Genomic DNA, 144179 nt, shown 5'->3' on the forward strand with positions numbered 1-144179 from the left:
CAACGGGCAGATTTTCAGAATCGGCCCGTTTGCGAATTGGAAAAAGCCTTTTGGGATGTATCAACCCAAAAGGCCATTGCAAAATAGAGAATTGCAAAATTTGTGATTCTCTATTTTGTGAATTTAATTAAGGAATTGCAAGTTGCACACATGCATATTTCAGGGGTGCAACAGGGTATCCTTTTGGCACCCTTCCAACCTTGAAATTGCATTCTTAATTTGCGATTCTCTAATTGGTAATCGCAAATTGAGAATGTCTTCGCATTCATAACTATGGGCCTCCTAGCCCATAGGAATGAATGGGAAGGTATTCCTTGATTGCAAAACTCAATTTGCGATTCACAAATAAGGAATATGTAGGATTTACAAATTTTTTAGAAAATCCTACATACATTGCATTTTGTGATTCTCTAATTGCGATTCGCTAAAAATCGCAATTTGAGAATCTCAAAACTCTTTTATGATACATATGGCCCACAGTCTCCTCTCAAAAGCTCCAAGTTTATGGGGATGATTTCTGATTTGTTTTTAAAACTAATTAAGGGGAATGAACTTCTGCGGGTTCCAAAGAACCATCACAGCGTTGGAAATCTTTCCAATCAATAAGAAATTGGAATTTACCCTTCTAAAATATGTATCACAGATGTCATTAACTTCGCATTTCTATTGTTCCCCCTCTAAGAGTAATAAAGGAGACTGCCTGTTGGAAGAACCAGTACAAGGGAAAGTAAGGTTTCGAAAGTAAGACATGGAAGGGAGGATGAACCTTACAGGCTGCAGGAAGATTTAAATTTACAGTAGCTGGATTGCTGACCTTAGAAATTGAAAAAGGACTAAATAATTTTGAGTTACAAATGGAACTTGGAAGGGTAACAGATGATAGTCAAACGTTATCCCCTACCTTATAAGAAAGAGCAAGTCGTCTATGGAAATGTGCCTGTTAGCTTTGTCCTAATCTTGAAAGTTGCAGGTTGGACATTGTCTTTTAGATTTGAGCACGATCTGCAGGGCATAGTAAACTGCCATAACACACTTTTCTTGTTCGTTTGGATGACATTTGGATAACATTTCTATATGTCGGTCAAGGCTGAATATTTAAAACTACTGTGTAAAGAGGGTTCAATGAGAAAATGACTTAAAGTGTTCTTAAGGAAAAAAGCATGACTTTGCAGTTGATGTGTGACATTGAAGTGGTCAATGTGTCTACAATGCCTCCTGCGTTTTAGTATGGATAGTACCCAATGCCAAATGTGGCCCTGCAGCATTTCCGTGCCATCTGGCAATGCATCATGGTTAGTGGCATGCATAAAGGAGCTGAATGCCATCAGCAAGGAGCGTTGTGTCACTTTCCATTAAACTGAGAATGATTGAAGAGTTGTGTTTTGAAGTTGCGCCTATGGAACTATGCTTGGAGCAGAAGAGTGAAGAACCTGAAATCCTCTCCACAGATATTCAATCAATCAATCAATCATGACATTTGTAACACGCGCTACTCACCCGGAAGGGTCTCAAGGCGCTGGGGGAGAGAGGTCCACTACTGCTCGAAAAGCCAGGTCTTGAGTAGCTTCCTGAAGGTGAGATGGTGCTGGGTTAGCCGAAGGTGGATGGGGAGGGAGTTCCATGTCTTGGCTGCCAGGTAAGAGAAGGATCTTCCTCCGGCGGTGGCTCTGCGGATGCGTGGAACGGCGGCGAGGGCAAGGCTGGTCGACCTTAGCTGGCGGGTGGGCGTGTAGAAGGTCAGGCGGTTGTTGAGGTACATGGGGCCATGGTCATGGAGAGCCTTGTGTGCGTGGGTGAGGAGTCTGAACGTGATCCTCTTGCTGACGGGGAGCCAGTGCAGGTCTCTCAGGTGGCCGGAGATGTGGCTGTGTCGGGGGATGTCCAGGATGAGTCGTGCGGAGGTGTTCTGGATGCGTTGGAGTCTTCTCTGGAGTTTGGCTGTGGTTCCGGCGTAGAGGGAGTTTCCGTACTCCAGTCGGCTGGTGACGAGTGCCTGGGTGACCGTCTTCCTGGTTTTGGTGGGGATCCATCGGAAGATCTTTCGGAGCATGCGCAGGGTGTTGAAGCACGATGATGAGACGGCGTTGACTTGTCTGGTCATCGAGAGGGAGGAGTCCAGGATGAAGCCCAGGTTACATGCGTGGTCTGTTGGCTTGGGTGCAGTGCCGAGGGCCGGAGGCCACCAGGAGTCGTCCCAGGCAGAGGGCGATGACCCCAGGATGAGGACTTCCGTCTTGTCTGAGTTCAGTTTCAGGCGGCTGTTCTTCATCCACTCGGCTACGTCTCTCATCCCTTCGTGTAGGCTGGTTCTGGCGGTGGCTGGGTCGTTGGTGAGGGAGAGGATCAGCTGGGTGTCGTCGGCGTTGGAGATGATGTTGAGGTTGTGTTGGCCTGCGATGGCTGCGAGGGGGCTCATGCAGACGTTGAAGAGGGTGGGGCTGAGTGATGATCCCTGTGGTACGCCGCAGATGACTTTGGTGGCCTCGGATCTGAATGGGGGGAGGCGGACTCTCTGGGTTCTTCCGGCGAGGAACGAGATGATCCACTCCAGTGCCTTCTCTTGGATTCCGATGTTGCTGAGGCGCTGCACTAGGGTGCCTTGGCAGACAGTGTCGAACGCTGCGGAGAGGTACAGGAGGATGAGGGCCGCTGTTTCCCCGTTGTCGAGCAGGGATCTGATGTCGTCAGTGGCTGCGATGAGGGCGGTCTCGGTGCTGTGGTTGGCTCGGAAGCCGGACTGCGAGCGGTCAAGGGATCCATTTGTCTCGAGGAAGGCGGCCAGCTGTCTGTTGACGGTCTTCTCTATGACTTTAGCCGGAAAAGGGAGGAGGGAGATGGGGCAGAAGTTCTTGAGGTCGGTGGGGTCCGCTGTTGGTTTTTTCAGGAGGGCGCTGAGCTCGGCATGCTTCCAGCTTTCCGGGAAGGTGGCGGTGTTGAAGGAGGCATTGATGACGTCCCGGAGTTGGGGTACGATGATGGAGTCTGCCTTGTTGAAGACGTGGTGGGGGCAGGGGTCGGTTGGGGATCCGGAGTGGATGGTGTTCATCGTGCGGGTGGTGTCTTCAGTGCTGACCGGAGTCCAGGCGCAGAGGGTGGTGGTGGGGGGCGTTGGTTCGGTGGTTGGGTGCGTGGTTGGTGCGCCGAAGCTGTTGTGTATTTCGGCGATCTTGCGGTGGAAGAACGCGGCGAGTGAGTCGCAGAGGTCCTGCGAGGGAGTGATGTTGTTGTTTCCGGAGCTGGGGTTGGAGAGCTCTTTGACGATGCTGAAGAGTACCTTGCTATTGTGGGCATTGTTGTCCAGTCGTTCTTTGAAAGCTGTCTTCTTGGTGTCTTCTTGGTGGTGCGAATCAGCTGGTGGTGTTTGCGGGTGGCGTGCTTCAGGGCAGTCATGTTGTCTGTGGTCTGGTCATTGCGCCAGGCTTTCTCGAGGGTGCGGCAGTTCTTCTTGGAGTCCTTAAGTTTGTCAGTGAACCAAGAGGCTTTCTTGCTGCCGTGTCCGCTGGGAGGGTCTTCAGTGGTGCGAGGTCGTCTGCGCAGTTGGTGATCCACTGTGGCTGAGGGAGGTGGCGAGCTGGTCGGTGGTGATCTTGTTCCAGTTCCTGCGGGGAACCTGTTGCGGGTGGTGGTGGGTTATGGGTCTTCTGAAGCTGAAGTGGACGCAGCTGTGGTCAGTCCAATGAAGTCCAGTGGAATGGCTGAAGGAGATGTACTTGCTGGAGGAGAAGACTGGGTGAAGCATGTGGCCGGCGTAGTGGGTGGGGGTGTTCACCAGTTGCTTGAGTCCGAGGGTGGCGAGGTTGTCCAGCAGGGTGGTGGTGTTGTTGTCCTTGTTGTTCTTCAGGTGGAATTAACTATTATGATATTGATACTGATATTAACTCACTTGATAACATTGCATGGGTGATTTGTTAGTGATTTTGTACAAAAGCATCAAAATATTTTCGTAGGATAAATGTGGTGGCCCCCACCTTATCCAAGATCTCAAACCATCATCCCATGTTTGGATGAGAGCAACCGCCAGACCATAGGCACAGAAGAACAAACACTCTTAGCATTTTGAGTCTGGAATTTACTAGGGACACCCCACCCACATATTAAGCAGAGAGATACATTATCAGAACTTTAACCACAATTATAACAATAGCCCATTTTGGTAAGGTAAAAATTCTTTTAGAACAAGTATTATTTTTACTCTGGGCACCAATAATCTATTGTTCTATAAGTGCCTCAATCAATACCTTAAATCCTGAAGTATGGCGGCATCACTCAGCATCCGTCCACTGACAAAGTGTAGTGTCTTTTTAATACCCTTGTCTAATTGTCTTTGTTATTAAGTTTGTTCATTTGTTTACTTATAGTGTGATTTTTTATTTTGAACATAAATATACTATGTATGATTAACTGTTTTTTAATTTGCTAGAATTTTTTATATGCTTTTAATACATTGATACATAACATTTCCGACATTTTTCTTGTGCACTGGCACACTGCTTTTTCATTTGGTACTGTATCTCCCATGATTGGACCTGTGTGATGTAGGTGACTGAATGAATAAGCATTCTCTCAGTATTTGCCAACCAAAGAATATATTGTTATTTTTCTACATTGAACCCTAGTCGTTTGGTGCACAAAGGGTCCCTCTCAATTTTTCAAGAGGTATCGTTTATGATTTTCTTTGACATTCGAATAGAGATTGATTGATTAATTATGAGTGTAAGTACTACTAACAGTTGTAAGTCCAGTGCCACAAATGGTCAACCACTGGTACTGCAACACCATCCCATAGAAAATAATGGGGTTAGGAATCTAAAACAAAACCCTACAGGAAATAATGTTAAATTAAATTAAATAATTTAAAATAGTTAAAAATATAAATAGATAATAATTGAATTAAAAAATCAAAATAGTACATATTTTTAGTAAATTATATAACAAGATTTAACAACTTTTTTTGCATTTAAAAATTATTGTGACAATACATTTTATAGGAGTATAATTAAATGGCAATTAATTCTTTACATCACCATTGAAAATGATTAATCCATACTAAAACATGTTTTCTTTTTAATTTAGAAGGATTTTTTATGTAAACTTGAGAAAAATAATTATTATTTATTTGCTCTACATTTAAAATAAATATATATGTGTAATTCAATTACAATAATTTTTATTAGCTTTCGATAATCTCTTTATATTATTCCCTATACTTTACCATTGGGAGAGCTTCCCCCTCAGAGTGGATCTCTCTTTGTGGTAGAGTACAGGGAAAGTGAAAAGGTTTATTCAACTTGGACAAAATGTGGTAAAATATTTTTAAGTTAAATATCACTATAAATTTATTTTACATATTTATTTTAATTGCAGAACTGAAGACTAAATGCCACAGTACTATTTACTTAATTTTCAATTAACAACTATAGTAATATAAATAGATTAAATTACATTATTATTCCCAAGATTAAATTAAAAACTAAATTCCCACCTATAGTGAAAAAATAGTAGTCTAATACACACTAACAATTCCTGCCAACGTCCTCGAGAAGGCTGTCAACCATCAACTCAAAGAACACCTGGAGAACGACTTTCTTCTGGACCCTTCCCAATCTGGATTCCGAACCAACCACAGGACCAAAACCACCCTGATTGCACCCACAGACAATATCAGATTACTCCTCTACCAAAGAAAAATGGTGGCCCTGATCCTCCTTGACCTATCAGTAGCGTTCAACACTGTATCCCAGCACACCCTGATCAAAAGGCTTCACAACTTCGGATTTCAAGGAGAACCTCTCAAGTGGATCCCCTCCTTCTTCACAGGTAGAAGTCAGAGACTCCGCTTCCCGCTCTTCACCTTGGAACCTAAGAACACCATCTGCAGCTTTCCACAAGGTTCGTCCTTCAGCCCTACCCGATTCAAAACCTACATTACTCCCATAGCCACTGTTGAAAGATCGCATGGACTGAACATCATATCCTACGCCAACGATACCCTGCTCATCCGCTCTCTATCAGAAGACCCCTCTACCACACTGATGAACTTCCGCAGGTGCATGAGGAACATCGCTGACTGGATGAGAAACAACTGCCTACAACTCAACACAGATAAGAAAGAAGTGCTGATCTTTGGAAGCACCTCCCCTTGGAATGACTCCTGGTGAAGCCCAGAACTAGGACCCTCACTCATTCTGACCAACCACACCCTTGGCATAATCTTGGACAGTAAGTTTAACTCATTTGTCCCCGACAGCAATGCACTCTATTCAGGAATCACCTCACAATGCTTCAAGAGACTGCAGAGAATATAGAACACAGCTGCCACACTCATCCTAGACCTCCATAAGTGGACCCACATCACCCTCCACCTGAAGAAGCTCCACTGGCTCCCCATTCAGAAGAGATGCCAGTTCAAGATGCTGATTACACCTGCAAAGCCCTCCACAACTAGGGACCAGTATGCATCAACCACAGACTGAACTTCCACCTTCCCTTCAGACATCGGTGCTCCGCGTCCCTCTGCCTTGCCCACCCCCGCATCTGCTGCAACAACAGGGGAGGATGCTCCTTCTCCTACCTCACTGAAAAGCCCTCTTCACCTGTGGACCTCACCCTCATTGCTGGAATTCAAAAAGGGACTGAATATCTGGATGTTCGGCTGAGCCCCTGGCAGCAATACTCTCAGTGCCTGGATACCCTCAAGGGGGATTTGCTGTGCTTTACAATTTCTGATTGATTGATTGAGATCATTTATTAAAAATATGTACTATTTTTTTTATTTAAATAGTATTTATTTACATTTTTATCTATTTTAAGTAGTTTAATTTAATATTATTTCCCATCAGATTTTATTTTAAACCGCTATCTCCATAAATTTCTATGGGAGAACCAGTGATTGTCCATGTGTGGTACTAGACTTACTTGAGCTCTAAGCTAGAGTAACCTACTACCATTATGGGCCCCTTATTGGCTATAGTAACACTGGGAGGACGCTTTGTGAACAACAATGTGCTTACTCCTTTGTGGGTTGGTACACATCCCTTCCTAACCCCCTACCTAACCCTCACTTAACCCTTTCTTACTCCTCCCAACACCTATCCCCTTTAGTAGTAAATATTCCCCATTTTCCAGTCACTCCCCCATCCCTCCCCACATTTGTACTAAAATGTATAGTTACATGTGTGGAGACTCCGCAGTTGGGTAGAGATCACCACAGAGAAAGATAGGAGAGGCGGAGACTGAATCTCCAAATGTAGGTTTGTAAATAGCATTTTTTGTTGGACATTTGTTATACTACTATATTACAACACAAATTACTGCAAAATTCAGTTTGTGCACATTCCCCCTTGTGTTGAATTTTATCACTAATGTGAGTGGTATTCGCCAGAATAGTCACAGTTCCTTTTTAGGTCTCGCCTAGGCAGCGCTTGCGCTGTCCTTTCGAGACATGCTGTATCTAGGACATGGGCTTGAACAAATGCCCATCTTTATCATTGGTTCCTGTTGCTGTCCTTTATAAATGCTGCCTTTTCATTGATGAATACACTTAGTAGTCCCTCCTTTTGGAATTTTGTATCCTCCCATGAGGACTGCCCCCTTACATGTGTTGTTACTGCTCAGGTTATTTATACATAGAGCAGTATAAATAAGGTGGCCTGCCTCTTTGCTTGTTACCTGTTCTGTTTACTTGTGCAGTGAAACTGCTGTGGTTTTATCTCCCCTGCCTTCCCTCAACGCTCCCACAACACTGCTTCGGTTGCTTCATATCCCTTAATCTCCCTCGCCCCAAACACCCCTCTGAGGCCACAGCTGTTTGGCTCATGTTTTTGATACTTTACAAACGCTTTTGGGCTCAGGGAAATCAACCAATCAGCCCATTATCACAGGATGTTGAGCTTGATAGCAGACTTATACCGGGATCCCAAGCTCACCTGTCGGCAGCTCTCACTGCTGCGCCATACCCTTTGCCTAGCAATGTTGCAGGGTGCAGTACCATATGTGACCAAAACAGGTCCAAACGGACATCTAGTGATGTCCTGGGGTATTGCATCCTCACAACACGGTTTTAAACGTGGAGTCGGAACTACCATTTTCACTCCCAGTGCTACGGCACCATTGCAGGTGTACTACATTAAAAAAAATATAACACAACAGAGTTCTTTATTTTATTAAGGGGCGGAGAGCATATCTATTGCATAACTAAAAAGCATTGGCATGTATAATGGCAATAGCTCCAACTCCAATAAATGGAAGACCTATTGCATTTCCAATGCTTGTTTTTTTTATTTGATAATTTAAATGGCAAATTATGTGTCTGTGTACATCTGCAAAATGCCCCCGTCGGGACAAATGAGTTGAAAGTCGCCCACTGTTCTGACCTAGAGTCATACAATTCTTAAGTACATTTTGCTACTGCACATTATCTCGCTACAGCATTTCAGATGAGTAAAAACATCCAATGGGTTGTAGGTAGAATTTACGAATGCAGTAACGTGGAGGATACATTTTCCTACCTGATTCATTGGTTGCTTTGCTCATCTATGTTTTATAAAGATCTTGTTTAAGATTCCCTGCCACTTTTTACTATTTGGGAATTCTCTCCTTTGTTTAGATTCAAGATGAGTCACTCTGTTGCAACACTGAATTGATCAAATAAGCCAAGATGGCGGAATCCGCGCTGTGAGAAAATGAAGGATGCTCAGTTTTTATCACTGCCACTTTTTACAAGCACTAATGCATGCTTAGTTTTAGTCAGTATGCACTATCTTGGATAGCTAGGGGGTGTGCCCTAGTCTAAATAAGCCGTCAGGTATATACATCAATGAAAACGTGAACCTGGTGTGTTTAAGTCTATTTTAAAGGTGCTTTCTTAATTAGAAGAAAGAGAGACATTGCAGTCCAAAAATGTAGGGCCAGATGTACAAAAGTGTTTTCTGGTCCCAAACCCTACGATTCAGTAAACGGTAGGCTTTGCGACCAGGAAATGTGTTTTTTAAAAGTACTAAACCCATTTAGCGATTTGGTAACACGTTACCAAATCAATAAATGGGATTAGGCAACAGCTAGGAATTGCTGTTTGGAAGGGGCGTTTTAGGGCATCACTTCCAAACAGCGAATTCAGCAAAGTATGGGGATGATGGAAGGGAAGGGAGGACGTTCAGTCAGAAGATGTGAGGGGAGGGTCGATAGATACGGCTACATCTTAAAAACCATACAACAAAACAAAATTAAATGTTTTCTATTCTGTTCTATTCTAAGGTTTTGGTAAAGCGCAAACAGCTGCCCCAGCGAAGAGGCGTCCCGGCGCTAAGAAAGACCACAGACCCCTACCTGAGCTACGCCGTAGAGATCGCGTAGTGGACCATAAGAAGTGAAGAGAGATGTACTTAAACAGAGGGGAACAGATGAGTCTTAATAGCCTTTCGGAAAGTAGTAAGACTTTCTAGGGAGCGGATTTTGAGAGGTAGAGCATTCCAGAGCTTGGCTCCCAAAACCCTCAAGGAGCGTCCGCCAATGCGGCAAAGCTTTGTGCGAGGAATGTTCAAAAGGTGCTGGCTAGAGGAACGCAGATCGCGTCGTGGAACGTAAGGAGTGAGGAGCGATTGTAGTAGAGTAGGATTTCCCAGTTTGAAGATTTTATAGGTCATAATAAGAGTTTTGAAGTGGATTCTGGATTCGACGGGTAGCCAGTGAAGTTTGCGAATAGTGGCTCTCACAGAGCATCTGCGGGGGAGGCCAACTAGTGCTCTAGCTGCAGCGTTTTGCACGCGTTGCAATCGTGCTATTTCTCCTTTGTTAGCGCCTAGAAGGTGAACATTGGCGTAATCCAGGCGAGAAAGAATTGTCGCCTGGATGATAAGTTGGCGTACTTTAGCGTCGAAGAAACCAAGTATTGGGCTGAGACTTCTCAGCAGACCAACACACGTGGCAGCCACTTTCTTGGTGTGCATCTGATAGCTAAGTGAGGCATCCATCCAGACTCCTAGATTTTTTACTACTTCTTACAGAGATGTGATGTACCGGGACGCAGCCATTGAAATTGCGCTTAGTAGCCAGATAATGTGCACCATAGGGGAGTAGGCAGGGGTGGCATATGGGGGGGTTTGTTCCTACATGGATGATACTTGTAATTGTACAAAATTTGAATAAAACCGATCCCCCCAAAACACTTAGTGGGTTGCTGATTGAGATCTACCTCATTAATATTCATTAGGTAGGTCAAATTGCAATCCATTATGATTCGGTGGTTGTGAACCGACCTATTAGAACATAGATCGGTTCGTAAAAAAACATATGATTCGCAAAAAGTTGGAGCACAAATTGCAACCACTTTTTGCGAATCCTATCTTAGTATATCTGGCAGTTAGTTCAATCGGCTTGGGTAATGATACCAACTGGCTCTGCTTCTCCTGTTTTGCGTGCATCTGTGCAAGCATCATGTAATGAGCCTCATCAGCTCTTTGCCTTCACAGAGGCTTTCAAGTTCAGTACACCTTTGATTTTTTTTTATTAAGCAGTTCAAAAGAAGAGCATATTTCATTAAACGCATTAGATATAAGACAAGACGTATTCAGCACTTCAAAAAGCCTTAGAAATCCCCAGCTCTAAGAGAAGAAAGAATATCAGTGTATCTGGCCACATCAGTGTAATGGCAGCATTTTTGATAGTAGGATGATTGGTCCTTCCTCCTTCCGGGATTAATCCCAATATTTAACAGTTTATAACCAGATCAGTTTCAAACGGCTTCTGTATTCAATTAAATAATTTTATATGATTTTTCGGCATTGGTGTATTTATCAGAATAATCTAGTTGTAGCACTGCTTGCACCCATCTAGCTACATTAAGATATGTAAAACCTTGCCAATGATGTGGAATTTGTAATTAAGCCAGTAGATTTGATATAGGTATGCCACCTGATTTGCACTCACTAGTGGTTCCCATCAAATTCAATACAGAGTCAAAGTTATCAGGAGACCTGTAGCGTTTGTGAATATATGTAATATCGCTACCCAAACTTCTGCCGCTTGATTTTAGAAAGAACCTTATAAATCGAAAATGTTGAGGACATGCAAACAACAGACCTTGTGGCCACTGAAGAGAGAGCAAGTGAATCTGGGGCTTCAAAAAGATGAAGTGTGCCTCTTCTAGAAGTAACCAGGATTAGCCATGTCTGCCTAGCTGCAGGCACATTTGAGCTAAGATGTACCTTGTAATGAATCTGACACATGGTTCAGCCTACCAGAGATATAGTACAGGATGCAGGACGCTGTCAAGGAATCATCTGAAGTCAGTTCACTGTCCCAAACGATGAGCAAGATCACCAAGAAAATTGCACTGAGGACCACATCCCGGATCCTGTTTTAAATCTTGGCCGCTATATTGTCGTCATGATAAAACTGTGGTGAATTCCCTGAGACCGATGAATACTGACATTAATTTTCTCCAGTTGACGGGCTCTGCTGCCTAGGACAGAAACCACCAACCCTAACCTGACTCTGACCCTGGAGATACTGTCTAATTTCAAATTGTTGGGATCAATAGTCTGGTGACCACCAGACAGATGACAATGGTAAGCCGATTCACCTACTCCGGAAATGCTGAAGAGTTCCATATAGCTTCCCCCAATTGACGAAGACCTCAACTGAGTGACATGTAGAAAAATGGAAGCATTTAAAAAAATGTGTTTTCTACACTCACCATGTACCAAATTGTATTTATAACAGGAAACTGGTCAAATCCGTACTCTGGATGGGAATCATCCTTTATGACGCAACTTTAACCACGCATTGCCTTTACAACGCAGGTTTTTCAACGCAAGTCATTACAACGAATTGCGCTGGGGGGTGCTGTAGGATAGGTAATAGTTTAATTTTCTATCTAACACCTTCCCTACTATCCATGAGGACTGGAGTTGGAATAGTAAATTAAACTATTCACTATCCAGCACCCCCCAACGAAAGTCGTTGTAACGACTTGCATTGAAAAACCTGCGTTGTAAAGGCATGCGTGGTAAAGGCATGCATTGTAACAACGTACATCCGGTCTGGATTGTTTACATCACCACCTGATGCATGTCTCGCACTAAGAGCAATTTAACAGAGGTTAGAGGAAGTGGGGCACACCTTCACATTGTGTGAAGCCATGAATAATGTACAAGAATACATGTATATATTTACATTTACTGGCACAGGTATCCTTGCACCACAAAAATCTTTAAATAAAGTTGTTAAAAGTGTTCAAGGATAATCCATCAATATTGATGTCTGAGGTTTCAGGATTGGCCATTATCCCTAAATTTATTTTCTCTAGAAGTGTGATCAAAAACACTAGTGTGGACCTTTTTGCAATGGTACACCCACTATTCTGGAAAACAAACCCTCAAAAACACTAGCCACCTCAACAAATCATTTTATTGCCCCTCAGCCTCTAATTTCACAGGGCCCGCTTGCTACTAGCTGTGCTCATTTACTCACACAACATTTCTTCTTCCCTTAATGTGAAGCTAGATTGACTACGAGTTACTGGGCCAGTGCTTGAAAAAAACATAAGGATTCCCTAGTGGTATTTTTTTCTGATTTTACGATATGTCACCAGTTCTAAACATGTCTTGAGCTTTCTTATTTTTACACAAAATGCTTATAAAAATTAAAGTATTAGTGTACAGCATTGCCATTATGTTGCTACTTGTTAGAAATGGGACTTTTGGCAGGCTAGGGCATGTGCCAAAGCCAGGCAGAAACCACCACACTAGTCCGGATAAGGGATTACACTCCTAAAATAACCCCTGATCACCCCCTTGGTAGCGTGGCATGAGCAGTGAGGCTTATTTTACAGGCAGTGTGTAAAGCATTTGCACATAACCAACAGTAATGCAGTGTAAGCACTACAAAAGGACACCACACCAGTTTAGAAAAATATCCAATATTTTTATGTACTTAAGACAAGACCAAAAACAATAAAAATACACAATACAGTACTTCAAAATCTTCACATCAAAATATGCTTTAAAAATAGTTCCTTGATGTCGACAGCTCCCTCCGAGGCTATCACGGCATTGTGAGCAAACAAATCCAATTTGTTCTGGCTGGCCGCGACGTCGCAGGCCGACCCGCAAACAGTGCCTTTTAGAAATGCAGGACGTCAGCGACCTCTCGTTGAGCTTTCGAAAACACGGCATCCAAAGGCGTCAGTTCCGGAGGTCGGTGCAGGAGTAGTCGGGGGCCCTCAAAGTCACAAGCATTGCAGGTCAATCTCCTCTCTGATGGAGTTAGGAGCGCTGGCGTTGGCAGGCATTGTGTGCTGCGGTGCGAAGTGCAGCAGTGTGGCGTGCGGTGCCCTCAGGTCCCGGTGCAAGCAGCGGCTTGGTGGCGGCGTCAGATGGCAACGTCGGAGAGACCAGGGTCGTGGTGCTAGATGAAGGTTGTGCTTGTCACGGTGCTGGCAGGTCACGGTGCAAGCAGCGTCGTCGTCGTTGCTGAAGCACTGTTGACGGCTGACGAACTGGAGTCCATGGTGCTGGCGTCAGGAGGCCAAGGCTGCGGTGCAGGATAAGGGCGGTGCGTCATGTAACTTTATGAGAGGTGCCCTCGAACCACGGTTCAAGCAGCGGCATCAATTTTGGCGTGGAGGTCAAGGCGCCGTTGTGAAGCGGGCGGTGCGGAGTGTGGTCCCCACAGGTCATGTGGCGAGCAACGGCTTGGTGGCAGCATCAGCAGGCGTCGTCGGTGAAACCAGGGTCACGCTCCGCCATTGCGACGGTGCTCTCTACGGTGCCAATGCTTCGGCATGAAGTGAGGCGGTGCGGAGTGTGGTGCCCACAGGTCGCAGTGCGAGCAGCGGCTCGGTGGCGGCGTCAGTAAATGTAAATGTAAATGTAATTTATATTTATATAGCGCATTATCACCCACGGTCTCTAAGCGCTAGCTTTGGGAACCCCTCCTGGTTTTTCCCTGTGAGATAACCCGTACTGGGCACCCCCAAGGTGAAAGCCAGGCATCCTGCCGCGGGGGGCCATAGTGGAGATTAAGCAAGCTATTGCCCGGAGTTGCAGAGTGTGAACCTGTGATTCGAGCAGGTACCGAAGCGAGAATTATCGAGTCCGTGGACATTTTTGGGCTCAAGACCCTGCCGCGTCGGGAATTGAACCCTGGTCCCGGGTCTGACCTCTGCTTCATGGTCTGCCTCTTCTAACCATTGAGCCACACTTCTAGGCATAGTCGGTGAGACAGGGTCACAGTGCGGCATTGTGGCGGTACCCTCTGCGGTGCCTAGGCTTCAGCGTGAAGCAAGGCGGTGCGGAGTGCGGTGCCCACAGGTCGCGGTGCGAGCAACGGCTCGGTGGCGGCATCAGTAGGCGTCGTCGGTGAGACCAGGGTCGCGTTGTGGCATTGCGGCGGTGTCCTCTGCGGTGCAGTCAGGACACAGAGTCGGCAGCGGTGGCGTAGACGTCATCGAGTTACTTTTCTTCTGTTGCAGCTCAAAACACACAGTCCCCAGTGCTGCGGGCAGAAGAGATTGAAGTCTTTGTTGTTCCTGAGACTTCTTGAACAGGGGGCAATCTCTACCTCAAGCCCTTGGAGAAACTCCCAAAGTAGATTTCAGAAAGTTCAGTCCACCCTTTCACTGCCCAAGACAGAAGCAGTCACTGCAGGCCAACAGAACAAAGCACACAGCAGAGTGGTAGTCCCTCCTCACAGCTTCTTCAGCTCTTCTTCTTGGCAGTCTTCTTGATCCAAAAGAGTTCTAAAGTTCAGGGGTCTGGGAGCCAGTATTTGTATCCAAAAATCCTTTTATCCTCTAGGCAGAGGGTGTCTGTGCCCAGCCAGAACAAGTTCTGCCTTCTGTGGTGTGATTTCCCGGCAGGGGGTGGAAAGGCATTGTCAGAGGCAGACCAGGCCCTTTGAGGGGCAACGAAATATCCTCCCTCTTCCCCCATCGTAGCCCATGTCTATTCAGCCCTTTCCTGACCTACCTAGATTATCGAGAGCCACCCTTGCTTCATAGCCTTCTGTCATCCAAAGCCCAGACAGGCAATCCACATTCCAACAGAGGCACACGGGATGACTGAGCAAGATAATACCTACTTCCTAAAAGTGGTATTTTCAAACACAGCATGTAAAAATCACCTTTTCAGGCATACTAAATGTTGTTTTCCTACCTAGTTCCCAGGGCCAGTTATGTTTATAAGATGTTATAAACAAACTTTCCATTCTGTCCTATGGGGAACAGGTAGCCTTGCAATAGTGAAAAACGAAATAGGCTGTAATTCACTATCAGGACATGCCACACACACCATGGCATGTCCTACCTTTCACATACACTGCACCCTGCCCACAGGGGTACCTAGGGCCTACCTTATGGGTGACTAACATGTAGAAAAGGGAAGGTTTAGGGACTGGCAAGTGTGTGCACTGGCCAAGTCGACATGGCAGTTACAAACGGTGCGCAGACTCTGCAATGGCAGTTCAGAGTTACCTTTTATGGGCTACTCAAGTAGGTGGCACAATCAGTTCTGCCGGCCCACTAGTAGTATTTGATTCACAGGCCCTGGCACACTCAGTGCAATTTACTAGGGACTAACAAGTAAATCAAATTCCCAATCATGGAAACACTAATCCATAACACAATTTACACAGAGAGCATATGCACTTTAGCACTGATTAGCAGTGTTAAAGTGCCCATAGTTCTAAAACCAACACAAACAAGTCAGAAAAAATAGGAAGAAGAAGCAAAAATGTTTGGGGATAACCCTGCAAAACACTACTCTTGTCAGCAGCAAGGCATAAATGAGAGGAAATTATTATGCGGTGGAGTTGCTAGACCTGTAGCTACCCGAGGCGGACCATAAGTTTGTGCAAGGCGGCCAATGGACGACTTGTTCTCGGGCTGGTGGTAGTTGACAGGCACGATTTGCTCACTACTGCCACCCCCAAAAGCAGTGCCGGCCTGGGCAGACTGTCTCCCCAGCTACACCACTGAGTGTAGATTCCCTATAACCAGTGAAATGGTGCAGATTAAAATCAAGAGAGTCAAGAGACCGGGGCAGGAAGAACAGAAAGCATAAAAAAACAGAGGGAGGGACTGACAGACATGGGTGTGATCTGTCTGTGTGACTGGTGGTTATCTATCTATCTATCTATCTATCTATCTATCTATCTATCTATCTATCTATCTATCTATCTATCTATCTATCTATCTATCTATCTATCTATCTATCTATCTATCTATCTATCCATATATCTATCTATCTGTCTATCCATCTATCTATCCACACACCCATCTGCCTGCTTGTCCGTCCATCCATCCATCCATCCATCTCTATTTTGTGGAGTGTTTGATTTATTTTTGGTAACCATCACCTGTATTTGTCAGCCTAAAAGTTTCCCGAAAAATTGTACATGCCAGAAGAGAACTCGTCTGAAAGTTATGGTAACTGGCCCAGAATATAAAAATATGCTTATTATATCGTAACAGAATGCTGGTTTATGCAAGATCGTGCTTTAAAGATATGATGCAGTGCGTATTTACAGCTGTGATGTTTTATCAAGCTCTTCCACTATAAAAATGTTAATGATAAACACGAAGTTTCTCCCCTAGAATCACAGTAGCGTTGTATAAATAGAACAAATAACCGGCTCATTTTGTACTCGTTCGTTTATACAATGCATAGTTGTGAATCTGGCTCGAAGAAAAGGTCAAAATACTTAACAGCACAAACGTCATAAGGATCTTCTACCATCTCTTAAAGGACTCACCAGGGGCTTGCATGCGTGCTGCTCTGCGAGGGGACTTCAGTGAAGCACCGGGGCACCGCCAGTGGAATCACAAGTTATTGTGTCCACTGGGGTAAAAGGTCACTGCACAGGCAGACTAAAGTCAAACAGAGGCGCCTAGCCATCCCTACACATTTTGTCCTAGGCGCTGGAAGTAGGCGTGTGGAGGCGCTGCAGCACCCCTAAAAAAGGCATACTGGAGTTCCAAATATGAATAAGTATTACAAATTATTTAAAATGTTGTTTTCATCTTCACACATTTTCTGTGTGTTCAAGGACACAGGCCAGATATCAGTCTAGTCTTCTGACAAATTGCTGCTTATTCTTTTAACATGGAGACTGGTGTTTGTTTACCTTTCTTTCTCTGGCCGCAAAGTGTTAGATATTGTAAAGTGAACTGTGTGACAAAATTGATGGTGTGAAAGGAAAGGCTGTTGGATGTCATTTCTTCCAACACAAATTCCTATAAATGACCTGTACAAATATCTCAAGATAAGTAAAGTGTGGAAAGCACAAATGAAGTGAAGCTTTGCTAACGCTGAAGTGTGACGGAAACAAACATTTTATTAGGATCAAATCAAGACTCTTTCCTTGTGAATGTGCAAATGATAACAATCCACTGAACCCAATACCCATACTTTATCGCTTATGCGCTGTATAGTTTCAGCAGTAAAACCGTAATTGCAAATTTAGTGGTCATTTCAATGTAAAATGTGCTGTCTAAAACACAGAGGGGCAGATTTACAAGCCCCTTACGCCACTTTTGCGCCGCTGTTCCGTCACTTTTGTGATGCAGTGGCGGCGCAAAGCCAGCCCCATGCTGTGGGGTATTTACAACGTGACGCATCTAGGGAGATGCGTCATGTTGTAAAGCCCTGCGCCACATGCGGGCGTTTTGGCACGGGGGGGGTGTTCCGGCGCAGGAACGCCTCGCAAAAGTGGCTGAGTGAAATCTACAAGATTTCACTCAGTCACTTTTAGGCCCATGCTGCGTCAAAACACTGCACCTGCTTGAAACAGGCGTAAGGATTGACGCAGCATGTTAGGCATAAGGGCACCCGAGCCTTGCTGGAACTGCGTCGCACTTGCGACTCCAGCAATGCGCCGCCTTTTCCGCCGGGGGTTTCGACACGCATCTGCCCATCCGTGCGCCGCATTGTAAATGTGGCGCATCAGTGGTGGCGCACGGGTGGGCAGATGCGTCGCAACTCTTCTGGCGCATCGCTGCTGCTTAGCAGAGATGCGCCAGAAGTTGTAAATCTGCCCCAGAGTTACCACACATGGCTTTAGTAGTATATTGTGACAGTGTGTTCCTAAAAGTCGCAGCTGCTGCCAATATGCAGTGGCAGGGCATCAGGGCGAGGGGGCAGAAGGGATTCATAAAAAAAAGACACTGATGCTGCCAGCGACTTGCACCTCTGTGCTCATCTGCTGCTCCTGGCAGTCCCTTGGACAGACTCTCCATCCAATCCAGATGCTGCTCGCATGGTATGAGAGCAACGCCGGGATTGGCCTGAGCGGGCTGGTTTGACGCTCATTCATGCATAGGGAGTCTGTGCCACTTCTCCACCCGGCTGTAGAATACAGCTGAGTTGGAGAAACCTAAGTGGGCATGTCTGGCTGGCCTAAAATGGCCGGCCAAACTGGCATGCGCACTTATAAGTGCCCACCACCCCTCCCCATCTGCCATGGCCCCGCCCTACCCCTCCCTCACATGTATGCCCCAGGCAGTGCCTGAATAAAAAAAAATGATAATAAAATATTTTATTTTTCAGCTGCTGGCTCTGAACCAGTGGGGCGACGCTCCACTAGCATTGAGGTGGAGCCACCCCTGGTTCCTAAATGCACCACCGCCTACATACTTCACACTTACCACCCCCCTCCTACTGTATGGGCGTGGCTCGTCTGTGGCACCCATTCTTTGTGCAATGCATGGATTTTTCAGTATCCCTTAGAGTTCAGTGATGTAACACTGATGCCAGCCCCCCAGTCTGAACATTGTTCCAGCACCACTGCATGTTGTCGGCTGCATGTCTGAAGGTTCAGTGGATTAATGCAAGCACTGCAGAGAACATTGTCTACATCCATGGACACAGGTTCAGGTCACAACATGCTTACTCTGCCTTTAATCCTTCCAAGGACACTAAAATGAATACCATTGAGCTGGGTAACACTAAATATCCGTTATCTGTCAATCATGCCCGGGTACCTCTTGGGTGCACGCCCACTCTATAAATACACCTCTTAAATTACACTAAAGGCAGAACGTTTAACCCGGGGAGGCTGGGTGAATTATTACAAGTGAAACAGTTTCTGAAAGGAAGGCACTAACTAAAAATGAATGTTTGGTTAACACCGAGCTATCGATTTTTCCTTGAACCTTCGGAATTATTTTGATATATCGCTGGTCCGCAGGGAGTTGAGTAATTGGATGCCTGAACTGCTCAGGGCGCTCTTTAATGTAGAAATCCTGCTTCTGAAACGGGCGGATGGGGAGAAAAAGCAGCTTTGCAGATTTGCCTGTGACAGGCGTTATTAAAAGGAAGTGTCAGGAAAGGTCGGCTGTGACGGCTAGCCTGACAAATGTTAGGAGGGGATTTATTGTCAGGGATCCTGTAAGATTGGAGCAGTCTGAGGCCATGTTTAATCTATAGACATCTGTGCGCCTCCGCTTATGGACGGCATGCGCAGATCTGTTTATGCCATTAGGGCGCAGTGTCAAAGAACAGCTGTGCTCCTGCCACAGCGAGCCAGCTCTCGCTCCTTTCCCTCTCAACAGATTTTGTTATAATCGTCTATTTCCACAGCTTTAATCTGCACCTTTCCCTCCCCCGGCAATAAATTATAAATAGAATGTCTGCCGTCCCCCACGTTATTAAAAAAAGATGAGCTCGCCTGCGCCAGCTCTCTACTCCCTGCTCCATCCTTCTCTCTCTTCTCTTCTTGTTTTTTTACTCTCTTCTCTCTTTCTTCCAATGTCCCTTTCTCCATTATTTTGTGTCTGTTTCCATTTCTCTCTCATTCGTTATCTTCTTCTCAGGTTCATCTTTTCACTCTCTCCTGCCTTTCTCACGTTGGGTCCCCCTCACTTTCACTTATTTTCCCTCCCACTCTCTCCCCAGGTCTCTCATTCTTTCAAGCTTTATTATCTCTCCATTTCCACGTTTCTCGCATTCTTTATCGTCTTTTCAAGTTCATCTTTTCACTCTCTCACGTTGGGTACCCCTCGCTTTCGCTTATTTTCCCTCCCACTCTCTCCCCGGGTCTCATTATTTCAAGATTCCTCTAAAAGCCGCGCCTCCGATAGATGTCACTAGCTTGGCCTCATTAAAGTGACTGACCACTACATCCACGCGACCATTAGCTCTTCCTCTTGTCAGATGTTCTGTCCTAGCTCTAGTCCTGTTGGCCTGGGTGCTAGAGCCCAGTGAATGTTGACGTCAAGGTCAGGCAAATGTGGGCGTCAGTCAGTATCATGAGCTTCAGTTAACGGGCTAAACCATATCTTATTATGTATTCCTGCATTTCATTCATATCTCCCTTCTCTTACCCATTTCACCTTTATTTGCCTTCATTTCTTTATTTATCTGCCTTGCTCAAACTTCCCCTTTGCATCCCTCTTTCTCTCTCTAACTTCATCTCATGGCTTTTCTAATATTCGCATCATACACATACACACAATACATAATGGGCAACCAAGCAATAATGATTCAATATTGTCATTGATGGGTTATGGTGATATCATAAACCAGAAAACCGCAAAGCCCAAGGCCAATTGGTTTGTAAATGTCAGCAGAACACCAGGACAGCAATGTATATTACACGTTACCCATTATGCATTGTTTTATATTTTTATTTATTTTGGGGTAGTCAGCTTGAAAAAACTGTTTTCTTCAAAATGCTGGTAACAGTAGGCACTGATTGGAACTAGAATGTTGTTAGGTTTTGCTCGATTTCATGAAAAATTGGTGATTAAACAATGGCATGTACCAATGTATTTATACAATTCTATGGCTGCAGCAGTTACAGCATAATGATGATACTACCAAATTTGCCACAGAATTTGCCACATAATTAGCATGTTTCGTTGAAAATATTGATTATAGCTCAAACAAATGAAAATAATACGGCCAGACCATGTGTCACAGAATTTGCATTTTTGCCACATAATTTAGGTCACCATGCAGCATAATTTAGCCCTCCAAGTCACATCAACCTAGCAGTTCTGAAAATGGCAAGGCTTTACAGAGTTGTTTGGCAACTGTCATTATGACACTCTATTTCTCGTTTCTTTTCTTTCTCTGCACTTAAACTAATTATGTCCGCACTGGTCCTGTCCCGCCTGGACTACGGGAACATCTTGTTCAATGGCATCCCTCAGTACAGCCTGCGTAAACTGCAACTAGTGCAGAACCAGGCTGCTCGCCTTGCCTTCGGTCTTCCCAAATTCCACCATACCTCCCCCCTCTTGAAAACCCTCCACTGGCTCCCTGTGCGGGAACGCGCCTTGTTCAAATTAGGCTGCATGGCGTTTCAGGCCAGGACTGGCCTGGCCCCCCTTTTTATATCCTCTGCCATCAAGGCCTATGTCCCTGGCAGAGACCTCCGCTCCTTGGCACATCTTCTTTTATCAGTCCCTCGCTACCGGAAAAAAAAACAGGGTGGCTCGAAATTTTCCACTCTTGCCCCCATGTTCTGGAACTCTCTCCCCTTCCATCTTAGGTCCCTCACCCAGTATTTTAGTTTCCGCAAAGCTCTGAAGACCTTTTTATTTTCTCAGGCTTTTCCACCGTAAGCCCTGCTTGCCTTTCCAGTCGACGCCTTAGCAACTGCTCTTGCCCAGCTGGCTGCCTGCTACTTTAGCGCCAAGAAACCGCCCAGGTGTACGTTGCGCTTAACAAATATTTTAAACTTAAACTTATGATGACGAAATTCACATTTCAGAAGGAGCTGTGAAATATTTTCGACATTTTAGATTTGCCTGTAAAATACGGGGTTTTATACTCCAACAGGTTGCGCAATAAAGCCGCCCAAGCGCATAGCTATGATTGTCTCATCATCCTCTCTCTTTTACCATATTCATGCAAAAATTTACGTAAGTTTCCATTGTACAGATATTATTGTGGAGCATTCATTTACTTGTAATCAAGCTTTCTCTGAAACCTGTCAAATTCTGTAAAGTGGTCTGTCTTGAAAGTTCATGACACAGTCTCCTCATCTTCAATATACAATAAACAAAACACACAGTCCAATCTGGGATCACAGTGGAGGAAAAATGTGTGTGAGACCTTGAAGACAATGGGCCAGATGTAGGTCGCCAATTACCGGTCGGTAACTGCCGATTTCGGCCGTTACCGACCGGTAATTGGTTTTTGAGATGTAGGGGGCCCGAATTTTACTGAATCGGTAAATTTACAGATTCTGTAAAATATCGACTCGGTATATTTACCGAATCAGTAATTCGAGATGTAGCTGGCCCTTCAAAGACTGCCACAGGCCCTTTAGGAGTCGGTATTTACCACCCAATCCTATTGGGTGGTAAAATACCGAATTCCAGTGTACATGCACATCTGTGCATGTACACCTATGCCATCTGACACACAGACATGCCCTTAGGGCATGTATGTGTGCCACATGGCACACAAGCCTGCAATTGGGGTACTACAGGGTGTCAAAGTGACACCCCGTTTCCCCTGCCAGGATTCGGTATTTACCGATTCTGTAAATACCGATTCGGTATTTCCCATTGATTCCTATGGGCTTCAAGGCCCATAGAAATCAATGGGAAATAACAATTCGGTATTTACAGAATCGGTAAATACCGAATCGTACAGAATCGGTAATTGAAAAATAAAAATTACCTACATCTGCCTACTTCCAATTTACCTACTCTTAAATACCGATTCGGTATGATTCGGTATTTAAGAATAGGTAAATCGGAATTACCTACATCTGGCACTTAGAGAGGAGATGCCCTTTGTTATGTCCTGCCTTAGCATGTCCAGTGGCGTAGCAAGTGGGGGGCGGTCCGCCCCGGGTGGCACAAGTTTTGGGGGCGGCTCTTACATGCACTTGTCGCTGGGGCAGCAAACGCAGAATTTGTCACCAGCAGGTCCCGCTCTTCACCGCAGCCACATACGGCAAAGGAAGGGACCGCCAGGGGAGGCAGTGTACCTAGCTACACCACTGAGCATGTCTGACTTTCATTTAGAACTGGTGGGATACTGGCAAGACCACTGGAATTATGCGTCAGAGGAGGACCGAATTATGCGGAAGAGTTGACTAAATTATGTGGCAAGGAAAGACAAAGTATGCAGCATAATTTAGCACATTTTGGGATAATATAAACTCATTATTTTGTCATTTTTAAACTTCAACACTATCTGGACAAAGGTTTCACCTCATTAGCACCAGTGTGACACCCAAATACAGCAATAGGCAATAGAAAGCTGACCAGTCAACCTTTACAAAGAATTTTCCAATACGCTGCAATAAGTGTTGCTGTATTCTTAGTAATTTTTATCTGCCTGAGGCACAATCAACATTTTTCCTGTTTAAATATTACACCGCTTCATTACTCTATGCCACAGCAGTCTACGCCACTGTATGCCACTGTGCTGCTGCAATACTCTACTGCAGCGCAATGCCGCTGCAATACTCTACTGCAGCGCAATGCCGCTGCACTACTCTACTGCAATGCACTTTGCGTCACTCTACATCACTCGCATCTGCCACTGCACTGTATTCTTTACTGCTTCACTGTATCCTGCCCCATTCCACTGTGTGCCACTGCACTCCACAACACTGCTCTCTCCACCTCTGATCTCTAAGCCAATCTAATCTGTATCGCTCCACTCTATGCCACTGTACTCTACTCAAAGCCACTCTACTCTATACCACTGCACTCTACGCCACTACAATCTACTCTATGCGACGGCAGTCTATGCCACTCTATTCTACTCTGTGCCACTCCACCTCTCCACACTATGCCACTCTATTGTACACACTGCACTCTGCACCCCTACGCTCTAACCAATTCTTCCTACACCACTTTACTCAAAACCAATACATTCTACACCAATGCACTCTATGCTAATCTACTCTTTACCACCACACTCTACGCCTTTCTACTCTGTACCACTGCGCTTTGCAACACTCTACAGTGCAGCACTGGGCTCAGCCACTTAACTCAATGGCACTCTACGCCACTCTAGACCAATGCACTTGATGCTAATAAACTCTGCCACTCTAATCTATTGTGCACTCTGACACTGCACTCTATGCTACTTCAGTCTATCACAGATGTGAAATGTCTATAGCCCGCCACCCAGGACATATTGATTGGAGTCCAGGGCAACAAGTTTTCATGTGTATTTTGTCCTTGGGACAAGTAGGCCCAACCCCCTGCAGCACAAACCCTTTGACTGCCAATTTGCAGTACCACATTATGGCTCAGGCAGGAAAGGGAACTGTAATGTTCTGCCCATATGTTACTGCTGTTCAAACTTGTATTTATACCCAGCCGGACGTCGGACACTATTTTTCCTCGTCTCCCCGTTGTATTTCCTACCCCCTCCCTCCTATGTTTATGCTATGCTTTTGTAATTCATGCTCCAGCAACTGATGTAACTTTGTAACTATGTTCTGAAACTATGTTCTTCCTCATGTAAAGCGCTCTGATACCTTTGGGTCTAGGGTCTAGCCAGCGCTATATAAAACTTTTCAAATAAATAAAATAAAATAAATAAATATAAAGATTTTTCAGCAGATGATGCATTATGTGGCAAAACTATAATTATGCTGAAAAGGTTGCGGCTGCAAAATCGCATTATTTCAGTGGCCCGTGTATTGCATAACAAATGTCCAAGTGACGAAGCAGAGAGGCACCCCTTACCGCAGCAAAAGATGCATTAAAAGGGAAGTTCCTATCACCACATAATCTATGAGGGATTTTGCAGACAGTCGCTGAGTGGCCCAAATCCATTTACAAACGTTGGGGGAACAGAAAACTGTAGGGGAAAATTATAGTTTTGTGGTTATAAATTCAATGAGAAAATATGGATAGCCACCTTCCACTCCACCATCCTGCAAAAAGACTTATCCCTGTAAAAAATGTTTACACACTGGCTTATTCTTAACACTGTTTAACATGTATATATAGACACAAACTTCCTTCTGTATTGGAAAAGTGTGCAGGGATGGACTGGAGCGGAACATTCCAGAAATCCATACGAGCAGGAGCTGGGTGGGACGCCAGGTGGCTGAGGTAAGAAGCCACCAGGCCTGAAAATTGGTTGCAAATGGAGGGGTTTGCTGAGACCCCAGAAAAAGCTGGCTCCACACTGGACACGGACACCACTGTAGTAGTGGAACACACAAGAGTGGGACACCCCTACAGAATGTGATTAAGGGCCCCTAGTCCCCATATCTCACAGATAGGAATTGACATTGGCGGAATGGGGCCCTCATGCACAGTTGATGGGCCCCTGGACGGTTGGGGGGTCCACTTCACCTTAGGGGTGACAGGGGCCGGCCTCAGGCCCTGTTTAAGTAGCAGATATTGCTGCTTCTCTATAACTGACCAAACATTATCCCAACCACACCACCAAAAGGCATTATCCAGTGGTTGAATAGCACAATGAGAACTCTGAAAAACTGGCTTGAAATTCCAGTTTACCTATTTGTACAAAAGGTGTGACCCCACACAAATCACTTGACTTCACTGTGCCTCCTTATAATTGAGACACATGTAAGAAATTAAAATCAAAATGCATTCTCTATAATCCCAACACTTAAATGTGGTTTAATTGTAATATTGCTCCACCTATGACAACAATATGGACCAAATATTAAGCGTAGATGCAAACTGACATTTGGCTCACTCGTGTCAGCGTTTTCAAGGCACTGGAAATGGTTTAAAATTAGAGCTGCCTGTTTTATGGTTTATTTTTTTTTGACATTTTCGTCTGTATTTATCCATATTTATTTTTTGCTAATTTTATCTGTATTTATCCATATTTATTTTGAGTTTTGTGAAAAATGAAGCTGAAATGAGTATATTTTCACATTTATTTAACCGATAAATATGCCCTCATGCTTGAATCCATGCCAGGCTTTAATGCAGTGAACACCTGCAAAGGATAAATCCGTGCACTTATATGTGTATATCTGTTCAAGCCTCTTTACTAAAATTCCTTTCTTTTGTAACCCCCCTTACCTATCAATCCACACATCTATTGGCCTGGCAGTCATGGCAGACGGTATTTAGAATTACCCAAAAAGCAGCCCAATTTCCGTTGTTATCCACACTTAAAAAAAAAATACAGACACGGAAATAAATGTTTTCTGTCTGTATTTATCTGTAAAAAAATCAGTAAAAACTGAAAATAGGGAGCCTTATTCAAAATTAACTGTTCATTTTAACAGCCGTCAATGCAGTGATATAATCTAATATACTAAAGTAATACAGGCGTTTGAGAAATAACCTGTTTTAATATGGAAGAATATCATATTTCACATCACTTTTTTTTGTATCCTTTACATGCCGAATCGTTTTATGTCCCGCCTTGTGCTTTGGCATTTAGGTCCAAGCTCTTGCTTAATACTACCTATGGATTTCGTAGCTTGGCCACTTCTAAGTAAACCTTCTATCAGTGATTCCCAAAGCAAAGGGTCTAAGGCCTATGTTAGCACGACATAAAATAAGGTATCCTAGCGGTGTCCCACAGCACGTGGGCAAGAGGGCTGCGTGTACCGTGACGTCACAGAAGAACGTCCCAAACAAAGCACAGGAGGCAGAGGGCTGCATGTACCGCGACGTCACAGAGGAACGTCCCAAAGCACAGAGGGCTGCATGTACCGTGACGTCACAGAGGAACGTCCCAAAGCACAGGGGGCAGAGTTCACAGATCAGCGCCTACCAGTGACATCCAAAAGCACGGGAGCCGGTCTCAGTGAGCTCTGTGTACTGTGACGTCACAGGCCACGGCATCCCATTGACAATATAAAGCACATTCGGCTGCCTCGTCACAGAACATGATCTACCAGTGTCTCGAGGCATTGGGGACATAACTTGAAGCCATGCACTGCAGTACCGGGCAAACCCTGCTTCACCCACTAGGAATGGCATAGTCTCGTTCATGCAGAAATACTGACCACAGAAGTTGAAACAACATTCCATAACACATTCTGAGCGACAAGGAACCCCATTCCAACTCTCAAACGCGGACAGCCGTCGCACCCCGAAAATGAGCGCACGTTTTATCTTGGCACACCGGAAGATTATTTAGAGGGCATTTTCTCTGCCTATTACATACCAACCAGCTTCCTTTAATCTGCACAACAAGACACACACACCGCCACACGTGCCAAGGTAAGAGAGGAGTCACAGGTACCACCTCACGTCGACGCGCTGTAGGAATTTGGGACTGCTATTGTGAGATGTAAGAAAAGTGAAAATGAAAAGAAAACACAAAGATGAGAGAGTCGAGAAAAAGAGAGATGGTAAAACGTGAAGAGTGCACAAAGAAAGCATGCGTGGCACGATGAAAGGTGCCCATGAGATGCCCCAGAGGGGAGTGCCCTCGCGCAGGGTAAGATGGAGGAGTGGCGGGGGGGAGTGGCCCAGAGTGGGGTAAAGTTGAACTAGCATGTGACACCCATGCAGACAAGGACACCCACCAGTTCCTCCCAGACCGGGCTGCGGGTGCTGTAGGACGGGTACACAAGAGGCTCCATCACCAGACCCTGCCTCTGTTGCTCCCCGTCTCGCTCTCCTGGCACCCCCGCGGCTCCTTCTGCACGGTCTCCGTCTCTTTCTTGTTGGAGTCCGCCCAGCTCTCCTCCAGCCCTCACCCAGTCCCCTGCCTCTCCTCCTCTCCCGGGCACTTCAGCGAAGCCACTGTCATCCCAGCACCAGCGGCATGCCATGACGTCACTGCGTGGGCGGGGTCCACCTGCAGCCGCCCAAATACACTGCTGCTGCAAGCCTGCTGCTCAGCTACAATTCAGCTGCCTCTGCCGCTGCAATCCAGTAGTAGACCTGCCGCTCCTTCTCACGCAACTTGATGTTTCCCTTCATTTATTATTCATGCAAACTTATTGCATCTGATCATGCAACCCTTCCACGTCTGTTCTTGCAAACCTTTGGTGTATTATCATTCACCCTTGTAGATTTCCTGAGTTTGTGCATGCCGCTCCCCCACGGGCTTCTGATCATGCAACCCAGGTGCCCCCCCCCCCTATCTGGGTGATTTGAATGAGTACCAGGCCTATCATCCCTTCCCATCATGCCTTACAAGAAAATGTCAAGTGCTGAGTTAGCCACTCAGGCATTCTCCCAACTCTGCTTTTATATCATCTCTTCTTCCGGTATGGTGGAAATTCTCATGGGGGAATAAAACAGAGAAGGGAGAACAGCATGCATTTTTACACTTCAGTTTGATTTAGATCTGATTGGCTTTAGAGTTAATAATCATGTTTTTCTTTAAGTACATATTGCATATAACACTTCCAGCAGCCAGGAGAATAGACAGGTTCAAACTCTTTAATAATTATATAAAATCAATAAAAATATAGAGTCAATTGGGGCTTCCAGAGGGCAGGAGTTGCTGCCAGTCACATCATAACGGGATAATTGAAAAATAATTTGACCATGGTCCGTCGTGCACTCTTCTTCAGTAATGCAAGGAAAAATCACAGTCTCTGAAGAATCTTTTATTTTTTTTGGATCTTTTTATTTGCATTATCAACCACTTAAAAACAGCTAGCATGTCACATTTAGTCACTACCGCGTCATAGCACCCACATATTGTCCATATCAAAAGATACCTCATCCCCCACATTCCATGTACCAGGGAGACATACGATCTCCTTGCCGGACTCGGCTCCAGCAGAATCCTCCCCATCATCCTGGTCTTCCCAGGGACTCGGAGACAGAGACCCAGTGCCCCCCCATCCAGTGCCCGGTTAGGTCCAAAGACCGTATTATGCTAGTCGGCTTCCAACCCTCCATCCAGACCTTAATATTTTCTCCATTTCCCCCCCACACCTTACGGATCTTCTGCGGGCACCCTCTCGCTTTGCAGGTAACCCTCTCTGCCGCCATATACATGTCCATTCCCCTCCTCCATTCTCCTAATTGGGGAGGTAGCGACGCCCCCCACGTGCGGGCTACATCCCGTTTCGATACAACCAATGCCAGCAGTGTAAAAATAAGCTGTAGAAGACCAAAGTCAACATCTCCGGGTATGCCAAGCAGTACAAATTTAGGATCTAGAGGTAGTGTTTCATCCAGCACTTTACTCAGTTCTCCTAATACGTGTATGTGTGTATGACGGGGCAGTCCTAGATAGTATGATAGAAGTCCCCCAGTGGCTGTCTGCAACGTAGGCAGTGCGGTTCGCTGGCTCGGCCCAAGTCTCTGAAGAATCTTTAAGTTGTTCCTTTATTGTTCCCCAATTCTGGTCATTTCTGACTTCATCAGGGCTTCTCTATCACCAATTAACATTATCATTAACTTCACCAAAACAAAGGCAATGCCAATACATCCGTCCCCAGCATTTAAAAGTAAGGAATGCTTTGATTTTATCTTCCTTGTTGCATGGTGAATTTTTTAAATCATAATCTTATGAAGTCAAGTCTGAAATGTTTTTATATAGATTTCTTTTCAAAAACAAAAAGAGGAGTATCCGCAAGGACATCGAGTTCTAGTGATTAGCCTGATTAATCCGGGGTCAGCATTGCGGGTGAGTTAATACCTGAGAAACGCTCCAGGGTGTGCCTCCCTGCCCCGTTCCACCGCGGCTGACGTGCCGATTGTTGTGGAGGGCAGGCGCCACCTTGGGTGAGGACCGGATCCTGGTGGGGCTGCTCACCGCGGTCTAGCTGGGGTGGGGCTAAGCTTTAAATTGACCAGAAGTGTGGGGTGCTATGCGGTACTCGTAGGCTGGTGGCAGCGCTTACGAGGATCCGCTTGAGCATTTGGGTGACAGACTGCGAGCCGGTCAGAGGTGTGGAGCTCTTCTGTTACTCATTCTACCTCGCTACTTCCACAGTGTTTCTTAAATTGATATTACTACTGTTTGTGAACTTTTAAAATTTTGGATCCTCTTCGCACTATTAGCCTGATTAATCCTGGGTCAGCATTGCGGGTGAGTTAATACCTGAGAAGCGCTCCAGGGTGTGCCTCCCTGCCCCGTTCCACAGCGGCTGACGTGCCGATTGTTGTGGAGGGCAGGCGCCATCTTGGGTGAGGACCCGGATCCCGGTGGGGCTGCTCACCGCGGTCTAGCTGGGGGTGCGGCTAAGCTTTAAATTGACCAGAAGTGTGGGGTGCTATGCGGTACTCGTAGGCTGATGGCATCGCTTACGAGGATCCGCTTGAGCATTTGGGTGACAAACTGCAAGCCGGTCAGAGGTGTGGAGCTCTTCTGTTACTCATTCTACCTCGCTACTTCCACAGTGTTTTTTAAATTGATATTACTACTGTTTGTGAACTTTTAAAATTTTGGATCCTCTTCGCACTATTAGCCTGATTAATCCTGGGTCAGCATTGCGGGTGAGTAAATACCTGAGAAACGCTCCAGGGTGTGCCTCCCTGCCCCGTTCCACCGCGGCTGACGTGCCGATTGTTGTGGAGGGCAGGCACCATCTTGGGTGAGGACCCTGATCCCGGTGGGGCTGCTCACCGAGGTCTAGCTGGGGGTGGGGCTAAGCTTTAAATTGCAATGAAAGGCCGGGAGCGCATCGGGCGCGCCGCAGGCGCGCCAAAGGGAAGCCAAAGGGTAGCCCGTCTGCGCCCGTCTGCGGCCGGCCGGGGCTAGGGGCCGAAACCCTGCCACTTTTTCTTACCCAGGCCCAGATCTGATCTGTTTGCATAATAGATGGCCCCTTAGCCCCCCCACGCTATCCCGACTGGATTCACTGGGTATCTTCTGCCCCCGGATTGATTTTCCGGAATTTGCTCCCCCTCTAGACGCGACATCACCGCCCCCCCCAACACAACCCCTCAGTCAAAAAAGCTGCCACCTTTAACCTTATGGTCTCCTACCTGAACACTCGTTCGCTGGCTAAACACCAGTTAGAAATTTTTCCATTTTTGGACGCAGAGAAACCTGACATGTTGCTAATAACGGAGACCTGGCTGAATGAAGAGTCTTCTCCCGACATCTTAGCGGCTATTCCGCCGGGTTATATTACATCCTACAGGCTAATAGACCCTCCGGTAAACCGGGTGGAGGTTTCGCAGCTATTATCAAACACTCTATCAGGTATTCGTCCATAGACATTGCCAGTATCCCCTTGGTGGACTGCTTAGTTTTAAGACTCCAATCCCCTGTGTCCCCCCTCATCTGTGTGCTTGTTTACCGCCCCCCTCAACCCATGCCCAGTTTCCCGTTATTGTTTGGCAATATGCTATCCCAGTTGGTGATCAATAACTCCAAACTTCTGATTATAGGGGATTTTAACTATTGGCCATTCGATACTAGGGAGAGTACGTGTTCGTCCGCTTTCACCGAACTGCTGACTGGCATGAACTGCTCCCAACATATCTACTCAGCCACGCATGACAAAGGCCATATTTTAGATCAGGTGTGGACCGCCAACTTGGACATCTCCCCACCATTTGTTTGCCCCTGCCCTTGGTCCGACCACTTCACTATTACGTTTTCCTTTGCCATTGTGCCTCATACTAGTAAGACTCTTGAGGGAAGTTTGCTGGCTAGGAACTGGAATAGGACGGACCTCACTGAATTTTGTACCTTACTCAGGGCTTCCCCCCCGGCCAAATGCAGCTCCCTGGACATTCAGGCCACGAGCCTGAGACACTGGCTTGAAACAGCTAGCGACATTGTGCCACCACTAAAATGTGTTAAATTAAAACGTCCCCACGATGCACAAAAATGGTTCTCAGAGGAACTTAAAGCAAAAAAATTAACGCTTAGGCAGGCTGAGCGTCGTTGGAGGCGAGATTACGCCCCCAAGGAAAAATTGGCCTTTACGGCCTTGCTTAAAACTATAAGCACAGTATTCTTCAGGCCAAATCTTTATACTTTTCTAACAAAATCATAGACTCTGCATCTAAGGCGAAAAACATCTTCTCTATTGTGGAGGAATTGTCGCACCCGGACAGGGTAATCCTCAAACCTCTCCCCTCCCAGGCACTTTGTGACTCTCTCAACTCCTTTTTTATGGACAAGATAGCTAAAAATAGTATCACCTGTAGTACACCCTCATCCATGTCCATCTCTGCCATCGTGCCTGTCATCTTGAACCCTCACTTAGTCACACAGATACCCTCGATCTCTGAAGAAGATTTCTTCGCCCTGTTAATAAGGGTGACTTCAGGGTCCCCCACAGATTGCTGCCCTCCTCACATTTTGCGTGAGCCTTTCACCGCCTGTCCACAGCCCCCTCTCACACTCCTTAATGATTCTCTTCGGCTCGGTCTGGTCCCTACCTCTTTTAAGATTGCTGAGGTGGTACCTATCTTGAAGAAGCCCAATGCCGACCCAGCCTTGATGAGCAATTTCCGCCCCGTCTCTTTGCTCCCTTACTTGAGCAAAGTATTGGAAGCCCACGTTACTAGCTTCCTAAGTTCCTTTATTGAACGTTTTTGGATCCTCAGCAGGCTGGATTTAGACCCGCCCATTCGACTGAGTCAGTTATACTCTCAGTGATGGAGGAATTGCGGAGAGGGGCTGATCTCAAGACTAGTCAGGCCTTGGTACTCCTGGATTTGTCGGCCGCTTTTGACACGGTCGACCATGATATTTTGGTCGGCCGTGTCAGAGATGCCGGCATCCAGGGGCCGGCCCTTGAGTGGGTTCGCACTTTTTAGAGTAATCGCTACCAGGCAGTTCGCCTTTCCCACTTCTCTGCTGATAAGGTGAAACTGACTTGTGGCGTTCCTCAAGGTTCCTCCCTTTCCCCCCTCCTTTTCAATTTGTACCTCACCCCCCTGATCCGTTCCCTACGAGGAAGTAATGTCACCGCATTTAATTATGCGGATGACATTCAGTTGATCTTTGATATGGACTCCTCGGATCAATCCATCCATAACTTTCAGTCGACTCTGCGCCTCATCAGCGACTGGATGGGGGAAAATCATCTAAAACTTAACCCCAACAAGACCGAGTTGGTCTTGATCGGGGGCGCTTCCAACCCTTGGAGCTCCAATTTTTGGCCGCCATGTCTTGGTCCCCCTCCCTGCCCTGTTGACTCTGCTAAAAGTCTTGGTGTCATTATCAGAAAGGACCTCTCGATGAAGCCTCACATTAATGCGGTGGTTTCCTCCAGTTTCTTTCACCTCCGCAAAATTCGCAAGATCTCTCACTATAGAGGCCCTTACCTTAGCCCTTCTGGCCCTCGTAATCTCCAGGATCGATTAAGCTAATTCCCTTTATGTCGGTATCCCCTCATACCAGCTGAACCGGCTACAGTTAGTCCAGAATCAGGCTGCAAGACTGATCTTCCACCAACCCAGATACCATCACGTTCGCCCTCTGCTCAAAACCCTCCACTGGCTCCCAGTAGCCAAACGCTGTGAATTTAAACTAGGCTGCATCACCTTCAAGGCCTTGGCCGGCCTCTGCCCTGTTTTTATTTCTCCTCTCCTCCACCGTTATTGCCCATCTCATAATTTGCGTTCCTCCCATCTTGCCCTGCTTACGACCCCCACCTTTAAGCGCAAAAAACATGGGGGCCTCAGATTTTCGTTCCTTGCCCCCACCCGTTGGAACTCTCTCCCTTCTGAGTTGAGGTTCACTACTTCCTATGCCCACTTTAGGTCCTGTCTGAAAACCCTACTGTTTCGCTCAGCCTATGACTAACATCTTCTTTCCTTTTACCGCTGAACGTCTTTCTCATCCCTTCTGCTCCCAGCGCCATGAAGCCGCCTGGCGTAAGTGCGCTTTATAAAATTTTTTAACATAACATAACATTACACAAAGGCGGGAGAAAGATGCAGATAAAGAAAGAAGCCTTTCTTTATATAAACCCCTCACCCACCAACCTGGTTGGTGACATGCTTCATCATCGGGGTCCACCTGAGCGACCGAGTGTCACAGGTGTGCTGCGACGCCTGCAATTGCAGCGGAGCTGGTTTTTTGTGAGTTGTGACAGGAGTGATTTAGGGAAAAAGTGGTTTTAAAAAAGTGTTCAACATGTGCTCGTAGTCAATTTTATTCTAGAGTCATGGACACGGTTAAAAAATATTTGTCGGATACTTATGCTGGCGTAATGTGAACAGAAAGTATCAATGTTATGTGAATATGGTCAACATGTTTCAACCTTTTGACAAATTAGTAGGTTTTCATCAGGATCAATGTGCGATGAGTCGAGAGGTATGCACACGCTAAGGCGCACCCGTCCCAGACTCAGCTAGATGCCAGACCGTATACTTACGGTTTGGCGAGCTTACAGCCTTCTGTGTAAGAACATATTCGTAACTAATTGTAGTTATGCCCCATGGATCCCATGGGGGGGTCTTCTACAAGAGCAATTTCTCTCGTAATTGTGGCCCGCCGGTAAACCTGACTACCTTCCGCACGGAGCCCAGAGGATACTGTATATAGATTTCGTCATGAAGGATTATTTTCATTATGAAACATTTAAGACTTTTTATGCTGACACAATAAAAGTTAATTTAAGATATATTATGAGCACTGCAAGATCCTTCATTTACTGTCCGAAAATGCATGGCAGCAACATGTTCACAAAGCCAGTAGTAAAACTATATATGTTAAGGAAATGCATAGAAGAACATTATAATTCTTAAACTTTTGACACCAAAGTGTACACAAAGCATTAGCAGTCACTTTGGTAGCACTTATTTAAAGCAACTATGTATATCAAGGTGATGTCGGTGATCTCATCATGATTATTAAAATATTAACACTGTGGTATATATAAAAGTTATTGACATTAAACCACCCACAGCCTACTGCATTTTGGGTAAACCCCAATTATTACATTAAGAATAATTATGTTTAATTATGAAAAAAATTACAATAAAATCTGCATAAAAATCTCATAAACCGTAGCCAAAGAAGGGTTATTTAAACTACTACTGTGTAATTTCTATTCTTTTTTTGCATTTAGTATTTTTATTGAAGAAAAGAGTTATACATGTATTCAGGCAAACCAATATATAGAGAACCACGAAGTACATAATAAAAACTAATTATTAAGACTCATATCAACTTCAGAAAAGCCAAAACTGCATTGTGCAGGTAATCAAATTGAACAATTATTGTTAAAGGAAAGTGGGAAGGAAAGAGTAAAATAGAGCGAATATACAAAAGGGAGAAATAAGAGGAGCGAGAGAAAAGAAGAGAAGTGTAAATACTATAACATTGTTATGAGAAACCTAAAAAAAAACATGGAATTAGTGAGCCAGTCAATTCTTCTTTATTCAAGCTTGGAAAAAGATCATAAAAGTACAGAATAAAAACAATACAATCAAATATGCATACAAAATTAATTATCACAGCATTACAATATTAGATGCTACGATTCATGATCCTAAAAACAGCTAAAATACTTTTTCATCTAATCTCCATAGATTTTCTGCTTCGGATGGCCGTCTTAAAAAAAACAACAAACGTTAAAACAGATTTCAGGATTATTTAACAATTGAAGATAAGTTAATGCAATTCTGCATTGTCTAAAAGCAAGCTTAATCAATAGAGTTTTAAGATATAATTGAAAAACATACAATAAAAACCACAGAAGAATATAAAGTGCAATAAAGACTGTTCCGACTTGTCATCACGGGGACGGGAGGAGTATTGTACTCCACGTGCCTTTTATTGCATAAAACCAAACTAGGCGCCAAACAATCCCTGACCTAAATCTAAATAAAAGGGACCTTTCCCATTGGGTTAACTCTAGTGTTAGATACAAGGTAGTATCGTGTGTTGCAGACATAGTATAATAATGGCAGGTAGTATGCTTAATGACAGCCTCCTGAATCCTTGATGAAGTGACATACTCTAAGAATCTATGCTTAACTAATTTTTTGGTGGTTGTAGTGATCAGATTGAGGGCAGTAAACACTTCAGGAAGGCCGATATCACCCAAAGTTTTACATACATATCTCAACCAAGGTATAGTAGAGCCCCTATCCAACATCAGGCAATCTTCGATAACTTCCCTATTGAGACTAGCCTCCTTATTACTCTAAACACTGACCCATAACAAATGGGGCGCACATTTAATGTGATCTATTATATACTCTAAATTTGATTCAGAGTGCAATATAAAATTAGCACTTGAGTGCGAGAGATCCATGGAATTAGTACATTATATAATTAACAAGAGTAATATTAGTAATTGAAAAATGCATTATCAAAACCCACAGTCCAAATGCTGAAATACAATATGTAGTTAAGTTGTAGTACAGACATACATGGACAAATATCTAGTCATTGGTTCTCAAAGTTCATACAGTTTTTCCGACAAAGATGAAGAGTGTAAATTATAATGATCCAAACCACACCAAGTTCCACCACTTTTGTAGTTATAGATTTCCAATTAGTGGCAATTACCTGGAATCCAATAGCAATAAGTAGATCAACAAACTTATGGAGTAGTTTGGTCTATGGCCAGATATCACTTAACATAGTCAAAGATTGCTGTGCACTCCTGTTTACACAATTTTACTCCTTTTAGACGAAGTTCTTCCGAACTCTGAATTATATGCGTGCTCCCTGGGATACGTGAACTGCCCCTTGTCACGTCGATTATTTGCAACATCAAATATGGAGCAGTGCTACACTCCAATCTAGACGCACAGCTGATGTTGTGATGATCACACGTTCTTTTTAAATAGCTTTACCACTTTTTACAATAAATGCTCTTTGTAATCCAACGCTTTTCTTCATTCGATTTTATTTTTCAATATTCTTTAGCACACGTGATTCACTTATGTTCAAACAACTTCTCATGCCATGGATATGCCTATCCAGGCCATTTTCCGGGCACGCCAAAAAACATAGAACATCATCGGTTGCAGGATCTTATTTTACCCAATGCATTTCGGACTATAAAAAGTCCTTCGTCAGGGGTTCACTACGAAATAAAAAAACATTGCTATTAAAATCTGTCTTCAAATCACTAAATTCAAAATTTTACATTTTTTTGCCTACAACGTCGTGCTATTTGTTAGATTAACTTATTTACAGCGCTTTCCCTCTAAACACGGAGCTGAATGCTCCCATAATTAAACTTGAAAGATCCTCTAACCAGCGACTTTATTCTGTGATGTTAACCTTTCTTGCCATTAAAAAACACCCCAAGTGCTCCACCCTAATTTACTCCTCCCTACTCCACCCCTTAACAGGTTTCTGTTCACCAGATTGCTTCCATTTAACCTCGTACCTTCACAACTCCAAAATACGTGCTTCCTTGCAACTTCGACTCCCTCTCTCTGACGGATTTTACAGACATGCCATGTTTTCCCGCTTATTTAGCTCGTAAGGAGTTGCCCCCACCTCTTAAACATAACCTATCACAACCTTGCTGAGGCACTATTGTAATGATTCCTGCCTACACTACCCATAATTCACCTCTTCTTAAATCTTTCGACCTCTGTGTTTATAATTGATAAGTCAACTTCAGACATAATTCTGTTTGTTCTAGATAATTATATAAATATAGAGGGTTACATGAATTATTTTGTCTTAATAACAAACTTTGCAGATTTCTGTCGCCAATACCAATTGAATCCTCTAATCTCCCAAAGACTTGAACAAAATAGATATAAATCGGTTCTACAGGCTGTATTCAGCTGTAGGTAAGTTAAATAACATCATAATCTAGTCATGAATGCGACATGTAGACAATAAATAAATAGTATCATGAAACCTCTTTGAATTAATAATGTTTGCCTTTTCATATATAAATGACAACCTGTAACAAAATAATAGGACCTTAATGTTATAAATATGAGGTTTCTAGTTTTGAATCATTTCATCTCTATTTCTATTCTATTATTCCTTTTGCTTCGACTATCAGCTTATATATCTCTATCACTCTTTCTATATAACATAAAGTACAAAGTAGAAGATGCCCCTTGTTTGTGCCTGGTCAACTAAATAAAATGTATTGTTATGTTTATATCTAGTTAGTAAGGCATAATTTTTACTATATTTTCAAATTATGTAGTTTTTTAGCAAAGAAAAAGATCTTGTTCATATTCAATTATTGCTTTTAGCATCATTGATGTATATGAATTTATTGATTTGCAATACTAGCTTTGTATATATATTGCATTTCTCGCTTCCATCAATGAGGTATTCAGATCATCTACCAATATAAGATCAATCATTTTTCTGTGTACTGCAATAATGTATTCCTGCATTTCTGTATCATTAGAGAGATTTGTTTATTGTTGACAATATGAATTATGTGAGCTACAGTAGAGGCTACTCTTGACCTTTGCTCTTATTTTCTGAGCTTAAATATTGCCTATAATAACAGGACAGAAGCTTTTTTATGTACAGTTTCCTTTTTTCTAACCAAAAGTATGTACATTATAATAAAGAGTTGAATGTGAACTTTTAATACGTATATGAAGTTAGAAATCTGCTTAATGCTGCACTAAAATATGTTTTTATTTTTAGAAAGTTGTCCTCTGTCTTGAGAAAGGCGCTGGCCGCCGAAACGCGTCGACACACAACTTGACACACCACCCCCTTATTTTCATTGTGAAAGGAATTATTTATGTTTTTTTTTTTACTGTGATTTACATTTTTGAAATGCAATTTTATTGTGTCTTCTGATATATGTATTTTTAAATTGTTTTATTTAATAATACATTTGTTCTGTACAAAAACATAATTTTTGGAAACTGTCCTTTTCAAGTTTTTGTCTTGTTACCATTGTGTAGGCAATTTAAGACTTCCGCCTAGGTTGTTCTTTCCATTGTGTATTTTTCCCTGACCTAGGGGTGCATGTTTCTATCTATTTATACTGGGAACCCTTGTTTGATACAAGGGTTTATAATTGATAATGCAACACTTTTCTAGTTAAAAGGTACCCCAAGTGGCAATCACTATACCCCGCCCTCCCTGTTGATGTTCTCTATTGCGCCGTAACTACGATGGCAACATTCACTTCATGAAGTTATAATACATTTAACACAACATGTACAATATTTAAAAAGATGTTACATAAAAAAGGTGTTACGGAGATAAATAAATCCTATCCATAAGTTGATTTGAAACCAAATATTTGTTCGCAAGTTTCTTCTAGTCCTTTGATTTGTGTATCACATGTGTCCTCCCTCCCTCGCTCTCCCTCCCTCTCCCTCTGTCTCCCTCTCCCTCCCTTTCCCTCCCTTTCCCTCCCTATGTCTCCCTCCCTCCCTCTCCCTCTCCTTCCCTCTCTCCCTCCGTCTCCCTCCCTCCCTCTGTCTTTCTCTCCCTCCCATTTCCTTCCCTCTGTCTCCCTCCCTTCCCTACCTCCCTCGCTCTCCCTCCCTTTCACTCCCTCCCTCGTTCTCCCTCCCTTTCCCTACCTCCCTCCCCATCTGTCTCCCTCCCTTTTCCTCTCTCCCTCTCCACCTGTCTCCCTCCCTTTCCCTCCCTCCCTCTCCCTCTGTCTCCCTCCCTCTCTCTCTGTCTCCCTCCCCCTCCCTTTCCCTCCCTCCCTGGCTTCCTCCCTCTACCTCCCTCCCTCGCTCTCCCTCTGTCTGCCTCCCTTTCCCTCAATCGCTCTCCATCCTTTCCCTCCCCCCCTCTCCCTCCTTTTCCCTCCCTCCTTCGCTCTCCCTCTGTCTGCCTCCTTTTCCCTCCCTCTTCCTCCCTCGCTCTCCCTCCCTTTCCCTCCCTCCCTCTACCACCCTCCCTCCCTCTCTGTCTGCCTCCCTTTCCCTCCCTCGCTCTCCCTCTCCCTCCATCGCTCGCCCCCTGTCTGCCTTCCTTTTCCTCCCTCCTTCTCCCTCCTTTCCCCTCCCTCTCTCTCCCTCACTTTCCCTCCCTCCCTCTCCCACCCTCCCTCTCCCTCTGTCTGCCTCCCTTTCCCTCTCTCCTTTCCCTCCCTTCTTCACTCTCCCTCTGTCTGCCTCCCTCTCCCTCTCTCCCTCCCTCGCTCTCCCTCCCTCGCTCTCCCTCCCTTTCCCGCCCTCCCTTGCTCTCCCTCCCTCGCTCTCCCTCTCTCTGCCTCCCTTTCCCTCCCTCCTTTCCCTCCCTCGCTCTCCCTCTGTCTGCCTCCCTTTCCCTCCTTCTCCCTCTCCCTCCCTCTCCCTCCCTTTCCCTCTCTCGCTCCCCCTTCCTTTCCCTCCCTCTCCCACCCTCCCTCTCACTCTGTTTGCCTCCCTTTCCCTCCCTCCCTCGCTCTCCCTCCCCTTTCCTCCATTGCTCTCCCTCTCCCTCCCTTGCTCTCCCTGTGTCTGCCTCCCTCTCCTTCCCTCCCTCGCTCTCAATCCCTCCCTCTCCCTCCCTTTCCCTCCCTCCCTCGCTCTCCCTCTCTCTGCCTCCCTTTCCCTTCCTCCTTTCCTTCCCTCCCTCTCCCTTTGTATGCCTCTCTTTCCCTCCCTCCCTCGCTCGCTCTCCCTCCCTTTCCCTCCCTCCCTCTACCTCCCTCCCTCTCCCTCTGTCTGCCTTCCTTTCCCTCCCTCCTTTCCCTCCCCCCCTTGCTCTCCCTCTGCCTCCCTTTCCCTCCCTCGCACTCCCTCACTCTTCCTCCCTTTCCCTCCCTCGCTCTCCCTCTCCCTCCCTCGCTCTCCCTCTGTCTGCCTACCTTTTCCTCCCTCCCTTCCTCGCTCTCCCGCTCTCTCCTGCCCTCCCTCGCTCTCCCTCCCTCGCTCTCCCTCTCTCTGCCTCCCTTTTCCTCCCTCCCTCCCTCACTTTTCCTCCCTCCCTCCCTCCCTCGCTCTCCCTGTCTGCCTCCCTTTCCCCCCCTCCCTCCATCTCTCTCCCTTTCCCTATCTCGCTCTCCCTCTCCCTCCCTCGCTCTCCCTCTGTCTGCCTCCCTCCCTTGCTCTCCCTCCCTCTCCCTCCCTTTCCCGCCCTCCCTCGCTCTCCCTCTCTCTGCCTCCCTTTCCCTCTTTCCCTCCCCCCTCTTCTCCCTCCCTCTGCCTCCCTCTCCCTCTCCCTCTTTCTGCCTCCCTTTCCCTCGCTCTCCCTCTGTCTGCCCCCCTTTCCCTCCCTACCTCGCTCTTCCTTGCTCTCCCTCTCTTTCACTCCCTCTCTCGCTCTCCCTCTGTCTGGCTCTGTCTCCCTTCCTTTCCTGTCTCCATCCCTCTACCTCCCTCTGTCACCCTCTCTCATCTCACCCTGCCTGTGTGTCAGCCCGGGCTGAGACAGCTTCCAGGCACACACACACAGCCGCACCCGAGCACTTCAAAGGTCTTTCAAAGACCATTCGCATGTTAATGAGGCTCTTTTCACCTCTTAGCGCCCCTGCAGCCCCACTCTGACTATGCCGGGAATTGCCCGGCCCCCACAGAGCATAATCAATCAATCATCGCATTTATATAGCGCACTACTCACCCAGAGGGTCTCAAGGCGCTTCTGAGGTCTCTGAGTCGCGTTGCCGTTTGCTGAAACTCTTTAAAAAAAAAAAAAAGTAAAACACGGATGTCTCAAGGTCCGCGGGCCGCCAGGGAAGGCCCGCGGGCCGTACTATGAGTACCCCTGCCCTAGATAGTGTATAGAGTCTGTAGCTAACAGTGACTTTTTCGGGTTGATTTTGAGCCCTGCTTCTCGAAGATCGCTGAAAGCACTAAAAATAAATGTTTCAGATGGTCTTCACAGGTAGGACTAAACACCACGATATCGTCTATATAGGCGGCTGCGTATTCCCTATGGGGTTGGAGGAGCCTATCCATGAGCCTTTGTAACGTTGCGCGGGCTCCTTGCAAAACAAAGGGGAGCACGCAAAAGTGATAGAGGCCAGAGGAAGTGGAAAGACAGTCTTTTCTTTTGCTTGGGATGACAGGGGGATCTGTCAATACCCTTTTGTAAGGTCAAGGGTTGTCATATAGGTGGCATTCCCCAGTTTCTCTAGCAACTCATCGACCCGCGGCATCAGGTAGGAGTCGAACTTTGTAACGCTGTTCACTTGTCGGAAGTCAAGACAAAATCGCAAGCTTCCATCCGGTATCGGCACTATTACTATGGGTGAACACCAGTTGCTTGTAGAGGGCTCTATATTGTGAGCCTGCAGCAAGGCTACACCTCTTTTTCCACGTCCTCCCTCTTAGCCTCAGGAATGCAGTACGGCTTTTGTTTGACAATGGTATTATTCAAGACCACGATATCGTGTTGTACCAACGCAGTCAATCCGGGATCAGAAGAAAAAAGACCAGGAAAGTAGGCAAGGGTGGCTTTTAACTGGGATCACTGGGAGGATGTGACATTGTCGCCTATGGGGGCTTCCTCTGTTTGTGACAGTGTGGTGGGGGCGGTGGGGATGTTCAAGGGTCTCTGAATTGTTTACTAGAAGGGCGGACCGACCCTCTCCCGTAGTCTCAGCGGGTTTCACCCATTTATTCAGGTGGTTGATATGGTAGATTTGTTTCCCGACCGAATGCAGGGGTTGGAGTACACTATAAGTGACAGGGGATACCTTCTTTTCTATGACGTAGAGTCCTTGCCATTTTGACAACAGCTTGTTGTCAGTGGTGGGAAGGAGTAGAAGCACCTTATCTCCGGGCTGGAATGTTCTTACCTGACAACTACGATCATAATGACGTTTTTGAGTGGTTTGGGCAGTCTCCAAATGTTCATATACTAAATCCCATATGTGTGTGATGGCGGACTTTAAATCCGCTGCGTATTGTCGGAGGTGTTTCCCCTCCTCCTCTTCCTCTTCCCACTGCTCCGCGGCTATATCCAGTAGTGTCCGGGGTTTCCTACCGAAGAGGACCTCGAATGGGGAGTAGCCCGTGGATTTTTGTTCAAGGGTTCTTATGGCAAACATTATGAGGGGCAGTTGCTGGTCCCAGTCCCTTCCCGTGTCAGAGATGACCTTGCGGAGTATGTTCTTCATGGTCTTATTATAACGCTCCACAAGGCCATCGGTTTGGGGGTGATAGACGGAGGTCCGTATCCATCGGATACCCAGGATCCCGCACACCTGTGCCATCAGGCGAGACATGAACGGGGTCCCTTGATCAGTGAGAATCTCTTTGGGGAACCCCACCCGAGTGAACAAGGTGACCATGGCTCTGGCTATCACAAGGGTAGTCATTGATTTCAGGGGAAATGCTTCTGGATACCGACTAGTGTATTCCACAACCACTAACATATATTTGTGGCCGCTAGCTGAGGGAGTGAGTGGTCCCACTAGGTCCATGCCCACACGCTTGAATGGAACGTCTATTATGGGTAGAGGATATAATGGGGCCCTTTTTATCCCGGCGGGATTTGAGTACTGGCATTGCACACATGCAGCACAATATCTTGCCAGGTCCTTATAGACGCCGGGCCAGTAGATCTTACTTAACAAATATGTGAGGGTCTGTTCTTCCCCATAATGCCCCCCACCGGTATAGTTGTGGGCCAACTGTAACACATGGTCGTGGAAGGACAGGGGAACAAGGAGCTGGGTTGTGATGGTGTCTCCCCTTTTTGTGGCTCTGTACAGCAAACCCTGTTTCACATAAAAGTATGTTCCTACCTTGTCAGGCTCCTGTTCTTGAACTTGTTCCCAGGCATGGAGAAGGGTGTGTCGTCCCTCTGGGCTACCCGAAAGCTGTTTGGGGTGGTTTCCACCGTGTCGTGAAGGGTCACAGGAAAAACATGACATTGACGTGTTGCTTGTGTATACAGGGTTTTGGCTCTTCCCTTTTCGCTTTTACTTTTCCGATCTTTCCCCACTACCCCCTCCACCTTGCTATCCTTGAAAGGGGCGTCACCCCATCAGGTTGCTGATTTACTTCTTGTCTCATTGATATATTGGTCAAACCGAGGGTGATCCGTCCCGATAATGACAGCTTCTGGTAAAGAGGGTATCACACCTACTTTTCGCGGCTGGGGGTCGTTAGAGACATCCAGTAGTACTTCCGCTACGGGGTACCCCACGGTGTTACCATGGAAACAGGAAACATGCACTGTTTCGTTGTCTCGAAGTTGTTGTGGGGCAACCAAAGCCCTATCTATGATGGACACATGACACCCTGTGTCCAGTAGTGCCTGTTGCTTTTTCTCGTTTAGCAGTACCTCCCTTTTATACTGGTGATGACCCCTGCCCGTCAGATATATACGCCCTTTGGAATATCCTATTTCCATTGGCTCGGCCGGTGGGGTTCTAGGAGGGCACTGTCGGGCTAAGTGGCCCCATTCGGAGCAGTGATAGCACTGGGGTACCTGTGTACTAGGACCAGGGACGGGGGACGTAGGTCTGAAGGGGACACGTGGACGGAAGGGGGCTCGGGGCTCGGGTCTGCTTGGAGGTCTGGGGGTTACCTGTCTTGGGAGGGATGCAGGTGTTTGGGTAATCCCTGCTTGGAACTCGGGGGCCCTGTGATAAGCACAAGCTAGGTCTACTGATATTGTAGGTGTGAGGTTGGGATGCTGTTTGACCCAGGGGCAGGTGGTGGGTGATAAGGCATCCAGAAATTGTTCTAGTACACCTTGGCGGTCAGTTCATCTATGGTGGACTCGTGGGGAGTCAGCCAACGTGTACCCAGATCTCGGATCCGATAATAAAAGGCTCGGGGGTTGTCCCCGGGGTTCCACCTTTCCTTCCGGAATTTGGCCCTGTAGTACTCATGATCGCATCCAAGTCTTTCAAGTCTGTCTTTCTTTATCTCATCATATGGCGTTCTGCCTGCGGGGTTTGCGGCCTGATAGGCGGCCTGTAATTTGCCGGATAGAAGGGGACCAATATACTAGCTCCATCTTTCTCTGGGCCATGCGGCCATGGTTGCGACTCGCTCAAAGTTAGTAAAAAAATAGTCCGGATCGTCTCCTTCTTGAAACTTTTGTAATACCGAACTAGAGACATTGGGGTGAATCCGGGTATTTGCTATGGCGTCCATGAGACGCAGAATGGCAGTATCTTGTATTTGTTGATTTGTGGTGAGGAGAGTGGCCTGTTCCTTGAGGGCACCCTGCAGGCCTCCCTCTCCATTTTGGCAGTTTACAACTGTTGTTCGAATACTATCTGAAGGTGCCTTTGGCACTCCGCCAGTTGGGTAATGACATTCTCCACCGGAATAGGCACGGGCTGTGTCATGTCGCCACAGTGTTATATCCCACTTCTGACACCAAAATATGTGGGGGTCTGGGGCCACAAGGGTGTGCAGAACACAAAACCACGGGGAACAGTCTCGGTTAGCTTTTTTATTGTGCCTTGTCAGCAACACAAAAGTTATAACAGGGTCTATGGGGTTGAGTAGGCTAATTCCTCGTCCTCCGTGTCGTGCTGTACTGGTCACGTGGTCGGTGGTCCTGCTCGGTCTCGGTCTATGGCTCCCAGGTCTCTGGGCCTCAGAATGGAAACAAGAAGGTACAAGGGTCGGGATCAGTTTGTGCTTTGTTATGGGGTTAAGTGCTACCATCAACGATCAGTGTGAGAAGGGGGGTTGGTGGGGAATATCTTAAACAAACAACACACCCCCTCAAGTGCCCTACCTCCCACCTCCCTACACGCCCCACCAAAACACCCCTTGTAGCGGCACTTGCCTTGAGCCATGGCCCATTCCTCGGACCGCGGCATAGGGACCCAGGGCGTCTCCTCCTTCTGCTGACCCACCAGGTTTGTAAATGGTGGACAAAACACTCTCCTGGCTCCTGCGTCTTTCCGCCTCGTCCACTGGTCCTCCTCCTTCTGCTGCTCGGTTCTCCGCTCTCTCCTCCGCTGTTCCTCCTCTGCTGGTCACTCGTCCTTCTCCTGTTCTCTCTTCCTCTTTGGTTCGATTCTCCTCTCCGCCCTCCAGGTGCTCGGCTCTCCTGCCTCCAACGCTGCACACCGTCCATTCCTCCTCTCTCCTCTTATCCTCCTCACTTCCGCTGGTATGCATGACTCTGCCCCCTCCAGTCATCCGGAGACTAGAGCGCTGGTGATTTCCGGGTTTTGCTGTTGTGGCATGGAGGAAGTCCACATCCGTTCCACCCCACGGGTGTCTTCCTGCTCCTCCTCCTCACAAAGACGCAGCCATCGCACCCCAACTACGGAAGGTCATCAACATCTCCTTCGAAACAGTGACATTCCCGGATAGCTGGAAACATGCCGAAATCAACCCAAGGTGGACCCCAAGGACCTCAAGAACTTCCGGCCCATCTCCCTGCTCCCATTCCCGGCAAAGGTCATCGAGAAAATCATCAACAGACAGTTGGCCCGCCACCTGGAAGACAACAACATCTTGGACCCTTCCCAGTCTAGATTCAGACGAAACCACAGCACTGAGACAGCCCTCATCGCCGCCACAGACGACATCAGGCGTCAACTAGACAAAGGCGAAACATCAGCCCTCATTCTCCTGGACCTGTCAGCCGCCTTCGACACGGTCTGCCATCTGACTCTAAAGACACGCCTCTCAGAAGCCGGAATCCAAAAGAAGGCTCTTGACTGGACCACGTCCTTCCTCTCTGGCAGAAACCAGAGCGTCCGCCTCCCACCCTTCGGATCCGAAGACACCGAAATCATCTGCGGCGTCCCCCAGGGCTCATCCCTCAGCCCGACACTGTTCAACATCTGCATGGCCCATCTCGCACAAGAGGACCACCATCAGGACCTCAACATCATCTCTTACACCGACGACACCCAGCTCAACCTCTTCCTCACCAAGGACCCGCACACCGCCAAAAACAACCTCCACAAGGGAATGAAGGCTGTCACTGACTGGATGAGGAACAGCCGTCTGAAGCTGAACTCGGACAAGACTGAGGTACTCATCCTCGGACCCACCCCCTCAGCCTGGGACGACTCCTGGTGGCCAACCACACTGGGAGCAGCACCAACACCCACCGACCATGCACGCAACCTAGGATTAATCCTCAACTCCTCCCTCTCCATGTCTAAACAGGTCAACGCCGTCTCCTCCTCCTGCTACAACACCCTCCGCATGCTCCGCAGGATCTACAAGTGGATACCGACCAAAACAAGAAAAACAGTGACACAGGCCCTCATCAGCAGCAGACTGGACTACGGCAACGTACTCTACGCAGGAATCCCAGCTAAACACCTACGTCAACTACAACGCATCCAAACTGCATCTGCGCGATTGATCGTCAACGGCCCGGCGCCACAGCAACATCACCCCCCACCTGAGAGACCTACACTGGCTCCCCGTCGACAAGATGATCACCTTCAAGCTCCTCACCCACGCACACAAAGCACTCCACAACGCCGGACCAGCCTACCTGAACAGCAGACTCAGCTTCTACACCCCCACCCGCCAGCTCCGCTCCGCCAACCTCACCCTAGCCGCTGTACCCGGCATCCAACGAACGATCTCCGGCGGCAGATACTTCTCCTACCTCGCCGCCAAAACCTAGAACACCCTTACTACCCACATACGGCAGACCCAAGACCTACTCACCTTCAGAACACTCCTCAGGACCTGGCTCTTCGAGCAGTAGCAGCATTCCCCTCCCCTCAGCACCTTGAGACCTTTACGAGTAGGTAGCGTGCTCTACAAGTACTATGATTGATTGATTGATTGATAGCAAGAGAAGTCAGGGGAAAAAAACAGACCAATTTGGGTAATTTTTAATTTTTTTATTTTTTAAATTCTTTTTATTAACACATACAGCAAAAAGAAAATTAAAGGCATCGGGTGACACTCGAACACATAGCATCTAGTGATACATCCTCCGTTTTACAAAATATTAATCATAAGTTTTGATAGGGATCAGTGCGAGTCCAGCACTACAGTGTCTTCCTTTGCAACTGGGGGAACACAAATATCTCCTCTGTAGCCATTCCAAGCACCTCAAATTTCCCCCCCTTTACGGGGTCTCCCCCTGGCAACATATACCGATCTTTCTCTAAACATGCACCAATCTAAATCCTCCATCCATTTTCCAATCTGGGGGGCCTGACCGGCTCCCAACTGCTGAGCGATGTTGCGTTTGGTGACAGCACATGCCAATGTAACCCATACCTTCCTGTGTGTAGTAAGATTGGTCGGCTTCCTTACATTTAGGAGACAACGGCGTGCCTCCAACCCCAATTCCACTCAAAGCACCTCTCGTTTCTTATCATGGACTTTGGCCCAGTAACTCCGTATGTCGATACAATCCCACAATATATGCATGAACATTCCGACCTCCCCTCATCCCCTTCGACACTCTCCATTCACAGTCAAACCCATTCGCACCAGTCTAGATCCTGTAACGTAAGATCGATGAAGGATCTTCAATTGCACTAACCTGATTCTCATCTGTATTGCAACCACTCTCGGAGAAGACACAGCCTCCCTCCAGTCCTCATCATCCAAAACTAGGCCATCAGCATCCCATTGTTCCCTGATAGTTACAAGTGGGTCCTCCGTATGATTAATAAGCTTTTTGTAGATCAGGGAAATTGTTTTGGTCGGAAGATGTCCGTCCAGCACTCGGTCCTCCAACGGAGAGGCCTCTGGGGGCGCAACTCCACGGGGGATGTTGGCCAGCAACGCATGCCTAACCTGCATGTACCGATACCGCTCGCTCTCCAGCAGTTGGTGCCGTTTCTGTATGGGCTCGAATGTGAGGATCCTGTCCTTCCCCCACATATCCCTGACCTGTGAGATCCCGATGAGATCCCACTTGTCAAAACCTTTTGTCTTCCATAAGCCTCCCAGACACTCTGAGTTCCATAGCAGCGTAGCCAAAGTTATTTTCCCATCCCATTTAAGAGAACGAGTAGCCTCATACCACACCCGTACCGCAATTGCCGCCGGCCCAACCAGGGAAAATCGCCCCTTTCCGGCATAAAGAGCCCTAGTATATTCGCTGCCCAGCATCTGTCAATGGTCCATCGCGTATCCGGGGTCCAGCGGCGACCCATAGATTGCTTGATTGATCGCCGCAAGTTGGGAGGCCCAAAAATACTTCTGGATATTCGTCAGGCCAATCCCCCCATCATACCGGGGTAACATAAGTTTGGAAAACGCAATCCGTGGTTTACCGTCCCAAAGAAGCTGCCTCTGAAGGGACTCAATTTCCTTAAAATATGAAGGGGGTACTGGGTCCAAGGTGTTCTGGAGTGCATATGGGAAGCGGGGAAGGGCCATCATTTTAAACAGGACGGCGCGTCCCAACAGGGAGAGCGGCAATAATTTCCATCTCACCACATCTCTCCGGAACCTAGCCAGTGGGGGCACCAAGTTAGTATCATACCTTATCTTGGGATCCATTGACACAAATATGCCCAAATATCGGAACCCGATCAACTCCAATTTCACCCGGTAGTTTGCGGGGATATCAGGGGGGTCACCGCTTAGAACAAAAAGGACTTACTTTGTCCAGTTAATGGCAAAGCCAAAATACCTCCCAAAAATTGCCAGGACATCCAGAAATACAATCAATGAGTTCCTGGGGGTGGTCCAATACAGCAGGATGTCATCCGCGTAAAGCGATGTTTTATCTTCCCATTCCGATGTCCACCGGAACCCCTTAATCGACCTGTCCCATCGAACCCACGCCGCAAGCGGTTCAAGCGCCAGCACGAACAACAGTGGAGAGAGAGGACATCCCTGTCTAGTGCCCCTCCCCAGGGGGAAGTCCACGGACTTGTGAATATTACCACCGCTCTGGCCAGAGGACCAGAATACAGAAGACGAACCCAATACACAAACTCCGGGCCAATGCCCATCTTGCTCAAGACAGCAAAGAGGTAAGCCCACTCAACTCTATCGAAGGCCATGGTGGCATCCAGTGACAGCAGGATTGGCAGTTCTTGTATTTGTGACGCGCCTCCCAGGATCACATGCAATCTACGTATATTGAGGGCAGTATTGCGGCGAGGCATAAAGCCGGATTGGTCCAGATGGATCAGTGTCGTAATGACTTTTACCAGTCGAGTTGCCAGTAGTTTGGCTAACACCTTTGGTTCGGCGTTCAAGAGTGAGATCGGCCGATAAGAGGAACACTCTATCCTCGGCTTACCGTCCTTGTGTATTACTATGATATTGGCTACCCGCTGATCATACTCTCAATAAAGATTTCTCTGAGGAAAGGAGCCAGTTTGTTGGCGTTTATTTTATATAGCTCTATGGGGAGCCCGTTCGGGCCAGAGGCCTTCCCTGAATGGACCCCTCTGATGGCCTGCGCCACTTCCTCGTTCATGAAAGGGGAATCCAGGTAGTCCCTGTCCTCATCCGATAGAGTGGGCATCGGGATATCACGTAACATGTTCGCGTTGTCAATCTCTTTGTATCCACCTTCCGCTGTGTACACAGCCTTGTAGTGGCTTGCGAATTCTTCCACTATTTGTTGTGGGTCTGTTAGTCTACCCGACCCCACAGTCATTAATTCCGGCACTAATCGTGACGCCCACTCCCCCTTTTCCAGCCACGCAATAAATTTCCCGGCCTTGTCACCGTGTTCATATATCCTACTCTCAGTATCTGCGTGTTGCATCTTAGCCCTATCTCTAGCCAGACTCCTGTATTCATCTCTGAGGAGAAGAAGGCGGTGCATTCCCTCCGAGGTGGCGTCTATTGACAGCTCCCTCTCCAAGGCCATCAAATCTGCCTCCACCATATCAACCTCGGCCCGACTCTTCCACTTTTTCCCCAAGATTATCAACAGAAACCTCCCCTCTAATGACAGTTCTGTATGCTTCCTACCGGGAGCATTTTGACTCCACCGTGCCCACATTATCCTGGAAGTATCCATCGGCAATTCGTACAATCTCCGTCTTAGTGTCAGGGTCTCTCAATCGCCAAGGGCTAATTGGGGCAACCCTAGCCACATCCCTCTGACCCAGCTCAACTCCAAGCCAGACCGGCGAGTGATCAGATACTCCTCTAGCCAGATGTCGCACTTCATGGATCCATAATGCCTGCGACGCCGGCACCAAGACATAATCTTTCCTCGAGAGGGAGTTATGTGCAGCTGAGGAGTGCGTGTAATGATTTTCACTAGGGTTTTTCATTCTCCACTAATCAACCAGTCCAGTGGTTTCTACAAAGTCTGATAACCACCTACGGGACGGCAGCAAAGCCCGGGTAGGGTATTTATCCACATCACTGCATTAAAATCACCCCCACCAAACAATATCCCAACAGGCAATGTCAACATTTTTTTACACAGGTCGCGAAAGGTGTCAGTCTGTAGGGCCGGTGAGACATACGCAGACAAAAATGTAACAGTTCTCCCCTCCCACAACCCCGAGATCCCAATGTATCTACCTCTATTGTCAGCCCATGTGGCCTGGATGGTTAGCGGGAAGGAGTTCTTAACTAGTATCCCCACCCCCCTTTAACCAGTGGTAAATCCTACGTGCGCCACCAGCTTGTATCCCCCTTTGTGTAGTGCCATACAACGCTTACCCATGAGATGTGTCTCCTGCAGCAACACCACATCCGGCGAGTGTCTCCTAATCAACTGACCAACCATACCCCTTTTTATCTTATCTCCTAGCCCATTCACATTCCAGCTGAGTGTGGAGATCCCTAATCCCTGTCTACCAGAAGACATTATGATAATACATCATTTCTGAATCACTCGGTGACACCCAATGCAAAGAAAAAAAACAACATTAAAAACTATACGTACCCAAAAACAATTCAAGACATGTAACCCTCAACACCCCTCCCTGCATCCCGCATGCAGCTTGCACTCATCCCCAACTAGCAGTGTGCCTGTCACCCCCAATCTAGTCTACAGGTAACTAAAAGTAGAAAACAGAGGAGGACCCACTAATAGGTCCGACACCTCCTCCCCCCCCAACTCGACACAGCCGCCCCTGCATTTTAAATCAAAATGAACTAGCTAAGCTCAGCTAGCAGGGGATTCACATACTTGCCCCCTTAAAACCTAAAGCTACTTAATACTCATAATAGCCCTCTACGGCCTCACAGTGACAAAGTCAGTATTCATCGGCCTCCGCACGGTCACGAGTCTCGGAGCCCGGCTTTTGGCCATTGTCTAGCCAGTCTGCCGCCACTTTAGGGTTATCGAAGAACCAGGCCTTTCTGTCGAGTTCCACACGAAGGCGGGGCAGGAACATCATGGCGTATTTAATTCCCTTGTCTCTCAATGTCTTTTTTGACCGCCAAGAAACCCTGCCATTGATTTTGCACCAGTTGGGTGAAATCCGGGAAAAACAAAAGGGACTCATTCTCAAATGCCAACAGGGCCTTAGCCCGAGCTGTCTGAAGGATCACATCCCTATCTCGGAAATTAAGGACTCTGGCTATCATTGGACGGGGGTTTGCCCCAGGCCTAGGTCTCCCACCCGGGACCATATGTGCACGCTCAACCGTAAAAAAGTTGCTCAGGTCTTTAGGTTTAAGATGGTTGAGAATGAGTTTTTCAACGAACAGATCCGGTGCTGGGCCCTCCGATTTCTCCGGGATTCCCAATATGCGTATGTTGTTGCGTCTTGCCCGTCCTTCATAGTCGTCGAGCTTCCGGACCGTAAGTTCCCTGGACGCCTTGAGATCCCTCATCTCCTGCTGCAGCAAATTGACATCATCAATAAGGCTATTGTCTTAACCTCCAGCGATTTGACTTTCTCGCTTGCCTTTGTGAGATCTGCCCTTATCAATCCCACTCCAATAGAGACGGTATCCAGTTTACTGTCCATAGCCTCCATTTTCTGGCCCAAGGACATCTGAACTCCCGTGATGGCAGCCATGAGATCCGTCAATGTGGGCTCTTCACTCGCAGGATAGTCTTCGGAACCTCCAGCAGGGCCCCTTTTAGCCTCAATCGGAGACCCCTTAGGCAGGGTATAGCGATCCAATTTATTGGATTTGACCTGTCTGGCCCCCCTCGTGGACTTGGTCGGGGATTTGTCTGAGTCTGCTCTCGCTGCCATCGTGCCTTGATGGCCAGTATGCCTTTCCGCGTCCACATCCAAAATCGCTGTGTCACCGCCGACCCCGGTAGCCGTCAACAGAACGTCACCAATTCACCCACTCTCGCCGCCGTCCAGCCCACACCATGTGGTCACTCCAGGCCTCCACTCAGTTCTTATCTGGGCAGGAGAAGTGCCATCCAACCCCGGGGTTAGACACCCCCGCCAGCTCTCCCCCGACAGTCCATTGTCGTGCGTAGCACAGTGACTCAACCACAGGCACTATCAACTCCTCTGGGATAGTTGTACCTCGCCTCACTCCCAAACTCAAGCACTGACCAGGCCATTCCAGGGACACCAGGATTTGCAGTGAAACACAGTGAGTTGCCCCTGGGGACCGCGTTATCTTTGCTTCCCACTGTTGCAGGGCACCACACAAAAGCCGTGGAGTCTGTGCGAATCAGGGATCCCTTGCCGCTCTTCCTACCATGCGGGCCAGATAGCAAGATCTCCCTCCCGTAGACACACGGCTGAAATTCAGTGCACCGTAGGGCTCTTCACACGCCCAGGTGCTGCGCTGGACCTGCAAATTGTATCACCAACGAGCCCACCTCCGCCAGTCGGGCCGGTTCCGGGCGACAGTAGCGCGTTATTATTTAAGCGGCGTCTCCCAGCCGACGCTCCCAAGCAGCAGGGTCTTTCAGTGGCCGCAAAACCCCTGGGGGGCTCGCGGCTGATTTTCCGGCCGGCTTCCGACCGGACCGACCCCACCCGGCCCGGAGGCCGCTGTTGTTACACTCTGGGGCGGGCAATAATCCACTTGAGGTCCCGGCTTCACAGTCTGGTAGGCCGCAGTCTTCCAGACAACATTCCCCAGCCTCCAGACCTCGGAGAAAGTCCGGATCTTCACCCACCGGCACCGCTACGGTTCCCCCACCTGGAGGTGGGGATTGGGGCTCAGGATATGTTCCAGGATGGTGAGTCAAGAGAGGAAGGTTGGCGGAGCCGGTCCTTAAGCGGCCATCTTGGTCGCTGACGCGGTTCCTCCGATTTGGGTAATTTTAAGCGATGTGAAGAAATACAAGAAGGTTTCCTGTTCCATAAAAATGTAGATAAAAGTCTATCTCTAGCTGTAAAGTACTTTGCCACTGGTAATTTCCTCGGGCCACATCCCAATCTATTGTTAGTTTGCTCACCATTCTACCTCAGTATAGACCCAGCCATATTCAAATCAGGCTTGTCCCATGACCAATGGGAACATTCCTGCCAGAACACAAGCACCCAAGGCCTAGTTTGCCCTAGTTAGGGCTCCCCAGCCAAGTATAGATTAGTTCCAATAACACAGAGTACACAAGACCCATGTCTGGGCATACCCATTCCATTTGGGAAGACACACTAAAGTATACAAAAAAGTGATTGGTGGAATACTTGAATTAATCTTAGCCACCAGTAATGACCTGGTCTGCAACCCATCCATTGTTAATTTGAACACCACACTATCACAGTTTTGACCCAGCCATATGCAAATCAGACTTGACCCTCGCCAAAGGGGAACAGTCCAACCAGAACTGCAAGGCTAGGTCCCCCCTGAACCGGAACACAATCAACCAAGGACTAGTTTTGCCTTAGGGCTCCCCAGCCAAGTATAGATTTGTACCAATAACACAGAGTACACAAGACTCACGTCTGTGCATACCCATCCCATTTAGGTAGACACACAAAAGTATACACAAAAGTAATCAGTAGAATGCTTGAACCCCTTGTTATTTTACACACCATCCCACCTCAGTTTGGACCTAGCCATATACAGTGGGAACAGCCCAGCCTGAACTGCCAGGCTAGGTTCTCCCTGAACAAGAACACAAGCTACCTAGGACTGATAACTCCCTATTAGTTTCTTTGTATACTTTTATTTGCATACTTAACTGTGCAGCCCTAAGTAGGACGCGTATGCTCAGATGTGGGTCCTGTGCACATTGTGCCACTGAAATGAATCTATAACTTCATTAATTCTTCAATAGTCATAATATCCTTTTTATACCATTTTTGGCTCCAGGAAGTTAACTCTGAAGAGTTCATATAGTTTCCTAACAATTAGGTCAGTTTGTGATATTTAGGAATTCTCAAAAATTTAGAAATTGTGGCAAAATCCTATGATAAGTGGTCACTGTACGAGAGTAGGATCTGCTTACTGTGGTTACCGCCACTTTTTGCTGGTGCTTCACTGTTGTTCGACTTTAATCGGAATGGGGCCATGCTAACCAGGCCCCAGCCTAGCTGCTTCCTCTCTAAATTGATTGCATGTACATTAGGTACACTCCAGATTGGTTACTGGGTTACCCTTGTGAGTCCCTATTATATGGTACCTTAGGTACTAAGGGCATAGGTACCCCAGAGGCCTACCAGGGGCTGGAGCATGTATTATGCCACCCCTGGGAAGCCTTACAAAATGGTACCATAGGTCTGCTACTGCAGCCTGGGTAAGGTGGTGCATGCACCCCTTGCCCTGGTTACCTATATCTACCTTTAATTACTGACGCATATAAAACTATAAGTCACTCCTAAGGCAGGCCTTATCAATCCTGAAGGCAGAGTGCTTGGATTATGTTTTAGTGGGTGCCCATGCATGAGCAGGTCCCCTCTGCAGCTTTCGGAATCAATTCTCTGTAGCTGTTCTGTGATGCAACCAGACCATATACTCTTAAGTGCATTATAACCTTGCGGTGAATGCTAACTTTGGAATGGCTGCATGGAAACATGTTGATTTTGGTGCCAAACACTTTGGAATCCTACCCCCCCTGCCAGTCATGGCGGCGGGGGTAGAATTCCACCCTTCTAGTGGGAGAGACATGTACACACTGACCTAACCGGTAACAGTTTAAAAGAGCCCGAGCATCACAAAATGGATGCTGCAGCCACAGACACGAGTCTGACCTCCTGCTGCTGGACTAAACTCCAGCAGGGGAGTCCGGACAATAGGTTTCCTGTCACAGGGAGGTGTAACCACCTCCCAGACAGGCTTTAGTGTATTGGGGCTGGGTGGGTGCATTCACAGAATGCTTTTCAGACAGTGCTGGGGGCACACTTGGTGTCCCTGTTCATATCCCAGTTCAAATCGGTTGCAGGGGCACTCAGCCCCTGCTCTGGCACAAAACTGGGCAAAGGGAATGGGTTTCACCACCCCTCTTCCCAGACCCTCCCACAGGTGGGTCCCCAGAGTATGTCCAACACCCTTTCTTAGTATAAGTATGGGACCTCAGTCCTTAGAACTTCAAATTACACCTGGACGAAACTCTGCAACATATATCCTGGAACTTCGACATTCTACATCGACTAGAAGGCAGAAGAATCTCCCTTGGGGTCAAGGAGTGACTTCCCTGTTCAAACAGGCACCAAAGAAGCATTTTGCCACTCTGCATTTTCAAGGCTCCCGCCGGATCCCAAAGGATTTGCGTCTCAGGACATGGACTTCCGGACTTCTCAGAGGTCGACATGAGATCACAGCAAAGCTGAGACCCGCTGCCCTCACAAGTGATGTGGGACCGGAACTCCTGGACACCATGCACATTTGCTAGTGCATCCAGAGCTTTCCCGAAGTTGTGCATTGGGCTACTTGTAGTCCAACCCCAAGCACCATCTGCACCGAAGATTGTGGGCCTACACTCCACAAGTGTTCCGTGATCCTGCTTCTAGCATTTCGGCCTGAGGCCCCTTCGCGAACCCTGGTCCGTCGACTGGTGGGTCCCCACGAAGGTAACTCTTCTATTTCTCGGGCTTCCTTGCTTGCTCCAGACGTGCCCAAACTCCCCTCCAAAGGGTGAGTCCCTCAGACCATGCTGGTCTGCACCAAAGCCAATCTCTGCTTTCTGCGTGGGTTGCTGTTGCCAGGGCTTGTTGGGTCCAATCCGGGAACCGACACTGCAGCACTCGACATCCTGTTTTATTTCTATCTAGGACCCTAATTCGATATTCTCTATTCATGCCCTTATGTGGTTATAACTAATAATATCTTTATAAAGGCATAAGAATCATATCCATATTTAGTAATAGCCCATGCAGTCCAAAACACGGCAAGGCTACTCCCATAGACTCCTAGAAAGCACAACGCGTTCCTTAAACAAACCAAGCCTCCAGCAGCCCGGGAATTCCCCCTGCTTTTGTTTTGATTTGCACAAGAACTCCTGGAGTCCAGAAAGAACTGTGACTTCTTAGTGACGTCTTACGTCCAACCTTACGTCAAACCCGGCACCTTTCAGGTATAAATATACCTACGTTGCATTAAGCACACACACGGTGGTGGGGAGCAGAGCGACGTTCTACTTGTCCGAGAGCCCAGCTGTTGCCAGAGCCATAGGAAAATTCCCCTCCCTTCGACGCACTAAGAGAGACGCTGTCTTTTTCTCCAGCCGAGAAAATACAGCTCCGGTGTTCCCAAGTCACCCTCGCGGGTTGCTGGGAGATCGAGTCCTGAGAAGCGAGATACAAGACCTCCTTCATTCTATAACAAAGGTACGGAGCTGATTAAAACCTTAGAGAGAATTCTTGATTCCGATACTTGGCAAAAACCTAACTTAACTTAAAACTGCAACTTACTTACTCCTTCCCACGTATTAGGCTTAGGTCAGGTACACCGGGGTAGGCGTATCTTAGAAGCACCAGTTGAGTTTGTTAGTCAATGTTTTTATGTATGTATATATTTTATCCATTTTAAAGTATCATATGGCTAAGAAACCATATCAATGCTTTTACAGTATTATTTCATAATACTACTTTTACTGTACGCACTTTACTTTATAATACGTATTGCAATTGTGGCAATTCATTTCTCTTGCATGAGAAAGAAGACTGCTCAATAAAATAACACCTTTTATTGAAAACGCCTGTCTCTCTATTTCTCTGCACTCTAGTGAAATTAAGCATGCAGGATTGACTGAGTGAAATAACCGTCTACTTTTTTCACACCACTCTAGAGATACACTCTTTATTCTGAGGGAGCAAAGTTGTCATGTTTATGCGGTTGTCAGAAACTAATCCCTTCTTGTCTAAATCAGGACGGTTAACCCTTTCCTGAACATTCGAGAAAGTTTCTAGTGACCTCTGAGCTAGCTGGCAAAACTAATTAAGTCTAACATAGTCAGTAGAGACCTAGATGACCTCAGTCCTACGTCTACACTGCTGTTTATGTTATTCCAATGCGCAGAATATAGGAACTACACTACATGGCGCCCAACGTTTGGTAAGGCGATAATCTAAGACACTAGAGTAACTCAGTCGTGCTTTTCACACAGACCCCTTTCTCCCGTAAAAACTCCAATAGACGTCTGGAGTGGGTAAAAGGTTAATATCTGCCGGAACTTAGTAGGATGAGAATCCTATGTATTAGTTTTTGGTTTAGTCAATGTTGAAGGATACAGTGTTCCGAAATATTGTGCACCTAATCTTTGTTTCCTTGAAACTTGATCTGCAACAAAAAACTTTCTTTCAGTAAAATGACGGATAGTGAAGAAGAAAGAGATAGAGAAGTATTAGAAGCTCGACTCTTAGAGGAAGACACAAGTCTCCAGCAAGGTGACCCGAATGCTATAATCATTCTGGTCAATATAAGGAAAACTATAACTCTTAAACTTATAGAAAATAGACTATCACCAAGAGGTGGTATGGTCATATTCGTGATAGAGGCACATGAGTTTCGGCAGACAGAGGTATTCTATTGATGGATACATTTTCCAGCAGCACACGCTGTAAAAAAAGATTTCCACTATTACAAAATAGAGGAACCTCCGGATGTATACACTCCTTTCGAGGACGTTGAAATCCCACTAACTTACCAAGAGCACCTGCTCTGGTTTAATGGCGCCCTAAAACATCAAAATCACATCACCAGGCACGATCCACTACGTAGACCAGGAGCCACGTGGCCGGTTCTAGCCAGCTACACACCACACCCAGACATTGATAAAATGTCGTACCGGGAACTTTTAGCTCAGCTAAAACTTTTAAATAAAATACATAGACAATTGGTCCAATATGTCATGCGGACTTCAACAGTCCAATCAGCAATTAACATCTCACAACTGACCCCTCATCAGGGGAATACAAACAAAATTACACCACAGAACAAACAATTATGTCTTGGTAAAACACCCATAAAACGGGAACAAATTCCATTCTGGTTAGCTCAGAAAATAACTCAAATAGAGGCAGTATTTCCTAACACTACACCTCATGAAAAACACAGAATTCTGACTATCTGCCTCCCAATGAGGGTTGCACCACATGTGGAGGACTGTGACACTTGGGGCACGGTCTTTGCTTCCATCTACACAAAAACACATGGTGTTCCGTCTATGGCGGTCATACCAGATTTACTAAGACAAATTCAAAACGAATACGGTCCAGAACCTGCTTTAACTCTGGGTATGAAATTACGAAAAGACTTTAAGCAGGTCTCGGCTATATTATTGGCCAACATAAAAGGAGAAGCAACATGTGTGACAATCCGCCAGAAATTAAAGGAGACAGATATAACAGACAAACCATATGAACTTGCCAGAAACATAGAAAAATCCTATGAAGAGTTAGGAAGAGACAGTTTGGGTGGGAAACCAATAAAACCCCAATTAACTGAAAATCCTGAAAAAACATTTATTAAAAATAATCTAAATACTCCAAAAAAGAGTTGGGATGGTAATAAACAATCCACTCCCAAGGAAAAACGATTCCAGTCCAGAGGAAGGTCTCCTCAACGGAGAGAAAGATCTTCTGGCCGAGGAGACAAGTCTCCCCAAAGGGAACCATCTGAGAAAAGATACAGCCTTAGAGACAGGGATAAATTGAGAAAACCTGATAGATATCAAGATATTGATACACGTCCCTCTCGCTCTTTTCAGACTTCCTCACAGAAATCGGAAAGAAGAGGACGGCCAGAACACAAGGAAGAGCACGACAAGTCCAAAGACAAAGAACCTGCTCATCAAAGTAAAAAATCACAATTTTCCAGAAAGAAGGTAGCAAGTATTTAAATTAAACATGCCGAGAATCCTGAGGACACAACTGAAAAACGGAGAGTGGGCCCAGACAATGCTAGACAGCGCAGCAGAAGTGACCATAGCTCGCAAGATCCTGATGAATCTTCTGGAGACAGTGGACACGAATGAATACATTCAGGTGGAAACTGCAGACACACGAGTTAGCGTGCCCCATAAACTATATGAAATAACATTACGTATAGAGGGAGATAAAACTAGAAAAATAAAAGGTCTCTTTTGGGAGAATCTTTCTAAAGGCTATGACATCCTGTTAGCTGAAAAAGACTGGCCACCAGAGTTTGTCAGGGAGTGCCCTCATGGCGAAGAAATGATTATGCCTGCCTTCTCAAATCACATCCCGATTCATAAAAAAATACACATTTGCAAGAAAATGGGCAGTGGCCCAAGCCCCTGCATTATACAAAAATCATGTAGGATGGGATGAGGACTCTCCTCACCACAAAATCCAGTTAAAAAATCAACCCACTGCACAAAGGCAGTACCCAGTAAAACAAGAAGCTAAAAAGCAAGTCAGGGAGATCTTAGATCAACTTGAATATCATGGGGTGGTTGAAACATGCACCTCACAAATGAACAATCCTTTGTTTCCTGTCTCCAAGCCAGACGATTCATATCGCCTAGTTTTGGACTACAGACATTTAAACTCCTCCTGCAAAACTTTTGCAGTACAAAACTCTCACAGTGCAGCACTAATGAACAACATCGTGCGCAAAAAATATAAAACGACATTAGATATCTCTGATGGATTCTTCTGTCAAAACATTGCACCTGAAAGCAGGTATTTGACCGCTTTCTCAATAATGGGGTCCCAAAATAATTTTGCCGACTCCCACAGGGATTCAAGAATAGCACAGGATTTTTCTCAGCAAGGGTAACAGAATTACTACAAATATATGATGATGAGGCATTATCATATGTCGATGACATCTATCTTACAGACGATGACCTGGAGACTCACTTAAAAAGAATGAACACCATAATTCTTGGGTTCGCATCAGAGGGTTACAAATTCAACTTTAAAAAATCAAGAATTGCCCATCTAACAGTCCTATTTTTAGGATATGAATTATCGAGTGAAGGCAAAAGCCTGGCAGACAACCTCCTAGAGAAGTGTGCAGTACTCCAAGCACCAAAAACGCTGAAAAATTTACAACCAATACTAGGCTTCCTGAATTTTGGTAGAATATACATTCTAAATTATGCAGAGAGGGTTAAACCTCTCTATGAATGAATAAAACCTGATTTCAAACCAAATAATTGGACTCAAAAACATACAGAAATTTTGAGATCATTACAGACATGTTAACTAAAACAAAACTGCAAACTCGCGAAAACGTACGCAACATTGTAATCCGAGTCATCACAGGAAGATGCGGATTCACATACCTGACCTCTAATGAGGGAGAAACGGTACCTATAGCTTACAAATCACATTTGTACACTCAAGCTGAAATGAAATTCAGTTCTACAGAAAAAATTCAGACAGCGGTTCAAACTGCTGTAGCAAGAGAAAGAGCCCTAGCCCAAGGCAAGAGAATAACTGTTTATACAGCAGAATCAGCCCTTGAGGCATTAACAAGTCCACACAATCTGAATACAGTGGCATTAGATCCAAAATGGATACAATGGGAAAATTCTCTTGCTGCAGAAGACGTGAAAAACTATTTTGACCCGAAAATAAAAAAACTAGATGATCTAGAATACGAACAAGAATATCCTCTGCAAATCGAAATTCTGCCTCTCGAACAATATACCTGTGTAATCTATATGGACAGATTTGCACACCATTACGATGTAGACAAAAAATCCTACAATGCAGCGTGCGCAATTGTTAAAGGTCGCTGGCACTCTGGCAAATTCAAACCAATGATTACCAAAACTGGATTACTCAGAAACTGTTCAGCTCAGCGAGCTGAAATAAGATCTTTAAAGATGGCGCTTGAAAATGCTGATCGCGAATTCCCTACACTAATAGTGTGCGATTCGCATTACTGCGTCAAGTCATACAACAGTGACATGCAGACATGGAGCAAAAACGGTTACATAGATGACACAGGTGCCACAATAAAGCATAAAACGCTTTGGGAACAAGTAGTTCTTTGGCAGAAAGAACTACAAAAGACTCACTGAGTCATCAACGTGATGGCGTTCACGTTGCAGGGAATTCATTGGCTAACAGTGGCAGCAGTTCAACCGGCTTCCGTAGCCACAAAAAAGCGTTCTAAAAAACACATAGATGGGGAAACCATGCTGGCGGTAAAAGCGTCGTTAAAAGGCGATTATGCAGCATTACCTCTCAACTATCCACTCATTAATACATACATAATTGATGCAAACTCTGTTCCTTTTGCTCAAATACCTGGAGTGGGGGATAGAGTAATTCCAAACACGAACCGGAGAGTTTTCTTGATTGAAGACGCACACATGGGACTGGGTCCAAGGCACCAAGAGATCTTGAAATCTCTAATAGGATTACAATCAGAATACTGGTGGCCGGGGATGAGCTTGTAAATTTACAAATTTGCAATGGATTGTCCAGACTGCAACAGGGATCGCAGTTGTGAACCGGACCAGACTATTGCCAGGACACCTTTATTAGAAAGTATCAGGCGATCTATACGCAGAAATCCAGCCGGAGAAATGCGTCCCCATAATTATTAAGACTGAATTCACTTAAAAATGTGGCCCCAGCGCTCGGCTGACACCAGAACTGTTATAAAAGATTTGCGAGTCTTTATCGGCACATACGCAATTGGCATGCTACATTCTGACCAGGGTCCTGCATTTAGCTCTCGAGCTTACAAAGAGGCCATGATCAGCATGGGCATTGCGGTACTCTTCTCCCTTCCATACTGAGGAAAATGCGGTAGTGTAAAGAAAAAAACGTGACATAAAGCAATCTATAACAGCGAGGGTATTAGGTTCGGGTTATGGGTGGGTCAAACATCTAATAAGTGTCCAACGTAGTCTTAATAACATGCCAAGAAATTCTCTAGGAGTTATCAGTCCGTATGAACTTTTGTTTGGTACTAGAATGATTATCCAGGATCTGGATCGTCAAACTTCAGTGGTAGAAGAAAAAACTTTTGATATCAAAGATCGTTTGGCTGTTTTACAGGACTTGAATGAAACAAGAAAGAGTCTAAGTAACATAAAGTTTAAGCCAACAACCACTGAAGAACCACCTGTCCCAGCAAGACCTGTCTGGATTCCAAAGATTGGGGATCTGGTCAGAGAAAAGATTGCGGTGAAGAAGGAATTTGGGCCTTCTTACAGAAAAGCAGTACCTGTCTTAGCTGTCAGCGGAACAAGATCAGTCGTACTACCGCCACTTGCTGGTAAAAAGGAAAACAGAATTGTTTCCATCGACTTGGTGAAACCACAAACATGTGGCCGATAATAAATAGCAGGCCCAGTGGACTACCAAGAAATAGCAGAAGACCAAACTTTGCTACAATCCAAGAGGTTCAAACTGAGAGACTTATCACATTCGATAAACCTGCAGTAAATAAAAAAGGACTATGCAACAAAGCCATGGAACTTGTACCTCTTGAAACCCAAATTGCAACAATTCCTGATGACACACCAATCTACAACGATGTAGCCTCAGACTGTACAAATGTAACAAAAGAAAATGCAAAGATCAATGGAAATCCGGAAGCAATCCCACCAATTGACAGAACTACATCTGGCTATTTTATCAACTTGATGACTTTTCCGATGATCCAAGTGAACATGGAGACAAGCCAGCAACAAAAACTTTCAAAGAAAAAATAACTGAGCTTTTTCACCAACTAAAAGAAACATAGCTGATTTCACCATGGATTGAATTTTGGACTGTGTTAGGTGTACTTTTCCTCCTGCTTTGGCTCATCATGGTTTTATACTTGGGTAGATTCATTGATGGAAAATATAGTACAATGGACACAGCAAGTCAGAACATCAACTTGGTCCTAAAGTCTCACAGATCTTCTCACATCGAGAAAAGAGAACTATCATCAGTGAACATTACAGCCAATCCAATACCTGGGGGTATAGCATGGGACAGAACTGACTATGAAATTTATGGCCCGATTGAGCTCTTGAAGTATCCACACCAGTTTAAGTTTCCTTAAGTGATTTTGTGATACCAAGTTCTATTTCTGATGATTGGGACTTTGAAAATATTAATAATATGATGTCAGATTTAGTAATGTCAGCAGAATTTACAGAACATGATTATTTACAGGGTTCATCAAATTATGAAGAGTTATACTGTTACAATCACTATGGTCATCACTATTTGCATAAATCTGCACAACCTAGAAATGTTTTTACTTATAATCAATGGGAACATTGTCCAACTCCACCAAAAGGAAGTTCGAAGACATTTTATGAGAAATTTCCATACTTCTCAGGGTTTAATCACACTGATCCAGAAACGTTTTATTTTAAAATATTAAATAAGACAGGAATGAAAACAATGTTGACAAATACTAAACTGATTTATTCTGAAAGGTTTTATGACAAAATGTCTACATTTGGGTTTGAATTTTGGAAAAATAACATTGAAACAAAAACCATCTGGAGAACAAAAGACTGGCAGGTACAAGGTCCAGAATCATTATTTAGAGCCTGCATGATCCCAGAACAAATTATATTCCTGAATGATACCATTCAACAAACTACTTGTCTTGATTTAGCTAAGATAAAAGACATAAATAAACCGTCTATTCCGAAGCCCATACCTGATAGTAATAGTACTACGGATGTGGAAATAGACGTATCCCATATTTTTCACCAAAACAGAACAAATCCTGATTGGAAAAAATGGTTGATCTGGCCCACAGACACAAATAACTGTCAAGATAGATTCCTGAACAAAAGACAGGGGTTCAAACTGACCAGGCCAGACCCAAGATATTCCCAGAGACAACATCCAAGGATAGTTACAACATAGTGTGTAGGGAAATTATGCCTTGAGTGGCTACAGAAATCCACACTGGCTGAAATTAAGCAACACTTGACTTTACTTAAAGAAGGTGCTGACTTGCGAGATTTCATAATGGGACCTCGCAAACAGCGTCAAAAACGTTTCATAGCGGCCGGTATTTACGCTGCATACAGCGAAGCTTGGAAAGTAATGCAAATTGAAACAGCAGAAAAAATACGAGAAATTGATCGTATAAATTTGGAAAAATCACTTTCTGTAGTGAACAATGGGTTAACGACTCTGTCTTCCAGAATATATTCATTGGACAGTATTGTATCATCTGCCTTTGATATATGTATAGGCGTGGTCTCGCCGAAGTCTTCGTACGCCCAGTTAAAGGAGCCGGTATTATTTTCCTCGACCGGTTCCGATGGTGTTCCTCAGGCGTCCCTCGAAGTGCCAGTCTGTGGGGAAGGAGGGGAGTTAGGATCAGGGGTCCACCATTCTTCCCTGCCTCCCGTCTCGACCCGTTACACTCCTCCCCCCTTGGATTCTCCCGATCGGGGAGAACGGGCACCCTCAACAGGTAATCCGCATTGCCATTGTCCACCCCTTTTTTGTGCACTATATGAAACGAAAAGGGCTGGAGGAACAGAAACCATCTAAGTATCCTGGAGTTCTGTGTCATGTTTCTCTGCATCCATTGCAGAGGAGCGTGATCTGAGTGCAGAGTGAAAGTCTTCCCCTCGAGGTAGTATCTCAATTTGTCCACAGCCCAGCGTATAGCCAGGCATTCTTTTTCGACCGTGGGGTATTTACACTCTCTAGGGTGGAGTTTCCGGCTTATAAAGAGGATGGGGTGTTCCAGCCCATCCTCACCCAGCTGCGACAATACCGCCCCAATCCCGGTGTCAGAGGCGTCTGTTGCTAGGGAGAAGGGTTTCTCAAAGTCTGGTGGTAGCAACACCGGGCTGGATGTGATGGCCCTCTTTAGGTCTTCAAAAGCCCTGTTGGCTTCTGTGGAGGGGCTTTTCCCTAGGCTGTTTTTTGTGTTGTTTTTGAGGAGGTCCGTCAAGGGAGCGGCTATCTCAGCAAAATTCATTATGAACCGCCTATAATAGCCGATCAGGCCTAAGAAAGCCATGAGTTCTTTTTTGGAAGAGGGAAAAGGGGTATTAGTGATGGCTCTTATCTTTTCCTCCTGAGGAGCAATGACCCCCTCCCCCAGCATGAACCCCAGATATTTTACTCTGGGATAGGCGGCCCTGGATTTCTTCGAGTTTATGTGTAGGCCAGCATTTTGTAAGGCCGTTAGGATTCGGTCTATGTGCTCTAGGTGTCCCTCCCATGTCCTACTGAAGATGACAATGTCATAAAGGTACACCGAACTGTACTCGGTGTGAGGGGCCAATACCGTGTTCATCAGTCTCTGAAATGTAGCCGGGGCTCCGTGGAGCCCAAAGGGTAGCACCGTGAACTCAAATAACCCATCATCTGTGGCAAAGGCTGTTTTGTGTCTGTCTTTTTCCCGCAGCGGTACCTGCCAGTAGCCCTTGGTCAGGTCGAGTGTTGTGATGTACCTGGCTTCTCCTATTCTTTCGATTAACTCGTCTACTCTGGGTATTGGAAAAGCGTTGAATGAGGAGATAGCGTTCAATGCGCGAAAGTCCATACAAAACCGGGTGGACCCATCCGGTTTTGGCACCATCACTATGGGCGAAGCCCAGTTGCTTCGCGATGGTCGAATGACTCTGCGTTGAAGCATGTCCCTGACCTCTATTTTTACGTCTGCTCTCCTGGCAGCCGGAATACGGTATGCTTTCTGTTTGACCACCTTGCCTGGTTCTGTCTCTATGCAGTGCTCGGCTAAGTGGGTGTGACCCGGAACGTCCGAGAACATGGGCGAGAACCGTTGCAGCCTTTGCAGGAGTTCTCCTTTTTCGGATTCCGTTAACTCTGGGTTAATGGGAAGTAGGTCTAGAGTGGTACCCTCGCTTTGTGATGGCAACGCTAAGTTGGCTGCTTTGGGCGGGGGCCCTATCCATTTCTTCAACAGATTGATGTGGAAGGTTTGTTGCCGTCCCGGGGTGATCTGTACACGGTATGTTGTTTTACCTATGGTCTCCACCACTTCGTAAGGCCCCTTCCATTCACTTCTGAATTTTTGCGTGGAGGACGGGAGAAGCAGTAAGGCCCAATCTCTTTTGTTCAAGGTCCTCCGTCTCTTGCCTTTGTCATATTGGTGTCTCTGTTTCTCTTGGGTTCTCTCCAAGTTGGAGTATGCTAGATCCCTCAGTTTGCCCAACCTTTATTTTAATTGTTTGGTGTACTCCAACAACGACCTTTGTTCGGCCTCCTCCTCTTTTTCCCAAGCGTCCTTGGTGATTTCCAAGACGCCCATATAACAGTTCGAAAGGGGTGAACCCCAGGCTGCTCTGTACTTGTGCCCGCAATACATAAAGAGCCAAGGGCAACAACTTGTCCCAGTCTCTGTTCTCAGCGGTTAACATCTTCTTCAGTGTGGTCTTGAGCGTGCAATTGTACCGCTCCACCAGACTATCCGTCTGGGGGTGATAGGCCGAGGTACGTATGTGTCGCAGTTGTAATGTTTTGCATACTTCCGCCATCATTTTAGAAACAAAGGGAGTCCCCTGATCTGTGAGTATCTCCCTGGGGAACCCCACTCTTGAGAATAATTCGATCAGTTTGTCTGCTACATTTCTGGTTGTGGGAGCACTAAGGGCAAAGGCTTCAGGGAATCTGGTATTATAGTCGACAATGACTAATGCGTAGGTGTGACCCCTGGTTGTGCGGGGAAGAGGACCAATAAGGTCCATTCCTACCCTCTCAAAGGGGTTGCCTATGATGGGTAATGGCTGGAGGGGTACCGCGGGTGGTTTACTCATGTTCTTTTTCTGGCACACCTCGCATTGACGGCAGTAAACCTCAGCCGTTTTGTAAATACCAGGCCAGAAGAAGAGTCTTGTAATGTTCTGAAGAGTCTTCTCGGCCCCGCTATGTCCTGCCGTCAAGTGAGCGTGGGCATAGAACAATATCTGGTCCCTAAAGTCTTTTGGGACGACCAACTGTGGAGGATCGCCTGCCTTCCCTTCCCTGTACAACAGATCGTTGATGATCCTGAATTTGGGATACCCTTGGGTCGGTGTCGTCTCAGTTATATGGGCTGCCTCCCAGGCGTTCAGAAGGGTTGGGTCATTGATCTGTGCAAACTTGAAACCCCGATCTAACTCCCAGGGATCAGTGGTTAAGTGTGCTGCCCGTGGTTGTCCTTCTATCTTTCCCCGGAAGAGTCTGAGGAAATCAGGGTTGTCTACCCCTATGATCAGGTCCTCAGGTAGGGCTTCCACTACTCCCACTTTTACTACACAAGGATCCCCTCCCAAGGGCCTAAGGGTGAGGAGAGCTACGGGGTATGGTTTCACGTCCCCATGTACACATCTGATGTGCACCACTAAATTGGGACCTAACTGGTAGGGTCAGACCAGTTTATTTATTTTTATTTTGCGTGTTTGTAGAGCGCTAGAATAGACTCCCAGGGGAGTATCTCCGCGCTTTATGACTGCCGAACCTACAGGAGAACAAGTTACATAACTGCAATCCAATTCTGAGACTGTATAGTTAGACCTGGAACAGAAACGTCTTCAGCTTTTTCCTGAAGGCCAGATGATTTTCAAGCTGCCTAAGCTGGAGGGGGAGGCCATTCCAAATCTTCGGTCCCCTTACCGACAGAGCCTTACCCCCTTGCCTTGCCCGCTTGATCCTAGGAATCATAAGAAGCAATTGATCACTGGACCGTAGAGCACGGGAAGGGACATACGGCACAAACTTGTCTGCGAGATAAGAGGGGCCCAAACCATGAAGACCCTTATGTACCGTACAACAGATCTTAAAGGTGACTCTCTGGCAGATGGAGAGCCAATGAAGCCTGGCAAGAAGTGGTTTTGATGGTGTTCTGGGAGGAGCATTTACCACCAGCCTAGCTGCAGTGTTCTGCACAACCTGCAACCTGTCCAGATCCTCCTCATTAGCTGACAGCAAGAGGCCATTACAATAGTCGAGACGACTGATAACCAGCGCCTGGACCAGGGTCTTTCTAATAGTGTCTGGAAGCAGTGGAAAAACTCTGCACAGTAGTCCTATAGTTCGAAAACAGGACCCCACAATGTTGGTAACATGCTGCTTCAGGCTGAGTTCTTGTTCCAGACGGACCCCTAGGTTCTTGACTATCTGCTTAGGCTCAGGGACTGGGCCTAGGTCTAGAGGCCACCAGTCAGGAGCCCAGCAGATTTTAGCCTCACCAAAGAGCATAACCTCTGTCTTTGAAACGTTGCACTGCAACTTGTTCAAAGACATCCATTGGGAAACTGCTCTCATCCCCTCAGAGAAAGAATGTAATACCTCTGGAGTTAGATGGTCAAAGGGAAAGAGCAGCTGAGTATCGTCAGCATATGACACTGGGCAAAAACCAAAGGCTCTCAGGATATTCGCCAGGGGGGCCACATAGATGTTGAATAATGTAGGGCTCAAACAAGAGCCCTGTGGCACCCCCTTAGTAATCCTGGTCTCCTTGGATCGAAAGTCTCCCATGGTGACACATTGGGTTCGATCCAGAAGAAAGCTCTTTAGCCAAGCCAGTGCCATGCCCCCTAGTCCAGTCTCAGTCAGGCGCTCGACCAAAATTTCATGTGAGATGGTATCAAAAGCTGCCGATAGATCCAGCAGCACCAGGACAGCTGATGTTCCTTTGTCCTGGAGCATGCGTAGGTCATCGGTAATTGACAGCAATGCTGTTTCCGTGCTGTATTTTGGTCTAAAGCCCGACTGAGATGGATCTAGTGCACTAGTGTGTTCCAGGTGATTAGACAAGTGCTTGTTGACATGCTTTTCTATGAGCTTTCCCAAGAATGGTAAGAGGGAAATGGGTCTCAAATTGGTCATGTCAGCCCACGCAGTGGCGGTATTCTTGCGGATGGGTCGCACTTGGGCTCTCTTCCACTCTAAAGGGACACAGCCTGTATCCAAAGAGAGGTTGACCAAACTTTGGATTTCTGGTGCCAATATGCTCCTCACTGAGATCATCACTCTCGGTGGAAGCTGATCCATGGGACTCCCACTTTTTATAGTTGTAATGAGTCCCTCCACTTCAGCCACAGTGATGTTAGGAAAATTAGTGAAGGTGGGGGCGAGGACCTTTTTACTCGCTGGGACCACAGTGGGAAAGATAACATGTCCAATGGATGCTATGGAGACATGAATCTTTTCATAGATGGTTTCAATCTTGTTCGTGAGGAAGCAGGCAGTATCGTCACAAAGTTGTTGAGATGAAGTGTCAACACTCTCACATGCTGCCGGCTTCAGGAAGGAGTTCAGTATCTGGTAGAGTGTCCTCGGCGCATTTCCTACCGCCTCTAATTGTGAGGTGATATGTTGTTTACGGGCTGTTCGAATAGCTTTATGATATGATTTTAGCGCCGTCTGATACTCCCCTTTATCTGACTCCAAATGGGATGTACGCCAGATTTTCTCTAGTTTCCTAGTCCTCCGTTTCATGGACCTTAAGTCCTCTGAGAACCACACTTCCTTATTTTTCGTCGGGCGGGTCTTAAAGGTTTTCATTGGAGCTATATGCTCAATGGCAATGGTTACTGCCTTTTCATAATTTTCTAGCGCCACATCGATATCGTTCGTTGTGACATGATCTTGAATAGAGAAGGCATCCCTCAAAGATTCGTTAGTTATCTTGTGCCATTGTCTCCGTTTCATAGGAATCTGAGTGGATCTTTTAGGAATAGGTCCTATCTCAGGAATAGAGAATTCTATCGTAAAATGGTCAGTCCATACATTTACGATAGGGGCAGAGCACTCAATTCCAGGAAACCTGGACAAGATGAGGTCCAGAGTATGTCCGGCCCTATGGGTAGGTCCTGTATTGCGGAGCAGGAATCCCAATGAAAAAAGATCATTTAAAAAATCCTGGGTTTCTTTTTCCTCCTTTAACTCTGCATGTATATTAAAATCACCCAGTAGTAAGAAGTCTTTATCTCCATTAACATGGGGGGCCAATAATTCCAATAACATATTGGAAAAATTGTTCATGGGTCCGGGAGGCCGATAGATCAGAGCACCATTCACAAAACATTTTGGCGAGGTACAGATTTTAAAAACCAACATCTCAATCTTTGCAGAGCAATATTGCTCGAGAATGGAGACCATAATGCTATCCTTGTGCACAATGGCTAGGCCACCTCCCTTTTTTATGGGTCTATCCTGGCAGATAATTTTATATCCCGCCGGTATTCCCAGTTGCTTCTTTATCACTGATTGTTTACAGCCAGAGTCTAAAAGGGCTTTCACACATTTGCTGTTCACTTGTACCCTTACATAAAAGGATGGTCCCATCTCTGCTGTATACATTACGGCTTTTGGGATATAGCCAACCTCCATAGGTTCTTCTGATGTTCTTTTCCGGGGACACATTTGGGCGATATGCCCCCACTCCCCACATTCGAAACACTGCGGTCCCCTTGTGGTGGGTATCTCATATCTCATCGGTAGGGTCTTGTGGTTCCGATGCCTGTTTCGTTTTTTTTTCCGGTTTCGCCATCCCTGGGGCTGTTTTAAGTATTTGTCGGTTTCCCACGGAAACGTACGGGGCATTGCTCGGTTGTAGTTAGAGGCCATCTCAATAGCTTGTTCAGCGGTAATGCCCGAATGCTGCCTGAGCCACCGCTGTGTGCCATATGGCATGGCCTCCATGAATTGCTCCAGATAAATGCTGGACATCACTTCCTCTTTACTCCTGCTCTCCGGTTTCAGCCATTTATCGGCAGCCATCTTCAGTCTCAGGTACAATGTCTTAGGGTGTTCCCCAGCAATCCCTTTTTCCTTTCTGATTCTAAGTCTGTAGGCTTCTGCATCAAGCCCTAGGTGGTCTAAGATCACAGCCTTGATCGTTGCATACGGAGTTAGCCCTGCATGGTTGGCCACTTGGTAGGCCGCTTGGGCTTCGCCGGATAATAGGGGCGCCAGGAAGAAGGGCCATTTTTCCTCAGGCCACCCACAGGCTCTGGCCGCCCGTTCGAAATTGAGGAGAAATGCGTCGGGATCTTCACCTGGTACGTATTTCTGCAACTGCATTCCGGAGGGATGGGGTCCGTATGTCCGTCTCTCCGTTGGCATAGGAATGCCGGGAACCTGTACTACTTTTTGTAGGCCCTCAATCTGGGCTGCAATGGTGTTTTTAAACATGTCGCGGTCAGCATCTGCAGTCGATATCTGTTGGCTGATAGCCCATTCCAGCTTCTGCTGCCCCTCTATCAATTGCTGTACCACTTGTTCCATTGCTGACTCCTGTGAGGAAGGACCAGATCCCACTTCTGACACCAGTGTAGGCGTGGGAGAGGGGTTGGGAACGCTCTCTATGCTGGGAACAGGCGCGGTAACAGTAACAGGCTGACCAGTATACTTCTTTAGACTTGGTTTTATTTTTATGGTACGTCTAGTTCTGAATGTCAGTCTCTCTATGGCAAACTCCAGTTTATCCGTGATGGTGGTGTCCTGTGTTTGGGGTGTCTTCAGGGGCCGTCTTCCTGGGTACAGCGTCTCCGGAACCCCAAAGAGAAAGAAGACCGACAGAGGGAGGCCGTTAGTTGCTTATCTGATACTGTTCAACCCCAACGGGACCCAGTGTTTGTGAGGGAGCACCGATGATAATAACAATTCCACGCGTGTTCGTTCTCGGGCAAGGGAGGAGAGTAGTGAGGAACGCAGGTAAAGGGAAGGGAGGGGTAACGGGTATCGGGATGGACACAGGAGAGGCATGCACAGGGGTTTTTACACTATGTACACGGGGCACTCTTTCTCTCCACCCAGGCTGCCCAACGCCACCGTACCTGAGAAAGCCACACTCCTCCCTAGGGAGTGTGGCACGGCGGATCACAGGGTCGTTGGCCTCCTGGCTCTCCTCCACTCTCGGTCCTCTTGTCTTCTCCGGCTTCTCCGTGTATCGACTTCGGACTCTTTCCGCCTTCTCCGTCTCTCTGTCCCGCTGTGACGTCACACGCCGCATACAGGGCTTCCCCCTCTTTCAACCATTCAGGTCCTCCTACGTCCGCCAGAGGCGTGGTCTCGCCGAAGTCATCGTACGCCCAGTTAAAGGAGCCGGTATTATTTTCCTCGACCGGTTCCGACGGTGTTCCCCAGGCTTCCCTCGAAGTGCCAGTCTGTGGGGAAGGAGGGGAGTTAGGATCAGGGGTCCACCAGTCTTCCCTGCCTCCCGTCCCGACCCCATTACAATATAATAGAGCAAGACTTACTAATGTTACAACATGGTCAGTCCCAATTGCGTTCTATTGTACAGCTTGGCTGGACGTTGCAAAACCTACGTTCAGGCTACGTGCCATGGCGTCTAATCAACATAACGTCAATATTTTCTATCTTTAACCTTACTGATAAACAAATCAGTTTGGCACAAAAAGGAGCAGACTATACGATTCTGAGCATTGAAAAACTCGAGAGATTACCATTGACAATGTCAGAGAGACCTGTCATTGAATGGATAATACACGGAACAATTACAATTCCAGTTTAAATATTGCCAAGAAAATATACCCGCAGGCCAGTATGAAAGGTTGGGTAAAGGATACATCAAATCAACCTGGGATTTACCTTACACACACAAATGTTATAGTGAAGGGAAAAAGCAGGTATTCCTTAGTGGCAATAATTATAAAAGATCACTAAGCGGTACACTTCTGTGTCAAGGTATTAACTTGCATGGAGCTTGCGAAGGGTCTTCAAATAACCTTTCATGTCACTTGCAAGGCACTCCTGCAACACAGATAGAACCATTCTTCAGACAACTTTCCAACGGGAGCTACGTTTTAATAAATGACCACAGCTGTTGTGGAATGGTGCCAGGAGAATGCTATCTTGTAACTGTTACTTCCAGGGTCGTTTGCTGTATGCAAGTTTTGTATCCAAACAGCAATCCAGACATGGAGGCGGCAATATGGCCTTATGTGAATATCTCTTCTATTCGAATTGATACTTTAAGCAGAATGAAGTCTATTCTTTTACAGACTACTGTGCCGCTGACGTCGTCCAAAGAAATGTATGATCTGCAAGTTGCAAGGACAACATCAGAGATACATACCCTTTTATCGACAAATTATCGACAAATTGCCCCGTGCATTTCGTAGAAATGTTAAGTCAAATTTTAAACATGTCTGATACCAGTGGCATCGCACATGTATTTAAGACAATTTTTTCGGGACTGTTAACACCATTTGAAACAGTTCTGGGCATCTTCCCGAATTTTGTCCATTCTGTGTTTGACCGCCTACCTTTAATTTTGGGACTCGTAGCAGGAATTTTATTTTTGTTCCTTCTGCTCCGATATGGCAAGCCAAGCCACAGACAAGACTCCAGCAACGATGGAAGAAACCATCCTAGCAATACGATATCGAGACCGTATCACTAAGGTCCTCGGATTAGCCCGGCTAAGAGATCTGAGTACAACTTGGTTTCTTTCATTCAGACCAATCTGGCAGGATTGCATCTTACCTGTGCTTCGATGTCTGCTATGCGGAGAAGAATGCGTGTTGGTGTCAGGACTGGCAGCAGCACAAGGAACATACACGCCACTAACCTTCTTTCTTGGCCCAGCAGAGACGATGACAGATGCTAGAACCCGTACTCCCTTCTCGCACAACCCCCAACAGAGAAAAGATATACCTCTGTCTGACTTTGTGCCAAGAAGGGAAAAAAGGAGAGAAGAAGCATGAGAGGAGAACGTAGAGGTGAGGGTACTTCTCCTCGTTACTCTCAGTGAGGGACTGGGTCTAAAGGACAGCTCTGCAACACCGTCACGGGTATCTGCAAGTTGAACAAACACACAATTACCCCGGAGGTCAAAATACACTTCACTCTACTATTAGGTGGGATGATGATATAACTCACCACAATTCCTATTTAAAGGGCTTCAACTGGAAGGGTATCACTTAACTCCTTTCCTCTTATCAGTGTCCTTTATGCACATAGGTTTAAAATCCCAAAGTCTTTGACCGCCAGCTCCTCTACAAATTTACTTGACTAACGTAAGTGAAAAGTATAAACAAATAGATTGCTTCTAATCTCTTCTCTCCTGTAGTTGTTTAGAAGCACAACTCGGACTCCATTTCCCATAAGTCTGTTCAACGTTCATTTATCATCCGACTTAGAACTCGAGTTCAGCTTTCACTCTATCAGACTCTATGCCGGTATCTTCCTAGCGCAGCCGCGCAGGATCTCTTTGTCCTCTCCGGAAACTATTAGCCTGTCATCGGCACGCGTTGCTGTTACAAGACGCGCACAACAATAAAAGACTATATTACTCGCGTGTCAATGCAGCGCAGTTTGCGCTAAAATGACTCCGCGGCTACTCTGACAGACACAACCCTTCTTAGTGTCCCGGAAAACAAATCTTCACAAATAAGGAGGCGAGCCCGCACTCCTTCTCGGTTTTTCAAATACCGTTTGGATATCTCCGATTCTCCTCACAGTCTCCAAACGCAATTACTCTCCAAAACGCGGTACTTCTTCTCGCTGGAATCCGGCGGGGAACACCATCCGCCCATCCCTTGACTCGAACTGCACAAACAATTGACAAGCACCTTTCTCTGGGGAAGGAGGGGCTTAGTACTTACGAGACTCCCCCACGGCAGTCTGGGAGTCGTAGTTTTCTGCCACATGCCCGTTTTCACCACATAGCTGGAATTCAACCCTTTCATCTTCGTAATCGCCACAGAACCCCCTCTCGAGGACAGCCGTCCCGGCGGTCGCCCAGGCTTACCAGGATACAGTTCGTGAAAACGAGCAACCAACTCAGGACAATGGAGATTACGCACCGGCTCCCAGGTCCGCTCCTCAGGGCCATACCCTTTCCACTCTACCAAGTACTGAATCCGCCCCCGCACCATACGGGAGTCTAAGATCGAATGGACCTCATACTCCTCTTGACCATCAACCTCAACAGGAAGGGGCCTATCCGACAACCTAGTACTCGCCGGACAGGGTTGGAGCAGGGAAACGTGAAAGACGGGATGAATCCTCCAAGTATCAGGGAGTGTCAGTCGTACGACCACAGGGTTAATGACCCTCTCAATGCTATAAGGCCCTACATATCTAGGCTTCAACTTGTTCTCTCCTTTCAGATGTAAATGTTTTGTGGAAAGCCACACCCTATCCCCCACCGCATACACAGGAGCAGATGACCTCCTACTATCAGCATAACACTTCTGAGAAGACTGAGCTTCCACTAAACTGTGTCGTGCCTCAACTAACACCGCCCTGAGATGTGCATGATGTTCGTGTATGCTTGGCACCGGGGAGTGAACAGGAACCTCAAAAGGTAGTGCATTAGGGTGATAGCCAAAAAGACAGAAGAAAGGGGAACAGCCCAACGTGGAATGAATGGCATTGTTGTACGCAAATTCCGCCATCCATATCAAGGTAGCCCATTCAGTATCGTTCTGCAAGGCAAAGCAGCGAAGATATTGCTCCAACGTCTGATTTAGGCGTTCCGTTTTTCCGTCCGTCTGGGGGTGATAGGACGAAGAGAGCCTAGCATCAACATCCAAGGTCTTACAGAGGGCCTTCCAAAAGCGAGAGGTAAATTGAGTACCTCGATCGGTGATGAGTAATCAAGGGATCCCATGGGCACGAACTATGTGTTGCAAGAACACATGCGCCAACTCCACAGAGGTAGGCAAACCTTTCAGAGGAATGAAATGTCCCATCTTTGTTAAATGATCTACGACCACTAAGATCACCGTTTTCTCCTCACAGGGTGGCATTTCTACAATGAAGTCCATTGACACGGTATGCCATGGTTTAGGCGGAATAGGGAGTGGTCGAAGCAAGCCAACAGGTTTGACATGAATGGCTTTCCCTTGAATGCAAACAGCACAGTTCATTATATAATGTCTCACAGTGTCTCTCAATTTTGGCCACCAAAAGTTGCGTTCCACCCCTGCAATTGTCTTATAGATACCCAAATGTCCACCCAATGGCGAATCATGGATCCAGGACAACACCTTCCGTTGCAAAGTTTCAGTGGGGACAAAGAAGGCTAATCCCTGATAGGCAAGATCGTCCTTTTCCGTTCGATGGTCAGGATCCTCCTGTATCCAATTTTGCACATCCATATCTGCAAGCGCCACCCGAACATCATCCAGGAATTCCGGTGTAGATATCAAAGCGATCAAAGAGGAAGGGTTATCGGATTCTCGAAGGATAAGTGGAGGTTCATCTTCTTTCTCGGTACTCTGCTCTGCCGTTTCCCCGATCTGAGAGAGAGCGTCAGCTTTACCATTTTGAGGCCCCGGTTTATATTTGATAACAAAATCAAAGTCCGAAAAGAACAGAGTCCACCTCAATTGCCGGGGAGTAAGGGCCTTGGCGGTTTTCAGGAACAACAGGTTTCGGTGATCGGTGTAAATTTCGACTGTGTGCATGGCTCCCAGCAGATAATGACGCCATTCCTCACATGCCCTTTTTATAGCGAGGAGTTCTTTGTCCGTAACGGAATAATTGATCTCGCAAGGTGTAAGTTTTCTTGAGAAATAGGCCACAGGATGCAACTGACCTGTTTCGGGGTGACGTTGTGATAGTATTCCGCCAATGGCATACAGGGAGGCATCGGTTTCCAAGACAAAAGGTATCTGCGGATCAGGGTGACGTAGGATAGGGGCCTGTGTAAACTGTTCTTTGAGATACTGAAACGACCTTTCAGCTGCAGGGTTCCAACCAAACACAGTGTTCTTCCTCAGTAGACTAGATATGGGTTTAATTATCTTGGAGAAATCCTTTATGAACCGTCGGTAGTAGTTGGCAAAACCAAGGAAACTCTGCACTGCCTTGACGTTCTTGGGCGTACTCCATCCTATGATAGCCTCCACTTTACTGGAATCCATTTGGAAGCCTTGGGCGGAGATGATGTAACCAAGGAAGGATACTTCCTTCACGTGAAAAAGACATTTTTCGAGTTTGGCATACAAGGAATTTTGCCGTAAGCGATGTAGCACAGTTTTCACATGATCCACATGTTCATGAAGAGTAGATGAATAGATTAAAATGTCATCTATGTACACGATGCAGAATGTCTCCAGACACCCACGTAGTACCTCATCCATGAAGTATTGGAAGGCGGCAGGGGCGTTACAGAGCCCGAACGGCATCACAAGGTACTCGAACAATCCGAATTTTGTTCTAAACGCGGTCTTCCACTCGTCCCCACTCTGTACTCTAACCAAATGGTACGCCCCTCTGAGATCGAGTTTGGTGAAGAATCGTGCTCCCTTCAGTTGGTCCAAGAGTACAGGTATAAGTGGTAATGGGTAACGATTTTTCACCGTCATTCTGTTAATGGCCCTGTAATCGATGCATGGCCTCAATTCCTCGCAATCCTTCTTAGGAATAAAAAACATCGGCGAGGAAGCAGGCGATGTAGAATGACGGATGAACCCCGTGGCCAGATTTTCATCGAGGTAATTCCGCAAATACACGGTTTCTTTTTCAGTGAGGGCGTAGACTCGGCTACAAGGAATATCAGCACCTGGAATGAGATCAATCCTACAATCGTATACACGATGTGGTGGCAGATCGGTGGCCTTTTGTTTATCAAACAAAGAACTGAACTCCTGGTATTCGTCAGGGAGAGCTGTGGCACAACAGTATGGTCCGATAGAACATCCAGAAGCCAGGCAGACTGAAGGCGTAGCTTGTTGTTCTTCATTACTAGACAACTCCTGTATACAATTTGCTTTACAAAACGCAGAAGATAAGGTAATAGTACGTGCTGCCCAACTGACTTGGGGATCGTGAAGTGTCAACCACGGCATCCCCAATATGAGACGAAACTGGGGCGCGTCTATCAAGTCGAATTGTATCATCTCATGGTGGTTTCGATTCGTCTGCATCAGCAGTGCTTGAGTATGATAAGAGACTGGACCAGATGACAACACTGTTCCATCCACTGCTTTGACCAACTCCGGTTTATCCTTTTTCTCACATACAATCCCAATTTTCATGGCGTATTCCTGGTCAATGTAGTTGCCAGTGGCTCCTGAATCTAGCAGAGCATCAATTTCCATGGCGTCGCGGGAATTGACCCATAAAGTTACCTTTAGATTCATGTGGGCCACTGCAGGATGCAAGGTATTCGCGAGCGTAGATGAGATCTTTGACGGTAAACAACCCAAGGCAGCGACCTCCTCCTGATTTGGGCATGCTAGTTTTCCGCCGGTCTTCCCGCTTGTATGACAGCCTGTGAAGGGGGTGCCGTCGATCTTCCAGGGAACACATTTCTTGCTCGGCAATCTTTAACAAAATGACCACCCTTTCCACAGTATAGACACTGTTTCAGTCTTCTTCTTTTGTCTTTTTCTTCCTTCGAAAGGGGGCCCCTTAGACCTCCTATTTGCATCGGTTCGACACCTTCGGGCATCTTCGGGTGGTCTTCTATGTTACTTCGGGGACGTGGATAGAAGAAGCGACCGTCTTTCCAGAAGGCGATGATCCAATTGAACAGTTAAGTCAATCAATTCTTCACAGGAGGTGGGAAGTTGTACCACTTGAGCTAATACATCTTTTAGCTCCCCTCGGAGCCCTTGATAGAAAATAGATATCCTCTTTGCCGTAGGCCACTCTGTTTCGACCACGAGTCGATTGAACGAAGTAATATAAGAAAGCAAATCTTGAGAACCTTGCCACAATGTTAACAACTCTCTATCCAAAGATAACATATGGAGTTTTCTGTCGAACAATCATCGCAGTTCCAAGCAAAAATCATCGAAATCATGCAATACTGGATCGTTTCTCTCCAACAAGGGTATCGTCCAACTTGCTGCATTGCCTCCCATGTAGGACATCATAAACGCAGTCTTTGTCGTATCCTCTTGGAACACCCCCGGTTTGCACAGAAAGTGCAACCTACATTGGTTCAGAAATGTCTCAAATTTACGGGGATCCCCGTAAAACCTTTCAGGAGGGGCCAGTGGAATTCCAGTATTTTGTATAACATGGACCGTAGGAACTGCATCAGAAGAGGAGGGCGAAGAGGGAGATGACACAGTGAACCCGCCCCCTTCAGCTCCCTGGGACACAGGAGATACGGTGGAGGAAGGGGGTTGTAATGTGGCTGGTTTAATATATGAAGCCCCCTTGCTACCTTTCTTGGCCAACTCGGACACCTCATTTCTAAGGACCCCCAGTTCCTTATATAGGACCTGACTCTCTGTGCGTGACGTGGTGACTTCCTGCTGAAGAGCCGCAAGGCTCTCCACTACGGAATTCAGGATACTTTCAACATTCATCGTCCGGGCTGGGACTTGTTACTTGGGCTTGTCAATCTGTCAGGACTGGCAGCAGCACAAGGAACATACACGCCACTAACCTTCTTTCTTGGCCCAGCAGAGACGATGACAGATGCTAGAACCCGTACTCCCTTCTCGCACAACCCCCAACAGAGAAAAGATATACCTCTGTCTGACTTTGTGCCAAGAAGGGAAAAAAGGAGAGAAGAAGCATGAGAGGAGAACGTAGAGGTGAGGGTACTTCTCCTCGTTACTCTCAGTGAGGGACTGGGTCTAAAGGACAGCTCTGCAACACCGTCACGGGTATCTGCAAGTTGAACAAACACACAATTACCCCGGAGGTCAAAATACACTTCACTCTACTATTAGGTGGGATGATGATATAACTCACCACAATTCCTATTTAAAGGGCTTCAACTGGAAGGGTATCACTTAACTCCTTTCCTCTTATCAGTGTCCTTTATGCACATAGGTTTAAAATCCCAAAGTCTTTGACCGCCAGCTCCTCTACAAATTTACTTGACTAACGTAAGTGAAAAGTATAAACAAATAGATTGCTTCTAATCTCTTCTCTCCTGTAGTTGTTTAGAAGCACAACTCGGACTCCATTTCCCATAAGTCTGTTCAACGTTCATTTATCATCCGACTTAGAACTCGAGTTCAGCTTTCACTCTATCAGACTCTATGCCGGTATCTTCCTAGCGCAGCCGCGCAGGATCTCTTTGTCCTCTCCGGAAACTATTAGCCTGTCATCGGCACGCGTTGCTGTTACAAGACGCGCACAACAATAAAAGACTATATTACTCGCGTGTCAATGCAGCGCAGCTTGCGCTAAAATGACTCCGCGGCTACTCTGACAGACACAACCCTTCTTAGTGTCCCGGAAAACAAATCTTCACAAATAAGGAGGCGAGCCCGCACTCCTTCTCGGTTTTTCAAATACCGTTTGGATATCTCCGATTCTCCTCACAGTCTCCAAACGCAATTACTCTCCAAAACGCGATACTTCTTCTCGCTGGAATCCGGCGGGGAACACCATCCGCCCATCCCTTGACTCGAACTGCACAAACAATTGACAAGCACCTTTCTCTGGGGAAGGAGGGGCTTAGTACTTACGAGACTCCCCCACGGCAGTCTGGGAGTCGTAGTTTTCTGCCACATGCCCGTTTTCACCACATAGCTGGAATTCAACCCTTTCATCTTCGTAATCGCCACAGTTGGACGGTACACAGTCAAAATATCGAGTTGTAAATATCGACCTACCAAAATATCGCGGTTAAAATTTCGAAGGTATAGAATATCGATGTCAAGAAAACCGTTGGACAGAATATCGACCATAAGGTAAGTAATATCGAAATTATTTATATCGATGTAAGTAATATCGAAGTTAGTAATATCAATAGCATATATAATCGATGTCACTAATTTCGATGACACTAATATCGATATTTGTATGATTTTTTTGTTTTTTATTATGTATGTGTTATATGTTTTACTTAAGTATTTAAAATAAATGATATTATATGTGTATTAATTTTATATATTAATACATTTATTTATAAGCAAATTATAAGTTTTAGTACCGGAGCGGGTTGTGGGTTTATAGACGAATAGGGTGGGAAGTAATTTAATTATGTTTAAATAATTATTAATTAGTAGGAGTTATACATTAATTTTAATTAATTGCTAATTAATTTTAAATAATTGGAAATTAATTTTAATTAATTGATTAATTGATAAATATGTTCTGCAGCGGGTTGTGGGTTTATAGGGGAATAGGGTGGGGAGTAATTTAATTATGTTTAATTAATTATTAATTAGTAGGAGTTATAAAATAATTTTAATTAATTGCTAATTAATTTTAAATAATTGGAATTTAATTTTAATTAATTGATTAATTGATAAATATGTTCTGTAGCGGGTTGTGGGTTTATAGGGGAATAGGGTGGGAAGTAATTTCATTATGTTTAATTATTTATTAATTAGTAGGAATTATAAATTAATTTGAATTAATTGATAAATAATTTTAATTAATTGGTTATTAATTTTAATTAATTGGTAAGGTTCTGTTGATGTTTTCCCTCTGAGGCGGAAGCCGGAGGTATTCTATGCTCCCTTGCCCTTTGTGTGAGATTAGAAACGATTGATTTGATAATCGGTTTTTAAAAATTGTACTATATTTTAATTGTGCTTTTTTAACACATCCGCCCCCCACCTCGAGGCGAGACTAATTCGCAGAGGCTTTTGCACTCTGTCTTCCCACAGCGCCTCTGTTCCCAGGCGCTGGGAAGCCTTTAGCATAACTTCGGGCGCCATCTTCAATTGGGAAGGCTGGCCGTATAGCTCTGCGCCCCTCCCGCCCTCCCAGGGTATTTAAGGGCGTTACCCTTCATTCCCCCAAGGTTCTGTTGATGTTTTCCCTCTGAGGCGGAAGCCGGAGGTATTCTATGCTCCCTTGCCCTTTGTGTGAGATTAGAAACGATTGATTTGATAATCGGTTTTTAAAAATTGTACTATATTTTAATTGTGCTTTTTTAACACATCCGCCCCCACCTGGAGGCGAGACTAATTCGCCGAGGCTTTTGCACTCTGTCTTCCCACAGCACTGCTGTTCCCAGGCGCTGGGAAGCCTTTAGCATAACTTCGGGCGCCATCTTCAATTGGGAAGGCTGGCCGGATAGCTCTGCGCCCCTCCCGCCCTCCCAGGGAATTTAAGGGCGTTACCCTTCATTCCCCTAAGGTTCTGTTGATGTTTTCCCTCTGAGGCGGAAGCCGGAGGTATTCTATGCTCCCTTGCCCTTTGTGTGAGATTAGAAACGATTGATTTGATAATCGGTTTTTAAAAATTGTACTTTATTTTAATTGTGCTTTTTTAACACATCCGCCCCCCACCTGGAGGCGAGACTAATTCGCCGAGGCTTTTGCACTCTGTCTTCCCACAGCGCAGCTGTTCCCAGGCGCTGGGAAGCCTTTAGCATAACTTCGGGCGCCATCTTCAATTGGGAAGGCTGGCCGGATAGCTCTGCGCCCCTCCCGCCTTCCCAGGGTATTTAAGGGCGTTACCCTTCATTCCCCCAAGGTTCTGTTGATGTTTTCCCTCTGAGGCGGAAGCCGGAGGTATTCTATGCTCCCTTGCCCTTTGTGTGAGATTAGAAACGATTGATTTGATAATCGGTTTTTAAAAATTGTACTATATTTTAATTGTGCTTTTTTAACACATCCGCCCCCCACCTGGAGGCGAGACTAATTCGCTGAGGCTTTTGCACTCTGTCTTCCCACAGCGCCGCTGTTCCCAGGCGCTGGGAAGCCTTTAGCATAACTTCGGGCGCCATCTTCAATTGGGAAGGCTGGCCGGATAGCTCTGCGCCCCTCCCGCCCTCCTCCCGCCCCGCCCCTACCATGTATATAAACAACAGATCCGCCCGGCCGCGCAGTGGGCGGGCGCAGTGGGCGCGCCGGCGGCGCGCCGGCGGCGCGCCAAAGGCAAGCCCGTCTGGGCCCGGCCGCGCCTGGCCCGGGCCCAGGGCCACCCCCCTGGTTCACATCCTCTGCCCCCACGTATTCACTACTCCGCCGCCCAGCTCCTGCATTTACGCCCACTGGCTTGTCAGACGTGTCTTATATTTAACCCAAACTCTATGCTCACAAGCCCAACTATGTACTGTCCAGGTTGTCACGCTACGATACCTTCTACCCACAAACAACCTCCCGGTGGTAAGCATTACCCTATGAAAACATACACCATCGCGCTCGCGAACGTCCGCTCGCTTGGCAAACATAGCCAAGACATACACGAGCTGATCCTTGATCATAAAATAGATCTTCTGTTCATGACAGAAACATGGATGGGTCAGGCGTCCGACCAAGATCTAGTTATCGCCGTTCCTGATGGGTTTACCACACACAGATTGGATAGGCAAATAAAGAAATAAGGCGGTGGCATTGCCATCATTTCCCGTGACACCTTCGCAGTAAGGTCCAAGATGATTACACAAACCTCCTGTGAAGCCTTAGAATTTGCAATCAAACTGTCCCCTTCTCATACCTTCAAAGGGATTCTCCTCTATCGCCCTCCTGGGCCCAGGAACGATTTTATTGCTGACCTTAGGTCCTTTCTGGAAGCATCTGCGCTTGACAACTCCCTCACTATTCTAGGTGATTTTAATTTTCACTTTGACACCCTAGACAATCCTGATACTGCCACGCTCTTGGTCTTCTTCCCTTGGTTCATTCCCCCACGCATGAAGGAGGTCACACGCTAGATGGCATTTTCACCAATGCCTTGGGCCTCCAAGTGACCCAAATACTTCCCTTAACCTGGTCTGATCACCATCTTATCCTGGCATCTCTGCCAGCGCAGGATTCTCTGGCTGACAAGTCCAACCCCAACCCCCGCCAACCTTATTTGGCATGGGATGACATAGATGAAATCAGGTTGGAAACCTTGCTTAAAGACACCTCCCCCACACTATCTTCCGACCCTAACGCCGCCACCTCCCAATTCTACAACTGGGTGAGCTCTGCCTCCACAGACTTGGTTCAAGTCAAACAACGATCTCGCAATAGATCAACCCCGTCGGCCCCATGGTATTCTCAGGAATTACGCACACAAAAGCAACAGTGCAGGAACAGAGAGAGACATTGGCGGAAAGATTACACAGTCGAAGTCAAAGCTCTGTACAAAGAATCAGTGGCAAAATACAAAAACCTTATTTTTGACGCCAAGAAAAAGTATTACTGTGATAAAATAGAAACGGCAAAAAACTCGAATAAATCTCTATACGAGACCACTAAACAATTAGCTGGTCTCTCTGTCGATCTTACACCTCCCCCGTCCCAAGCTCTTTGCGATGCTCTGTCCAAATTCTTCTTTAGCAAGGTTGACGATATCTATCGCATTTTTGCTAACAACGCTACCCCTTCTCAAAGGCCTTCAACTTACCATCAGGGTCCCATCTTTTCGCAGTTTAGAGAGGTCACTAGTTCACAGGTACAGAACACTGTATCGTCCATCAAATCGGGCTCGGCCCTAGACCCATGCTCCCTGAAGGTCCTGCGTCCGATCATGGAGGCAGTTCTTCCGGCCATGACTGCTATTTGCAACTCCATGTTCTGTACAGGTATTTACCCAGAGACATTAAAGAAAACCCTCATACAACCATTCAGGTCCTCCTACGTCCGCCAGAGGCGTGGTCTCGCCGAAGTCATCGTACGCCCAGTTAAAGGAGCCGGTATTATTTTCCTCGACCGGTTCCGACGATGTTCCCCAGGCTTCCCTCGAAGTGCCAGTCTGTGGGGAAGGAGGGGAGTTAGGATCAGGGGTCCACCAGTCTTCCCTGCCTCCCGTCCCGACCCCATTACAATATAATAGAGCAAGACTTACTAATGTTACAACATGGTCAGTCCCAATTGCGTTCTATTGTACAGCTTGGCTGGACGTTGCAAAACCTACGTTCAGGCTACGTGCCATGGCGTCTAATCAACATAACGTCAATATTTTCTATCTTTAACCTTACTGATAAACAAATCAGTTTGGCACAAAAAGGAGCAGACTATACGATTCTGAGCATTGAAAAACTCGAGAGATTACCATTGACAATGTCAGAGAGACCTGTCATTGAATGGATAATACACGGAGCAATTACAATTCCAGTTTAAATATTGCCAAGAAAATATACCAGCAGGCCAGTATGAAAGGTTGGGTAAAGGATACATCAAATCAACCTGGGATTTACCTTACACACACATATGTTATAGTGAAGGGAAAAAGCAGGTATTCCTTAGTGGCAATAATTATAAAAGATCACTAAGCGGTACACTTCTGTGTCAAGGTATTAACTTGCATGGAGCTTGCGAAGGGTCTTCAAATAACCTTTCATGTCACTTGCAAGGCACTCCTGCAACACAGATAGAACCATTCTTCAGACAGCTTTCCAACGGGAGCTACGTTTTAATAAATGACCACAGCTGTTGTGGAATGGTGCCAGGAGAATGCTATCTTGTAACTGTTACTTCCAGGGTCGTTTGCTGTATGCAAGTTTTGTATCCAAACAGCAATCCAGACATGGAGGCGGCAATATGGCCTTATGTGAATATCTCTTCTATTCGAATTGATACTTTAAGCAGAATGAAGTCTATTCTTTTACAGACTACTGTGCCGCTGACGTCGTCCAAAGAAATGTATGATCTGCAAGTTGCAAGGACAACATCAGAGATACATACCCTTTTATCGACAAATTATCGACAAATTGCCCCGTGCATTTCGTAGAAATGTTAAGTCAAATTTTAAACATGTCTGATACCAGTGGCATCGCACATGTATTTAAGACAATTTTTTCGGGACTGTTAACACCATTTGAAACAGTTCTGGGCATCTTCCCGAATTTTGTCCATTCTGTGTTTGACCGCCTACCTTTAATTTTGGGACTCGTAGTAGGAATTTTATTTTTGTTCCTTCTGCTCCGATATGGCAAGCCAAGCCACAGACAAGACTCCAGCAACGATGGAAGAAACCATCCTAGCAATACGATATCGAGACCGTATCACTAAGGTCCTCGGATTAGCCCGGCTAAGAGATCTGAGTACAACTTGGTTTCTTTCATTCAGACCAATCTGGCAGGATTGCATCTTACCTGTGCTTCGATGTCTGCTATGCGGAGAAGAATGCGTGTTGGACGGTACACAGTCAAAATATCGAGTTGTAAATATCGACCTACCAAAATATCGCGTTTAAAATTTCGAAGGTATAGAATATCGATGTCAAGAAAACCGTTGGACAGAATATCGACCCTAAGGTAAGTAATATCAAAATTATTTATATCGATGTAAGTAATATCGAAGTTAGTAATATCAATTGCATATATAATCGATGTCACTAATTTCGATGACACTAATATCGATATTTGTATGATTTTTTTGTTTTTTATTATGTATGTGTTATATGTTTTACTTAAGTATTTAAAATAAATAATATTATATGTGTATTAATTTTATATATTAATACATTTATTTATAAGCAAATTATATGTTTTAGTACCGGAGCGGGTTGTGGGTTTATAGGCGAATAGGGTGGGAAGTAATTTAATTATGTTTAAATAATTATTAATTAGTAGGAGTTATACATTAATTTTAATTAATTGCTAATTAATTTTAAATAATTGGAAATTAATTTTAATTAATTGATTAATTGATAAATATGTTCTGTAGCGGGTTGTGGGTTTATAGGGGAATAGGGTGGGAAGTAATTTCATTATGTTTAATTATTTATTAATTAGTAGGAATTATAAATTAATTTGAATTAATTGATAAATAATTTTAATTAATTGGTTATTAATTTTAATTAATTGGTAAGGTTCTGTTGATGTTTTCCCTCTGAGGCGGAAGCCGGAGGTATTCTATTCTCCCTTGCCCTTTGTGTGAGATTAGAAACGATTGATTTGATAATCGGTTTTTAAAAATTGTACTATATTTTAATTGTGCTTTTTTAACACATCCGCCCCCCACCTCGAGGCGAGACTAATTCGCCGAGGCTTTTGCACTCTGTCTTCCCACAGCGCCGCTGTTCCCAGGCGCTGGGAAGCCTTTAGCATAACTTCGGGCGCCATCTTCAATTGGGAAGGCTGGCCGGATAGCTCTGCGCCCCTCCCGCCCTCCCAGGGTATTTAAGGGCGTTACCCTTCATTCCCCCAAGGTTCTGTTGATGTTTTCCCTCTGAGGCGGAAGCCGGAGGTATTCTATGCTCCCTTGCCCTTTGTGTGAGATTAGAAACGATTGATTTGATAATCGATTTTTAAAAATTGTACTATATTTTAATTGTGCTTTTTTAACACATCCGCCCCCCACCTCGAGGCGAGACTAATTCGCCGAGGCTTTTGCACTCTGTCTTCCCACAGCGCCACTGTTCCCAGGCGCTGGGAAGCCTTTAGCATAACTTCGGGCGCCATCTTCAATTGGGAAGGCTGGCCGGATAGCTCTGCGCCCCTCCCACCCTCCCAGGGTATTTAAGGGCGTTACCCTTCATTCCCCCAAGGTTCTGTTGATGTTTTCCCTCTGAGGCGGAAGCCGGAGGTATTCTATGCTCCCTTGCCCTTTGTGTGAGATTAGAAATGATTGATTTGATAATCGGTTTTTAAAAATTGTACTATATTTTAATTGTGCTTTTTTAACACATCAGCCCCCCACCTCGAGGCGAGACTAATTCGCCGAGGCTTTTGCACTCTGTCTTCCCACAGCGCCGCTGTTCCCAGGCGCTGGGAAGCCTTTAGCATAACTTCGGGCGCCATCTTCAATTGGGAAGGCTGGCCGGATAGCTCTGCGCCTCTCCCACCCTCCCAGGGTATTTAAGGGCGTTACCCTTCATTCCCCCAAGGTTCTGTTGATGTTTTCCCTCTGAGGCAGAAGCCGGAGGTATTCTATGCTCCCTTGCCCTTTGTGTGAGATTAGAAACGATTGATTTGATAATCGTTTTTTAAAAATTGTACTATATTTTAATTGTGCTTTTTTAACACATCCGCCCCCCACCTGGAGGCGAGACTAATTCGCCGAGGCTTTTGCACTCTGTCTTCCCACAGCGCCGCTGTTCCCAGGCGCTGGGAAGCCTTTAGCATAACTTCGGGCGCCATCTTCAATTGGGAAGGCTGGCCGGATAGCTCTGCGCCCCTCCCGCCCTCCTCCCGCCCGCCCCTACCATGTATATAAACAACAGATCCGCCCGGCCGCGCAGCGGGCGGGCACAGTGGGCACGCCGGCGGCTCGCCAAAGGCAAGCCCGTCTGCGCCCGGCCGCGCCTGGCCCGGGCCCAGGGCCACCCCCCTGGTTCACATCCTCTGCCCCCACGTATTCACTACTCCGCCGCCCAGCTCCTGCATTTACGCCCACTGGCTTGTCAGACGTGTCTTATATTTAACCCGAACTCTATGCTCACAAGCCCAACTATGTACTGTCCAGGTTGTCACGCTACGATACCTTCTACCCACAAACAACCTCCCGGTGGTAAGCATTACCCTATGAAAACATACACCATCGCGCTCGCGAACGTCCGCTCGCTTGGCAAACATAGCCAAGACATACACGAGCTGATCCTTGATCATAAAATAGATCTTCTGTTCATGACAGAAACATGGATGGGTCAGGCGTCCGACCAAGATCTAGTTACCGCCGTTCCTGATGGGTTTACCACACACAGATTGGATAGGCAAATAAAGAAAAAAGGCGGTGGCATTGCCATCATTGCCCGTGACACCTTCGCAGTAAGGTCCAAGATGATTACACAAACCTCCTGTGAAGCCTTAGAATTTGCAATCAAACTGTCCCCTTCTCATACCTTCAAAGGGATTCTCCTCTATCGCCCTCCTGGGCCCAGGAACGATTTTATTGCTGACCTTAGGTCCTTTCTGGAAGCATCTGCGCTTGACAACTCCCTCACTATTCTAGGTGATTTTAATTTTCACTTTGACACCCTAGACAATCCTGATACTGCCACGCTCTTGGTCTTCTTCCCTTGGTTCATTCCCCCACGCATGAAGGAGGTCACACGCTAGATGGCATTTTCACCAATGCCTTGGGCCTCCAAGTGACCCAAATACTTCCCTTAACCTGGTCTGATCACCATCTTATCCTGGCATCTCTGCCAGCGCAGGAATCTCTGGCTGACAAGTCCAACCCCAATCCCCGCCAACCTTATTTGGCATGGGATGACATAGATGAAATCAGGTTGGAAACCCTGCTTAAAGACACCTCCCCCACACTATCTTCCGACCCTAACGCCGCCACCTCCCAATTCTACAACTGGGTGAGCTCTGCCGCCACAGACTTGGTTCAAGTCAAACAACGATCTCGCAATAGATCAACCCCGTCGGCCCCATGGTATTCTCAGGAATTACAAAAGCAACAGTGCAGGAACAGAGAGAGACATTGGCGGAAAGATTACACAGTCGAAGCCAAAGCTCTGTACAAAGAATCAGTGGCAAACTACAAAAACCTTCTTTTTGATGCCAAGAAAAAGTATTACTGTGATAAAATAGAAACGGCAAAAAACTCGAATAAATCTCTATACGAGACCACTAAACAATTAGCTGGTCTCTCTGTCGATCTTACACCTCCCCCGTCCCAAGCTCTTTGCGATGCTCCGTCCAAATTCTTCTTTAGCAAGGTTGACGATATCTATCGCATTTTTGCTAACAACGCTACCCCTTCTCAAAGGCCTTCAACTTACCATCAGGGTCCCATCTTTTCGCAGTTTAGAGAGGTCACTAGTTCACAAGTACAGAACACTGTATCGTCCATCAAATCGGGCTCGGCCCTAGACCCATGCCCGCTGAAGGTCCTGCGTCCGATCATGGAGGCAGTTCTTCCGGCCATGACTGCTATTTGCAACTCCATGTTCTGTACAGGTATTTACCCAGAGACATTAAAGAAAACCCTCATAAAACCGCTCCTCAAAAAACCCACCCTCGACAAGGAAGAACTTAAAAGTTACCGCCCTATTGCCAGTCTCCCACTACTAGCGAAAATAGTAGAAAAAACCATGAACTCCCAACTATCCTCCTTTATCGAGGAAAACAAACTCCTGGATGAATCTCAGTTTGGCTTCCGCCAATTTCATGGAACTGAGACCGCCTTGGTCAAAGCGGCGGATGATATAAGATCCATCCGGGATGCGGGAGGAACAGCTGTCCTGATCCATTTGGATCTATCGGCGGCCTTCGACACGGTCGACCATGCCACCTTGGTCGACCGTGTCGAGAGCGTAGGCATCCGAGGCAATGCTAAGAATCTCCTTGCCTCCTTCCTGGTGAACAGGACCCAGGTCATCACTGTCGGACCTTTCGAATCCTCCCCCCTGTCACTGCCATGCGGAGTCCCTCAAGGCTCATCCCTAAGTCCGACACTATTCAACATTTATGTGTCGGACCTTGCCAAAGTCATCAGGGCACATGGGATGAGCCTCACTTCCTACGCAGATGACACTCAACTGGTCCTAGCCATCAAGAATGACGGGTTTAAAATAGCCAACAATTTCAATCAGGGCATGTTGGCAATTGGGAGCTGGATGGCTCATAATTGCCTGAAACTAAACTCCGATAAATCGGGGGTTGTAATTTTTGGCAATTTATCCCCGGAGTGGTCCCCCCTTTGGTGGCCTTCATCCATGGGCCAGCCCCCAGACCCGGTCAACAAGGTGAGGAACTTGGGAGTCATGTTCGACAATCGTCTGAACTTTTTACCACACGCAAACCAGATTTCCTCCTCAGCCTTCCACAAACTAAGGCTTATTAAGAAAATCCTGCCTTTCCTACCCGAGAACGCAGGCAAAACATTGGTGAGCTCCCTGGTCTTGTCTACCCTAGACTATTGCAGCGCTTTGTTTCTAGGTGACCAGGAGAGAGTGCTACTGAAAATGCAGGCTATTCAGAATGCAGCCGCCAGGCTCCTAAGGCGCATTCCCAAATACCAACCGGTGTCACCCACTATAAGACAGCTTCACTGGCTACCGGTGAGAACGAGGATCAAGTTCAAGTCTCTATGCCTGGTATACAAGGCGCTAAACAATGCTGGACCCGCGTTCTTCACCCAAAAGCTCATCCCCTACTGCCCATCTAGAAAATTGCGCTCATCCAGCTCATATGAACTGGTGGTCCCCCGAACCAAATCTGTCACATGGGGTGACAGAAGATTTCTTGTAGCCGCACCGAAATTGTGGAATACATTGCCACATTCAATCAAAACCAGCACCTCCCTTTGGTCTTTCCGCAAGCAACTTAAGACCTGGCTTTTTAATCAATGAACCTCAGCCCCCCTTGTTGGTTAAACACTGCAGTAACTTTAGCGCCGAGATGCCCAAGGGCCTTCGTTCGCGCTTTATAAATGTTGTTATAAATAAATAAATACATAATTTAATTAATTCATAAATAGATAAATGTGTTCTGTTGCGGGTAGTGGGTTTATAGGGGAATATGGTGGGAAGTAATTTAAATGTAATTAAGTAATAATGTTTTTAAATAAATTGTTTTGTTAATAATATAATTGATAATTAATTATTAACTGGTAATTAAATATTATAAAATGTTATATTTTAATATTTATTTTGGGTTAAATATATTTTGATAATCATGTCTTTAATAATTATGTATAGGTATTGTGTATGGTTTATATTTATTTAATAGTTTATATTTTTATTACTAAAAAAAGCTTTTATTTATAAGTATGTTATTTTAACCCCTAAGCTATCCAACACTTTACCTACTGTTGCAGTCTCTAGATTTGGAATAGTAATTGTTACCCCTACGCTATCCAACACTTTCCCTACTGTTGCACTCTCTGGAGTTGGAATAGTAATTGTTACCCCTACGCTATCCAACACTTTCCCTACTGTTGCACTCTCTGGAGTGGGAATAGTAATTTTTACCCATACGCTATCCAACGCTTTCCCTACTGTTGCACTCTCTGGAGTGGGAATAGTAATTTTTACCCCTACGCTATCCAACGCTTTCCCTACTGTTGCACTCTCTGGAGTGGGAATAGTAATTTTTACCCCTACGCTATCCAAAGCTTTCCCTACTGTTGCACTCTCTGGAGTGGGAATAGTAATTGTTACCCCTACGCTATCCAATGCTTTCCCTGCTGTTGCACTCTTTGGAGTGGGAATAGTAATTTTTACCCCTACACTATCCAAAGCTTTTCCTACTGTTGCACTTTCTGGAGTGGGAATAGTAATTTTTACCCCTACGCTTTCCAACGCTTTCCCTACTGTTGCACTCTCTGGAGTGGGAATAGTACTTTTTACACCTACGCTATCCAACGCTTTCCCTACTGTTGCACTCTCTGGAGTGGGAATAGTAATTGTTACCCCTACGCTATCCAACGCTTTCCCTACTGTTGCACTCTCTGAAGTTGGAATAGTAATTGTTACCCCTACGCTATCCAACACTTTCCCTGCTGTTGCACTCTCTGGAGTGGGAATAGTAATTTTTACCCCTATGCTATCCAACGCTTTCCCTACTGTTGCACTCTCTGGAGTGGGAATAGTAATTTTTACCCCTACGCTATCCAACGCTTTCCCTACTGTTGCACTGTCTGGAGTGGGAATATTAATTTTTACTCCTACGCTATCCAAAGCTTTCCCTACTGTTGCACTCTCTGGAGTGGGAATAGTAATTTTTACCTCTACGCTATCCAACGCTTTCCCTACTGTTGTACTCGCTGGAGTGGGAATAGTAATTTTTACCCCTACGCTATCCAATGCTTTCCCTACTGTTGCACTCTGTGGAGTGGGAATAGTAATTTTTATTCCTACGCTATCCAACGCTTTCCCCACTGTTGCACTCTCTGGAGTGGGAATAGTAATTTTTACCCCTACGCTATCCACCGCTTTCCCTACTGTTGTACTCTGTGGAGTCGGAATAGTAATTTTTACCCCTACGCTATCCAACGCTTTCCCTACTGTTGCAGTCTCTGGAGTGGGAATAGTAATTTGTTCCCCTACGCTATCCAATGCTTTCCCTACTGTTTCACTCTCTGGAGTGGGAATAGTAATTTTTACTCCTACGCTATCCAAAGCTTTCCAGACTGTTACACTCTCTGGAGTGGAAATAGTAATTTTTACCCCTACGCTATCCAACGCTTTCCCTACTGTTGCTCTCTCTGGAGTGGGAATAGTAATTATTACCCTTACGCTATCCAACGCTTTAATTAAATAATGTTATAAATATTAAAAGAATATTTAATTATTTATATTTTTTACATTTTATTTATGTTATTCGTTTTATGTTTGTAAATGTATTAGTAAATTAGAATATATTTTATTAATTTATAAATTAGTAAAATAATTATTACTACTTATTGTTCAGTACATATATATTATATATTTACTGTATATATTTAATTAATGTATTATTATTAAATATGTATTATTTATTAATTTTATACATTATTAGATACTTTTAACTATGTACATTTTATTTATTAGTGGTATTTACTTTATTTTACATTTATATTTTAAAAAAACGATATTTTTAACATCGATATTTTTAACATCTATTTTTTTTTTTTTAAATATTTTTGTACTTACCATGTTGTAGATAGGATGTCGATATTCTTGCCCTCGATATTTTTGACTCGATATTCCTGTAGGTCGATATTTTGTAGGTCGATATTTTGTCAGTGATCCGTGTTGGACGTCTGTCTTACACTACCATCAGCAGTACCAATGGATATCAACACTTTGCTTTCTCCAGTAACGACTCATGCAACGTGTTGTCCCCAGCGGCTACCTATTCTGATGACGGCATTCGTTGAGACTTCACCATTACGAGTAGGTGGCGGTGTAGTACGAGAGGAAAGCAGCACCAAACAGGTACAACCTTCTGTGAGCATTGCTGATCCAAACATCGATTTTTTTTTTTAAATATATTTTTATTGCAGCTTCCAAATTTGTACCAAAATTCCGATAATCAATTCAGTTACTCATCCCCTTATTCCACAGGCACCAAAGAGAAGTTGTACACGGCCATTTAGCTCACACCCCGGAGGTTGAGCGGCATCATACAGTGGAGCACTTGTATCTGACAGGTGTAGAAATGTTCCAATACGGCTGAACCGTAATCAGTACCCAAGACAGCTTTTCTTTCTTCTTGGTTATCTTGTTCCTCGTCCGTTGAGTTGCTAACAAAACTATATACACATTCCCCCCCAAAAACCCCCCATCTCCAGCCCCTATACCCCCTGCCCCCGCCCCCCCCCCCCCCCAGGCGTGTCAGAGTTCCACAGGAGTAAGCCAGAATCCTGCACGAGTAGTGCAGGTCCGAGACCCGTTATCAGGATTGATCAACAGCGGATTGCAGTCATCAGGTGGGGTGTGGGGCAATCCAAGGAACAGGACCCGGCCGATCCCAAACCCAGGCTAATGAAATGAAGGTGCAGGGCTATGCGCAGGGGAGCCCTCGCTGTCCGAGAGCGTGAGGCCCAGAACCAATCGCTCCCATGCTCGGGCCCGCTCCAGAGCAGTATCAGTACCCGCTCTAAGCGCCATCTGTAGTCGAACCTCCCCTTTACAGCGGGCCCATTTACTGAAGTCCGTTAGCCATCTCTCCACCGTAGGACCCCTATTCGCCTTCCATTGGGATGTTATGGCTCGTTTCGCTAAGAGCAGTCCCAGATCTAGGAACTTACTAGTGATTTTGTTCTTTGATGTAAGTGGGAACCAGTGGAGTACGCAGTGCGCCATTGTGAGCTGTAAATCCCTCTCAGTGACCTCTCGCAGGCTCTCCACTACCCCCTGCCAGAAGGATCCCAGTGCCGGGCAGGACCAGAACATGTGTTGGAAATTGGCCACCTCTGCCGGGCAGCGCGGACAGGCCGCCGAGTGTGATGGGAAGTACTTATGCAATTTGTCAGGGGTAAGGTATGCTCTGTGCAGGATGTAAAAATGCACCAGCTGAAACCTCGCGTTGCGCGTCCCTTTCCAGGCCCGCTCCACTATACCAGGCCACGCCGTCTCAGGGATCTCCGTCATTAAATCTGCCTCCCATTTCACCTTCAGAGCCATTAGCGGGGTTAAAACTTCCATAGTCATGCGCCTAAAGAGGCACGTAATGGCCTTGACCGTCCCCGCGGCCATCATCACGTATTGACAGCCCATGGACGGAGGCGGTTCCGTCACGCCCGACCTCCAATGCCTAAGGATCGCCGCTGACAGCGCCGCATGAAGGAGGAAATCTCCTCCCGGAATCGCAAAGCGATCCCTCAAGAGATCGAAAGGCATCAGCACACCATTCTCAAACAGATCTCCAACGGTCGCTAGACCCTGCTGTTCCCAGTCTTCCAACCGGTGCCACGTGCCTCCATGCGGGAGCGCTCTGCACAGCCTGAGCGGGACCTCAGGAGTGTATGGAACTGCAATACGTCCCCTCCGCAGATATCTGTTCCAACACTTCCGAACCGTCACGAACTCTTGGGTAAGATGGAGGTCCCCCATTGGGAGGCCCAGGACGATTCGGGACTCCACCTGAACAGGGCCTGCCGGTTCACCAAATCCGTCCTCCTCCTATCTCGTGGCTCTCACCACCCATTGTGTCGATCATTGCAACTGGGCCGCCAGGTAATATAGTTTGTAATCCGGCACTGCAAGACCCCCCTCACCTCGAGGCCATAGGAGCGTGGCGTGCGCCACTCTGCGTCTGCCCGAACCCCAGAGAAAGTCAATGTAAATGTAAAATGTAAATTGATACTTGTATAGCGCGCTACTCACCCGCAAGGGTCTCAAGGCGCTTGTACGAATACCGCTGTGGAACCCATCCTGGCTTTCCCTGTGAGGCGTCCACTCCTGGGCACCCCCAGGGTGAAGGCCAGGCATCCTTAGCGTTGTGGGGGCCGTTGTGGAGATTAAGCAAGCTATTGCCCAGAGTTGCAGAGTGGGACTCTATGATTGGAATAGGCACCGAGGCGAGAATTATCAGGTCCGTGGAATTTTGAGCCCAAGACCTGCCGAGACGGGCAATTGAACCCTGGTCCCGGGCTAGACCTCTGCATCAGGGTCTGCCGCTCCAACCATTGAGCCACACTTCTCCACATCGTCCATAGACGCCGGAATTAACTCGCCGGGATCCAGATCGGTAAGGTTCGGAAAAAATAGAGCAGTCTTGGTAGCGTCACCATCTTGAGGAGCGCCACCCTCCCCACCAGAGACAGCGGGAGCATACCCCAGAAGGCGAGATTTGTTTTAGCGAGCCTGATCGCCGAGCCAATGTTGCCCTCTAGAATGTCGATGCTGTTGTGGTAAATCGAAGTACCCAGGTAGCGAAGACTCCTCCCCTCCCAGGTCACACCTTCCGTAGTGAGCGGGTATGTTCTACGCGCACGAGTCAGGAACAGGTAAGATTTCGCCCAGTTCACTCTGAGGCCCGACACCATGCTCAGTGATTTGAGGTGGGATTTAGCTCCCCGCAGGGAGGCAGCGGAGTCCGCCAGAAACAGCAGGAGGTCATCAGCGTATAAAGCGATATGGTGCACCTGTCCGTACACGTCCAACCCCTGATATGCCTGCACCAACTGGGCTCGCGCCGCCAAAGGCTCGATCGCTATGGCAAATAATAGGGGGGAGAGGGGGCACCCCTGACGGGTGCCCCGTCCGACGGTGCAAGCCTCAGATATTACTCCTCCTGTTTTGACCCTAGCCGTAGCGTTCCGGTACAAAAGTGCCTTCCAATCCACGAAACCCTCGCCTAGCCACATTGTGCGCATAACATGGAAAAGGTAGGGCCATTCCAGACTATCGAAGGCCTTCTCCATGTCGATTGCAAACACCGCTGCCTCGTCCACATCGTAGGTGTCAGTCTCCAGAACGTGGAGGAGCCGTCGTATATTACGCGCGGTGTTGCGGGTCGGGATGAAGCCAGATTGGTCCACGTGGATCAGTGTGGGCATATGGGGGAGTAGACGCGTCGCCAAGATTTTGCTCAATATTTTGTAGTCCAGGTTAAGCATGGACAGTGGACGATATGCCGATCTGTCCCAAGGTTGTTTGCCTGGCTTCAGTAGCGGGACAATTAGTGCCTCACCAGTGGTCGTCGGCAAGCCACCTAGCCGTTTAGCCTCATTGTAGAGCCACGCCAGCCGGGGCGCCAGGAAATCTACATAGGTGTGATAGAACTCCGCCGGGAGACCGTCGGAGCCCGGCGTTTTATTCTGTGCCATACTCTTAATGGCGACTCTCACCTCTCTCACCTCAATTTTATCTCCCAGAGGTTTTGCTTCCTCTTCGGTCAGCTCCGGCAAACCCAAGCCTTCCATGAATCTCGGGAACTCGTCCTCCGATGGGAGGACCCGACTACGGTATAGTTCCATGTAATAGTCATAGAATAGCTCATTAATTCCCTGTTGGTCGAAACGCGCCTGCCCCGCGTGATCTCTGAGTTCGAGGATGACCGAGCCGCGGCGAGCCGGATTGGCCAGCCAGGCCAACAGAGCCCCCGTCTTATCCCGTTCCGAATGGGCGCGCGTGAGGTAGGATTTGTAGTCAAAGCACCTGAGGCGTTCTACCATCGCCGCTGCTGATTCTCTCGCCTCGAGTAGGGCCTCATGAGTATCTTGTCGCTCAGGTCGTTCTTGCTCCAGTGAGCGCAGCTTCTCGTCCTCTCGGTGAATTTCATTAAGTAAGGTCTTCCGCACCCCCGATACCGTCGCAATGCAACGCCCCCGCACCCACTGGATTTGAAGGCGTCCCATTTAACAGTGGCCGATCCCGCAGTCCCTGCATTGATCTGAAAATATGACTCTATACTTGAGGCTATCCCGGTCCGGAAGACTTGATCGTCGAGCGTCTCCGGACGCAGTTTCCAGGTGGGAATGCGTGGGCGACGCTGCGACCAACGCATCTGCACCAGCAGCGGGTTATGGTCGGAGATCTTGGGTGTAAGGTATTCACTGTGGCACACCTCGCCATGCACTTCCGGGGAGCATACGAAGGCGTGTATGCGGACATGGAATTTGTGTAGGGAGAAAAAGAAGGAATAATCCCTGTCCAATGGGTGGCCAGCTCGCCATGAGTCAATGAGCCCCCATTGACATTGCCAATCAGAGCGCGCAAGCGCTAGTTTTCTCGCCGATGCATTTGGTAAGGGGGATGTGATCGGTCCAGTGTGGTGTCAGTTACACAATTAAAGTCCCCCCCAAGGAGCACTGGTCCCACTAAAAACGGGGCCAGTGTGCGGGACAAGGATGAGAAGAAGGCAGGCTGTTCTATGTTCGAGGCATACAGACATCCCAACGTTAGGTCCCTCCCGTCCAGTTTCCCCCTCACCATTGCGTACTTCCCCTCCGGGTCAATAAGCTGTTGTATGCATTGAAAGGGAACCCCCGCCATTATCCATATGACCACCCCCCTAGCGTAGGCCGAGTAATCAGTGTGGTAGACCTGTCCCCTCCACCTCCGCTGTAAAGCTTTCCCCTCCTGTGCTAAAAGATGTGTTTCCTGTAAAAAGGCTATATGAATGCCCCGCCAAATTAAATATGAGTGAATTTTGTGACGCATATGCATGGTATGCATCCCCCGCACATTCCACGTGATACATTTGTAACCTAAGTCGGGTCCCATGACAGTTCACATCTCAGCTCACAAGTCTCCTCACAGAGCCCTCTGACACGCCCAGATCCCACCCCCACCCCCCACAGCCACAACCATATAACCCTACCCAACTCCCACTCCCCAAACCTTGCAATGCAGCGTAAATCAACCAGAGCAGGCTAGGCTGTTTGAGACGTCAATCGTGGTCAGATCCGAAGCTACCCCCCCTCTCCCAAGTAGCAACAATCCACAACACACCTCCCCCCCATTACAGGTATTATCAACAGGAGCGAGCTGCCCCCCACCTCCCATCACCAATCGGCAGGGCCCACCCCGCAACTCAGTACCGTGCATCAGCGTGTCCAATGTCCTCACAGCCACATCAACCAAAGACACCATCCGCCATTTGTGGAGTCACCACTGGTAGGTCCGCCTCTGAGAGATCTAGGGCGCTGCTGGAGCCAGGACTGGAATCCGTATTCTTCGAGCGCTCCGAGGGGTTACTGGAGGGGTTGACCTCCCCCTGGCTGATGGCCGCCACCGCCAGCACCGCCTTATTCCTTTCTTGTTGCCACCCAGCTGGGGAGCCAGGGCGTCGCGTCGGCGTCACATCAGTGGAGCTTTGTTCGTCTAGGCGTGGCCGCAAGGGGGGGTGTCCCCTCCAGCCTCCCCCCTGGTTTCTATCCAGTCCCAAGCCGCTTGCGGTGTAGGGAAGAAGTGTGTGTTCCCTCCAGTCATTACCTTCAGTCGGGCCGGGAATAACATGGCATAGGGTAGTTGCATAGTTCTCAATTTTCGCTTGACCGCCAGGAAGGAAGCCCGTTGCCGCTGAACATCTCTGGTGAAGTCCGGGAAAATCATGACCTTGCTGTTACCAATGTGAAGGTTCGATAACCCCCAGGCCGCTTGTAGAATGTGGTCACGGTCCCGGTAATGCAATAGGCGTGCCACCATCGGGCGCGGTGGGCCACCAGCTCTAGGCGGGCGTGCCGGGACTCTGTGGGCTCGCACCAGGGCAAAAAACGGGGAGAGCCCCTCTGGCGCCAACTCCGCCCGCAACCAGGTTTCCAAGAAGGACACCGCATCCTGGCCCTCCTCTCTCTCCGGGACACCCACGATACGGAGGTTGTTACATCTGGAGCGCCCCTCACTGTCCTCGGCCCTGAGCTCCAACACCCGGACCTTCTGCGCCACTTCCGCCAATGAGGCCTTTATGGCAGCCAAGTCGCCAAGAACGTCCTTCATGTTCGCTTCCGACGTCATCACACGTTCCTTCAGCTTCCTGTGGTCATCCTTCAAGAGGGACAGGTCAGACCCAATGGTTTCCATCCGCTTCTCCAGGGCCTCACGTGATGGCACAATGGCCTGCATAATGTCGCTCAGGGAGGGGTCCTGTGGCGGGGCCGGGCCCCCAGAACCAGGCGCCGTCCCGTCTCCCGTCATGGAATGGCCTGGATCATTGAGCCTCAGCACACCGAAGCCCTTCTTTCTGGTCCCCCTGACCATCTTGTGGCAGCTTTCAATGCCCAGTTCGAGCGATGATGCCGAAACCACAGGCGTCGCCCACCCTGGCCGAGTACACCCGGTTCGCTAGTCCGACGACGACACAACAGCTTATCGCCAATGCTGGCCCCACACTCCTCCGTCTCTTGTGGTAGGTATATCCACTCTACCTTCAGTGGGCGCAAGGGCAGTGCAGGGGAAACGCACCAGGGTCAGCTCCAGGCCGTCCGCCGCAGTGGCCAGCAGGCTAATGGGCCGGCCGCAGGGATCCTGCTCCGGTCCAGTGAGCAGCTCTCACCGGTCCACGGACCTCCCTCCGCAGGTCCACAATGGGCCACGCTCACAACACCGCTCCTGGTGCAGAAGGATACAGGGGTCCCAGGTCCTAGTGCTACTGGGGGGCTCAGAGGAAGCAGAAGCCACAGTCACCTCCGGCATCCAGGGCACCAGTCTCCCGACATCCAGCTCATCGGCGGTGGCAGACCCCCACGGGCGCCTCGCGAAGGCGCTCCTCACCACTCCTGCCCACCACGCAGGGCGGCCCCCTAGGCAGCCAGGAAACGCAGCCAACGGTCAGCACTGCCCCCAGGGGTAATGGTCGCTGGAGTGCTCGCTCCAATAGCAGGGTGGGTTCCTCACGAGGGGAAGCTGCGGGCTCCCCGATGTCTGCAAGCTGTGGTCCGGGGATTAACGAATTTGCGCGGGCGCCGCCATCTTAAGGTCAGACAGCTCGCCGGAACTCCGCTCCCGGGGCTCGACCACCCCGCAATCCCCGGCGGCGCTTCCCACCTCAAACTGCTCGCGGGCCTCTCCGCTCCAGCCTCAGCAGGTCTTCGCCTCCGCCAATGGACTCCGGTCGCCGGCAGCTCGGCCGTCAGGCATCACGGTCAGGGACTCCGGCCGCCATTTTGCGAGCCTGTCTCCCCGGCCGCAGCACTCGGGGGGAAAAAAGGAATTGTCCAGTGGTCGTGGGGCCCCCAGCGCCTCCAGCCTCCTCCTCAATGCTCCCCAGGATCTCCGATGCGCCTGTGGAGGTCAGGGGTCCAATATGGGGGTCAGGATAGGTGCCGGAGAGGGTCCGGTACGGAGGAGCTCCGGAGTCCCGCTTCTGCCTACATCGGCGCTCAAGCCACGCCCCCCTGATTCAAACATCGATGATAGCAATCACGCACAGAACTACACAGTTTCAGTATTTTCAAACTTGGTTGAACTTTCACCTGATGTTGTAGACCAATTTTTTGCAAGCCTGTCTGATATGATGTTCTCCCCTGAACAACGAGAATAACTTTTTAAAAAAACAAGCACACAGCATTCCCTGAACTCTGAATTTGCCCTTCAGTTCTGTTAAACAAAGCAACGTTTCTTTCAAATCAAAATTATTTACCCTTTTTTCCGGCACATGGTACTTTGCTTAAAGTAGAACTATTCTTAGAGAACAGAGCTTCTATTTTTAGAGACATTAGAGACAATATTTTACTTCAGCCTCTAGCACATGTATATTATCGTATAAATATGTGATGAAATGGTCTCAACCTTCTTTTCTGTTTACAGAGCCATTTCATGTGTAATTTTCGCAATTCATTCAGCTGATATATATGCATTTAACTGAATGATAACCCTGCTTGAAAAAACGTACAGTACCAATACTCATTTTTGTGTATAAACCATACACCATTTCAAATGCAATTATGTATTTTGGGGTGGGTTGCATCGTATGTTTAATATTGCTTATTTTTTTAGTAATGATGGACATTAATACGTGGAGTGGGTGTTGTATTTCTATCTAGGACCCTAATTCGATATTCCCGATTCATGCCCTTATGTGGTTATAACTAATAATATCCTTATAAAGGCATAAGAATCATATCCATATTTAGTAATAGCCCATGCAGTCCAAAACACGGCAAGGCTACTCCCATAGACTCCTAGAAAGCACAACGCGTTCTTTAAACAAACCAAGCCTCCAGCAGCCCGGGAATTCCCCCTGCTTTTGTTTTAATTTGCACAAGAACTCCTGGAGTCCAGAAAGAACTGTTAGTTCTTAGTGACGTCTTATGTCCAACCTTACGTCAAACCCGGCACCTTTCAGGTATAAATATACCAACGTTGCTTTAAGCAAACACACGGTGGTGGGGAGCAGAGCGATGTTCTACTTGTCCGAGAGCCCAGCTGTTGTCAGAGCCAAAGGAAAACGCCCCTCCCTTCGACGCACTGAGAGAGACGCTGTCTTTTTCTCCAGCCGAGAAAATCCAGCTCCGGTGTTCCCAAGTCACCCTCGCGGGTTGCTGGGAGATCGAGTCCTGAGAAGCGAGATACAAGACCTCCTTCATTCTATAACCAAGGTACGGAGCTGATTAAAACCTTAGAGAGAATTCTTGATTCCGATACTTGGCAAAAATTTAACTTAACTTAAAACTGCAAATTACTTACTCCTTCCCACGTATTAGGCTTAGGTCAGGAACACCGGGGTAGGCATATGTTAGAAGCACCAGTTAAGTTTGTTACTCAATGTTTTTATATTTGTATATATTTTATCCATTTGAAAGTATCATATGGCTAAGATACCATATCAATGCTTTTACAGTATTATTTCATAATACTACTTTTACTGTACCCACTTCACTTTATAATAAGTATTGCAATTGTGGAAATTCATTTCTCTTGCATGAGAAAGAAGACTTCTCAATAAAATAACACCTTTTATTGAAAACGCCCATCTCTCTGTAACTGTCTATTGTTTTCACACGACTCTAGAGATACACTCTTTATTCTGAGGGAGCAAAGTTGTCATGTTTATGCGGTTGTCAGAAACTAATCCCTTCTTGTCTAAATCAGGACGGTTAACCCTTTCCTGAACATTCGAGAAAGTTTCTAGTGACCTCTGAGTTAGCTGGCAAAACTAATTAAGTCTAACATAGTCAGTAGAGGTCTACACTGCTGTTTATGTTATTCCAATGCGCAGAGCCTATTGGGAATATAGGAACTACACTACAATCCTTTGTAGGACAGCTCAAATCCAGCTCCTGGTTGTCCTCAACATCTCCTGGTCTTCGTGGCTGAAGAGTCAAGCTTCACCTGCGTCACCTGAAATCACTCGACAATGGTTGGCATCTTTTACTCGCCTTCCTGGACTCTGTCCCCTCTGCTTTCAGGTTCTTCAACATCTCTGATCCACCCTTGGATCCACCCGGACACTTTCCACTTGGTCGCCTGCAGCATTTTTCAGCAACTCGCCATTGAAATCGACGACCAAACCGGACACGAAAAGACACCTATGCACCCGGTTTCCCTGGGTGAGGTAACTCGAGTACTGCAGTACTCCCGTCAGTGTTGGCTCCAGAACCTCCTAGTTCTAAAGGGGTTTGCTCCAAGTCCTCTTCTAAGTGTCCTTTTTCTTTAAAATTCCAACCGCGACTCTCCCTATAGAAGTTAATGGTGTTTCGCGGCTGTGTTTAGACACTGCATGCGTCCCCCGTGGGTCCCCTGTGTCACTACCTTGGGTGGTTCCTGGTGGCCCCAGCGGTTCTAAATCTCTAGGCCTTGTATCTATGTCAGTCGTGGTTCTTATACAAATTTCTTAAAATATGGTTGTGTACGCCCCAAGGGCTCAACGTATATTGTGCTAATTTACTGTGTGCTAATTAATTTTACTGAATGTACTTTTGCCTCTAGCCTCATAAAGAGACTATAGGGATGTGTTTAGAATAAATACATATATTTTATATATATATACCTGGTGTGGTTCTCCTTTCATTTGGTCATACATGAGATTATAGACTGGTAAAACAAGCTGCTTTACATTCCTCCAAGACTTTGCCTGAAGGCTGCTCTCCACATCCACCACTAGGATAGCTTTCTATATAGGTTGTCTTTAAACCTAGCATCAATAAGGGTCGTTTGGACTGGTGCAAGGTGCCAACTAGAATAGTGGACAGCATATGCCAGGCCAACTTCTCACAGTACTATTTGAAACTGGATTTCTTTTACAATTGTGGGTGACCAAATTTCAATATGAATCCTTTCATATCTTAGCCTCCTAACACATAGCTTCCATCAAACTGTTCACCATCTCTGCCACCCATTCCTGAAAAATCTATATTTTTAAGTAACCTAGTGAGACGCGCATAGTATATCTCAATCTCAGATTCTGCCATGTGCCTCCACTTGATAGTGCTTGGCAGAATTTTTTCTGTCAGATCTCACTGCCTTTTCTCACCCATATAAAGCTAGTGCAGATAGCATTTATCTCTTTGAAGAAGCCTTTAGATAAATATCAGGGGGTAGCAGGAAGCAGGAAGATTGCCATCTTGATAAGGTTAATTCTTCTTCTGAATATGACTGTGTAGGCGAGCGAGGGGGACTGGGAATGGGTGATATAACAGGAACAGGCTGAAGACCAGTATGTTTTCTTAAACTGGGTTTTATTTTTAAAGTACGCCTGGTTCTAAAGGTCAGTCTCTCCCTTGCAAACTCCAGCTTGTCCGTGGTGGTAGCGTTCTTCGGTCGGGGTGATGTCACGTGGCCGTCTTCTCCGTTGCAGCGTCTCCGAACCCAAATGAAAAAGGAGACCAACAGAGGGAGCCGTTAGTTTGCAACCTGATAGCGTCTTTCCCAACACAGGACCGAGTGGTGGTGAGGGAGCACCCGTGATATCTACAGCTCAAACGTGCTTGTGCTCAGTAGGGAGGAATGGTGTGAGGAACGTGGGAAGGGTAGGGGGTTTGTAGGGTAACGGTAAAGACACAGGAAAGGCACACACTGGGATATATACACTAATTACACAGGGGTTTTCTTTCTCCCCACCCAGGCCGCCCAACGCCGCCGTACCTGAGAAAGCCACACTCCTCCCTCGGGAGTGTCGCACAGCGGTGCACTGGGTCGTTGGCCTCCTGGCTCTCCTCCGCCCTCGCTTCTTCCGTCCTTTTCGCCTTCACCTCGCTCCGCTCTCGGTCTCACTTCTCTGGCTCCTCCGCTTTCCTCCTCCGTGATGTCACACGCCGCATACAGGATTTCCTGCCCTTTCACCAATCCAGCACTTCCTACGTCACATGGGGGCGGGGTTTCCTCGTAGTCATCATACTCCCAGTTAAAGGCACCGGTGTCTTTTTCCACGTCCTGTTCCGACACGGTTCCCCATTCAGCCCTCGATGAGTCAGTCTGTGGGGAAGGAGCGGAGTTAGGGTCAGGGGTCCACCAGTCCTCTAGGCCTCCCGTCCCAACCCCGTTACAGACTGTAAGTTTCTCCCTGGATTTAAATTGCTTAGTAATTAGCCCCACCAGAGGATATAATTCAGGAGACGCGCGAGCGCGTGAAAACAAGATGGCCGCCTCCCGGTGAGCTCTGTGACAGTGGGGTCCATTTTTATCGCCAAACTTCACATTTCCAGGCAGAATCTACTGGAAAATGATGTAGCAGCCTTATAAAGCCTTACCTGTTGCTGTGGTGCTGTTGGTTTGGAGTTTGAGACGTTGGAAAGGTGTTTCTTCTTCCTCCTGCTCGAGCTTGCTTCAGCCTCGAGCTCTACATTAAGGTACTGCCCAGATTTCCTGTTAGGTGGGTGGAGCTTCTGTTCAGTAGAAGGCCTGGCTCTGGCCTAACCACCCCCACAGTCTGTTTTAGCTGCTGCACTAGCATTTTCAGTGAAGCAATTTCTGCACTTATTTTTTTTCTACTTTTACATTATATTTAATTAATCCTATTCATTTTTATTATATGAAAATGGAGAATAAAAATGTACCAAATCCCAATATTAAGCGGAACAATCAGATTTCTCCTCCTCCAGTAAAATCTAAAGTGGTAGAATCCAGTGAGCCAACCTTGGTTTTAATTCTTGACGAGTTTCATGCATTGCGTGCAAATACTGACACCATTGCGTCAGAGATTAAAAACTTACGTAAGGATATGGCCAGCCTGTTGATGAAAATCTCAGATAATTCAATTAAAATACAAGACAATAAAGTGAAGATTGATGCTTTTACACCACTTGTGGCAAAGATTTCCCCCATGTCTACTCTTCTTCTGGATATGGAAAATCGAAACAGGCAATACAATTTGCATATTTTTAATTTACCAGAGGAGGTTGAAGGCTCTAATTGCAGAATATACTTGGAAAATTTGCTAGCTGGCCTATTAAACATCAAATTTACGGAGAAATTTGAAATTGATAAAGCGCATAGAATTCCATCCCATCGCAATCCTCAACATGCTAGGCCAAGGCAAATGATTTTTAAGGTACTGCGTCACCATCATTTGGTCATGATAAGGAAAGCAGCACGGGAAATTCTATCTTTAACAGTTAATGGCAACAGAATCTTTATTCACCAAGACTTTGCCAAGGAGACTGTCAAGATTCATGAAGAATTTACTGATTGTCGCCCTCAATTGAGAAGGCTTGGTTTTAAATATGGCTTATTTGATCCTTCAACAATACGTATCTGGAAAGATAATTTTTCTAAGACCTTTCAACGTCCGGAGGATTTGAAAGTGTTTCTGGATCAGCGTTCACAGCATTCTATGGATACATAGGATTTCGTCACTTGAGCAATGCTTTAATATGTATTTCTGTATTTATCTCGGTTCTTTGTATGTCCAGAGGGTTTATAATTGCTCCTGGACCAACGTTCGCAGCGATTTATGGTTATGCAAAATTCTGTTATTTACACACTTTTTAAAATATATATTTCTGACTGAATATTTTATTATAGATTTCCCGCTGGGCTCCACCGGTTTGGTCATGCTTGTTAAGCGTGTGTGCATTTCACTTTTGTTATTGATGTTTATTTGTTGTCGTCTTTTGTATTTTAGTTTGTCTATTCTTTTACCTACTCTTTCCTTTTCGCCTGTTCTGGAGCTACTATTTTTCATACTCTTTTCCTTACTTCTTATTTTCCTCTTCTTGACCTTTTTTCTCTTTCTCTTTTATTATGGCTAATGTTCATAATATTAAAGTAGTCTTATTAAATGTTAAAGGTTTACGCCATCAAGTTAAGCGCACACATTTTTTAGAATACTTAGGTAGTTGCAAAGCAGATATTTGTTTTATACAGGAAACCCGTATTGATAACAAAATCTTAGATTATATAAAAAAAGTGGGTCGGTAATATTGTCTCTTCTCCTGCAAATGGCAAACAAATGGTGTGGTTATTCTTTTTGCTAAAAAATTACATTGCCAAATTTTGAGGAAAGTTTCAGATACTGATGGGAGATATGTCATAGTTAAAATTAAAGTTCATGATTCAGTCATAGTTTTTACTAAATGTTTATGATCCTATTGCGGATGATCCTGCTTTTTGGTCTAATCTTACAACTGAAGTTCTAAAGTTGGGTAAAGTTCCTAATTGTTGGAGGTGATTTTAATGTTATATTTGATCCTTTATTAGATAGATTATCTCTTACCAAATTTCGTCCTCCTAAGGTTTTTTATGCTTTCAAATCATTTATTCAAACCACACAGTTAGTTGATATTTGGCGACTACACTTCCCTGCAAAAAAAAGTTTTACCTTCTTTTCTAACCCACATAATTCTCATTCTAGGCTTGATTATTTATTAATCTCCAAGCAATTAATTAACTCCGTCACTACTCCTATGATTGGTAACATTGATATTTCAGATCATGCTTTCATTTCTTTTGTTTTTAATATAAATTCAACTTTTACAAAGCAATTTAGATGGCAAATGAATACTGGTATTGCTCTTAATGAACTTAATAAACCTAAGCTCTTAAATGCCATTCAGGAATATTTCCTTCTTAACCCTGAAGGTTCTACTTCTATGGTTAATAGATGGGACGCATTTAAAGCTTATATTAGAGGTGTAACTATTTCTCTCATGGCCCATGAAAATAAAACCTTTAATGCAAACATTACAAATTTAGAAAAGCAGATTGCAAAATTGGAGAGACTTTTTATTATGTCTAATGATCCTCAATATCAGACTGCGCCTTGATGCCCGCTAGGCTAAGTTTGCGCACTACAAATTAAATTTCATTCATTCATTCATTCATTCAATATAGATTCAAATTACAAAAACTTCGATATGAGTTTAACCCAATCCTTAGCAAAAGAGCTGGCATTCAGATTTCTAATTCTAAAGCCAAATTTAGTTTTAATGCCAACAGATCTGGAAGACTTTTAGCTAATTATTTGCGTATAAAAAAAGATAAAACTCAAATAAATTCAATTCATGGCCCTAATGGTAAAATTGCTTTATCCCACAATTATATTGTTAATTCATTTTTGGATTTTGACTCTACTTTCTATAACAAACCCAATTTTAATGATGAGCCCTTAATTGATTCTTTTTTAACTAAATTACCCAAGATTTCACAATCAGATAAAATTGGGCTTGACTCATCCATTACTCAAGATGAAATTCTATCAGCCATAAAATATCTTAAAAAAATAAGTCTCCAGGTCTCGATGATATTCCTGCTGAGTTTTATAAAGAATTTCAATTCCAGCTTACTCCTTTTTTATTTCAACGTTTTACCTTTTTTGGTTCTACAGGAATTACCTCAGGTTCTTTTACTGAGCCTTTAATTATTGTACTTCCCAAACCTGATAAGGATCCCACACTTGTGTCAAAGTATCGTCCTATGTCTTTAATTAATCAAGATTGTAAATTATATGCTAAAAAAAATGCTTCTAGATTATCCCCTGTGTTAGATTCTATTATTCATCCAGATCAATCTGTTTTTATGAAGAATAGATATTCTGCCAACAATACAAGAACTTTGTTACATGTTATTGAACAAGGTTCCACCTTAACTCTATCATCAGAAATTCTCGCATTAGATGCTGAGAAAGCTTTTGATAAAATTCACTGGCAATTCTTATTCCATACATTATTATCATTTAATTTTGGTGACACATTTATCCGCATGATTTCTGTTTGTATTCTGCTCCTACTGCTCGCTTATTTATCAATGGCCAAGTTTCAAACCAATTCTCCCTTTTTAGAGGTACAAGACAATGTTACCCCCTTTCCCCGCTTTGGTTCCTTATAGGTATTGAGCCTTTACTTACTTCTATAAGAAAAGTTGATAATATTAAAGGAATCATGATTAAGGACGTCATTATTAAAACCTTAGCTTATGCTGATAATGTACTTTTATTTATTAGAGATCCTTTATCATCATTCCCTTCCCTATTAGACATTATTTTGAAGTATTCCACAGTTTCTGGGTATAAATTAATACTAACAAAACTGAATTTTTTCCTTTAAATATTTATTGTACTCCTGATATGATACCTATGAACGAAATTATTTGGCAAAAGGATAAATTGAAGTATCTTGGAATTCTGTTCCCTTCTTTCATAAAATCAACAATAACATTGAACTGTGACTTTATCTTAAATTATATTAAAGATAAAACATCCAAATGGTCTTCACTTCACCTTTCATGGTGGGGAAGAATGGATTCTATTAAGATGCCTACTGCTCCTAAAATCTTCTACACCCTTGCCATGATTCCTACACAATTTTCATTAAAGTTTTACAAAGGATGTTGACAAACTTCTCTCCAAATTTGTTTGGAATAACAAGTATCCTCGTATTAGTTATAAAAAATAAAAAATGCCCAAATGTAATGAAGGTTTTGGATTATCTGACGTTTTTCATTACCATAAAGCTTTTATTTTAAAACAAAGCTGCATATGGTTTAACCATTCCTTTTTAAATAATCCACCTATTTGGCTTCTTATTGAGAAATCAATAGTAAAAACATTGCCACTACCCACTTTGTTAACCATGTCTAATAAATCAATTTTTTTTCATAAATCTGTTATTCTAAAATGATTTATAATGATTTAGATTCAATTCTTCAATCTCCCATGCTTAATACAGAAGACATGTCATTATCTCATAGCACAGTCATTAAATTAAATAGAAATATCAGTTTCTGGAATTCATGGATTAATGCTGGTATTTTTTATCTTAAAGATGTCTATTACAACAATTCTTTCATATCATTTGAGGCTTTACAAACAAAATTTAGTTTACCTCAGTCTCACGTTACCAAATATGAATATTTGTGTAATTCGATTTTAGACTCATTTCCTCATGTTATTCCTTCTAATGTTACAGCTGATTCATCAATTTATATTCAAACTGTTTCCACATCATCTCATGGTGTTTCTATTTTATATAAGAAATGATCTAATTCTCTAGGAAGCAACATAAATATGATTTCAGTATTTTGTAATAATGAACTTTCAATCTCCTTATCTATTGATGCATGGAAAGATATTTGGCTTAACAGTATTTCTGGTTGGTTACCCGTCTCGCTCTATCAAACTAACTCTTATATTTTATTCAACTGTCTATGGACTCCATTCCGTTTATTTCAAGGTAAACGTTTTCAATCTTCAACTTGTTGGCACTGTAATTTACATCCGGGTTCATTACAACATATGCTTTTTGATTGTCCTTCAGTTTTTAAATTTTGGACTGAAGTTTGGGATATTATAAAAAAAATATTAAATATTCATGAATTGTTTCATTCAAAATGTTAATATGCAAATCTGCTGTTCTTTCGCAAAACTTACATGACCTAGAAGGTAACATTTTTAATTTTCTAATATCAGCTGCTTTAATATCCATTACATTCTGTTGGAAAGATGTTTCGCTATTATCAGTTCATGCTTGGTGGTCATGGGTTGTTTCTACACGAAGAGGAGCTTGGTTATCCTTGACTGGTATTAATCATAATTCTAACTCTTATCACTCTTTTTGAAAACCTGTTGATATATATTTATCTTCTAAATTAGTTATATCTAGTTTTTTATTGCTATTATAATAGACCAATATCCACACTATAGTAGCTCTATTTTATAGTTAATGCAATGGTTTTATAGCTGTTTCCTTTCCCTCCCCTTTTTATTTTTCAATGGATATTTGTAATGTAATTACCTACTGTAAATCATTTGATATTCTTGTATCTCTATATTGTGATTAGGTATTTTCGCTCAATAATATTTTTTCTGTATTGTCTTTTTTTATTGCTTAATATGAAAACTTAATAAAATATTTTGAACATAAAAAAAGAAGATATAATTCAGCTCATGAAGCTTGAAAATGGCTGTAAAAATACAATTTCCTAGATAGTTAATAACATTTGTCTTGACCATTGCTATGATCCTTTGGGCTAATTTTTGGATACAATACTACATTTTAAAAGTTTGGTTTTGTTTGGATTGATTTATAGCCAGAAACCTTTGAGAATTATTTTATTATTCTAAAGAATCTATCTATGTTGTTTTTCTGGCCTTCTATCTGAAGGGTTACATCATCTGAATATAGCTTGATTTTCCTACTCTTGCAAAGACAGTAGCATAATCGGTGATCCTTTTGTAATCTAATCTCGAGTGGCCCTCGAGATTAGCATACATAACAGCCGGGATAGGGGACACGCCTGTCTGGTGCCACAGTGGATGCATATCTTATTCTGTAAGACTACATTTATGACTCTGCAAGACCAGGCCTTGGACTCTAAGTGGGAATGATGAACCAGGATGGAATTTCCATTCTCTATAAGATGGTCCATAGAACATCTCAGTTCAGCAGGCCAAACGCCTTCTCCGCTTCTAAGAAAGCACTCATACCTCTATTGTTTTCAGAATCCTATAAAATAGCCTCTGCAAAAAATGGGCCTGCATTTGACCCGAGAAAAACTAGTTTGGTTAATCCTACAACACTTCGGACTATTGATGCCGGCCTGTAAAACAATATTTTTATGACAATTTTATAATCTGTGTTCAGTAGCACGATGGGTCTATATCCACACTGCACTACATTCTTACATGGTTTCCCTAAAGATCTTGGGATTGGGCCCTGAATCCTAAATAGTATACTAAAGCTTATGTATATGAGAGACCAATGCCTCTGATTTTTTTATTGTACATCTCTGATCCAAAACTATCAGGCACTGGTGCTTGGCCTGCGTGCAAATTCTAAATGACTTGTTTGGTCTCTTCCTTTTTAATAGGGGAATCAAAATGTCATTTTGTTTGCACTTAGGGCCGGATGTAGGTCGGTCGGTAACGGCCGAAAATCGGTATTTTCGGCCGTTACCGCCCGAGATTCACAAAATGGCATGTAGGGCCACATATTTTACAGATTCGGTAAATTTACCGATCGGTAAATTTACCGAATCTGTAAAATACCGAATCGGTATTTTTACCGATTCGGTAACAATGAGATGTAGGTGGGACTCTTCTGAGTCCCACAAGCCTTACAGAATCGGTATTTTACCATGAAATCCAACTTCATGGTAAAATACCGATTCCGGTGTGCATGCACATGTGTGCATGCACACCTGTGCCATATGACAGGCAGACCTGCCCTTAGGGCAGGTATGCCTGCCACATGGCCCCGAATCTTTTTTGGGGGTGCTAGAGGGTGTCAAAGTGACACCCCCTGCACCCTTGTCAAAATCGGTATTTACCGATTCGGTAAATACCGACCGGTAATGTGCATGTAGTGTGCATGCACACCTGTGCCATATGACAGGCAGACCTGCCCTTAGGGCAGGTATGCCTGCCACATGGCCCCGAATCTTTTTTGGGGGTGCTAGAGGGTGTCAAAGTGACACCCCCTGCACCCTTGTCAAAATCGGTATTTACCGATTCGGTAAATACCGACCGGTAATGCCCCATTCATTCCTATGGGCTTCAAAGCCCATAGGAATGAATGGGGCATTACCGGTCGGTATTTACCGAATCGGTAAATACAGATATTTACCGATTCGGTAAAAGGAACATCTGGATGTTCCTACATATCCACCCCTTAGATTTACCGATTTTAAATTACCGAATCGGTAGAATTCGGTAATTAAAAATCGGTAAATCTATTTTACCTACATCTGGGCCTTAATGCCTAGTATATTTAGGTCTCAGATAAAGAAGTTCCTCATCTGATTGGACAGCTTTTGAGTTTCTGTATGTAATTCTCAAAAAATATATTGAAATACTGCTGCTACTTTTGCCTGTCCTTTTAACAAGTTCTTATTTTTGGAGTCTTCTAGACTGGTAATTTCGTCCCTTGCTGTCCTATATTTTGCTTGTCAAGCTAACAGTTTACTTACCATTCCTTTTCCATTTATAACTGTTGTCTATATCTATATGTATAATTATAAATTTTGGATTTCAAGACAAACTTTGTCCACTTCATTCAAAGATGTTGCCTCCTCTAATTTGGCCAATAAAGTAATTTCTCTGATTCCAACTTTCCCATGTGAAGTTGCTGCCATGTAAGACTATTTTGTAGTAGTTCCACGCTAGAACTATTCACGCACTCTTACAATTCTATTTGAAAAAAGTTGAAATAACGATCCAATTTTGTTTTGAAATCTTGCCTGTTGCAATGATGCACTGAAAGGTACAAAACATGATTGATGGAATGCTTGAATTCATCTCAGCCACTGGTAATTACAAGGGCTGCAACACAGTTCATGGTTAGTTTGTAGAGCATGCCACCTCATTTTGGAGCCAGCCATATGCAAATCACTATTGACCCTGCTGCATTGGGAAAAGTATAGTCTCAACTGCCAGGCCAGGCCATCCATAGTCCTCACTGGAAACAAGCTATACCTGGCGGATGACCCCTAGCATGGTTGAAACTTGTCCAATGTTTTTTCGTGTTCTGGTTCAGGGAGGACAGGGCCTGGCAGTTCAAGCTCGACAGTTCCCATTGGAGCAGGGTCCAGAATGATTTGCATATGGCTGGGTTCAAATTATAGATATAATGATGTATCAACTTGCTCACTTCAATAACTATAAAAGGGCAATCCTTGTGCCTGAGATGTAAGATATATAATGATTGGAATGCATAATGACCCCAATTACTATACAAATTTGATCACAATGCATAAACCCATAATTAACCACTGTTAAACGTTGCCACTTGTCTGCTGATTTCCCCAAATTCATTAAGCCCATTAAGAAGTGTATGGAATATTGTAGTCACATAAGAAAATGGATGCCTCAGTTTCTTAACGAGAACTTAGGGAGTACCGCAATCTAGGTTGTATGGGACACGTTAAAAGCAAGAATACGGGGGAAACCCTTAGATTCTCCCTGCCTTCGAATAAAAAAACCCAACTACTATTAAATGATTCACAAACCAGATTGGCAACCGCAGAAGAGGACCTGATTAGAGTGCTCCAATCGGGTAGGGATCCTGCAGAAGCACAGGCAAAAGTGGCAGCTCCTAAATCAGCTATTATGGAACTCATTGCAAAAAATGCAGCAGACAGACTTACATTATGGCAAGAGAAAGCATATGAGTGCAGTGAGCAGGTAGGGCACCACCTGACAATTGAGAGCTACACAAAAAGCGACACAGAACATAATACAAGAAGTTAAAGGCCCAGTGCTAGGTGTGGTCACAGATCCTGATTGAATTAGAAATGTTTTCTATACATACTATCAATAGTTATATCAGGAGGACTTACCTGGGGACCTGGGAGAAGCTAAGGCATATCTGAAGTCAATCGCAGTGGAGCAATTCTCTCAGGAAGAACAGCTACTGTTAAATGAGCTCCCACAATGGATTGAGATACTATTATGCATCAATAGTCTCCTTAATGGTAAGGCTGCTGGTTTGGATAGGATTCCTCTGGAAATCTACAAAAAGTTCTCGTTGCAACTCAAAGACTGTATGACACAGCTATTTATAAATGTATTCAAGGGTGAAAGACCTCCAGACTCTTAGTCACATGCAAAAATTGTGATCTTCCTCAAAAAGAAAAAACAACATGCGAGCCTGACTCATATAACCCTATAACACTGATTAACAATGATAGTAAGATTTAATCAAAAATCTTTGCACCTGTATTGCATCGATTATCCATAAGGTCATCTCCATCCAGCAGCATGGATTTATCCCAGGGCGGGGGACAACAGACGACACAAGGAGATGCCGCCAGCATATCCATAGACCCAATGGCACTAATCCTGCTAGACGCAGAAAAGGCCTTTGACCGGGTCTTCTGGTCTTTTCTGTGGGAGATCCTGCCAAGGGTGGGAATCAGAGAAGGGCTATTGCAGGCCATTAAAATGCTTCATTTTTATCCTACGGCAAGGTTACTTGTTAACAGAGCATTTAGAGAAATAAGAAGAGTCGCCCAACAGGGTAGTCCAAGCTCACGTTTCTATTTGCATTCTATATCGACTCTTTTCTCCGACAACTAGAAAATAATACGGTTATCAGACCCATTGTAACACTAGGCTGGGAAACTAAAGTTTTGGCATATGCAAACAACATCCTGATACTGCTATACATGAAATCGAAGAAGAAGCAGAGAGGTATGGGACAGTCTCGGGATATACTCTTAATCGTGGCAAGACGCAAATAGTGGGCAATGAGAACTCAACGATTAAGGATACCAGAGTAGTCAAAAATGCTTCCTACCTAGGGATTAATATATCAGCAAAAATAGATATCATCGTCAAGGATAATATTGATCCCCTACTAGTTAAAGTCAAACAGGACCTGTCTAGACTGCATAATCTCAATCTATCTATCATTGGTAGATGCAACATTATTAAAATGCAGTTTTTTCCCGAGTTTTTATATTTTCTGCGTGCAACCCCACTGGAATTCTCAGCTGACTATCTGAAAAAAAATAGAAGATGTTTTTACCGATTTATTTGGGCTTACGCTAAGCAAAGAAGGGTTTGTAAATTCTTTACTATACCTAGGGAAAGAGGGGGATTGGCCGTACTGAGTATAAGACTTCACTTCTGGGCCACTACACTATTACACAATCAAGTTCTAATACAAAAGAAGCCAAAAGATAGAGTCATTGAAGAAGCACCGACCCCCTTAGAACTTATAATGGGGGTGGAAGCTTGGGGATGGTCTTGGTGATACCTAAATGACAACCACTACAAAAAAGTCTGCTTCAAAACACTATAAACCACTTTGCAATAACCAAATCGGCCAGAAATTTTTAAAGGCCCCGTAATTAAAAGGTGGGGTGAGGTGGGACTGACAAAACCTGGAGCTTTTTTCTCTCCACTTGGTCTTGTCTCTTTCGAAAATCTTAAAGAATGGTTTGAGATAGATCAAAAGGCATTTCTACAAATATTTTCAAAAAGGGACTTCCTAAACAAGAAAGGTGGCGGACCAATAGGATTAGCTAACAATGACATAATTGATAAACTGATAGAAAACAGAGATCTGTCTATACGGGTAGTTTATAAGCTTTTTAACTCACTGATGAAAGATGACATTGGTGCAAAAGTGGATAGAGGAAACTGGGGTTACAGAAGACCTATTTTTTCTTTCATTTAAATTGGCACAGAGTATTTTAATCCTGGCCCAGCTACAGGCACAATACTACAAAACTTGCTGTTCACAATACTATACCCCCCAAAAAATTGCCAAATGGGGGACTGGGAAAGGAACATTATGCCCCGAGGTGCACTATTTCAGGCAGACTTCATTCATATCTTCGCCTCTTGTAGCATGCTTTGCCAGTTAAAACAAGAGGTCACCAACTTCTTTCAGGAGGCTTTAGGAGTGGAATGCTCCCTCTCTCAATCTCTGATAGGGCGTAGGATTGCTCAGGACACACGAGGGATAATAGGAGAGGAATTAGTGTTTATTGGAATAGCGATTCCCCGTCTATGTTTTGCATCGGCATGGTTAGAGCCCAATCCCCCCGGATTCCAGCAATGGCTTTCTCGCATGTTGGCAAACTATAATCTGGAAAAGTTTATTTATGCAAGGAGGGGAATCTCCTTACAAATGAAAGGCTTAAAAATCGGGGAACCATTGACTAGATGGATGGAGGAAAATGGGTAACCTATAAAGAGTAAACCAACAAGGTGATGACATTACACATTGTTCCACAGGGGCTCACAAGTAAGGGAAGATGAAGAAAAACGCATGACTGACTGGCCCTAACTGGCAACTGCTGTTAAATCTGTACTGGGAAACTGCAAAGGAGCTGGCATAAAAGATTGTGTTAAATGCAGGACAACAGAGTGTGAGGCAATGGCCAACTCCCTCAGGGTGGGGTGGTGCTGGGTGGGTGAGGGATAGGATAAATTAAAAATGGATAATTGCCCTGTGATAATGAATTTCAATGGATGTTTACACTGTCTGATTTATGCAATAAAAAAATAAAAAAGAAAGTGTATTTAAGAGGTGTATACATTTACATTAGTTCAAGTTCTTTGCTGCAGTAATGTCACCACCTCTGGGATTTTTTAGGCTTGTTAAGCACATACTACCTTAAGTCATTGGAATAATCATTGGCACTAGAAAAATGTTCTACCAAAGGTGCTCACTGGGTTTAGCATCTGATGCGACTACAGTGTTGCAAGACCCTGGCTTTGACGTTTTGTCTTGTTTGACCCACGTAGGCCAAGTTGCTTAGACATTTAATGACATAAACTACATCTGTACTGTAACAATTCATATGGTCTCTGAGGGTGAATTTGTTGTTGCCATGTTGGAAATCTATGAACTCTAGGGTCATGTCATAGGCCTTGCATCCTCCTACATTAACACCTTAAGTGCTGCGCCCGTCCAGCAGCCGACGGCACCACTACCTCAGGAGTGCTGCCGTCGGCCATTGGACATTCTAACTGCACCTGCGCAATGGAACGTTCAGCACTGGAGCTGGATGTTCCATAGCCGTTAAGGTGTTAATAGTGCCCATGAATAGGTGATACATTCAAGTGGACATGTAAACCAGTGTCTGTTGGTGATGGTAACTGGGCTCTAACAATGTGGTCTTATATGTTTGTCACGAAGCCGAGCTCCCTGACCTAGATGAGCTCCCTGACTCGGACGGACGGGGTGTACCTGCTAACGTTTCTTCCTTTCCACCCCGTCCGCAGGATCCTTTGGACGTTTCCTGGGTTTCCCCGGCTCTGCCTCCAGTACATTCGTCTCTGTATCCAGCTTCTGTGACGCTGGGGGCGTGTTCTCCGGCATCTCCAGAGGTCGACCAATCAGGTGACCGGACGTCATCTGACACTGTCCAATCAGACGAGCTGGGGGCGTTTAAGGAAGCCCCGTCTTGGATTGTCGGCGTGTAACCTTTGGGACGCCAGCCGAAGCACGAAGAGGACGCCACGGAGGAAGAAGGAGGAACTATCGTGGAACCGCTTCTGGGACCCTGGAGCAGAGACTCGACAAGCCAGGAGGCCAACATTACCACGAGCCGCCCCGCCACACTTCCAGGGGAGAATTGTGGCTCCACAAGGTACGAGGGCGTTTTCAGGGATTGTTTAAATCACGGGGTGGGACGGGGTAGCCTGAGGGTGGTCACTATCGCCGTACCTTGCCGTCCGCCTACACTCATAGACTGCTATAGATGGTGGTAGCACCCTGGTGATCCCTCACTACCCTACCCTACTCTCACCTGTTGTACATATCGACCCCAGCCCCTAACGCGGCTGCTTTTCTTTTCCTTTTCTCGAGCATATCTCCGGACCAGCGGCCATCTCTGGTTGAGGCAAGAGAGGAACCGAAGATCCCGGAAGTTCCCCAACGGAGAGACTCCAAGCTTGTGTTTTGTACCCTACTGGATATTGTGTTCTTGAACCCCCTTTTGAGACTAACCCGGTATTGTCAAACCGAATAAAAACGGTTAAAGATAGACTCCAACTCGTGGCGACTCTCATTCTCCCGACCCCGTTCCCCACAAGTGGTGCCGTGACTCGGATCAACCAGTGAACCACGCCATCCGATACAGAATGGAGAATCTATTGACCCAAATGGAAGCAGACCGGACTGCGTTTTCCCAAGCCATTCAGACCCAGTCCGATAACATTCTAAAATTGGCGGAGGGACAAACACAACTAATGACTGTGTTAGGACAGGGAAGGGCTACAGCTCCACCTCCGGGCACTGTTGTACCTCTACAGAAATTTAGTCCAGGCGAGGACCCCCTTGCTTTCTTTTTGAACTTTGAAAGAGCGGCAAGAGCCAGTTCCTGGCCTGGGGATAGGTGGCCCTTCTATTTGGCACCTTTGTTAGTTGGTGAGGCCCAGGCAGCTTATCAGACAGTGAATCGGGATGGAACAACTGCTTATGCGGTCGTGAAACAGTATATCCTCGATAGGTTGGGGGTAGACGAGGAAACCCATCGACTTCGGTTTCGTCAAGAGAAAGGGTCACCCGGGGATTTACCCAAAAGTTTGTTTTTCAAGTTAAAGGAGTCTGCGGACTTATGGCTAAAGCCCCATGAAGGAAACATCGATGCCATTATGAACAAAGTATATCTTGAACAGTTCATCGAGGCCCTTCCCTATAGCACTCAGAGGTGGCTTAAGCAACATGCAGGTTTAACGTTGGAGCATGCTATAAAAATGGCGACTTGTTACGCCCGGGCTCAGGGTAAGCCTTACATGAGGGAACCAGAGAAAAACGCTAAAGTCTTGCCACCTGTCAAAACTGATAAAAAATTCCAAAAACCTATCCCAGAATCACCAAAGGTGCGGTTCCAACGACCTGAACTTCCCAATTCAGGACCTCAATGTTATGACTGCGGAGAGTGGGGTCATATTGCTCGGTTTTGTCGGAAAAAAAAAGAAAGAGAAGACGAACCTATGGACGTGAGCTATGCCCCGAGGTCCATCCTGTATGCTCAAGAAACCGTAACCACTTTCTATGTACGGGTCTCTTTGAACGGTACTAGTATAAGAGCATTGTTAGATTCCGGCTGCAAACATTCAGTTATAAGAGAAGAGCTGGTAGACCACAACTCTCTCATTGCGGGGAGACGGGTCAGTATCCATTGTGTCCATGGGGACGTTAAGGAGTATCCTGTAGCCAAAGTCACGCTGTACACACCTTCAGGGAAAAACATGGAAGTTGTCGTAGGAGTTATGGCTGGTTTACCTGAACCCATAATCATAGGGACAGATAACCCTTCATTCAGCACTTTGTTGTTAGATACCCTTCACCACTTGTCCCTTCCCTGTGATACCTTGTTAGCCGCAGAACCCTGGGCCAGGGACACCCATTTTAGGACTGCCCAATTAAACGATGCAAGTCTCACCAATGCATGGCAGGTTGCACGAAACGGACAAGATCCGTCCACCAGAAGTTATCCCACGTTTATTGAAAAGAATGGCCTACTTTATAGACTCGCCAAGGCTGACGCTGAACCTCAACTGCTGGTCCCGAATGATTTTCGTGATCAGATATTGTTTTTTGGTCATGCTCATCTGTTAGCTGTCCACTCTGGGGTAGAAAAAACGAGTCAGTCCATATTGCGACATTTCTTTTGGCCAGGTATTTACGCCCAAGTACAAAAATATTGTCAGGAGTGTAGAATATGCCAGAAACGGAATCCCTACACCCCTCCTCCTGTCCCTTTGGTACCCATGCCTATTATAGGGGTCCCATTTGATCGTATAGGAATGGACTTAATCGGCCCTTTGCCGAAATCCTCTCGAGGACATCAGTACGCCCTGGTCTTGGTTGATTACGCCACGAGATATCCCGAGGCTTTTCCTCTGAAAGCAGCCACTTCAGCAGCGATAGCCCAGAGGTTAGTTGAGGTATTCTCTCGCATGGGTTTTCCAAAAGAGATTGTTACCGATCAGGGCACCCCTTTTGTTTCCCGTTTGATGCAACAGGTATGCAAACAATTAAACATCAAACACATTAAGACATCTGTGTATCACCCACAAACAGACGGTTTGGTTGAGCGATACAACGGCTCCCTTAAGCTAACATTAAAAAAATTGTTGTCGGGTGATGGGAAGAACTGGGACCAGTTATTGCCCCTGGCCCTCTTTGTGCTCCGTAGCCAGAAACAGTCCAGTCTAGGGACATCTCCATTTGAATTGTTGTTTGGGAGACCCCCTAGAACGCTTCTTGAAATCACTAAAGATAGTTGGGAGACTGAGGGAGCACAGGAAGCTGAGGCCCTGTTGGATTACACCAGGCAACTACAGAGCAGGCTACACAAACTTAGGACACTTGCTCACGAGCATTTAGCGGTGGCTCAAACCAAACAGAAAACCCTATATGATCGTGGTACGAAGTGGAGGGTGTTGGATGTAGGTGATTGGGTTTTGATTCTATTACCCTCCTCTACACATAAAATGAGGAAGGAGTGGCAGGGACCCTTCAAAATTTTGAGGAAAATAGGACGCACTACCTACTTGGTACAGTTAGGAAGAGGCAAAACCCAAATGTATCATATCAACATACTTAAAAAATGGTTAGGGAAACCCCCCCAGGCAGTCAATGTGGTGTCTCCTGTACTCGATACAAACCATACAGTCAGTGCTGCTCCTATCAATCCTGATCTGTCTGCTACCCAGCAAGAAGAAGTTAAAAACCTGCTCTTGTCTCATACAGAAGTCTTCTCGGATCAACCGGGCCGTACCCACTTGGCGGAACACAGTATACCTACTCTCCCCAATACAGTGGTAAAACAAAAGCCCTACCGAATCCCAGAGGCAAGACGCTCAGCATTCCAGGCCGAGGTAGACGGTATGCTGAAATCCGGGATCATAGTTCTTCCCACAGTAACTGGTGCTCACCGGTGGTCTTGGTACCGAAGCCTGACGGTAGTATCCGCTTTTGTATCGACTTCAGGGCCGTTAACCCGGTGTCTAAACAAGACGCATACCCCTTGCCTAGGGTCGATGAACTACTGGAACGCCTTGGAGAGGCTCGGTACATCACCACCATAGATCTCACCAAGGGATATTGGCAGATACCCCTTGCTCCTAAAGACATGGAAAAGACGGCATTCTCAACCCCTTCTGGTCATTACCACTTCACGGTACTTCCCTTTGGTTTGCATGGGGCGCCAGCAACGTTTCAGAGGGTCATGGATACACTACTGGCACCTCACTTACACTATGCGTCGGCCTACCTGGACGACATTGTAGTGTTTAGCAAGACATGGGATGACCATTTGAAACACCTTGGGAATATACTGACCAGTCTAAAGGATGCCAATCTCCACATTAATGCGAAGAAGTCCCGATTTGCTTTCCAGCAGGTCAAGTATCTCGGGTACCTTTTAGGGGATGGGCAGATTAAACCCCAGACTGAGAAACTAGAAGCGATCAAAGCATTACCCTACCCCTCTACAAAAAAAGAACTCAGGGCCTTCTTGGGGTTGGTGGGTTACTACCGCTGATTCATTGCTCAGTTTGCTAGTTTGGCAGGTCCTCTCACTGACCTCCTCGGGAAGAACATCAAGTCTGCTGCACTCCCCACTCCTTCTGTTGTGCAGACTTCGGCCTTCCAAGCTTTAAAGGACGCTTTAACTTCTTCCTCAGTTCTCATTTCACCTGATTTCCTCAAACCATTCATTCTCCAGACGGACGCTTCTGGGGTTGGTATTGGAGCGGTTCTTTCCCAGGAGGATGAGAATGGGGCTGAAAGACCTGTGCTCTTTATCAGTCGCAAGCTGTTTCCTAGGGAGCAGGCGTATTCTACGATTGAAAAGGAATGCTTGGCTGTCCGTTGGGGAGTGGAAAAATTGAGATACTATCTCGAAGGGAGGCCGTTTGTGTGTATACGGATCATGCTCCCTTGACTTGGCTCCAACGTAACAGAGGGAACAATGATCGCATCCTGCGTTGGTTCTTGGCCCTGCAGCCTTTCCAGATCGAGGTCCGTCACCGAAAGGGTTCTTTGCAGGGGAATGTTGACTTTCTGTCCCGCTATCTGATTCCCCCCGATCGGGTCAATCCTGGGGGTGGGATGTGTCATGAAGCCGAGCTCCCTGACCTAGAGGAGCTCCCTGACTCGGACGGACGGGGTGTACCTGCTAACGTTTCTTCCTTTCCACCCCGTCCGCAGGATCCTTTGGACGTTTCCTGGGTTTCCCCGGCTCTGCCTCCAGTACATTCGTTTCTGTATCCAGCTTCTGTGACGCTGGGGGCGTGTTCTCCGGCATCTCCAGAGGTCGACCAATCAGGTGACCGGACGTCATCTGACACTGTCCAATCAGACGAGCTGGGGGCGTTTAAGGAAGCCCCGTCTTGGATTGTCTGCGCGGAACCTTTGGGACGCCAGCCGAAGCACGAGGAGGACGCCACGGAGGAAGAAGGAGGAACTATCGTGGAACAGCTTCTGGGACCCCTGGAGCAGAGACTCGACAAGCCAGGAGGCCAACGTTACCACGAGCCGCCCGCCACACTTCCAGGGGAGAAGTGTGGCTCCACAAGGTACGAGGGCGTTTTCAGGGATTTTTTAAATCACGGGGTGGGACGGGGTAGCCTGAGGGTGGTCACTATCGCCGTACCTTGCCGTCCGCCTACACTCATAGACTGCTATAGATGGTGGTAGCACCCTGGTGATCCCTCACTACCCTACCCTACTCTCACCTGTTGTACATATCGACCCCAGCCCCTAACGTGGCTGCTTTTCTTTTCCTTTTCTCGAGCGTATATCCGGACCAGCGGCCATCTCTGGTTGAGGCAAGAGAGGAACCGAAGATCCCGGAAGTTCCCCAACGGAGAGACTCCAAGCTTGTGTTTTGTACCCTACTGGATATTGTGTTCTTGAACCCCCTTTTGAGACTAACCCGGTATTGTCAAACCGAATAAAAACGGTTAAAGATAGACTCCAACTCGTGGCGACTCTCATTCTCCCGACCCCGTTCCCCACAATGTTTTCCCCCATTTGAGCACAAACAAAGGTTTTCAGAAGTGTCTACTTCATCTTGGATCAAACTCCAATGTTGGTTGATCACTTTCTTGATTTCATTGCTACGGGAGCAATACATTGTCACACATATAAGTCTGTCAGCCTTAGTATCGTTGCCAAGTTTGGGTTCCAACACACTCTTTCTTGGGGAATTCCAGGCTCTCTTCCTGTCTCATTTCAACAATCACTTCAGGCATCCCCGATATGCAACTTTGAGATTAAGCCGTTAGATTCTGAAAAGTAATCCACCCTCCGGGCACAGTTCCACCTGATTCTTAGGAACTGACCATAGGGTAAGGTATCCGTAAGACTCCTCGGAAAATGACTGAGTGTGGTATACAACATGCTCTTTGAAACCTTAATGGTAACGTCCCAAAGATTGATTTATTTGTCCTTATATGAGATAGTGAATTGGATATCAGAGGATCTGCTATTGAGCCATTCAAGAAAAAGGTCAGGCTTAGCATTGTCGCCTGACCATATCATCAGGACAAATGTTTGCTATGCCACTGGATTCAAGCTAGCCTGGCTGATGAGGGGTGTTACCCCAAAACCAGTCCCCGGATGCTTGTTGTCCAGGAACTGCCCGGGCAGTTCGGGCTGGACTGTTCCCATGGGGAGCAGGGTCAAGATGGATTTGCATATGGCTGGGTCCAAAGTGGGATGGCATGGTGAGAAAAAAACCCGATGGATTTAACCCAGATCTGTGACTGGAGGTGAATGTTTGGAAATGTTCAGCATTCTGTCCATCATGTTTTCGTGCTGCTATATCATCTATATACCTTTTCTAAAGTGAAATGTTAAGTATGAAAGAGTACCATTCTTGGTATATATGTATGAGTTCATATTTTCCATGAACATATTTGCCAGATTGGATGCAAACACTGCTCCTATTGCTACTTCCCTGGACTACAAAGAGAAAAAAGTTTTTGCTCAAGACATTGTCCTATAGTTTCACTATGAAATCTGAAGGCTCTTGTGTGGGTTTATCTCTGTAGTCAAGGACTTCCTTGATGATGTCAAGGTTCCACTCACCTAAAGCCCAGAATCTGTAGGAGCAAAGATAGCCCTCCGAGTACCCACTAGGAACAACCCCCGGCAGGCAATATTTACGGGTGTCGACCTTTCGTGCCTAAGGGGAAAAGGGGGTAATAAATGGGAAGGAGGGATGGAGAAGAAAATAATTTCTTCAGGCTTATTTATTTTATTTTATTTTATTTAATGCGATTTTATATAGCGCGAACATTACCCGAAGGTGTCAGAGCGCTTTACATAAGAACCAGTTGCGATACATAAGGATTTAGGATTACATGAGTTACAAAAAGATACAAACGGAAAAAATTGCAAATGTACAAGTTGTAAAGTCACACAAGGAGGAGATACAAACAGAAAAAAAAATTGCAAATGTACAAGTTGTAAAGTCACTCAAGGAAAAAATAGAAACAGAAAAAAAAATTGCAAATGTACAAGTTGTAGAGTCACACAAGGAGGAGATACAAACAGAACAACATTGCAAATGTACAAGTTGTAGAGTCACACAAGGAGGAGATACACCTCACCCTAGGTTCCTAGTATCCCTGTGACGGGACTGTTCTAAAAAGATACAGAAACATAATTTGGATTATCGTTTTCAGAGTCATTAATGTCTTTTGTTGGAACACTGACCTGTTGTTGATAACTTTTTCCTCCTAGGTCCGAGATGTAGCCCAAGGAACAAAAGAAGGGGCTATGGATGACCTGGAGTTGCACGGAGGAAGAATCACACAGCGGAGGCAAGGAGGAGGTAGTATTCTCTGTAGAGGGGATACCAGGTTGTAAATGTGTGAAGGGGGTGGGGCAGGCTGCCAAAGTGGATTGCCAGATATCAAATGTGGGGGCAGGCTGGCAACGAGGAAATACCAGGTTCCAGGCATGGGCTGGCAACGAGGAAATACCAGGTTCCAGGCAGGGGCTGCCGATGCAGAACACAATATGTTCAGATGGGATACAGGTTAACAAGTTAAGGTATGGGATGAAGGAAATGTCCACAATGCAGACTTGTAGCCGAGTGCATCTGTCTACCAGGACCTGGTACACAGTGGCATGTCCAAGATGGTTGCCAGATCACGTGTGCATACCTACTCTTACAATATCTTGCACGTGATCTCGGCGCCTAATTCCAGGAAGCTGCCACGGCAGGGAGTCCACCCAAGGAACTATGTCGGGGAACTAACAGGTAAGGAATACTTTCCCAACCGTCTTGGAGTGGGGGGAAGGCCTAGCGAGGTCCTGAATTAGAGCTAAGTCTTTCCCTGTGAATGCGCCGACAGCACTAAGAGGGTTTGGGGGCAGCTGTCCAGAGGGAAGTCCTCCCTCCGGGCAGATTGGGAGGTGGCAGCAGTCCAATGACTGCCATTTTGTGTTGGACTATATAAAAGCCCAAAAATAGCCCAACACTTAGGGGGTCCGTTCGGCTACCAGACACTATTTTGGGTTCAGGTATCTGGTGACTGGTAACCCTTTTCGGTGGTGTTTTTGTATCTGGTAGAGGTTCTTTAGAGCTTTATAGGTGTCTATTCGTAGCAGTTTCACTCCCCTCTTTCCGCATTAACATTTCCCCGAGGGGGGTCTACCAAGGCTGTGTAAATTCTTTGGCCCCTCTAGGGCTCAGGCAAATCTAGGACGGATGGCTCCTCTGATGCCGCCCGCTTTCTCCCTTTGTTCGGGCCTGTAGCCCCGTAAAAGCACTTAATACACGTTGGGCCACCTCCATCGGCCCTGCCCTCCTGTGCTAGGCCACGGCCTCGCTTGCCTCATGCGCGAGCCGGCAAGCCTCTCAGCCTGCAGCACCTTCTCCTGCCGCCCACCTTGACGCAGCCTCAGACCTCACAGAGGGCCGCATCACAGCAGGCCTGGCCCCCGCTCCTAATGCAGCTGCTCCCCTGTAGACAAAGCGGCCGCGAGCGCTCACCTCTTGGGGCAAGGACCCCGATGCCAGTCGGGTAGGCGGGGAAAAAAGAAGCTAAAATGCTGCCACCACCCCTGCAGAGGTGGGTGAGCCAGGCAGGAAAATTCCTCACCCACCTCGAGATCCATCCGTCCCGCCTGCTTCAGAATGGGCTTTGCGGGGGGTGGCCGACCGGAGGGAGGCTCTCCCCCCCGGGGAAGTTTGGGGCTCCGGGAGGAAGGGGAGGGGGGAAGAGTTAGACAGGGACACAGGATGGAACGTTGGGTTTTTGGGCTAAGCTAGTAGGATTAGGTCCTTTTGGGCTAGGGGGGTTATAACCGGCCATTTTAAGACGCTGGGCACCATTCCGGAGACAGTGACCCAGCAGCCGGTGGGCTTAGTTAGCGTTGTCTTAGGGGCAGGCCTTAGGTTATATTGTCGACGGTGTTGGTAGTGGCGTGGTGGAGATAGCGGAGGGTGGTTGGCGACAGGGAGAACAGGAGTGTGCCGGGCGGGAGAGCAGGGTGAGCGACGAGTGGCGGCGGAGCTGTGGAGAGCGTACCTGGCGGTATGGCGGCCGAGAGCATGGCGGATCCGAGGGTGCGAGAGGCGTTGAGGCTCCTGGGGGAGGCTGGCAGAATGGACCTCCTTCGCGACGACGTTAGGGTAAGGCCGCCACGGCGCGCTGCTGATGGCGCCGTGGCAGCGGTGATGGCGTGCGAGCCTCCGAGGTCGCGTGCGAGAAAGGGGGAGGGGGCGGGAGCAAGGGGTGGAGCGGCGCGAGGCGGCGGGCCGAAGGCAGCTGGGGCACAAAAGCGAGGAGGAGGTGCGGCGAAGGGGCGCGGCGGCCGTAAGAAGGCGCAGCTGATTTTTGTACAGGGGGCGGAAGGCCCGGGGGGGGGGGGTGGGGGGGGGGCGGGAACATCCGTGAGGAGGCTATGGGAGGAGCGGGGGAGGGGCAGGCTCGGCCGGGGGCCGAGGGAGCGTTCAGGCACGAAAAGCGAATGCCAGGCTGGGGGGGGTGGTGGGGGGTGACGGGAGGATGGCAGGGGAACCCCAGGAAGGAGGGGTGCAAACGGTTGGGAGGGAGTCAGTGGGAGGGGGTGGAGAGGGGGGGAGAGGGGAGCAAGGAGATGAGAACATGGTGATTGAAGAGGAGGCTGGGGGGCATGGGGAGTCGGGGGGGATCACCTTTACTCATTGAGGATTCTGGGGAGGAGGTGGGGGATGGGGAGGGGGAGGGGGGGGCGGTTGAGGTAGAATTGGGGTCCTCAGCAGATGAGGACGTGGTGACGCCCAGTAGACCGGTTACACCGCAGGGTCGGGGGTGGGGCCCCGGGCAGAGAGGGAGGGGGAGCAGCGAAGGGGGTAGCGGGGCGGAGGGGATGCCTCGGGGGTCACGGGAGGATGGGGGAGGGGATTGGGGATGGGGATGGGGGAGGGGGGGTACGGCGGGGGAGAGTACGGTTTCAGGGGGGCCATGGGAGGTCGCGGAAGGGGGCCGAGAGGCGGCGGGGATTATTGGGGTTCGAGGGGGGGCGGATGGGGGGGAGGGGGCGAGTCAGGGGCTTGGGGGTGGGGGGAAGGGGGCTGGGAAGAGGGGCTTCCGGCGTGGCGAGGAGGACATTCGGCAGCAGGGGGGAGAGGGGGGTGGGGTGGTGACGGTGTTTTTGCCCCGGCATGCTGGACTTCCCCGTTTTTCTCTTGGCAGGAGCAGTTGGTAAGGGGCTCGGGTGAGCAGCATGCGGCTCCAACCCGCCGAGAGGATGGGCCGGCTCTGCCTAGTACGGGCGGTCGCGCTCCCACGAGGGACCAGGCGCGTACGGGCAGCAGATGGCAAGGTTATGGGTCTCCAACGCCCCCCTCCCGATGGGTCACTCCGGCCGCCGGGGGACGGGGATGGAGCAGCAATGTGGCAAGATATAAGGATCACCAAAATGTGGACAGGAGTATGGAGAGTGTAGATTTAGGAATGTTGATGGCAGCATGTAGAGACAAGGCAGGTTTGAGCAGGATGTCAACAGGAGCGGTTCTGGGAGGAGGAGAGCGTGAGGTGGAGTCGGAGGAAGAAGGGGAACTGCGGGAGGACGGGGGGGAAACTGGTAATGTTGTTGACAGTGTTTTGCAGATATGCCCCCGGCAAGTGGTGCCGCGAGTGACGGCCCCCCCAACAGACCTGGTTAGGCGGCGGGATCCGGTGAGGACGCTAGCCTTGACGCCAGGTAAGACCAATGCGGGGTCGGGGTGTGGCTTGGGCAGGCCTCATGGAGGTCAGGAGGGTGGGGGTGCGGATGGTGGTGGCCAGAGGTCCGTGGGGACAGATGCTGGCGGTGGTGAGGAGGTGCGCTTGATGAAGGGCAGATACGTAGCGGATGCAGGGGTGGGTACAGAGGGGGTAGGGGGCGCAGCGGCAGGGAGTACGGCGCCGGGGGACGCGGCGAAGGCCGGTGCGTCGGGCGCAGAATCGGTGGGGGGTGCGGCGGCAGGGAGCACGGGGTCGGGGGACGCGGCGAAGGCCGGTGGGTCGGGGGCGTCTAGTGAGGGGGCGAAAGAGAGTTGTGACGTGCCGGTGAAAAAGCTGCCGTACATGGGGGTGGCGAAGCCGCTGGGGGCGCACTTGTCGCTGGCAACTAAGGAAAAGATATGGAGGGGGGAATACGTGGAGATTTTGAGGTTGCTTCACAGGGAGTTGATGGCCAAAGAAGGGTCGAAGGAGGAGGAACAGGAATTAGCTAGGCGTCCGAAGGTGCCTGTCACTATTGAGAATTGGTCGGCGGCTTTTCTGATCTATGCCAGCGTGTACTGTCAGAAGTACCCGGATAGAGCGGTCGCGCTGTTCAAGTATATGGATATAGTGCGGCGGGCTCAGGTGACTTACGGAGGGAATGCTTGGTCTCATTATGATGAGGAGTTTCGGGCGCGCATGGCGTCGGACCCGGAGGCTAATTGGGGGGAGTTGGACTCCGACCTCTACCAGCAGAAGATGAGTGGGGCTAAGTTTGGCCGCACCATCTTCACGGCCAGTGGTTTACCACTGGCGCCGCCCCCTTTTCGGCCCGCCCCACCCGGGGAGGGGTGGGGGCGGGCGGTACAGGAGGTAGTCAGGGTGTCGGAACCTGTTGGGATTTCAACAGGGGTTCCTGTTTACGGCAGGCGTGCCGTTTCCGACACGAGTGCTCCGCATGTGGGAGACGACATCCAGAGGCGCGATGCTGGGGGCCGTGGGGAGGCCCGGCGCAGTCTCAATACACGGCGCCCGGGTCCGGCAGAGGGAGGGGTGGAGGTAGAGGGGGGGCAGGTACCATGGGAAAAGGCTCGTACTCCGGTTAGGCTGGATCGGCTAGAACCGTTGTTAGAGGCGTATCCGCGGGCGGATGATGCGTCCGTGCTGCGTCGGGGTTTCAGGGAGGGTTTCCGGTTGGGGTACGAGGGTCCGCGGATCGCTCGGTGGGCAGAGAACCTGAAGTCCGTGAACGCACACAAAGGTATCGTCCGGGAGAAGCTCTTTAAGGAAGTGAGGGAAGGGAGGATGGCGGGGCCTTTTTCAGAGGCGCCGTTGCAGGGCTTGATCATCTCCCCCATTGGAGTGGTCCCGAAAAAAGAGCAGGGCCAATTCCGACTGATTCAACATCTCTCCTGGCCGGAGGGCACATCGGTGAACGACTTTATATCGGCAGAGTTAGCGTCCGTGTCGTACTAGTCCGTGGACGTCGCAAGGCGTTTGGTGACGACGGCAGGCACGGGGGCGCTCATGGCGAAATGCGATGTGAAGTCGGCTTTTCGGTTGCTGCCGGTTCACCCGGCGGACCATCAGTTGCTGGAAATTCAGCTTGATGGGCAGATTTTTGTGGACAGAGCGCTTCCTATGGGATGTTCCGTGTCGTGCGCCTTGTTTGAACGATTCAGCTCCTTTTTGCAGTGGGCTTTTTCCTGGCGCACAGGCTCTGAGGCGATTACGCATTACCTGGACGACTTCTTCCTGGTGGGTCGGCCCGGTTCGACGGACTGCCAGCGGAGTCTGGACAGTTTTACGGACCTGATGGGTCACCTGGGGGTTCCGTTGGCGCCAGAGAAGACGCAAGGGCCCAGCACGGTGCTGTCGTTCCTCGGGATTGAGCTCTATTCAGCAGCCATGGAAGCACGCCTGCCAGAGGAGAAGCGACGGTTATGGTGGAGTTGGTGATGAGCATGTTGGCCAGGCCGAAAGTGTTGGTGCGGGAGGTTCAGGTGTTGCTGGGGCATTTGAACTTCGCTTGTCGCGTGGTGCGTGCGGGGCGAACTTTCTGTCGGCGGCTGGGTTTGGCATTGGCCGGGCTGACGAGGCCGCATCATCATGTGCGGATCTCGGCGGGCGCGAAGGAGGACCTGCGCATGTGGTTGGCTTTTTTGGAGCGTTTCAATGGCGTGCCCATGGCACCCCCGGAGGACTGGGAGTGGGACGTGACGACGTCATCGGATGCGGCGGGAGTTGGAGGTTTCGGAACCTACTGGGCAGGCAGGTGGTGCGCGGAACAATGGCCGGAGCATTGGCAGGCAGGGGGTAGGAGCATTGCTTTCTTGGAATTGTTCCCGCTGGTGGTGGCTGTGACCGTGTGGGCACAGGAGTTGGCGCACAGGCGGGTGTTGTTCGAGGTGGACAATATGTCAGTGGTGCAGGTAGTTAACCGGCAGTCCGCAAGGGAACCCCAGGTGCTGAAACTGATGCGCGTTTTTGTCTTGAGGTGCTTGGAACACGATATCTTGTTTCAGGCTAGGCATGTGCCGGGAGTGGACAATGACATTGCTGATGCCTTGTCTCGTTCTCAGTGGCAGAGGTTCCATGGGCTAGCCACGGAGGCAGCGGCGGTCAAGACGGAGGTGCCGAAGGAGATGTGGTTGGTGGGAGAGCGCGGGTCGTTCAGTTGGTGAGGTCATCCCTGGCAGCGTCGACATGGAAGAGTTACGAGCAGGCCTGAACGGAATTTCTGCGTTTTGGAGCGGTAAGGCAGCGGGGCAAGTGGTGTCGGGAGGAGCAGGTGGTGCGCTTCATGCTGGGATTGATGGACAAAGGTTTGGCGAGAGTGACTATCGCGGGTAAACTGGCGGGTGTGGCCTTCATGGGCAAGCTGTGGTGGGGGTATGCACCCTCGGCGGGAGAACTGGGGGGGAGACTGCTGGAGGGTTGGGAAAGGGAGAGAGGAGCTCGAGCGCGGAAGAGGCGGCCGATTACAGAGGAAATGTTGGCAGGCTTGCTGGGCCATTTACCGCGGGTGTGCAGGGATCGGGCGGAGACGGTGCGGTTTTCCACGTTGATGTCGTGGCTGTACTTTGGAGCCTTTCGGGTGTCGGAGTTGGTGGGTTTAAGGGGCAATGCAGGTTTGAAGTGGGGGGATGTGGAGATCGAAGGCCGGGAGGTGGCGGTACGGCTTCGGCGGTCCAAGACTGATCAGCGGGGGAAAGGTACGTGGGTCTTGTTGGGCCCCGGGGGGACCGAGTCGGTGTGCCCGGCGGAGTGGGGGAGACGGCTGGCGGAAGAAAAGGGACAGGATGTGGCGGAGGTCTTTGGCAGGAGCGAAGGGGGTCGTGTGACGGCGGCACAGTTGTTGTGGGTCCTGCGGCACGCCCTGCGGTCTATGGGTGAGGACCCGGGGGTGTTTGGAACGCATTCATTTCGCATCGGGGCAGCGACGGAGGCAGCGAGGAAAGGCTGGGGGAAGGAGGAGATCAAACGGCTGGGGCGCTGGAAATCAGACTGCTATAAGTCGTATGTTAGGTTGCGAGGGGTAGCGCTGGATTAAAAAAAATGGATGCTGGGCTCGCTGCTTACATATGTCTCTTTACAGGTGCGGTGGCGGGGCCTACGGCGGCAGCAGTGTCAATATATGTGGTGGGCCACTCGTTTGTCAAAAGAGCGGAGAGGGCTGAGTGGGAGAAATGCAGGAATCTCAATCTGGAGCTGGATGTGAATTTGTTTAGGTGTCATTGGAGGGGCAAAGGGGGCATGCGTTGGCACGAGTTGGTGCCGGTGTTGAACAATGTGGTGCGAGGGGGGATTTGCCCAGATGTAGTGGTTATTCACCTGGGGGAGAACGACTTGGTGCAGTGCAAGGGACTGGCGCTACTAAACAAATGAGGAGGGACTTGCTGGAAATCAAGAGGCAGTGGGAAGGGTGCTATGTCATATGGTCCGAGTTCATACCCAGGAGGTGTTGGAGGGGAGCGGAGAGACCGGGGGCCATAGATAGGACTAGGAGGAAGATAAACAGAGAGATGCGGGCCTTTTGTGACAAGGAAGGGGTGGGGAGGATGGAGCACCCGGAATTGAAATATGGGGCGGTCTACTTTTTTCTTGAGGATGGTGTCCATTTGTCGAGATATGGGATGGAGCTGTATATCGTGCAGTTGAAGGAGGCGTTAGACCGAGCAATAGGGGTGCGCAGGTATCCTAAGGTGCAGGGGCCCTAAGGGGGGGGTCGAAAGCCTTAGGGGGGCTTTCGAGTGGCGCTTTCCTAGTCAAACGGGGGGGGGGTAGGATAGGAGGAAGGAGTTTTACTGGCTGAGGAGAGGGAGTGTACTGAGGGCTGATGTTCAAACAGTGATAAAAGTTTGGTTTATTGATAATGATGTTATGTTGTTGGCGGGGAACTGTTAGGGGAGGGGGTGGGGGTTTCTGGTCAGGTACATGCATAATTAGTTAGGCCTAGTTTTGTACGGCAAAGGCCAAGGTTGGGGTATGTTTTTCAGGATGCATCTGTTTCCCAATAAAGCGGCCTTCATCACACCTACATCTGTGTCCGGTCGGTTCTTCCCCTCCCCGTCTCCCGATGGGCCCCAATGGGCTTTGCGAGGGGTGGCCGACCGGAGGGAGGCTCTCCCCCCCGGGGAAGTTTGGGGCTCCGGGAGGAAGGGGAGGGGGGAAGAGTTAGACAGGGACACAGGATGGAACGTTGGGTTTTTGGGCTAAGCTAGTAGGATTAGGTCCTTTTGGGCTAGGGGGGTTATAACCGGCCATTTTAAGACGCTGGGCACCATTCCGGAGACAGTGACCCAGCAGCCGGTGGGCTTAGTTAGCGTTGTCCCACCCGCCCTCCCTCAGATCAGGTTTCTGGGGATGTGGGGGGGGGGTGTGTTGTCCCGGGATTTTGAGCTTGGCGGGAGGTCCGGGGGATGTTGTGAAGCAGGTGCTTTCTGTGTTAGGGCTTGGGGTTGTGTTGTCGCTGGGGGCAGGTGCTGCAATGATTATGTCCGATGGCGCTTTCCTAGTCAAACGGGGGGGGGGTAGGATAGGAGGAAGGAGTTTTACTGGCTGAGGAGAGGGAGTGTACTGAGGGCTGATGTTCAAACAGTGATAAAAGTTTGGTTTATTGATAATGATGTTATGTTGTTGGCGGGGAACTGTTAGGGGAGGGGGTGGGGGTTTCTGGTCAGGTACATGCATAATTAGTTAGGCCTAGTTTTGTACGGCAAAGGCCAAGGTTGGGGTATGTTTTTCAGGATGCACCTGTTTCCCAATAAAGCGGCCTTTATCACACCTACATCTGTGTCCGGTCGGTTCTTCCCCTCCCCGTCTCCCGATGGGCCCCAAGGCGCATTGCCTCCGCCACTAGCTTTGCACTATCGGACATGGTAAGTCAGTGGCGGCTGGTGACATTTGAAAGTGGTAGGCGTAAACTTATTGTGGTACCCGACTGCGGCGAACCAGTGTAGCAAGGATGCCCAAAGAACTTACAGGGGGTTCGAGGGGTTCTCCCCTCGAGAAAATTTTGGAAAAAGAGTGGACAAATGGTGCATTTTCAAGCAAATTTAAGAAAGCAGGAAGAATAATAAAGCAATACAATTGAATTAATCATCATTTGAGAAATTGCCAAATTTTATGAGCTATACAGGACAATATTTGCGTATGCTGATGTTATCATTTGCCTATATTTACTTGTGAACATACTGATACACTTGTAACTGTTTTGTGCAATATAAAAAAACATTTGCTCATGCTATGCAAGCAAAAACACGCATAGGGAGCACGGAGGAATAAGCCCAGAACCGGCGTCTTATGCACACACTATATCTGTGTTTGTGTATACATGCTATTAGACGTCAGCTGAAGGCCTACTCACTGAAAAACACAGGGAGTGGCCAAAACAGCAGTATTAAACACCCTGGACACTAGTGCACAACCTATGGAACTAGCATAAAACTGTGGGCAGCCCTGGCTTCAGCAGCAACAATATGGAAGAACATGCAATACCCGTCTTGCGATGAAACTGAAGATGACAAGACCAGTACAGACAAAAGCTACTACTCTCTCATCACCTACCAACAGTTATGCCTAAAACAACAGATGACATCTTGTGAGTGAAGGGACAAACAGAATCGAACGTGAGGAGACCAGGAGGCAGAATGCAAAACCTGCATTGATGACAGCTCCGTATGCGGGAGAAGAGAACCTCTCCTTGTCACTTATTTTGTTAGAGCAGTGCGCAGTTTTGGAAGTCTGTCTCAATGTAATTAATTGCAGTAATGAACCTTCGCTGCTAATAAGCACACTCCATTCTTGTACTAGAGCCGTTCTTTATTAATTTCCAAAAGATGGTCATTTCCCTCTAGCAACTTTCTCCATAATATCTGTCTGCACTGCCGAACTCAGCGCTCTACTCAAGAAACCAACAGCGGACCCCACCGAACTCAAGAATTACCGCCCCATCTCGCTGCTCCCGTTCCCAGCCAAAGTCATCGAGAAGACCGTCAACAAGCAGCTGGCCGCCTTCCTCGAGACGAACGGATCCCTCGACCCCTCACAGTCTGGCTTCCGAGCCAACCACAGCACCGAGACTGCCCTCATCGCTGCCACCGATGACATCCGAACCCTGATGGACAACGGAGAAACAGCGGCCCTCATCCTACTAGACCTCTCCGCGGCCTTCGACACCGTCTGCCACCGCACCCTAGTGCAGCGCCTCAGCAACGTCGGAATCCAGGAGAAGGCGCTGGAATGGATCATCTCCTTTCTCGACGGAAGAACACAGAGAGTCCGTCTACCACCGTACAAGTCAGAGGCCACCGAAGTCATCTGCGGCGTCCCTCAAGGATCCTCGCTGAGCCCAACCCTCTTCAACGTCTACATGAGCCCCCTCGCGGCCATCGCACGCCAACACAACCTCAACATCATCTCCTATGCCGACGATACCCAGCTGATCCTCTCCCTGACCAACAACCCCGCCGCCGCCAGAGCCAACCTTCTCGAAGGAATGAAAGAGGTAGCCGAGTGGATGTCGACCAGCCGCCTGAAGCTGAACTCGGACAAGACGGAAGTCCTCATCCTGGGATCCTCGCCCTCCGCCTGGGACGACTCCTGGTGGCCCCCCGCCCTGGGCACCGCACCCAAACCGACAGACCACGCACGCAACCTGGACTCCTCCCTCTCCATGACCAGACAGGTCAACGCCGTCTCCTCGTCGTGCTTCAACATCCTGCGCATGCTACGGAAGATCTTCCGGTGGATCCCCATCGAGACCAGGAAGACTGTCACCCAGGCACTCATCACCAGCCTACTGGACTACGGCAACGCCCTCTACGCCGGAACCACCGCCAAGCTCCAGAAGAGACTCCAACGGATCCAGAACGCCTCAGCCAGACTCATCCTCGACATCCCACGACACAGCCACATTTCCGGACACCTAAGAGACCTGCACTCGCTCTCGGTCAACAAGAGAATCACCTTCCGTCTCCTTACCCACGCACACAAAGCTCTCCACGACCAAGGCCCGAGCTACCTCAACAACCGCATCAACTTCTACGCTCCCAAACGACACCTCCGATCAGCCAGTCACGCCCGCGCCGCCGTTCCCCGCATCCGAAGAGCGACAACAGGAGGAAGGTCCTTCTCCTACCTGGCCGCCAAGACCTGGAACTCCCTCCCGACCGACCTGCGCCTGACCCAAGACCACCTCGCCTTCAGGAAGAAGCTCAAGACATGGCTGTTCGGGTAGCAGCAGCACCCCCCCCCTAGCACCTTGAGACCCTCCGGGTAAGTAGAGCGCTCTATAAATGCCTATGATTGATTGATTGCACTGGTATCTCAGGAAAGAGAGTGGCGCGCGCTCTGTTGCCCAGGCAATATTTTCCACCACCAGCATCATCAAGGGTCATTTATTGCTTAATGCTGGCATTTAGCTGATCCATATGCCCGCCGAATTTTGGAAGCTAATGAGATTAATGAGATTAAAGCAAAAGGACAAAAAGTGATTTTCGCAGCATGACACAGTTTGGTCTAGTGCGAAGCCATGAGGAGAAGTTTATTCGGATTGTTAAACGCCACCTTGTCACTAGGACACATTTTTTTAACAAATCTACTCAAGGGCCAGCAGAGAATTAGTAGACACGGGTCGGCGGGGGGGCATCCCAAGTGTGTAATTAAAGCGTGGGAGCGTTACCATGCCGATATCCTGCACTCTGCCCCACACGGAAAGCCCTAGCACCTTCCAATTATCAAAGTTGCGCACTTACCTTACCGCCGGTCAGCGCCGCATCTTCTTCTGGGAGTGGGACCTTGGCGCCTTCACACTGGAGCGGAAGCCGGTACCCCTCCCTCCGTCCTCAGCCAATCCTGGCATTGACACAGGGCATGGTTGCTTTCTGCCCGCATGCCCATTAGCAGAGCGAGGTTTCGCTCTTCTAATGGGCATGCGCAGGCACAAGTGCGCATGCGTGGGCAAGGCTGAAAAACGTGCCTCCGTCCCCACTCATGCGCACCTGTGTGCTGCTGCCTGCCTCAGACAATGCCTTATGCCTGTCAGTCAACATGACACAGGACCGCCCACCCCCTTCAGACTCTGAATGGGGTGGGCGGTCCTGCATCATGCTGACTGACAGGCATTGTCCGTCGGCGTTTTGAACTGAAGTAAACTGAGAGTTTACTTCAGTTCAGACTAGAGCAGTACGACGAGGGAGCTGCAGGTGCGGGTGGGGGGGGCAACGCCCCAACGCCCCCAATGGACGGTCCGCCACTGGGGGAGGAGGGTGGGATGGGGTAGGTGGAGAGTCTGGGGAAGTGGTACTAGCATGTAGCTTCAGGGGCAGCTGGCATGGCTTGCAGGTGGGGGGCAGGCGCGGGAGGGTAAAGGCACAGTCTGCTTTAAAAAAAATGTACCTTGCCTCTGCCGCCTGCTGGTACCGCGTCTTCTCTCCTGCTCACCTGTGTCTGACTCCAGGTTACAGCGTTGTGATTGCTCTTAGTGCCATGACACAGCGCTCAACCAGGGGCTGTAAGGGTGGGCATGTTCTCCATGCAGGCTGTAATGCAGCCTGCATGGAGAACAGAGATGTGCGCATGACTGTTTTGGGCAGCCCGAGAGGGCCGGGCAAACAGTCATTGTGCACAGAAGTGATCCACAACTCCTCCCCTGCAGCTCCGCCTGTCCTCTCACGCACTGCTGCAGCAGGAGGAAAAAATAAAATGACAATAACATTCTGTTATTATCATTTTGTTTTTTCCTTTCTTTGCTGCTCCTGGCAGTGGGGCGACGCTCCTCCGCCTTAGTGGAGGAACCGCCACTGTGGAGCTGGCATAATGGGGCAGGGTGGAGGGAGGATGGCAAATAGAATCTGAATGGGAGGGAGGGGCAGAGGGGAAGATGACAGGTCAGATTGGTCTGTATATTTCTGGCCAGGGTGAGGAGGGGAGGAGGGGGGTATGTTGTCCTGCTTGGATGATTACAAAGGCAAAGGTGGGTCTCTGCATTGGGGGGTGAGACAGGGCCGAGAGAGGGAGAAGGTCCCCCAGGCAGGTGATGGGGGGCAGAGAGGGGCCCAGCTTCCACCGTAGTGGGGGCCATTCTGGAGTGGAGCGATGGGAAGAAGGATCATGGCGTAGAGGCTTTGGTGGGTGAGGATTTTGTTGTGGTCAGGGTGTTGGCCCCTTGGGGGAGGGAGGAAGTCTGGGTGCCCCCTGGGAGTTTCCATCAGACAGGCCAGGTGGAGTGTGTCATGGAGTTTGGAATCAGTAGGCGAGTTGCTAGCACACCAGTCCTGTCTTCTATATTTCAGGGGCAGGAGAGGGGCATCGAAGCTGACTCTGTAGAGCAAGGGGCCCAGAATCGGCGAGGGATCCCGACGCAGCCAACGCACGAAGGTCTGGAAAGACCTTGTTGGAACCAGAAGTCAGTAGGTCGCAAACGGCCTCTGGTACACGAGACACGGCAAGGGTGTGACACAGTGACATTGGGAGAGTGCGAGGCACCGAAGATGTGATGAATGGGAGTGTTTGGATGACACCTTGGGGGACATTACGCAAGACTCTGACGAGGACAGTTTGGAAGAAGGGGAGCTCCGGGAAGAGGAGCTGGAAGTCAGTGGGGGGTGGAGCCTTCTAATGAGGTGCCGATGCAAGCGGAAAGGAAGGGCAGGACTGGCGAGGCAGATGGCATCAGCACGAGCACCAACCTTGGTGCCAGGTAAGGCTACAAAAAAAGGTTCCTGCTCCTAAAATGGTTTCCATAGGCATGGATGCCAGTGCATGGGTTGAGAGAAAAGAAAGGCTGCGCAAAGTTAAATACGTGACTAGTATCGGAGTGGTCACGGACGAGCAGGAGGGCACTGGGGGCTCCAGCAAAACAGAGGACTTAGGGGCAGCCTTTGCAGGTTCAGGGAAATGGGAAGAAAGATGGAACGGACAGCAAAGAGTTGAAGTTTAAAGAAATACCTTATATGGGCGTGACAAAACCGTTGGGCACGCATATGATGTTGACCATGAAGCAGCGAATTTGGAAAGGAGAACACGTTGAAGTGTTATAACTCCTGCATAGAGAGGTTCAATCAAAGGAAGGCTCTAATGAGGAGGAAGATGAGCTGGCCAAGTGGCCGAAAGTTCCTCTTGAGATAAAAAACTGGACAGCAGCGTTTTTAATAAATGCCAGCGTATACTGTGAGAAATATCCAGATAGCTGCTGTGTTTAAGTTCATGAACGTGTTCCGGAAGGCCCAAATCACCCGGGGGGATTCACATTAGCACAGTACGACGAAGAGTTTTAGGCACGATTGGCGTGGGATCCGGAAACCAAATGGGACAAATTGGACTCAGATTTGTGACAGCACACTATGGTGGCAGCAAAAGGGGAGAATACAATATACTTACAGCAGGTGGGCTGCCCACTTTAAGCCGCCTCTTTCGAGGACGTCCCACCCAGGAAGGGGTGGGTTGACGCGCAAAATCTTTGCTGTGGTCAGGAGGAAAGTGTTGGGACTTTTACAAGGGCTTGCGCAAGCGGGAGTATTGCAAATTCCAGTACGAAAGATTGAAATGTGCGGGTAGACATCCCATGGTCAACTGGGCAAGGGGGTGCGTAGAATAATCTGAGCAGGGGTCAGTGGCAGCAGTATGGGAGGCAACAGGGTGCAAACCAGTAGCAATTCACAGGTCCAAGAGGGGGTGTGGATCAAGGACCTGCTGCCACCTGTTGGAAAGGTTGAAGTTTTGGCTGGGATTATATAGGCGAATGGAGGATGCGGAGTGGCTGTGGGATGGGTTTCGCCGGGGTTTTCAGTTGGGTTACGAGCATTCGAGGATCCGTGGGTGGGCAGACAATTTGCATTCGGCAGCAGAGCACAAGCAGGTGGTGAGGGACAAGCTGGAGAAGGAGGTGCCAGAGTGTATGTTGGCGGGGTCCTTCTGCGATTGGCCTATGGAGAATCTTATTGCGTCTGTGATCGGAGTTGTTCCCAAGACGGAGGAAGGGCAATGTCGTTTGATTCAGCATTTGTCGTGGCCAGCAGGTCAGTCGGTGATTGATTTTATCACAGATGTGATGATGTCGGTGTCCTACTCTTAGGTGGATGAGACCATGCCACCGGTTGCGACGGCGGGCCCAGGCGCCCTGATGGCAAAATGCAATGTGAAGTCCACTTTCAGGCTACTTCCGGTACACCCAGAGGATTTTCAACTACAAGGTATGCCTTTTGAAGGCAGATGGTATGTGGATATTGTGCTGCCGATGGGCTCCTCAATATCCTGTGTGTTGTTTGAGTGCTTCAGCACATTCCTTCAATGGGTATTTAAATGGCACACGGGCCATCACCTGACAACGCACTACTTGGATGTTTTCTTTTTGGTGGGGACACTCGGTTTGTCGTACTGCCAAAGGTTGCTGGCTAGTTTCCAAGTGCTCATGGGTAACCAAGGGGTATCATTTGCAGTGGAAAAAACAGTAGGCCTGACATGGTGCTGTTGTTTTTCGGCATTGAAATTGATTCAGTGCATATGGAAGTCAGACTAACAGAGGATAAGCGGAAAAGAATACTGTCTCTTATAATGTGCATGCTGGGGAAGGAAAAGGTCAAGGTGATGGAAATTCAGGTTTTGCTGGGTTATCTCAATTTCGCGTGCAGGAAGGTCTTTCTGAAGGAGGTTGGGGAGGTCATTGTCAGGGACTGCTCTTCCGCACCATCATATACAAATTGCGGCAGGGGTAAAAGAGGATTTGAGGATGTGATGTGTTTTCGTGCAGGATTTCAACGGGATCCCTTTGGCAAGATGGGGAGATCTGGAGTGGGACATGCACATTTTCTCTGGAGTTGCCAAAGGCCTGGGTTTCGGCATCTATTGGCAGGGCAGATGGTGTGTGAAGCAGTGGCCTGCGGCATGGGCTCACGGAGAGAGGAGCATAGCTTTCCTAGAACTCTTCCCCTTGGTGGTAGCGGTGACACTCTGGGGCGCGGAGCTGGCACACAGGAGGGTTCTATTCCGGGTGGACAACAAGGCTGTGGTACATGTGGTAAACAGTCGGCCAGGGACACACAGGTGCTGAAGCTATTGAGGGTTTTCGTGTTGGGCTGTTTGCGCTATGACATAACTTTCGGAACGCGTCATGTTCCAGGTGTAGACAATGACATTGTGGATGCTTTGCCTCGTTCACAGTGGGGGAGATTCCGCAGTTTTGCCAAGGACGTGGACAGAGACCCATGCTAGAGAAGTTGTGGTCTGTCTGCAACGCCAGATGGTACATCTGGTGGTAGGGTTGTTAGCGGATTCAACGCGCAGAACATATGTACAGGCTTGGAAGGAGTTTGTGGCGTCCGAGGCGCTGCACAGGGCGATGGGATGGGCACGCAGTGAAGACGTGGTGCAATACATTTTGGGACTGATAGACAAAGGGTAGTCTTGGGTGACCATCACGGGGAAATTGGCAGGTAAGGCTTTCATGGGGAAATTGATGTGGGGCTACCCCTCGTCAGCGGAGGTATTAGGGTGCCAGATTCTGGAAGGTTGGGCAAGGGAGCAGGGCTAGTGTGGGAGGTTAGGAAACCTCTGTTATGGAATATGTTGTTCAGGGTGTTGGAACAATTACCCGTAGTGTGTAGAAACCGGAGGGAAACAAGTAATTTTTTCAACGATAATGGTGTGGATGTTCTACAGGACTTCCAGAGTATCTGAGCTACTGGGGGGCAAAGGTAGGAGAGGGCTTTTGTAGGAGGAAGTGGTGCAAGCGCCAAGACGATGGAAGGTAGGGATTCGGCAATTCAAGACGGATCAAAGGGCCCAAAGGAAGTGGGTCACTTTGAGTGAGATGGGTACTTCTGGAGTGTGCCTGGCATGGGGCAGGCGCTGGGCGGTGTGTCACCAGAGCGATCGTGGGGTGGTTTTCCTCCATGTACAGGGGGTAAGGTGACAGCATACCAGTTAACAGTGATGCTCTAGTTAGCACTGGATCATGTGGGGGCGGCGGCTATGAAGTATGGCACACATTCATTCCGAATTGGGGCGGCGTCGAATTCAGCATTCCTGGTTGGGCATGGGAGGACATCATGCTTAGGACGTTGGCCGTCAGGATGCTACAGGCGATATGTGCAGGGACTTGGGGGGCAACAAGTGCGGTGGAAGCGACTTTGTAAAACGCTTACTGCTTTTTTGTTTCCTTCCAGGTGTGGTACAGGGCCCAGCGTCTGAGGAGGTGGTTATTTGGACAGTGGGCCATTCCTTCACAAAATGGGCAGAGATTCAAGCAGGACAGGGGGTCCAATTTGGGTTTTGATGAACACTTGTTTTCAAGTTATCTGGAAAGGAAAAGGGGGTATCCTATGGAGGGATTTGGTGCACACATTGAATGGGATGATGGTCAGGTCTCGGTGCCCGGACATATTGATTATCCATCTGGGGGAGAATGATCTAGTCAGGGAAAAAAGAGTGGAATTTAAGAGAAACATGAAGAGGGATCTGATGGAAATTAAGGCTCAGTGGTCTGGCGTGTTTGTGCTATGGACAGAATTTGTTCTGCAGCGTTCTTGGAGAGGGGCTTTGAAACCAGTAGCGATAGATAGGGCGAGGAGAAAACTCAACAGGGAGATGGAGCGTTTCTGCTGGCAAATTGGGTTTGGCAGGATTTGCCACTCTGACATTAAGTTTGAAGCATTGGAGTTCTTTAAATGGGACGGGGTGCATCTGTCTTGAGGTTCTGTAAATTCTGTCTTGTTCCATAAGGTTATGGTTCCGTCACGATTTTGGTGATGTTGTACCGTATTTAGTAAGTACGGCTAATATGGAGTGAATTTGTCACGTTAACTAGCGAGTTCATTACTTATTCAGAGACTTTGGCTTGAATATGGGTTCCATTTTGTCCGTGCCTCTATTTTGTGGTGCCATCACGCAGGCCGATGAATGTGGTCGAACGAATAAAGCGACCTATCCTTCTCGTACCGGTATACATTAACTAGGTTCTTCTTTACTCTAAGGTGAACTGTAAGAAACTGACCCCTTCACCTGAAACTGACCTCGCTAAGCCAATTTCCTTGGTTGATCGTTGTCTGAGATTGCCAATCAAAGTTCAGGACATCGTTAACTTTTAGGTTCTTTACACATGCCTTATCTTGCTCGTTATCTGTCATTGTTTCCTTTTTGTTTCTTCATTACATGCATTGTGCTTTCAATTATGGGTTTGTCCGGCTTGTGGAGATTGGATTTGGGACATTCCTAATAATTAACTTATGGGTTGGGACAATGTAAATTGAGGTTTTTGCTATGTGATGCTGCGTGGGAAAATGTATCTTATTGGTCAGAACTTTGTGCAGTGGGT

Source organism: Lissotriton vulgaris, chromosome 8 (assembly GCF_964263255.1).
Source record: "Lissotriton vulgaris chromosome 8, aLisVul1.2, whole genome shotgun sequence".
In the NCBI taxonomy this organism is placed as follows: Eukaryota; Metazoa; Chordata; class Amphibia; order Caudata; family Salamandridae; genus Lissotriton; species Lissotriton vulgaris.